The sequence below is a fragment of the Cebidichthys violaceus genome, unplaced genomic scaffold (assembly GCF_023349555.1).
Source record: "Cebidichthys violaceus isolate CVI_PGR_0920_01 unplaced genomic scaffold, fCebVio1.0.p SCAF_114, whole genome shotgun sequence".
NCBI lineage: Eukaryota > Metazoa > Chordata > Actinopteri > Perciformes > Stichaeidae > Cebidichthys > Cebidichthys violaceus.
Genome location: NW_027176279.1, coordinates 150,955 through 295,133, shown reverse-complemented (window position 1 = coordinate 295,133; position 144,179 = coordinate 150,955). Strand labels below are relative to the sequence as shown.

The 144,179-nt window shown below is 40.6% G+C and overlaps 5 protein-coding genes and 1 pseudogene across 12 annotated transcripts in view; 2 read left to right on the top strand and 4 right to left on the bottom strand.

Annotated features, from left to right (window-relative positions):
* The window catches only part of LOC137868506 (serine/threonine-protein kinase pim-3-like), a 5,905-nt gene extending 3,162 nt beyond the window's left edge, over positions 1-2,743 (bottom strand). For both annotated transcript variants that reach the window (XM_068705322.1, XM_068705321.1), the window contains exon 1: positions 2,631-2,743. The gene's annotated coding sequence lies outside the window, so the exon portion shown is untranslated. The remainder of the gene's footprint in view (positions 1-2,630) is intronic.
* Positions 2,744-47,143: 44,400 nt separating this feature from the next.
* LOC137868512 (serine/threonine-protein kinase pim-3-like) lies at positions 47,144-55,739 on the top strand (annotated as a pseudogene).
* Positions 55,740-64,415: 8,676 nt separating this feature from the next.
* On the top strand, positions 64,416-65,624 carry LOC137868521 (protein EOLA1-like). The gene is given in 3 exon segments (XM_068705348.1): positions 64,416-64,496; positions 64,750-65,013; positions 65,278-65,624. Coding segments are annotated over 2 exon segments (474 nt in total). The 5' UTR covers positions 64,416-64,496; positions 64,750-64,751; the 3' UTR covers positions 65,490-65,624.
* Positions 65,610-79,244, bottom strand: LOC137868519 (UDP-N-acetylglucosamine transferase subunit ALG13-like). 5 transcript variants are annotated; one of them, XM_068705341.1, is made up of 25 exons: positions 79,067-79,244; positions 76,478-76,561; positions 74,424-74,474; positions 74,091-74,137; positions 73,897-73,969; positions 73,740-73,821; positions 73,458-73,623; positions 73,053-73,116; positions 72,466-72,583; positions 72,261-72,325; positions 71,790-71,890; positions 71,621-71,706; positions 70,830-71,103; positions 70,560-70,667; positions 70,308-70,458; positions 69,978-70,149; positions 69,865-69,900; positions 69,722-69,777; positions 69,546-69,614; positions 68,144-68,261; positions 67,935-68,054; positions 67,753-67,793; positions 67,550-67,664; positions 66,776-66,880; positions 65,610-66,345 (listed from the first exon to the last, which is right to left on the bottom strand). In XM_068705341.1, the coding sequence occupies exons 1-25, from the start codon at positions 79,184-79,186 to the stop codon at positions 66,029-66,031; spliced, it is 2,739 nt and encodes a 912-aa protein (XP_068561442.1). In that variant the 5' UTR covers positions 79,187-79,244; the 3' UTR covers positions 65,610-66,028. The 5 variants fall into 5 exon arrangements, with proteins under 5 accessions (XP_068561442.1, XP_068561443.1, XP_068561444.1 ...); XM_068705342.1 differs by having other exon boundaries at positions 70,560-70,664; XM_068705343.1 differs by lacking the exon at positions 69,865-69,900.
* A 10,124-nt stretch (positions 79,245-89,368) lies between these two features.
* On the bottom strand, positions 89,369-98,252 carry LOC137868505 (serine/threonine-protein kinase pim-3-like). Of its 2 annotated transcripts, none has more exons than XM_068705319.1 (5): positions 98,163-98,252; positions 94,968-95,053; positions 90,502-90,841; positions 90,090-90,266; positions 89,369-89,983 (listed from the first exon to the last, which is right to left on the bottom strand). In XM_068705319.1, the coding sequence occupies exons 3-5, from the start codon at positions 90,755-90,757 to the stop codon at positions 89,802-89,804; spliced, it is 615 nt and encodes a 204-aa protein (XP_068561420.1). In that variant the 5' UTR covers positions 90,758-90,841; positions 94,968-95,053; positions 98,163-98,252; the 3' UTR covers positions 89,369-89,801. The 2 variants fall into 2 exon arrangements, with proteins under 2 accessions (XP_068561420.1, XP_068561421.1); XM_068705320.1 differs by lacking the exon at positions 98,163-98,252 and adding an exon at positions 97,754-97,834.
* An 11,755-nt stretch (positions 98,253-110,007) lies between these two features.
* On the bottom strand, positions 110,008-121,747 carry LOC137868504 (E3 ubiquitin-protein ligase Mdm2-like). 2 transcript variants are annotated; one of them, XM_068705318.1, is made up of 12 exons: positions 121,712-121,747; positions 120,799-120,882; positions 119,165-119,282; positions 112,804-112,865; positions 112,613-112,687; positions 112,297-112,430; positions 112,129-112,178; positions 111,713-111,759; positions 111,319-111,412; positions 111,109-111,239; positions 110,889-111,020; positions 110,008-110,661 (listed from the first exon to the last, which is right to left on the bottom strand). In XM_068705318.1, exons 3-12 carry the CDS (start codon positions 119,175-119,177, stop codon positions 110,344-110,346), a joined length of 1,056 nt encoding a protein of 351 aa, XP_068561419.1. In that variant the 5' UTR covers positions 119,178-119,282; positions 120,799-120,882; positions 121,712-121,747; the 3' UTR covers positions 110,008-110,343. The 2 variants fall into 2 exon arrangements, with proteins under 2 accessions (XP_068561419.1, XP_068561418.1); XM_068705317.1 differs by lacking the exons at positions 119,165-119,282; positions 120,799-120,882; positions 121,712-121,747 and having other exon boundaries at positions 112,057-112,178; positions 112,804-113,057.
* Between the last annotated feature and the right edge of the window lie 22,432 nt (positions 121,748-144,179).

Genomic DNA, 144,179 nt, shown 5'->3' with positions numbered 1-144,179 from the left:
TTGATAGCAAGGGTGTGTTCTGGAGGCTAAGCAAAAACCCTACAGATGGCCATACTGAGCAATTTACTGAGGAGCATGGGGGAATGAATGCCTTCAAGGCTGGAGCGACTGCCCCCCGATTCCTCTACTTCAGGGCGGGGCGGTTCCACGCCATTTCAGCAGGCAGCAGCAGCAGATAACAGGCAAACAGTTTGCCTCTCCCCGAATTGCATGATGAAATACCGTATCTAAATGGCTCTTTTTCCTTCCTTTTCTTTTTTCTAGATATGACTCGCACAAAGATGGTTCACGCTTGCCCTCTCTGTCAGAAAGTATGTGCGGCCATGCCCCACCATCTGAAAAATGAAAGGCCACCTCGAGCTGGACCGTGGTGCTCGGGAGCTACAACAAAAGGCAGCCAAATATCAGGTGACGGTGATGCATCTGGCGCAGTTGAGAGCCTCGAACCCTGCCGTCCCCATGCACACGGAGATGGACTTGAGTCCAGAACATGAGCACGATGAGGAGGCGGTGGAGGAGGATGAGGAGACGGAGGAGGCGGTGGAGGAACCCCGTGATAGCGGGATTTTGGAGGCCAGCAGGCTAATGGAGCAGTCTAACATCTTCTGAAGTAAAAACACAGTGACATCTGATGAAACTATTACAAATACATAAAATATAGGGATTGAGGTGGAGACGAGGAGTTACCTGATAAACTATTAAAAGTACAAAGAATATACAGATTGAGATGCATACAAGTAAACATTTTAAATGTACGTCCTAATCACTCTTGACAAGTTCAACAGTAGACGGGGGATATGTGGCTACAAATGGGAGGTCAGAGGTCCCTGCTGTAGCTTGAGTTTGCTCAAAGGGCCTGTGACATTTTCTAAGAGAGGTCCTAGAGTGCCCTCTGCTGGCCAGAGCTAGGAACAGCAGAATCAAACTGCTGTCTGTCAAAAGTCCTACTGCGTGCTTCGCGTGGAAGCTTGTCTTATAGAGCAGAGCAAGGGTGTCTGCCCCGTAAAGAACCCTTCTACGTCCAGCGTGTGACTTTCAGGGAACCTGTCACCCGTAAAAGCGGTGGTGCCCAGGAAGTCACAACAGAGGTGAAATTGCTGGTCGATTTCACTCTTGATTGAGTCACTGTGATTGTTCAGAGTGACTAGAAATGTGCATTCTAAACATTTAGAATGTCTAGATAGCCCATGTCTAGTTAACAAATGTACGATTGATCCTCAATAAACGTTTCAGAGAGCAGGTATGAATTTGTCACACACTTGCCCATGGCAGCATAGTCACGTGCCTTACGGGTTTGGTGAGCGAAACTCTAGGCTCTAGGCTATCAAGAAAAGAAAGAGGACAGGAGTGGGGTTGTATTGAAGACCAACTCTGACTGGATGATCTGTGAAACCTGACACTCTGAGTTGAAGAGACCACCACCTGACCTGGGAGTGTCTAAGAGTGTCGGAGAAAGTACAAAAAAATGAAATGCAAAGATTTTTTTTCCGGTTTCATACTACAATATCAACAAGGCCATCTTTCCATCTACATGGACTGGAGAGGGAACGATGAAAATGTGAAAAGGAGTGTGCAGGATGGCGAGAGAGGAAAAGTATGATGGCATGGAAGAGAGGGGAAGGATAAAGGTATGAAGAGACATGAAATAACGTCAGAACGAAAACAATCTATCACATCTGTCTTTTCTCTGATAATGATCAACAAGTATGCCCAACAAATGGAAATGCTTGAGAAAAATGGTTGCTAATCTATTTCTGGTCAAAACAACTCAAGTCAAAACCTCTAGCATCCCTAAAACATGGGGGGAAATAATGAAAGTGATAAGAATATTAACATTTACGTTATCTCATCATTGTCTGTTCTTTAAATTTCCATGATGACAGCGGGCTCACTTTGGGGGTCACGTTGCCCCCCTGAGCTGCTCAGCCAATCAGAGTATGGGGTTTGGTAAAGCTTCTCAGAACGGCCCACCTCTGGCCTGTCGACACTCATCTTCAGACACGGTAAAAGCAGGTCCCTCTCTCTCTGTGTTTACCTCCGTTACTTTTAATGGAAATAGAATGAAAAAAAGTGTGACACCTCTCTGCAATTAGCGCAATCATTTGCGCCCTGTCAGTTATGTGAACTGATACAGTAGTGTGTCAGTGGAATTATTCATTAGAATTAGTTGCTTCGCCTGGTTTAAGTGTTTGAACCGTCAAAGTTTTCCTGTTTTGTCACGCTTTTAGAAAGTTTGGACTTTAAAAAGGCATTACATGTTTACCCCAAACGTTTGCGCTGATTCAAGACGGGGGGAGGAGGAGGGGGGGCTGCGCCATTGTTAGAGGTGTTAGAGGAGGTTGCTGATTCATGAAGCATATCGGGTCAGAGTTAGGTAAGGGTGTGATAACCACCATGACTGAATCGGTTTTCTATCACAGACAATCTTTCTGCTTTGACGGTGTTTCTCCAAACTTTATTCTTTCCAGATTGCTCAAGTGAAGAGAAGACAATGGCAGAAGAAACTAAGAAGTAAGATTTGGTTGTGTCGTTAATGTTCCCTTCAGTGGATTTCTCTGCATTTTGAGTTGAAGAATTCCTTATTTCAATGTTAATGAAATGTTCATTTCAATAATAATTCAATGTCCAACCTTTTGTCATCATCTTGAAGGTCCCCACAGGTGGAACATCTGGGTCATCACCAACACCAGAGGATGGACTTTCAGGGGATAATATCTCTGTGTTGCTCTCAAAGTCCAGGCTTGTTTCCTATAAGGGAAAAACAAAACAATATAAAGCACTGGCAGTAGTTACTGTTATACATTGAAGAAGGATATGAAACCCTTGTAGTTTTAAGTAAAGGTACATGATAACAACACAGCGGTGAATGTATGGTTGGGACCATGTTTGCCATTTTTTCCCATGTGATGAAAATATGACAACCTAACTCATTCTGATACAAACTGTACATTATAAAAAAGTGAATGGGCTGCAAACAAGCAGATATCAAGAGTAGATACATGCTGCAAGTTCCAAATGCAGTAGATTTTCCCATTAGTAACAATGGCAAAGTAAAATGTGAGGCGCTGCCCAGGTGTAGACATTGTAGCCAAATGTTAGGTTTGGTGAATGCATATAGCTTGCACACAACCACTAATGAATTATTTTGTCTCAAAACACCCACAACTCAAATATAGTGCAATCTCATTGTAGCTGCACATATAGCTGGGGCTCTACCCAATGTCATTTTTTGACATTTGTTTGAGGTTTACGGATGAAGCTCAGAATGTCTGTCATCTGCTTATGTCGTCATCACCCAAAAAATGTATTTCTCAAACAAAATTGTCATTGAATGAAGTGATTCATCAAATGAAATGAGGTAGTCCTTTTTATTAAATGAACTTCCTTGAATGAAAATAACTTTTGTTCACAAAATGACATAACAATAGGTGCAGAGTGCCGTGGTGCTTGCTGTCAATGAGAGAGAGAGTGACAGAGAGAGGGGAAGGGAAGGTAAAAGGTGGACTATTGCATGCAATGTTCCTTTAACTTTCTTTTGCTATACTGAATAGTTTGAAGCTTTTAAGCATCATTCATAACGTTGACACTCAAGTTACTAATATTAATAACTTACAGAAACATTGAATGCAATAGTACACCTTTCACCTTCTTTCTCACTCACACACACACAGCGAGTGACGCAGTCCTCATCTCTGTAATTGTCCAGTCCAAAACTCAAAATTGATTGAAAAAAGAACATGTTTTATTGAACAAACTATTGTGCATCAATCCATATTTTTTGGAGTTAAGGCTTTCGCTTTCGATTATACGCAAATCTTTTATTTGCGTATAATAGTTGTGTAGAATGGAGTTTGTAGTTTGTAAAAATGTGTTAGATTGTACGTTTTACCCAGATCTTTTATTTTTTGGGGGGATATTCATATTCATATTCATAAATTGTACACATGCATAAATGGACTTTTTTCGACGGTAAATGCTACAGCGGACCCGAATTCGGGTCCGTCGGGCTTTAACACAATGAATGAATAGACATGCAAAAAAAAAAAAAAGCAGTGGAGAATTCAAATGTTGATTTAGAATTTGCCTATCATCTTTTATGATTGAAGATTTGAAGCTTCCAACTCTACAGTACAGCCAGCAAGTAATCATTTCTGATTACCTGGGTGGATACTTGCATTGTAACTGGCAAGTAACAATAACAGGGTGAAGTAAACTATTAGGAGGCCTGTCATTAGGGACAGGACCAGTTCAAAGGGTTTGTTTGACACTTACCAAGCTCGTGGAAGCTGCAAGTGGCTCAGATGAAAGTTCTGATAGTGATGAGATCTCCCCATCTTTGTTTGGACTTCCTGAGGGCTAAAACAGCAGGGAGAGAGGCAGATACAGAGGACACATGTATTCGCATTTCTCAAGAAAATGAGTTTCAGAAAGAGAAAAATAGAAAAAGTGTTTAGTGTGTCAACATTAAAAATTGCAGTTCTCTGTCTCTCCCTTCGCCCTTTCTAATTGTTTCACTGCTATGAACTGGTCTGCTTGCATCAAGGAGAGAAAGAGAAAAAGAAAGAGACACACCGAGAGATAGAGATAGTTTGTGTGTGTGTGTGAGAGAGAAGAGGAGAGTGTGCATGATAGAGCTAGTTGTCATGGAGAGCTAATTAAACCTTTAAATGTGTTTGTTAAAGAATGGGGTTTGATGTTTAATTTCCAATTCAATTTGTTTCTTATATAAATGTATTATTTGTTCAAGTATTTGTTTCATTACACTTCTGTTGAGCTTTATTAACACATAGTTTAGTCATGGTGTGGTGACTGTGGCTAAGTGGAGAGCAGGGCCGTCCTTCAATCAGAGGATCGGCAGTTTGAACCCCGGCTCCTGCTCCACCAGTCGCATGTCGATGTGTCCTTGAGCAAGACACTTCACCCTGAAATGTCTCCCGTAGCTGTGCCTACGGTGTGATAGAATCTGAATTGGAAGTCGCTTTGGATAAAAGCGTCTGCTAAATCACTGTCATGTAATGTGTGAGTTTTTCAGGTCAAAGAGGCAAAGTATATAGAATTTGGGGGAAGATATGCATTTCCATCTATATATAACATACCAGCCATGAAGGCCAGGTTAAAGTAACCTATCAGGAGGCTGTCATATGGGACAAACTAAAAGCACTACTTGTTTGACACTTACCAAACACTTGGAAGACTCCAGTAGCTCAGATGGAAGGCTTGGTGTTGATGAGGTCTCCCTCTCTGGGTTTGGACTTCCTGAGGACTAAACACCAGAGACAAACACATATTACCATTTCTCCAGAACAAGACGTTCACAAAGAGCTGAAGAGCCAGATCTCTACACTCATACACACATTTTCTTTATTACTAAAACTAAAACATAATGTGCAGGAGGCCCCATTGAAAAGTCTTTGTAATTTAAGATCAGATGTTCAAGTCTTGGTTCTATGAATACTGTATCACTTTTTAAAGAGCCCCACCATCATTACCTGCATTTGGTGTTTTACATATTCCATGTGCCTGAATAAGCATTGATTGTGATGCTTCCTCAGGCGATCTAAGCGTGCGCTCAGCCTGGTGGATGGTGCACTCTGTCTGCAGGAGGTTAAACACAGAACAGTTGATGTGACGTCTATTTACCTAGAGATCCATCACTTTTAACTTCTAATAGAAATATCTGTCATTTGAGGTGTGACCAGCTCTACAGTTAACCTGGCTATATTTAAGTCAAGAAAACTTCATGTTTACAGCTTGTGGAGATAAAGTTAATCAAGTCCATGCTTGAACCTATTCAAAGTAATAATCTTCCATACTTAAACACTTGTTATAGAGATAATAAACTGGCTTGAGTGAAGTTCAAGAAGCTCTAGTCAGTGTGTTAACCTGCACTTAATTCATCAGCTTACAGTGGCTTTCTCCAGTCAGCTGGCTTCTTAACTGGCATGACTGTCAACAAGAAGTATGGTTTCTGGGGACAGGGTAGTGGATTTCAGAGACCAGTGCAGGTAACGCTAAACGGGTTTCTAGCCTGCTTCTTACATGAGTGAGCACTTGCAGAACAGATGGAGCGGATGAAAGCAAAGATCTTTAATCGAAACGATGCGTCCTCGTATTTAAAATAGCTGCAACCAAAGTCCGACTGAAACTTAAAGTAACAAAGCAGACTAAGTCCGTTTCCACTAGTGCCCAACTGACTGTTTCTACATTTAGACCCGTTCATCGTTGAGAGGCTCTCTGTCTAACTCACTGCGCAGTTCGGCTCCGACACGACCCCCCCCCCCCCACACACACACACACACACACACACACACACACGCCGCCAGCAGCGTCTATCAGTAATAATTTGATAAGTAATTATAAAAAATATTCGAAATTCAAGTCTGTTACTGATCTGCAGAACTATGTAATAACCTGGTTACCTGGTGCATGCAAACACATTGGGAAGAGTAATTGAACAAAATAAGTTATGGTAACTTGAGATACTCAATATAAAAAGCTAATGATAGCTACTGGTGGCTGTAAAGTAGCAGGTGAAAAAGCTTTTATTTAAATATTTTATTAGCAGTCCATAATCTGGAAAATGCTGACAACATAGTCCAATGCTGGCGGGAAGCTATGTCACGTTAGCATAACCATCCCATGCTAATATACAATTGAGTGAGATTTTGGCCGCAAACATGTGCTTAGCCGAACAAATATCAACTAAAACGGTTAACGGTTTAGTTTTATGTAATGTTACTTACTTTGTTGTCATTTGTTTACCCTTCTTGGGCATCAGTTGCGTTTCTGTCCTGTGCGGCCTGCTGCTGATGCGTCGTGATCCTTCTGATTGTCATCAGGAAGGAGAAACTTATAGACTGCGGCGAGTGGGGGGTGGGGACAGGTGAACCGGGGAGCGCAAATGTCAGGAAAAGTGTGTTCCTCCCTCACTTCTTTGAGTCAGTGCAGAAATAGTACCATTGCATTGCTTAATTCGTGTTTCTTTAAAATATCAGTACTTCGAAAAAAAAAATATTTAAGCACATTTTGAATATCCTTATTTCTAAATTAATATTACAAAGTTGTGCTGATGTTGCAAACTATGTAAAAAAAACATAGCAAGTTGACGATCATAGTGTGCTGTATTAATAGTTTGGTATTGAATGCTTGTGTCTATAATTAATATTAATAAACATTATATAACGCATGTTCCTAATGTGTGTGTGTGTGTGTATATATATATATATATATATATATATATATATATATATATATATATATATATATATATGTTTATATTGCAGGTCATTTGGAGCAAGCAGAGTGGAGTTATGAATTTTTCACACACTTACCCATGGCTCCCATTCAATAAGAGGATTTTTTTCGCATTTTCGGGGGCGGGTTCACACACGCTGTGAGCATTTGTGTCAGCGGCAAGAAGGATGGACATGGATGATGAGCTCTATGATGTGGGCACCAAAAACACAACCAATCTCCTGGATAAATTTTAAATATATGAACAACTGACGGATTTCATGCATGCGGATGTGCACGTGCCTGTGCACTGCACCACGGGTGGTAGTCGGGTTCAAGAAACTTCAAGGCTTGCAGGGTGGCCTTCACTATCCTACTACCACGCCTCTTCCCGAACACACTCAAGGACCATTACCATTTTCTGAAGAAACATATGGATATGGGCACTTACAGCCACTAGCTGGGGCGACGAGCTCACTAGGCTAAGATGGTTGTCTGGGAACCGGAGGGTCGGCAGTTCGATCCTTGGCTGGGACGTGAGCTGAGTCGAAGTATCCTTGAGCAAGACACTGTCCCCCTAGCGGCTCCCCGGGCGCCTGTCATGGGCAGCCCACTGCTCCCTGGTACAGGGATGGGTCAAATGCAGAGAAAAAATTTCCCTCAACGGGATAAATATAGTGTAATAAATAAATAATAAATAAATAAGATGGCAAAAGGGCACTGCGAAATGTAGTTGGACACACTTTAGGATATGTGGATGATAGCTTCCATCTTGTAATGATGGAAAGACCCCAGGCTTTTTAGGAAAGACCTGTACAACGTAATGGCCAATGTTGAAAACAGTCACTTACAACTTCAAGAAGTTGCTGAACAGCATCTCTGCTACAAAGTCAGGCCCACTGTCCAGAAACAGGGCTCTGGCGACACGGCAAAGTACCATGTGTTGCGGCAGGACCTCACCTTCATCCTGTCCTTGTTCGACAAGGCAGTTGAGGAGGTCAATCCTCCCTTATTACCCCTATACCTAACCCAACCCTAACCCTACATGTCATTTTTTACTAACCCTAACCGTTTTCGGACTCTTTGGTACTGGAAGCCCCCACGCTACGTCAAGGCAGAGTCCATGTGGAGTTTTTTTATTTTTATTTTTTTAAATAATAAAAATAATAATTCTAGAAATTATAGGTGTTTCATCTTCTGGAGGACTTATTTACAAAGGGTTGCAGTTACTTTTCTTGTTTGTTTCAACAGAACATTATACATTACCACTGCAAACTTGAACAACAAAAATGAAAATTACAACATCAAAAATTCCAAACTTCAACAAAATTGACTACATTAACTGTGTTTACTGTCTTCATCTAATTTTTGTCCATGACTTTTCTCTTCTGTGTAATGTTTACTCATGTCTCTTGTCTATCTTTCTTACATTATCACTGTCTGTCTTTCTTCTGCACTGTTCTCCTCTTTGCTCTGAACGCCTCAAATCATCTGGCTGGTATCTTCTCTTGTGAACATCGTTTAAGGTACTCTTTGTATGCCGTTTTGGTTGTTGTCCCTTTGTCCGTGTTCATCAGCGAAATCTCCAAATCGGTCCAAGCTTTGCTCGTTTTGGCCGGCAGGTACTTTGCCTGTGAACTCGCCATTGGCTTGATGTCATCTTGATCGCACACAGCCTGAACATCTTCAGGCACGATGTTAACTTTATGGGCTGTAATTTATGAATGTTTCCTGGAAAGAACATTTGGTACCAATTAAGAAAGAGACTTTGTGCATTTATAACACACACATACATACATATCTTTATAATATGTTTTATTTTAGTTTAACCTGGAGGGTATTTTAGTCAATACACGCACACAAATAAAATTAAATATATGGCAAATAAAGTTTCTAATAATAACTTAATGACGATTTAAATGAAGTTATTTTTTTTTTTTTACAATAATTACAACCAAATCACATTCGTCTTTCCAGGAAACTGTCAAAGAAATTATTAGAAAAAGTACAGACCTGTAAGATTAAAAGGTAATGCTTCATTTCATGGGTCCATCATTTCTGAATAATTTATAATATTTTACAAAAAGTCTCCTGGAAAGAAATGAATATTCTTTCCAGGAAATGTTATTATCTATAATTATAGACCCATAAAATCAAACGTTACGTAAATCGATCAATAAATAAATCACAATACACACAAACTGTACAGTTTCCCAGTGCTTCACATAAAACCATTAAAAGCATCAACACTTAAGGCAAAAGAAAAGGAGATTTAAAAAACAATTAATAACTTTCATTGAAACATTAAAACAATACAAAGCAGTGTAAGAAATAAAATACTGTAGTAAAATGCAGGAAATTGTTAACATTTTAAATATACGTCCTAATCACTCTTGACAAGTTCAACAGTAGATGGGGGATATGTGGCTACAAATGGGAGGTCAGAGGTCCCTGCTGTAGCTTGAGTTTGCTGAAAGGGCCTGTGACATTTTTTTTTTGTGACAATTGATAAAAGGGTTTTGCCTTTGACTAAAGGGTAGCTTTGGTTGGGGTCCTATGCCTCCTAGGCACTGGCAGGGTTAGGTTCGTTTAGGGGCGCGGCCCTCCTAAGAGGGCCACGAGGGGCACTGGCACAAGGGGGCTGCCCTTTAAAAAAAGCTTTGATAAAAGACTCCTAAAATAAATGAGAAAAAGGAATAAAAGAATAAATTATTAAAAGTTGTTTATTAATAAAAATAATAATAATAGTTTCAAACCATTTAAGAAATAAAAATCAAATCAAAACTAAGAGCTGTAATAAAAAGAGGTTACAACAACCTAAAACCCAACAAAATAGAAATAAAGGAATACAATATTAAAGATTATTTTTTAATAAAATAACAATAAGAGTTTAAAAACAATTAAGAAATAAAACATTTTTGGCCACGGTCGTGTCAACTAATCCTTCTAGGTCTTTGTGACCCTGGAGGGCGACCAGCAGTAGGTGAACTCTCCATCGTCTCCGTACTGGTCGAGTCCTCCGAGGAAGATCTGGTCTGGATCGCAGTCCTTCAAATGGATCAATTTGCCCAGGCCCGTCAGGAAGGCAGCGTGGCGGTTGGATCCGTACTCGTTTGACAGGATGGCGACCTCATTGCTGACCTGACCGGCTCTGACAAACACTACTCGCATTATGAGGAGGTGTCTGGTCCAGGACCTTCACAACGCAGTCAATCACCTGAGTTTTGGGCAGCAGCAGAGGCTTGTTCGCTTCGTTTCCAAAGAAAGGGGAGTGGTACAGCTAGAGGAACACGAAACTGGGGCTCAGTGTTAAAACAGCTTCGCAGCAGAGCACCCACCAGCGGGGCAGTCGGAGAGGGAATGTTTAAGGGAGAGGAGGTTAAAAGTTAAAACAGGATAAGAGCTCCATGTTCCCCCCAGCCGGGGGGGGGGTGGGGGTGGGGGGGGGGGGGGGGGGGGGGGGTACAGGTCCATCCACTGAAAGAAACCCTCGCTTTAAAAGACTGGAAATAAAATTCATAAAAACAGACAGCAGGGGATAAAAGAACAAGAACAAAATAATACATTGTGTTTCCTTAATAAATATATAAATAAAAACATAAATATAACACAATATATAACAAAATAAATTATAAAACACAACAAGAGTATAAATACACAGACACCACATCTAAAAGGTAAGTGCTTTAAAACTGGGCTGAGGGGAAAAAAAGGGGGGAAAGTAAAACCATGCAAAAGGATAAGGAAACACTGGTTAAAGGGATAAGTGCTTTAAAAATGTGTAAAATTGTGCCAAATAAAATCATCCCATGTCTGCCGTTAAAAGATTATAATGAATTAATACAATAACATAGCATATTTCTTTGCTTTGTTTCCACTGACCGTTACTTTAAGTCTCTTCTTAAAATCCTGAAATCCACAGATGAATGATGCTACTTAGTCTATTCTGATAAATCCCTGCTGTGATACATCATAACGTATTGTATTGTAATTCCTAATAATAACTTAATAAAATACAAATATTTATCGCTGCAGTTCTTTTACATTCCTTAATGCCAGTTAACAACTAATTTGAATACAGTGATATTTATATTATTTAATGTAGAGGCTCAGCTCATCATGTCACCATGTTATCTTGAGAGTTTAGATAGTAGATAGATAGATAGATGGATGGATGGATGGATAGATAGATACTTTATTCATCCTGCAATGGGACTTAAAACTTCATATTTCCCTTGTACCATGTTATCTCTGCTGTGAGCTAATTTAGTGTGCTACTGGAAGAGAGCATGTGGCAATTGTCTGCAATAATTGAATATCATAAGTGAGGGATACTTCTGTAGGCTCACCTAGCATAAGTGTTGTGAGCTAAAAAGAGTAACCTGATAATAAAAAACCCGCTTGCTTAATCGTAGCATCAGCTGCAGCATTTCCTGTTGAAATGGGATCAGAAGCGTTAGTGTGAACATCACATTTCATAACACAGACAGTTTTAGGGAATACCTTCTTTACTTGTCATCTGAATATAAGAAGTCTTCCTAGCAACTATGACAAATTAATTCATTATTTGTCTTTACTTAAGCATGAATTTGCATTTATTGGCCTGTCAGAAACATGGTTTACTGAGGACTCTAGATACATCTTTAAAATAACAAAATACAGTTCAGTTCACCATGCAAGAGAGGATGGATCTGGAGGTGGAATATCTCTGTTTATTCATGGTGACTTTCAATTCAAAATGTTGTCTTTACTCTAGTTACTTTTTCCTCTTATTCATAAAGCAACAAGAGTTACATGAGTTCTGTATTCACGATTAATAGAGCTAAACATATTAATAAAATAATGGATAATACATCGTTCCACAGTAATGTTAGGCACATCTAATGTATTAATCTAATCTAATATGTGAAACGGCAGAAAGGAACCATGAGCTCCCCATGTTCGTGAGTCTAAACTGATGTCATGTAAACGTCTCTTTCGTCCACGTCTAGTTTAGGTAGTCCAAGTGTCGGAGCTGACAGTAAAGCGTCCTTTATGTCATTAAAGGCAGCAGTCGAGCAGTCAGTCCAGGTCAGTTTGTTCTGAGCAGAAAGATGTTTACCATGAATCATAGAAGAGAGGGATGCCTCTCTTTCTGAGAAGTTTAGGATCCACTGATCTAATATGACGTCATTCATATAAAGCTCATCATTTGTTTCTTAGTTGTGTTTTAGGCACATTTTGAATTGCCTGTATTCTCTTGGGAGAGAGGGTTTTGCCCTCTGCTGTGATCACATGTCCCAGATATGAAACTATCCAGAGCAAATTTCAATTTGACGGATAGCCTTGTGACCATTTGCAGCCAACATTTAAGTAGGATAACTGTAATTGTAAATTACTCTAATCTGCATGCTTCTTCTGTTGGGCTGCAAATCATGATGTCATCAACATATTGTAACAAGGCAGAACCATTTGGTAACAATAAATCAGCCAGATTGTCTCTCAAGACACTGTTTAACGCCAGGGCATTCTGGATATCCCTGAGGACACCGGGTCCCTTTAAATTAGAAGCTACCCAAAAGTGACTCTTTGTGCACAGGTACAGAAATTAAAATATTAAAAAAAAACATTGGCCAAGTCGAAGATGGAGAAACTGTGTCTGGAGGGATGAGATACACAAGTGTGTGCACAAAGGTTCAAACTATTTCTAATATACACATATACACAAGTGTTTGCATGAAGGTTGTGAGGAATTTAAGTTTAGAAGTACAATAGTTTGATTTAAAGCACACCTAAAGAAAGTATAAAATATCATATGTTCACAAAATATTCACTTATGAAATGTATAATAGGTTTACAGTATATTCACTTGTAAAGGATAGTATAAGTGCAACATATATTACTTACAAAAGTGATAAACCACACAATCTTAATCAATTGAATGTATTAGACTAGAAGTATAGTAGTTGACTGTTTGGAGTAGAGAGAGGGCAAGGAGAGGAAGGGTGAGAGTTTCAGAGTTTTTCATGACCATATATGGAGATGTGATGGGTCGGAGGTGAATCGGCACCGCGGGAGACAGGACGGTGGTCAAGCGGGGGTCGGATGGACGAAGCTTTTACGAGGAGGTGGACCAACGGACATTACAAGGATCATCATATGGACCAATGGAGAGCATTGTCTGAGGCCAGGAGGAGACAATTGAATTTTAGCCAGCCACTGAAGTTGTTACTAGATTTTGAATGTAAACCGTTGACTTTTGGGTATAAAAACATTGTTCGGAGAGACGCTATTCAGTTCTTGGTGATCTTCTTTACTGTAAACTGGCGTTTGTTGGCCGGTTAGGGGGGTAGAGTGTTTGAACTCGGTTTCGCGATTCCTTACTGTCGACAGTGTAATTCAGTTTGTAATTGTCTTTTTAGCATTTGTGAATTATAAATACTTTTTCATTGTAAGCCGGATTCAGCTGATTTTTCTTAGCGTGACTTCGTTGCTCAAACAACAACGAAAGAGCGAGAGGTCCGCGGCCTCCTGCGAGCAGAGGTCCCACTCCATTACAATTTGGCGTCCCTGGGTGGGCATTTCTCAGTGGACCTCAGGACACGGACTGGACGAGGCGTTGACCGGCGATACCTTCGGGGCCCAACGGACGAAAGGTAGGCAGAACCTTTTTAATAAAATCTGTATAGTTATATAGGAAAAACTTAGCGAAGGTGTCGGGGGTCGGCGCTTCTGACGGCCGGATAAGAGGAGAAGCTGCAGGAGGCCGGTGAAGTATAATAACTTGAAATCTAAAGTGATGGGACTGTATTGAGTGCGGAAACACACTTACAAACTGATTACAAATTTGAGTGTGATGCATGTTTGTAAATACCGTCCAGACACCGAGCTGGACGAGAGAAAATATACCGGGACGTCCGTCAAGAGAACGGAGCGATCGCCGAGGAAAAAGCCTGGGGCTTAAAAGCACCGATTGATTAAACGATTAACAGTGAATTGCGGATAGATTACGCTCAACAGGTGACGATCTCTGAGTAGTCCTATACTGGCGTTCTGTGTTTAACAATGCGGGGGCTTATGTACTGGGTGGGAACGAATTAGTAACAGACGAAATATTGGCTGAGACTAGCAAAGCTAAGCCAACGAGGATTCGCCGTAACTCTGCCCGAAAAAGGGGGGGGGTTGATTCTCGGGTGGTAGTTCGCTGGTTTTGACTTGGGTCTAAGGAGACTGAATTCCGGGGAGGAACAGGGGAAAGTACATTGGGGATTTGTAGTTTAGTATCGTGTTTTCTTTTCAGAGCGAAGTCACGCTAACGAGTCAGTCTATTCTCCACCCGTGATGGGAGAGAATACTGATTGCTGAAGTGTGGTTTGCTGGTGTTGTATTCTCTGAGAGTGTCGCTGTGTTGTTTACATCACGTGATAAGAGAGAGTATAGTATTATAAATAAGGCTACTGAGTGGCTTAGATAATATAGAGTAGAATACATGGTGATTGAGTAAGGCGTGGATGTATTGGTTGTACTGGAGGCTGTAGGCTCTGGTGTCTAACCTTATATATTTAGATAAAAGAGGAGATTATGAGAAATAACCGGTACGTTGGTGAAAAGCCAAGTCCCGGTCTAGTGAAATAAAGAGTGTGTGTGGAGTACTGAGAGAAAGGTGGTTGAGCCCTTTGTTCTGTGAGAGGACTTCAGGCACATGTCTGTGGCCGGTAAAGTCTTTGTGTTAGCATCGAGATAGCTTGCAGCACATGTTCCCGGCTAATTAGGCTTTAGTTGTGTGTTAATTATTGGCTCATGCTAGTAGTTAGCTTAGCCTTTTGTTTTAGCCACGAGGCACGTGCTGTGAGCACATGGTTTTTGCAGAAAGTAGAACTACAAAAGTTTGCCCCCTATAGACCCGGAATAGTAAGTGCATTAGGACTACAGAAAGTCTGCCATCTGGTGGGCTGAAGAAGTAGGCACAAAATAGTTAAAAGGAAGTACATGTTTCAGATAATTACAGTAGGGTGAATTTTATAAGCATAAATTCAACATTTTGATTTAGTTGATGAAGTTAGTTTTTAATTAGATGTTTCTAATTATCACTGATACATTTAATTGTACTTGTTAGATAATTAAAACAATTTTAATCCAGTAATTGTTAAAATAATTGTAATTCAACGTTTTATATTTTATTGATAGTTTTGATTTCGCTTCTTCAATTGTAAGGCTGGTTTAATCCAATATTTTAATTTACGTTGTTGAATTTGAAATTGATCCTGAGTTTTGATTTCAATTACCATAGACCATTGAGATTTTGATTCGATATTTTAAATTTAAAATTAAAATTTTCAAGTTTTGGAGTTTTTAATTTTAATTTAGATTTTATATTAAAAAAAAATTGTTTTTATACATTTCCATTGCATACAGTTTTACACGGTCAGAATTACGATTAGAGAAGAGCTTCGTAGACAGTGAGAAGTGTGAGGTAAAAAATAAAGAAACAATAAAACAGATTAAAGATACTCCCAGGCTGCATGATGGTCACACTGAACACTAAGGAAATGCTGGGAAGAGCCAGAGAAAGAATGGAGGATCAGACGGAGCCCAAAGAAAGGAAAAGGGAATGGGAGAAAATGAAGAAATATCTGGAAAAATGGCAAAAGAATGGGTGGTTTCCGGAAGTGGTGGCCCCTACTGCTGATCACAGACGCAAGGTGTGGAAAGAGGCTGCAAGGGCAAGAAACGATGCCACTGCTGAGTATGAAGGAGCCAGTTTCACAAGCAAGCACGGCAAGAAAAGAGCCCTCGACAAAGAAGACAAAAGGTGCGCAGAGACCAAACGGCTGCTCACCTACTGGAAGGCAGTCGATCCGACCACCCCTGCATCTGCTGTGGGACTGCCTGAAGTCCTGAAACCAGAAGTGACAGATTTCAAACCCCATAAGGACATCACCAGTCTCGAACCGAACAACCCGGTCTACTCACCATTGTACCCGTCATTGCTAACGGAAGCACAGGCGCAGTCTGAGCTTCCCCCACCATATGATCAGAGGAAACGGAGAATGAACAATCCCTTCTTGGAAAACTTCTCAATCCAAGCACCCGTGCGCAAAATCAGGGGAGGAGAGTTGGACATGGAAACAGATGACGAAGGGGAAACTAGGAGAAGGATGAAGTCTAAATCCAAAGACCTAACCAAGTCTGTGTTGGAAATGATGCGGGAAGAAGTGAGAATATTGACTCAAGAACGAGAGAATCTAGACGGAGCAGGGCGCCAGGATTCCATCGTGAGCAGAGAAGGAGAAGAAAGTAATAAAGAGGGCTTGTGTAATTTGGAATCTGTGCGAGAACAAGATGCTGAAGGAAGTGAGCCCCAAAGTCAAGAAGAGAGCAGACTAGTGGAGATTGACACAGAATACGCATTGTATCGAATGGATGAAGAAAGAAGAGAGTTCGAAAGACTGAAACAGCAAGTACGTGCAGAGAAAGAAGAAGGGTACAGAAAGAAAGAAGAAAGAAGAAATGCAGATGTAAAGGCAGACCTCAGAGACCTAGAACGAACCTGTGCAAGTCTGCGACTAGAGGTAGAGCAAAGAAAAAGTAAAGTAGAGAAAACAAAGAAGAAGAAAGTTGAACAGAAGGACAAGGGTGAGAAGTTTGAGACGGAAGCAGTCCTGTACCTCAAACCTAGTAGATCAAAAACATCCTCAGATGACGATGACTATCCTAATAGCACTGACGAGGAAGATGGAAGTGAGGAGATGCAAGGAGCATCTGGAGGTCCTCAACCTCTCAGACGTTCCACCAGAGAAAAGAAGAAAACAAACCGCTATGCAAATTGGGTTTGTCCAGTAAGAGGTGAAATGTCAACATCATCTCCAGCCCAACAGTGCCCTCTGCTGGTGAAATCCAACGGACAAGCTGAGTTTGTGCCGTGGGGACATCGAGATATGAACATGCTACAGGAAGCACTGCCATCGCTGGGAGGAGGAGCCAACCCGTGGATCTGCCTCTTTGAAAAACTTACGGCAGCAGATAAATTGGCACTTGGAGACATACGGGCCATAATAGTTCGAGCGGAGGGAACAGTCAAAATAAATGCCCTGGAAGCAGGAACAGGAACGTCTGGCAGACCAGAAGAGACTCCATTCGATAATTTCCGAGGAATCTTTTGGAAAGTAATGCGAGAAATGTGGCCTACAAGACCAAACATGGCTGCTCTCACTGGAATGAAGATGAAACCAGAGGAGGAGATGCATCAGTATCTAAAAAGAGTGGAATCAGAGTGGTATATGGCCACAGGGGGGAGACATGACAGCAGTGAACCTACAATGGTAGTATGGCGAGATGTAGTACGGAAAGGCCTGCCCCTACCAGTTCAAACAGCGCTGGATGGAGTAGTGGGTATGAGTACCATGGAAGATGCCATATGGAGGGAACACCTCACCCATCACCTTCAAAGATATTTAGCTGTTGAAGCAAACGGAAAAGAGGAGTTAACGAAACTGTCGCAGAGACTGCTGAGGAGTCAATTAGCAGAGGCTGATGCAGAAGCGAACAAGAGGAAACAGCAGATAAGGAAACAGATGGCACTAACAGAGACTCAGACCCCTCAGCAGCCTCAAAATCAAGCTGCACCTCTGGCCACATGTCCAGCAGCCCCAGTTCCCCCAGTGGTGTACTACCAACCCCCTCCACAGTACGGAGGTAGAGGTAGAGGCAGAGGACGTGGATATGGTAGAGGGAGAGGATATCAACAAGGCAACTATGTGAGACCTGGTGATGAATGTTACATATGTGAACAAAGAGGACACTGGGCAAGAGACTGCCCATATGGACAAGGAGGAGGAATACAGTTCAGTGCACCACGAGGACGCGCTACATTTCCACCACGACAGCAGCAGTATGCAAGACCTGGTCCAGTAGAACCAACTGTAGCTCCCCTCATGAGACCTCAACATCAACAGATGTCCGTGCTGCCACCAGGAACATGGAACGGTGCTGACCAACAAGGTCAGTACTGAGGAGGCCCAGAAGATCCAGAAGCATGTGTGGTTTACAGGGCTCAGACAGAACCAATGGTGACCTGTAGCGTTGCCGGAGTTGAAATTGAAATGATGGTTGACTCTGGTGCCGCAGCCTCATGCTTACGAAACCTTAGTGGGAAAACACCCCCACTCTCAGAAGACACCATGAGAACGGTTGGATATTCGGGAAAGACAGAGGTGCAGAGATTCACAACACCATTGGAAACCACACTAGGAAGACAAAACTTGTTACATCAATTCCTGTATTCTCCGAAATGCCCTGTCAATTTAATGGGAAGAGATCTAATGACAAGAGTCGGAGCTGAAATTAAATGTTCAGCGGACGGGTTAAGGATCACTTTCAAGGGTCAGCCTCTCACTCCATGGCAGACACACGGAGAAAGAATTCTCATTATGACAAATTCCGAAGAACAAGAGGAAAAGACTGAGGTGTTTTGGGCCAGGCTGTTACCAGGAGAAAGGGAACAGCCTTGTGTCAACAAAACTTATCAAGACTGGAAGCCATGGATCAACAGTCAAGGAGCATATGGCCCTCCTATTGACCCATTTCATTGCACCTACAACTACCTGAGAACACCTGATGAAGAATATACAGATGCATGGGAGCAAGAAAGAGAAGGAGTTCAAGAAATGATTAGGATTACTGATATCTTCGTGGGTCCAGAAGGAGTAGCAGCATATTGTGAACTCACTGAAACCCAAGCACAATGGTATGAGCTGGACCATGAAAGTGTACCTCATGTCACGCTGGCCATAGCAGCCGGTCAAGAAGCCCGTTCATTAGGACCGATGATGAAAAGAGCCCAGGAAACAACAAACTGGTGTCCCACCGCCTCCCCATTACTTCACCATAGCCCAGATAAGATAATTTGGAAAATATCACATTGTAGCAGAGAAAAAGGCATATTGGAAAAGCAGGAACTGGAAAGACACCATGGTCGTGAGTTGTCAGACCATCCAGCAGCGGAAGATTTGCTAAACCGAATGCCAGAACATCTATGGGCAAAAGGAGACTATGATGTCGGCTGCACCCCCCACCATTCAGTGAAAATAGAAAAGAAATCTGGACAGCCTTCTGTGTGGAAACCACAGTATCGACTCAACAAAGATTCTGTAGAAGGGATAACAGACACCATTTATGGTCTGCTCGAAGCAGGAGTGTTGAGACCATCAGACTCTCCCTGGAACACGCCTATATTGCCTGTCCCCAAAGCTGGAGGAAAAGGTTGGAGAATGGTACATGATTTGAGGGAAGTAAATCAAGCTACCAAGACAAAAGGGATCGCAGTGCCCAACCCATATGTGGCGCTACAGAACATAAGTCCACAACACCAGTATTTCACTGTACTGGATCTGGCAAACGCATTTTTTTGCCTGCCACTCGACCCCTCAAGTCAAGAAATGTTTGCATTTACCTTTCAAGGCCAAAGATACACCTACAACCGAATGCCTCAAGGGTTTAAGGATAGCCCTGGCATATTCAATGCGGCATTGAAAGAAGATCTGAAAGAACTCAAATTGCCACAAGGAGTGACCCTGATTCAGTATGTTGATGATCTACTGTTGGCAGCTCCATCAGCAGAAAGCTGTCTAGCAGCAACGGAAGCTGTGCTGAAAAGAGTAGCGGAATGTGGCTACAAAATCAAACGACAAAAGACTCAAGTTGGAAGAAGGCAAGTGACATTCCTGGGAAGAGTACTCTCAGGAAATAAGAAGAAGATATCACCTGAGCAGAAATCAGCGGCTCTGACCTATCCCAAACCTAGAATTGTCCAAGAAATGCTCGGATTTCTGGGACTGACAGGCTACAGCCGAAGCTATGTACCAGACTATGTCAATCTCACCCAGCCACTGCGAGACATGCTGACCAAAGTTGGAAACCGAAATCTGAGGGCAGAATTGATCTGGACAATTGAAGGAGAAGAAGCATTCATCAAGACCAAGCAGTGTTTGGCTCATGCAGCCGCTCTAGCAGTTCCAGATTATGAAGCAGATTTTCATTTAGATGTAGGAGAAAAGCAAGGAGTAGTAAACGCAGTCTTATATCAGATGAGAAGAGAGGGAAGGGCAGTTTTAACTTACCATAGTTCCAAATTAGACCCCATAGAACTAGGACAAGTAGGGTGTACTAGACACCTAGCAGCAATAGCTAGGGCAGTCCAAAAGACCGCTTACTTAGTTATGTGCCACCCCTTGAAAATACACACACAGCATGGTGTAGTTGCCTATCTGGAGACTCAAGCCTTCTCACAAACAGCTATGAGAGGAGCTAAATTATCAGATACTTTGACACAACCCCACCTATCTTTCACCTCAGGAGGAGTGAATATGACGTCTGGATTGCCACATGATGAGGGCACTCATGACTGTGCAGAAGTGGCTAGAAAGGAGATAAAGTTAAGATCAGATCTTAAAGGAGAAAAGGATCCAGACGCAGATATGACACTCTTTTGTGATGGTTGTTGTTATCGAGGTCCAGCAGGTAACATAGCTTCATATGCAGTAGTGGAGCAATTACCTGATGGGACATTGGTGGAGGCGGAAGCTGCTATCATTCCTCAACCTGCCTCAGCTCAATTGGCAGAAGTGGTAGGGCTAACCCGAGCCCTTAGCTTGGCCAAGGACAGAAAAGTAAACATTTATACTGATTCGGCTTATGCTCATGGTGCAGTGCATTTAGATGGGCCTCAGTGGCTGAGGAGAGGGTTTTTGACTAGTTCAGGAGCCCTGGTTAAGCACCATGAGGCATTAAGAACTTTACTGGCTGCAGTAATGTTGCCAGCACAAATTTCTGTCATAAAATGCAGAGGTCACTCAAAGGAGGACGACCAAGAAGCAAGGGGAAATGATGCTGCCGACCTCGCAGCTAAGAAAGCTGGAGGGTACATTGGTGATGAAACACAAATGTTGGTGGTAAGTCAAAATGAATTACAAATATCCCCGACTAAAGGTGATCTTGTGTTATTGCAGAAAAAGGCTGGTGCTCATGAGCATTCTCAGTGGTTGGCTCAGGGAGCAACCTGCAAGGAAGGATTGTGGAGGTCCCATGATGGACGAATGGTAGCTTCTCCCGAACTAGTGCACTTGCTGATGATTGAAGCACATGGTCCATCTCATGAGTCAAAAAGGCGGACATGTGCAGCTTTGGAGAAGAATTGGTGGCATCCGTATTTAAAAGAGATGGTGGAAATCTTTGTTACAGACTGTGTATCCTGTAATGGCTTTAACAACAAACCAGTATATAAGTGTCCTATGGGGAGCTATCCGGTACCACAAGCTCCTTTTCAGGAAATTTGTATCGATTATACAGACATGGGAATTGATAACAGAGTGCGAGGAATGCGTTACATGTTGGTAATGGTGGATCGTTTCTCCCGATGGGTAGAGGCGATACCTTGCCGGAATGAAGATGGTGCAACAGTGGTAAAATGGCTTAGAAATGAACTAATCCCGAGATATGGTTTTCCGAGAGTTATTCAATCAGACAATGGCTCTCATTTTGCTAATGAACATCTAGCAGCGGTAGAAAAGTGCCTAGGGATCCAACATAGGTTTGGATCAGTTTATCATCCAGTATCTCAAGGTATAGTGGAGAGAGCCAATCAAACTTTGAAAAGAAAAATTGCTAAAATCTGCCACAGCACATCCATTAAATGGCCGGATGCCTTACCATTGGCACTGATGTCCATGAGAAACACAGAACATAATAACACTCATTTAACACCACATGAGATACTTACAGGCAGGCCAATGCCTGGTCCACCAAGGTCCAGCAGTCATGGCCCTAACTTAGATCTGTTAACCCTAGAAATTGAGGAGTATACTAGGGCGCTAACTAAAATGAGTCAAGTTTTGTTTTCACAGGTGACGAACGCAGAGGCAGCCGTTGACAAGGGAAAGCAGTCCCCTATTGTATTACCAGGAAGCTGGGTGTGGATAAAAGTCCATAAGCGTAAGTGGAGTGAACCAAGGTGGACTGGTCCATGGGAGGTAATATTGGCAACCTCGCATGCGGTAAAGGTAAAAAATAAACCTGGAAATAATTGGCACCACCTCACTCACTGTGCAACAACTGAGGCACCAAGCCGAACCAGAGCAGAGACTAGATTAAACATCGCCCGAGCAAATCTTGAAGCAGTAAATACACCAAAAGAGGGGTTAGATGGTACCAAAAATGATGCCTTCCCCACAGACTAAACAATGGCATTCATTTAGAGACCCTAAATTCAGTGAGCTAGGGAGGTCATTAATTATTCTTTTCTTGATTTCAGTAGTAGTAGTACTTCCGATATTAGTGTGGGAAGTTAAATATAATCAGGAACCACAAAATGAATGCAACCAGACTAAGACTCAAAGCTTGACTCTTGTAACAAACCATACTAAACTCAGAAGACGACGAAACACCTCTCTGTCACCAACTCCTAACACAAAGGTTTCCCTTAATCTTACGTTTATAGAAGGCACAACATCATCGGTACAATTTGATTTCTGTGCTGTAGTTCCCTGCTTAGGGAATGGTGCCACCTACCATTAGATGATCAAATATATGTGTATCGCTAATAACCAATGTGGCGGTCCAATCGTACAAGTGTATGGGTGTGAATGTGAGGAATGGAGATGGGCTTTTTTGTCCACTGGGAAAGAAGATTGGGGGAATAACCCCAACCCAGATCTTAAAGCCCGACTAACAATGATTAAATCTTTGACTATTAACCCTGGATGCGAGAAGGGGAATTGTAACCCCTTAATACTCACTTTAAAAAACCCTAAATTGAAAGACAGCGGAGTTTACGTATTAGCAGGTAGGGGATCTGGCATTGACTATGATCCATTGGGACTCCTTAGAATTATTGTCAAACCCACTATTAATAACAAACAGGTGACCACTGATGATCGGGTTCAACGTTTGACTGACACCTCATGGCGTAATGTATTGAGTATGGAGACTGGGTTCGGCGATTCGAATTTATGGCTCCAGTGGGTACAATATTCGACCTCAAGTGTACGAGGTACAGACTGCATAGTGTGCTCTGAACCTAGACCTTTACTCACCCCTGTCCCGTCAAAATTCCAGCCCCTTAGCTCTGCATTTGGTTGTATTTTGGCTCTATTTACTGACAGGGTTCTGCCCCTTCATCACACATGTCAAGAGTATCATTGGGCTTACCCGCCTGTGGTATTGAGTACTCCACCTTTGTTTGTGATTTCAGAAGGTGCGTTTGACTGCATAGTTTCCAACAATGCTAAAGGACCCTCAGTAGGCAATATTACTGAAGCAAATTGCAACAGTACTCACAGTGCCAAGGATTATCAATATAAAAGCGTGCTAACTCAGACAACTGCCAGAGCTGACCTGTGGTGGTGGTGTGGTAGTAGAATCATATACCCCATTTTACCTGGTAATTGGACAGGCACATGCGCGCTAGTACAACTTATCCTGCCATTTTATATTTTGCCTGTCAATGACGAAACTTATCAAGATCTTATCTCCCCGCGCACACGGATAAACAGACGATCCAAAAGAGGTGCTGATAGCCCGGGAGGCTCATTTGACAATCAAGTATATATAGATACTATTGGGGTGCCCAGGGGGGTGCCTGACAAATTTAAAGCCAGAAATCAAATTGCAGCAGGTTTAGAATCTGCCTTTTTCTGGTGGGTGACAATTAATAAAAATGTCGATTGGATTAATTATATATATTACAATCAGCAGCGTTTTGTAAACTTCACCCGTGATGCCATAGCAGGGCTTCATGAGCAGTTAGATAAAACTAGTTTAATGGCCTGGCAGAACAGAATGACATTAGATATGATTTTAGCAGAGAGAGGCGGCGTTTGCAAGATGTTTGGATCTGCCTGTTGTACTTTCATTCCGAACAACACAGCTCCTGATGGATCGGTGACCAAGGCGCTGGCTGGATTGACAGCTCTCAGCCAAGAGCTAGCAGAGAATTCTGGTGTTGATGATCCGTTCACCGACTGGTTGGATGGTATGTTTGGTAAATACAAAAATGCATTCTTGTCAATCTTAATCTCTCTTTGTGTTGTCGCCACAGCTCTTATCCTTTGTGGATGCTGCTGCATCCCTTGCATCCGAGGACTCCTGCAACGATTAATTGATACTGCGCTTAGGGAAACACATATGCAGGGCAATCAGATACGTGTAGATGATGGGGAAGAACTAGAACTGTTGTTGAATACTGTCTGAACAGGGACAGTTATATCAGGGATTTGATAACTCACTGTGAACAGTGAGTTAGGGGGGAATTTGTGAGGAATTTAAGTTTAGAAGTACAATAGTTTGATTTAAAGCACACCTAAAGAAAGTATAAAATATCATATGTTCACAAAATATTCACTTATGAAATGTATAATAGGTTTACAGTATATTCACTTGTAAAGGATAGTATAAGTGCAACATATATTACTTACAAAAGTGATAAACCACACAATCTTAATCAATTGAATGTATTAGACTAGAAGTATAGTAGTTGACTGTTTGGAGTAGAGAGAGGGCAAGGAGAGGAAGGGTGAGAGTTTCAGAGTTTTTCATGACCATATATGGAGATGTGATGGGTCGGAGGTGAATCGGCACCGCGGGAGACAGGACGGTGGTTAAGCGGGGGTCGGATGGACGAAGCTTTTACGAGGAGGTGGACCAACGGACATTACAAGGATCATCATATGGACCAATGGAGAGCATTGTCTGAGGCCAGGAGGAGACAATTGAATTTTAGCCAGCCACTGAAGTTGTTACTAGATTTTGAATGTAAACCGTTGACTTTTGGGTATAAAAACATTGTTCGGAGAGACGCTATTCAGTTCTTGGCGATCTTCTTTACTGTAAACTGGCGTTTGTTGGCCGGTTAGGGGGGGAGAGTGTTTGAACTCGGTTTCGCGATTCCTTACTGTCGACAGTGTAATTCAGTTTGTAATTGTCTTTTTAGCATTTGTGAATTATAAATACTTTTTCATTGTAAGCCGGATCCAGCTGATTTTTCTTAGCGTGACTTCGTTGCTCAAACAACAACGAAAGAGCGAGAGGTCCGCGGCCTCCTGCGAGCAGAGGTCTCACTCCATTACAAGGTTCAAACTAGTTACAATATACACAAGTGTATGCATGACGGTTCAAACTATTTACAATATACACAAGTCTGTGCGTGAAGGTTCAAATTATTTACAATATACACAAGTCAATGCATGAAGGTTCAAACTATTTACAATATACACAAGTCTGTGCGTGAAGGTTGAAATTATTTACAATATACACAAGTCAATGCATGAAGGTTCAAACTATTTACAATATACACAAGTCTGTGCATGAAGGTTCAAACTATTTACAAGATACACAAGTCTGTGCATGAAGACACAAGTGTGTGCATAAAGGTTCAAACTATTTACAATATACACAAGTCTGTGCATAAAGGTTCAAACTATTTACAATATACGCAAGTCTGTGCATGAAGTTTCAAACTATATACAATATACACAAGTGTGTGCATGAAGGTTCAAACTATTTACGATATACACAAGTGTGTTAAGAAGGTTCAAACTATTTACAATATAAACAAGTGTGTGCACAAAGGTTCAAACTATTTACAATTTACACAAGTGTATGCATGAAGGTTCAAAATATTTACAATATACACAAGTCTGTGCGTGAAGGTTCAAATTATTTACAATATACACAAGTCTGTGCGTGAAGGTTCAAACTATTTACAATATACACAAGTCTGTGCATGAAGGTTCAAACTATTTACAAGATACACAAGTCTGTGCATGAAGACACAAGTGTGTGCATAAAGGTTCAAACTATTTACAATATACACAAGTCTGTGCATGAAGGTTCAAACTATTTACAATATACACAAGTGTGTTAAGAAGGTTCAAACTATTTACAATATAAACAAGTGTGTGCACAAAGGTTCAAACTATTTACAATATACACAAGTGTGTGCATGAAGACACAAGTGTGTGCATGAAGGTTCAAACTATTTACAATATACACAAGTCAATGCATGAAGGTTCAAACTAATTACAATATACACAAGTCTGTGCATGAAGGTTCAAACTATTTACAAGATACACAAGTCTGTGCATGAAGGTTTAAACTATTTACAATATACACAAGTGTATGCATGAAGGTTCAAACAATTTACAATATACACAAGAGTGCATGAAGGTTCAAACTATTTACAATATACACAAGTCTGTGCATAAAGGTTCAAACTATTTACAATATACACAAGTCTCTGCATAAAGGTTCAAACTATTTACAAGATACACAAGTCTGTGCATAAAGGTTCAAACTATTTACAATATACGCAAGTCTGTGCATGAAGTTTCAAACTATATACAATATACACAAGTGTGTGCATGAAGGTTCAAACTATTTACGATATAAACAAGTGTGTGCACAAAGGTTCAAACTATTTACAATATACACAAGTGTGTGCATGAAGACACGAGTGTGTGCATGAAGGTTCAAACTATTTACAATACATACAAGTCAATGCATGAAGGTTCAAACTAATTACAATATACACAAGTCTGTGCATGAAGGTTTAAACTATTTACAATATACACAAGTGTATGCATGAAGGTTCAAACAATTTACAATATACACAAGATACACAAGTGTGTGCACGAAGGTTCAAACTATTTACAATATACACAAGTGTGTTAAGAAGGTTCAAACTATTTACAATATACACAAGTGTGTTAAGAAGGTTCAAACTATTTACAATATACACAAGTGTGTGCATGAAGACACAAGTGTGTGGATGAAGGTTCAAACTATTTACAATATACATAAGTGTGTGCACAAAAGTTCAAACTATTTACAATATACACAAGTGTCTGCCATAATTAAGTCAAGTACTTGACATAATCTGTCTGCCACTACAATCTAGTGATAATCAGTAAACAGCAAAGGTGGATACACATTTCTTAATAGCTCTTTATCAAGGATGAGTGGCTTTGCCCCAACTGAAACTTGAACCTGTGTGTGTGTGTGGCTAAGTGAGTATCCCAGAGTGTGTCCAACTACATTCCGCAGTGCGCTTTTGCCATCTTGGCTGTAAGTGCCCATATCCATATGTTTCTTCTCAAAATGGTAATAGTCCTTGAGTGTGTTCGGGAAGAGGCGTGGTAGTAGGAGATAGTGAAGGCCACGATGCAAGCCTTGAAGTTTCTTGAACCCGACTACCACCTCATCAATATCAAACATATATCTGAGAAAATGATGCGGATGCGACACCGTAGTGCAGTGCACGGGCATGTGCACATCCGCATGCATGAAATCCGTCAGTTGTTCATACATTTCAAATTTATCCAGGAGATTGGTTGTGTTTTCGGTGCCCACATCATAGAGCTCATCATCCATGTCCATCCTTCTTGCCGCTGACACAAATGCTCACAGCGTGTGTGAACCCGCCCCCGAAAATGCGAAAAAAATCCTCTTATTGAATGGGAGCCAATGGCAGCTATACCAAAGGAAAGAGCTAGAAACACCACAATCGGATAACATTAGCACTGGCATAAGACAAACACACACACAAAATTTCGTAAGTCTAGCACTAACTCCTCAAACGCTATTCATTATTTAAGGGTCAGTTAACGGTCACGAAACCCCTGTTACGTGACTATGCTGGCATGGGTAAGTGTGTGAAAAATTCATAACTCCACTCTGCTTACTCCAAATGACCTGCAATATAAACATATATATATATATATATATATATATATATATATATATATATATACGTATATATACATTAGGAACATGCGTTATATAATGTTTATTAATATTAATTATAGACACAAGCATTCAATACCAAACTATTAATACAGCACACTATGATCGTCAACTTGCTATGTTTTTTTTACATAGTTTGCAACATCAGCACAACTTTGTAATATTAATTTAGAAATAAGGATATTCAAAATGTGCTTAAATATTTTTTATTTCGAAGTACTGATATTTTAAAGAAACACGAATTAAGCAATGCAATGGTACTATTTCTGCACTGACTCAAAGAAGTGAGGGAGGAACACACTTTTCCTGACATTTGCGCTCCCCGGTTCACCTGTCCCCACCCCCCACTCGCCGCAGTCTATAAGTTTCTCCTTCCTGATGACAATCAGAAGGATCACGACGCATCAGCAGCAGGCCGCACAGGACAGAAACGCAACTGATGCCCAAGAAGGGTAAACAAATGACAACAAAGTAAGTAACATTACATAAAACTAAACCGTTAACCGTTTTAGTTGATATTTGTTCGGCTAAGCACATGTTTGCGGCCAAAATCTCACTCAATTGTATATTAGCATGGGATGGTTATGCTAACGTGACATAGCTTCCCGCCAGCATTGGACTATGTTGTCAGCATTTTCCAGATTATGGACTGCTAATAAAATATTTAAATAAAAGCTTTTTCACCTGCTACTTTACAGCCACCAGTAGCTATCATTAGCTTTTTATATTGAGTATCTCAAGTTACCATAACTTATTTTGTTCAATTACTCTTCCCAATGTGTTTGCATGCACCAGGTAACCAGGTTATTACATAGTTCTGCAGATCAGTAACAGACTTGAATTTCGAATATTTTTTATAATTACTTATCAAATTATTACTGATAGACGCTGCTGGCGGCGTGTGTGTGTGTGTGTGTGTGTGTGTGTGTGGGGGGGGGGGGGGTCGTGTCGGAGCCGAACTGCGCAGTGAGTTAGACAGAGAGCCTCTCAACGATGAACGGGTCTAAATGTAGAAACAGTCAGTTGGGCACTAGTGGAAACGGACTTAGTCTGCTTTGTTACTTTAAGTTTCAGTCGGACTTTGGTTGCAGCTATTTTAAATACGAGGACGCATCGTTTCGATTAAAGATCTTTGCTTTCATCCGCTCCATCTGTTCTGCAAGTGCTCACTCATGTAAGAAGCAGGCTAGAAACCCGTTTAGCGTTACCTGCACTGGTCTCTGAAATCCACTACCCTGTCCCCAGAAACCATACTTCTTGTTGACAGTCATGCCAGTTAAGAAGCCAGCTGACTGGAGAAAGCCACTGTAAGCTGATGAATTAAGTGCAGGTTAACACACTGACTAGAGCTTCTTGAACTTCACTCAAGCCAGTTTATTATCTCTATAACAAGTGTTTAAGTATGGAAGATTATTACTTTGAATAGGTTCAAGCATGGACTTGATTAACTTTATCTCCACAAGCTGTAAACATGAAGTTTTCTTGACTTAAATATAGCCAGGTTAACTGTAGAGCTGGTCACACCTCAAATGACAGATATTTCTATTAGAAGTTAAAAGTGATGGATCTCTAGGTAAATAGACGTCACATCAACTGTTCTGTGTTTAACCTCCTGCAGACAGAGTGCACCATCCACCAGGCTGAGCGCACGCTTAGATCGCCTGAGGAAGCATCACAATCAATGCTTATTCAGGCACATGGAATATGTAAAACACCAAATGCAGGTAATGATGGTGGGGCTCTTTAAAAAGTGATACAGTATTCATAGAACCAAGACTTGAACATCTGACCTTAAATTACAAAGACTTTTCAATGGGGCCTCCTGCACATTATGTTTTAGTTTTAGTAATAAAGAAAATGTGTGTATGAGTGTAGAGATCTGGCTCTTCAGCTCTTTGTGAACGTCTTGTTCTGGAGAAATGGTAATATGTGTTTGTCTCTGGTGTTTAGTCCTCAGGAAGTCCAAACCCAGAGAGGGAGACCTCATCAACACCAAGCCTTCCATCTGAGCTACTGGAGTCTTCCAAGTGTTTGGTAAGTGTCAAACAAGTAGTGCTTTTAGTTTGTCCCATATGACAGCCTCCTGATAGGTTACTTTAACCTGGCCTTCATGGCTGGTATGTTATATATAGATGGAAATGCATATCTTCCCCCAAATTCTATATACTTTGCCTCTTTGACCTGAAAAACTCACACATTACATGACAGTGATTTAGCAGACGCTTTTATCCAAAGCGACTTCCAATTCAGATTCTATCACACCGTAGGCACAGCTACGGGAGACATTTCAGGGTGAAGTGTCTTGCTCAAGGACACATCAACATGCGACTGGTGGAGCAGGAGCCGGGGTTCAAACTGCCGATCCTCTGATTGAAGGACGGCCCTGCTCTCCACTTAGCCACAGTCACCACACCATGACTAAACTATGTGTTAATACAGCTCAATAGAAGTGTAATGAAACAAATACTTGAACAAATAATACATTTATATAAGAAACAAATTGAATTGGAAATTAAACATCAAACCCCATTCTTTAACAAACACATTTAAAAGTTTAATTAGCTCTCCATGACAGCTAGCTCTATCATGCACACTCTCCTCTTCTCTCTCACACACACACACACACACACAAACTATCTCTATCTCTCGGTGTGTCTCTTTCTTTTTCTCTTTCTCTCCTTGATGCAAGCAGACCAGTTCATAGCAGTGAAACAATTAGAAAGGGCGAAGGGAGAGACAGAGAACTGCAATTTTTAATGTTGACACACTAAACACTTTTTCTATTTTTCTCTTTCTGAAACTCATTTTCTTGAGAAATGCTAATACATGTGTCCTCTGTATCTGCCTCTCTCCCTGCTGTTTTAGCCCTCAGGAAGTCCAAACAAAGATGGGGAGATCTCATCACTATCAGAACTTTCATCTGAGCCACTTGCAGCTTCCACGAGCTTGGTAAGTGTCAAAACAAACCCTTTGAACTGGTCCTGTCCCTAATGACAGGCCTCCTAATAGTTTACTTCACCCTGTTATTGTTACTTGCCAGTTACAATGCAAGTATCCACCCAGGTAATCAGAAATGATTACTTGCTGGCTGTACTGTAGAGTTGGAAGCTTCAAATCTTCAATCATAAAAGATGATAGGCAAATTCTAAATCAACATTTGAATTCTCCACTGCTTTTTTTTTTTTTGCATGTCTATTCATTCATTGTGTTAAAGCCCGACGGAACCGAATTCGGGTCCGCTGTAGCATTTACTGTCGAAAAAAGTCCATTTATGCATGTGTACAATTTATGAATATGAATATGAATATCCCCCAAAAAAATAAAAGATCTGGGTAAAATGTACAATCTAACACATTTTTACAAACTCCATTCTACACAACTATTATACGCAAATAAAAGATTTATCACAAAATCACGTATTTCTAGCCATAACTCGCTCTTTTTTGAGTTAGCATAACAAAGCTAACGGTTAGCATAGGCAACCGAGATAGCAAAAAGCACGAACATTCGACACAGATTCCAGAACTACCATTAGATCGTCTCTCCGGTAAACCCTCACAAAGCTGTGAGCAAACAAACACCAGAAACACAATGCGTAATATCCTTCAAAATCATCCAAAGCTTTTTCCCTTTTCGTTGTTCTGCTGTAAATCTCCCTTAATTCCGTCAACAATATTTCTACCTATTTCCGGTGCGTCGCTGAAATGTCCCCGTGTAGAAACAAGGGTCTGTCTAGCAAGGCGCCGTGGGGGGAAGGGATCGATTTCTGGCGATCTTTTGCGCAGGTTTCAGGTGACGCGCCACGGTGTGTTTGTTAAATAGCCAGGACTCAGACGCTTCTAAGGAGGGTCCATTGACTGAAATCGACCAACCATAGGCTGAGCTAGGAGACCTGGACTGGAAGCCAGATGAGAAAATCCCATGGATGACAGACATAAACAGGCTCAGAGAGGATCCAGGCTCTCTAAATGATGCCAAACTGCTGCATATGATAGATTGAACACTATTAGTCATAAAGAAAGTGAAATATATAATTATATACTATATAAAATTACAATGGAACAGCTGGAACAAAATTACATTTTGGTTGCCCTTGGCTGAAATCTCTGCACTCAAACCTCTCTAGCGCTTGAATGCTTCACTTTATCAAAGAAAACATTGTGCAGAGAGACTCTCAACCTATTGGGCTATGATCTGGGAGAGGTTTGAGCTTTCAACTACAACATTAAAAAAATATATCTTGTCAAAATTGGATTAATTTATAATCGGAGATAAAGAATTTCAATTTGTGCTGTGTTCCATCTTAATGTACTCTTAACCAGTAACATATATACTGATATTTACAAATCTGAACAAATCTCACAAGTGTTAGCTTTCTAAAATATAAAAACTATGAAAATACACCTTATATTTAGACGAAAATCACTCTCTTTACTATGGGTATGCAAAAATCGAGGAGAGGCCTACAAATAGGCATAGGGCTTAATAGGTTTTAAAGACGATAATTCTTGACAGTTGCAGATGAATATTAGGTAACGCCAATATTAGTAAGCTATTATACTATTTGTGGGCGGGTGGTAAGGCTGCACTGAATGTCCGTTTTTTTACATTCTAAGCTTTTATTGGGGTTTTTGAATGAAGCTTTGAATGTAGGTTGTCATATTTTAAGATGTTATCACCCTAGAATCATGGAAATGGGTTAGGGTTAGTAAATATGATTTAGTGTTTAAGTGGTAATATAAATGTAATTGAAGTTGCTGTCGGTTGACTGCATTGATAAGGTTATTTGGTAATGATGGTGGGGCTCTTTAAAAAGTGATACAGTATTCATAGAACCAAGACTTGAACATCTGACCTTAAATTACAAAGACTTTTCAATGGGGCCTCTTGCACATTATGTTTTAGTTTTAGTAATAAAGAAAATGTGTGTATGAGTGTAGAGATCTGGCTCTTCAGCTCTTTGTGAACGTCTTGTTCTGGAGAAATGGTAATATGTGTTTGTCTCTGGTGTTTAGTCCTCAGGAAGTCCAAACCCAGAGAGGGAGACCTCATCAGCACCAAGCCTTCCATCTGAGCTACTGGAGTCTTCCAAGTGTTTGGTAAGTGTCAAACAAGTAGTGCTTTTAGTTTGTCCCATATGACAGCCTCCTGATAGGTTACTTTAACCTGGCCTTCATGGCTGGTATGTTATATATAGATGGAAATGCATATCTTCCCCCAAATTCTATATACTTTGCCTCTTTGACCTGAAAAACTCACACATTACATGACAGTGATTTAGCAGACGCTTTTATCCAAAGCGACTTCCAATTCAGATTCTATCACACCGTAGGCACAGCTACGGGAGACATTTCAGGGTGAAGTGTCTTGCTCAAGGACACATCGACATGCGACTGGTGGAGCAGGAGCCAGGGTTCAAACTGCCGATCCTCTGATTGAAATAATACATTTATATAAGAAACAAATTGAATTGGAAATTAAACATCAAACCCCATTCTTTAACGAACACATTTAAAGGTTTAATTAGCTCTCCATGACAGCTAGCTCTATCATGCACACTCTCCTCTTCTCTCTCACACACACACACACACACACACACACACACTATCTCTATCTCTCGGTGTGTCTCTTTCTTTTTCTCTTTCTCTCCTTGATGCAAGCAGACCAGTTCATAGCAGTGAAACAATTAGAAAGGGCGAAGGGAGAGACAGAGAACTGCAATTTTTAATGTTGACACACTAAACACTTTTTCTATTTTTCTCTTTCTGAAACTCATTTTCTTGAGAAATGCTAATACATGTGTCCTCTGTATCTGCCTCTCTCCCTGCTGTTTTAGCCCTCAGGAAGTCCAAACAAAGATGGGGAGATCTCATCACTATCAGAACTTTCATCTGAGCCACTTGCAGCTTCCACGAGCTTGGTAAGTGTCAAACAAACCCTTTGAACTGGTCCTGTCCCTAATGACAGGCCTCCTAATAGTTTACTTCACCCTGTTATTGTTACTTGCCAGTTACAATGCAAGTATCCACCCAGGTAATCAGAAACGATTACTTGCTGGCTGTATTGTAGAGTTGGAAGCTTCAAATCTTCAATCATAAAAGATGATAGGCAAATTCTAAATCAACATTTGAATTCTCCCCTGCTTTTTTTTTTTTTGCATGTCTATTCATTCATTGTGTTTAAGCCCGACGGACCCGAATTCGGGTCCGTTGTAGCATTTACTGTCGAAAAAAGTCCATTTATGCATGTGTACAATTTATGAATATGAATATGAATATCCCCCCAAAAAATAAAAGATCTGGGTAAAACGTACAATCTAACACATTTTTACAAACTCCAAACTCCATTCTACACAACTATTTTTCGCAAATAAAAGATTTATCACAAAATCACGTATTTCTAGCCATAACTCGCTCTTCTCCGAGTTAGCATCACAAAGCTAACGGTTAGCATAGGCAACCGAGATAGCAAAAAGCACGAACATTCGACACAGATTCCAGAACTACCATTAGATCGTCTCTCCGGTAAACCCTCACAAAGCTGTGAGCAAACAAACACCAGAAACACAATGCGTAATATCCTTCAAAATCATCCAAAGCTTTTTCCCTTTTCGTTGTTCTGCTGTAAATCTCCCTTAATTCCGTCAACAATATTTCTACCTATTTCCGGTGCGTCGCTGAAATGTCCCCGTGTAGAAACAAGGGTCTGTCTAGCAATGCGCCGTGGGGGGAAGGGATCGATTTCTGGCGATCTTTTGCGCAGGTTTCAGGTGACGCGCCACGGTGTGTTTGTTAAATAGCCAGGACTCAGACGCTTCTAAGGAGGGTCCATTGACTGAAATCGACCAACCATAGGCTGAGCTAGGAGACCTGGACTGGAAGCCAGATGAGAAAATCCCATGGATGACAGACATAAACAGGCTCAGAGAGGATCCAGGCTCTCTAAATGATGCCAAACTGCTGCATATGATAGATTGAACACTATTAGTCATAAAGAAAGTGAAATATATAATTATATACTATATAAAATTACAATGGAACAGCTGGAACAAAATTACATTTTGGTTGCCCTTGGCTGAAATCTCTGCACTCAAACCTCTCTAGCGCTTGAATGCTTCACTTTATCAAAGAAAACATTGTGCAGAGAGACTCTCAACCTATTGGTCTATGATCTGGGAGAGGTTTGAGCTTTCAACTACAACATTAAAAAAATATATCTTATCGAAATTGGATTAATTTATAATCGGAGATAAAGAATTTCAATTTGTGCTGTGTTCCATCTTAATGTACTCTTAACCAGTAACATATATACTGATATTTACAAATCTGAACAAATCTCACAAGTGTCAGCTTTCTAAAATATAAAAACTATTAAAATACACCTTATATTTAGACGAAAATCACTCTCTTTACTATGGGTATGCAAAAATCGAGGAGAGGCCTACAAATAGGCATAGGGCTTAATAGGTTTTAAAGACGATAATTCTTGACAGTTGCAGATGAATATTAGGTAACGCCAATATTAGTAAGCTATTATACTATTTGTGGGCGGGTGGTAAGGCTGCACTGAATGTCCGTTTTTTTACATTCTAAGCTTTTATTGGGGTTTTTGAATGAAGCTTTGAATGTAGGTTGTCATATTTTAAGATGTTATCACCCTAGAATCATGGAAATGGGTTAGGGTTAGTAAATATGATTTAGTGTTTAAGTGGTAATATAAATGTAATTGAAGTTGCTGTCGGTTGACTGCATTGATAAGGTTATTTGGTAATGATGGTGGGGCTCTTTAAAAAGTGATACAGTATTCATAGAACCAAGACTTGAACATCTGACCTTAAATTACAAAGACTTTTCAATGGGGCCTCTTGCACATTATGTTTTAGTTTTAGTAATAAAGAAAATGTGTGTATGAGTGTAGAGATCTGGCTCTTCAGCTCTTTGTGAACGTCTTGTTCTGGAGAAATGGTAATATGTGTTTGTCTCTGGTGTTTAGTCCTCAGGAAGTCCAAACCCAGAGAGGGAGACCTCATCAGCACCAAGCCTTCCATCTGAGCTACTGGAGTCTTCCAAGTGTTTGGTAAGTGTCAAACAAGTAGTGCTTTTAGTTTGTCCCATATGACAGCCTCCTGATAGGTTACTTTAACCTGGCCTTCATGGCTGGTATGTTATATATAGATGGAAATGCATATCTTCCCCCAAATTCTATATACTTTGCCTCTTTGACCTGAAAAACTCACACATTACATGACAGTGATTTAGCAGACGCTTTTATCCAAAGCGACTTCCAATTCAGATTCTATCACACCGTAGGCACAGCTACGGGAGACATTTCAGGGTGAAGTGTCTTGCTCAAGGACACATCAACATGCGACTGGTGGAGCAGGAGCCAGGGTTCAAACTGCCGATCCTCTGATTGAAATAATACATTTATATAAGAAACAAATTGAATTGGAAATTAAACATCAAACCCCATTCTTTAACAAACACATTTAAAAGTTTAATTAGCTCTCCATGACAGCTAGCTCTATCATGCACACTCTCCTCTTCTCTCTCACACACACACACACACACACACACAAACTATCTCTATCTCTCGGTGTGTCTCTTTCTTTTTCTCTTTCTCTCCTTGATGCAAGCAGACCAGTTCATAGCAGTGAAACAATTAGAAAGGGCGAAGGGAGAGACAGAGAACTGCAATTTTTAATGTTGACACACTAAACACTTTTTCTATTTTTCTCTTTCTGAAACTCATTTTCTTGAGAAATGCTAATACATGTGTCCTCTGTATCTGCCTCTCTCCCTGCTGTTTTAGCCCTCAGGAAGTCCAAACAAAGATGGGGAGATCTCATCACTATCAGAACTTTCATCTGAGCCACTTGCAGCTTCCACGAGCTTGGTAAGTGTCAAAACAAACCCTTTGAACTGGTCCTGTCCCTAATGACAGGCCTCCTAATAGTTTACTTCACCCTGTTATTGTTACTTGCCAGTTACAATGCAAGTATCCACCCAGGTAATCAGAAATGATTACTTGCTGGCTGTACTGTAGAGTTGGAAGCTTCAAATCTTCAATCATAAAAGATGATAGGCAAATTCTAAATCAACATTTGAATTCTCCACTGCTTTTTTTTTTTTTGCATGTCTATTCATTCATTGTGTTAAAGCCCGACGGAACCGAATTCGGGTCCGCTGTAGCATTTACCGTCGAAAAAAGTCCATTTATGCATGTGTACAATTTATGAATATGAATATGAATATCCCCCAAAAAAATAAAAGATCTGGGTAAAACGTACAATCTAACACATTTTTACAAACTCCATTCTACACAACTATTATATGCAAATAAAAGATTTATCACAAAATCACGTATTTCTAGCCATAACTCGCTCTTTTTCGAGTTAGCATAACAAAGCTAACGGTTAGCATAGGCAACCGAGATAGCAAAAAGCACGAACATTCGACACAGATTCCAGAACTACCATTAGATCGTCTCTCCGGTAAACCCTCACAAAGCTGTGAGCAAACAAACACCAGAAACACAATGCGTAATATCCTTCAAAATCATCCAAAGCTTTTTCCCTTTTCGTTGTTCTGCTGTAAATCTCCCTTAATTCCGTCAACAATATTTCTACCTATTTCCGGTGCGTCGCTGAAATGTCCCCGTGTAGAAACAAGGGTCTGTCTAGCAAGGCGCCGTGGGGGGAAGGGATCGATTTCTGGCGATCTTTTGCGCAGGTTTCAGGTGACGCGCCACGGTGTGTTTGTTAAATAGCCAGGACTCAGACGCTTCTAAGGAGGGTCCATTGACTGAAATCGACCAACCATAGGCTGAGCTAGGAGACCTGGACTGGAAGCCAGATGAGAAAATCCCATGGATGACAGACATAAACAGGCTCAGAGAGGATCCAGGCTCTCTAAATGATGCCAAACTGCTGCATATGATAGATTGAACACTATTAGTCATAAAGAAAGTGAAATATATAATTATATACTATATAAAATTACAATGGAACAGCTGGAACAAAATTACATTTTGGTTGCCCTTGGCTGAAATCTCTGCACTCAAACCTCTCTAGCGCTTGAATGCTTCACTTTATCAAAGAAAACATTGTGCAGAGAGACTCTCAACCTATTGGGCTATGATCTGGGAGAGGTTTGAGCTTTCAACTACAACATTAAAAAAATATATCTTGTCAAAATTGGATTAATTTATAATCGGAGATAAAGAATTTCAATTTGTGCTGTGTTCCATCTTAATGTACTCTTAACCAGTAACATATATACTGATATTTACAAATCTGAACAAATCTCACAAGTGTTAGCTTTCTAAAATATAAAAACTATGAAAATACACCTTATATTTAGACGAAAATCACTCTCTTTACTATGGGTATGCAAAAATCGAGGAGAGGCCTACAAATAGGCATAGGGCTTAATAGGTTTTAAAGACGATAATTCTTGACAGTTGCAGATGAATATTAGGTAACGCCAATATTAGTAAGCTATTATACTATTTGTGGGTGGGTGGTCCGTTTTTTTACATTCTAAGCTTTTATTGGGGTTTTTGAATGAAGCTTTGAATGTAGGTTGTCATATTTTAAGATGTTATCACCCTAGAATCATGGAAATGGGTTAGGGTTAGTAAATATGATTTAGTGTTTAAGTGGTAATATAAATGTAATTGAAGTTGCTGTCGGTTGACTGCATTGATAAGGTTATTTGGTAATGATGGTGGGGCTCTTTAAAAAGTGATACAGTATTCATAGAACCAAGACTTGAACATCTGACCTTAAATTACAAAGACTTTTCAATGGGGCCTCTTGCACATTATGTTTTAGTTTTAGTAATAAAGAAAATGTGTGTATGAGTGTAGAGATCTGGCTCTTCAGCTCTTTGTGAACGTCTTGTTCTGGAGAAATGGTAATATGTGTTTGTCTCTGGTGTTTAGTCCTCAGGAAGTCCAAACCCAGAGAGGGAGACCTCATCAGCACCAAGCCTTCCATCTGAGCTACTGGAGTCTTCCAAGTGTTTGGTAAGTGTCAAACAAGTAGTGCTTTTAGTTTGTCCCATATGACAGCCTCCTGATAGGTTACTTTAACCTGGCCTTCATGGCTGGTATGTTATATATAGATGGAAATGCATATCTTCCCCCAAATTCTATATACTTTGCCTCTTTGACCTGAAAAACTCACACATTACATGACAGTGATTTAGCAGACGCTTTTATCCAAAGCGACTTCCAATTCAGATTCTATCACACCGTAGGCACAGCTACGGGAGACATTTCAGGGTGAAGTGTCTTGCTCAAGGACACATCGACATGCGACTGGTGGAGCAGGAGCCAGGGTTCAAACTGCCGATCCTCTGATTGAAATAATACATTTATATAAGAAACAAATTGAATTGGAAATTAAACATCAAACCCCATTCTTTAACGAACACATTTAAAGGTTTAATTAGCTCTCCATGACAGCTAGCTCTATCATGCACACTCTCCTCTTCTCTCTCACACACACACACACACACACACACACACACTATCTCTATCTCTCGGTGTGTCTCTTTCTTTTTCTCTTTCTCTCCTTGATGCAAGCAGACCAGTTCATAGCAGTGAAACAATTAGAAAGGGCGAAGGGAGAGACAGAGAACTGCAATTTTTAATGTTGACACACTAAACACTTTTTCTATTTTTCTCTTTCTGAAACTCATTTTCTTGAGAAATGCTAATACATGTGTCCTCTGTATCTGCCTCTCTCCCTGCTGTTTTAGCCCTCAGGAAGTCCAAACAAAGATGGGGAGATCTCATCACTATCAGAACTTTCATCTGAGCCACTTGCAGCTTCCACGAGCTTGGTAAGTGTCAAACAAACCCTTTGAACTGGTCCTGTCCCTAATGACAGGCCTCCTAATAGTTTACTTCACCCTGTTATTGTTACTTGCCAGTTACAATGCAAGTATCCACCCAGGTAATCAGAAACGATTACTTGCTGGCTGTATTGTAGAGTTGGAAGCTTCAAATCTTCAATCATAAAAGATGATAGGCAAATTCTAAATCAACATTTGAATTCTCCCCTGCTTTTTTTTTTTTTGCATGTCTATTCATTCATTGTGTTTAAGCCCGACGGACCCGAATTCGGGTCCGTTGTAGCATTTACTGTCGAAAAAAGTCCATTTATGCATGTGTACAATTTATGAATATGAATATGAATATCCCCCCAAAAAATAAAAGATCTGGGTAAAACGTACAATCTAACACATTTTTACAAACTCCAAACTCCATTCTACACAACTATTTTTCGCAAATAAAAGATTTATCACAAAATCACGTATTTCTAGCCATAACTCGCTCTTCTCCGAGTTAGCATCACAAAGCTAACGGTTAGCATAGGCAACCGAGATAGCAAAAAGCACGAACATTCGACACAGATTCCAGAACTACCATTAGATCGTCTCTCCGGTAAACCCTCACAAAGCTGTGAGCAAACAAACACCAGAAACACAATGCGTAATATCCTTCAAAATCATCCAAAGCTTTTTCCCTTTTCGTTGTTCTGCTGTAAATCTCCCTTAATTCCGTCAACAATATTTCTACCTATTTCCGGTGCGTCGCTGAAATGTCCCCGTGTAGAAACAAGGGTCTGTCTAGCAAGGCGCCGTGGGGGGAAGGGATCGATTTCTGGCGATCTTTTGCGCAGGTTTCAGGTGACGCGCCACGGTGTGTTTGTTAAATAGCCAGGACTCAGACGCTTCTAAGGAGGGTCCATTGACTGAAATCGACCAACCATAGGCTGAGCTAGGAGACCTGGACTGGAAGCCAGATGAGAAAATCCCATGGATGACAGACATAAACAGGCTCAGAGAGGATCCAGGCTCTCTAAATGATGCCAAACTGCTGCATATGATAGATTGAACACTATTAGTCATAAAGAAAGTGAAATATATAATTATATACTATATAAAATTACAATGGAACAGCTGGAACAAAATTACATTTTGGTTGCCCTTGGCTGAAATCTCTGCACTCAAACCTCTCTAGCGCTTGAATGCTTCACTTTATCAAAGAAAACATTGTGCAGAGAGACTCTCAACCTATTGGTCTATGATCTGGGAGAGGTTTGAGCTTTCAACTACAACATTAAAAAAATATATCTTATCGAAATTGGATTAATTTATAATCGGAGATAAAGAATTTCAATTTGTGCTGTGTTCCATCTTAATGTACTCTTAACCAGTAACATATATACTGATATTTACAAATCTGAACAAATCTCACAAGTGTCAGCTTTCTAAAATATAAAAACTATTAAAATACACCTTATATTTAGACGAAAATCACTCTCTTTACTATGGGTATGCAAAAATCGAGGAGAGGCCTACAAATAGGCATAGGGCTTAATAGGTTTTAAAGACGATAATTCTTGACAGTTGCAGATGAATATTAGGTAACGCCAATATTAGTAAGCTATTATACTATTTGTGGGCGGGTGGTAAGGCTGCACTGAATGTCCGTTTTTTTACATTCTAAGCTTTTATTGGGGTTTTTGAATGAAGCTTTGAATGTAGGTTGTCATATTTTAAGATGTTATCACCCTAGAATCATGGAAATGGGTTAGGGTTAGTAAATATGATTTAGTGTTTAAGTGGTAATATAAATGTAATTGAAGTTGCTGTCGGTTGACTGCATTGATAAGGTTATTTGGTAATGATGGTGGGGCTCTTTAAAAAGTGATACAGTATTCATAGAACCAAGACTTGAACATCTGACCTTAAATTACAAAGACTTTTCAATGGGGCCTCTTGCACATTATGTTTTAGTTTTAGTAATAAAGAAAATGTGTGTATGAGTGTAGAGATCTGGCTCTTCAGCTCTTTGTGAACGTCTTGTTCTGGAGAAATGGTAATATGTGTTTGTCTCTGGTGTTTAGTCCTCAGGAAGTCCAAACCCAGAGAGGGAGACCTCATCAGCACCAAGCCTTCCATCTGAGCTACTGGAGTCTTCCAAGTGTTTGGTAAGTGTCAAACAAGTAGTGCTTTTAGTTTGTCCCATATGACAGCCTCCTGATAGGTTACTTTAACCTGGCCTTCATGGCTGGTATGTTATATATAGATGGAAATGCATATCTTCCCCCAAATTCTATATACTTTGCCTCTTTGACCTGAAAAACTCACACATTACATGACAGTGATTTAGCAGACGCTTTTATCCAAAGCGACTTCCAATTCAGATTCTATCACACCGTAGGCACAGCTACGGGAGACATTTCAGGGTGAAGTGTCTTGCTCAAGGACACATCAACATGCGACTGGTGGAGCAGGAGCCAGGGTTCAAACTGCCGATCCTCTGATTGAAATAATACATTTATATAAGAAACAAATTGAATTGGAAATTAAACATCAAACCCCATTCTTTAACAAACACATTTAAAAGTTTAATTAGCTCTCCATGACAGCTAGCTCTATCATGCACACTCTCCTCTTCTCTCTCACACACACACACACACACACACACAAACTATCTCTATCTCTCGGTGTGTCTCTTTCTTTTTCTCTTTCTCTCCTTGATGCAAGCAGACCAGTTCATAGCAGTGAAACAATTAGAAAGGGCGAAGGGAGAGACAGAGAACTGCAATTTTTAATGTTGACACACTAAACACTTTTTCTATTTTTCTCTTTCTGAAACTCATTTTCTTGAGAAATGCTAATACATGTGTCCTCTGTATCTGCCTCTCTCCCTGCTGTTTTAGCCCTCAGGAAGTCCAAACAAAGATGGGGAGATCTCATCACTATCAGAACTTTCATCTGAGCCACTTGCAGCTTCCACGAGCTTGGTAAGTGTCAAAACAAACCCTTTGAACTGGTCCTGTCCCTAATGACAGGCCTCCTAATAGTTTACTTCACCCTGTTATTGTTACTTGCCAGTTACAATGCAAGTATCCACCCAGGTAATCAGAAATGATTACTTGCTGGCTGTACTGTAGAGTTGGAAGCTTCAAATCTTCAATCATAAAAGATGATAGGCAAATTCTAAATCAACATTTGAATTCTCCACTGCTTTTTTTTTTTTTGCATGTCTATTCATTCATTGTGTTAAAGCCCGACGGAACCGAATTCGGGTCCGCTGTAGCATTTACCGTCGAAAAAAGTCCATTTATGCATGTGTACAATTTATGAATATGAATATGAATATCCCCCAAAAAAATAAAAGATCTGGGTAAAACGTACAATCTAACACATTTTTACAAACTCCATTCTACACAACTATTATATGCAAATAAAAGATTTATCACAAAATCACGTATTTCTAGCCATAACTCGCTCTTTTTCGAGTTAGCATAACAAAGCTAACGGTTAGCATAGGCAACCGAGATAGCAAAAAGCACGAACATTCGACACAGATTCCAGAACTACCATTAGATCGTCTCTCCGGTAAACCCTCACAAAGCTGTGAGCAAACAAACACCAGAAACACAATGCGTAATATCCTTCAAAATCATCCAAAGCTTTTTCCCTTTTCGTTGTTCTGCTGTAAATCTCCCTTAATTCCGTCAACAATATTTCTACCTATTTCCGGTGCGTCGCTGAAATGTCCCCGTGTAGAAACAAGGGTCTGTCTAGCAAGGCGCCGTGGGGGGAAGGGATCGATTTCTGGCGATCTTTTGCGCAGGTTTCAGGTGACGCGCCACGGTGTGTTTGTTAAATAGCCAGGACTCAGACGCTTCTAAGGAGGGTCCATTGACTGAAATCGACCAACCATAGGCTGAGCTAGGAGACCTGGACTGGAAGCCAGATGAGAAAATCCCATGGATGACAGACATAAACAGGCTCAGAGAGGATCCAGGCTCTCTAAATGATGCCAAACTGCTGCATATGATAGATTGAACACTATTAGTCATAAAGAAAGTGAAATATATAATTATATACTATATAAAATTACAATGGAACAGCTGGAACAAAATTACATTTTGGTTGCCCTTGGCTGAAATCTCTGCACTCAAACCTCTCTAGCGCTTGAATGCTTCACTTTATCAAAGAAAACATTGTGCAGAGAGACTCTCAACCTATTGGGCTATGATCTGGGAGAGGTTTGAGCTTTCAACTACAACATTAAAAAAATATATCTTGTCAAAATTGGATTAATTTATAATCGGAGATAAAGAATTTCAATTTGTGCTGTGTTCCATCTTAATGTACTCTTAACCAGTAACATATATACTGATATTTACAAATCTGAACAAATCTCACAAGTGTTAGCTTTCTAAAATATAAAAACTATGAAAATACACCTTATATTTAGACGAAAATCACTCTCTTTACTATGGGTATGCAAAAATCGAGGAGAGGCCTACAAATAGGCATAGGGCTTAATAGGTTTTAAAGACGATAATTCTTGACAGTTGCAGATGAATATTAGGTAACGCCAATATTAGTAAGCTATTATACTATTTGTGGGTGGGTGGTCCGTTTTTTTACATTCTAAGCTTTTATTGGGGTTTTTGAATGAAGCTTTGAATGTAGGTTGTCATATTTTAAGATGTTATCACCCTAGAATCATGGAAATGGGTTAGGGTTAGTAAATATGATTTAGTGTTTAAGTGGTAATATAAATGTAATTGAAGTTGCTGTCGGTTGACTGCATTGATAAGGTTATTTGGTAATGATGGTGGGGCTCTTTAAAAAGTGATACAGTATTCATAGAACCAAGACTTGAACATCTGACCTTAAATTACAAAGACTTTTCAATGGGGCCTCTTGCACATTATGTTTTAGTTTTAGTAATAAAGAAAATGTGTGTATGAGTGTAGAGATCTGGCTCTTCAGCTCTTTGTGAACGTCTTGTTCTGGAGAAATGGTAATATCTGTTTGTCTCTGGTGTTTAGTCCTCAGGAAGTCCAAACCCAGAGAGGGAGACCTCATCAGCACCAAGCCTTCCATCTGAGCTACTGGAGTCTTCCAAGTGTTTGGTAAGTGTCAAACAAGTAGTGCTTTTAGTTTGTCCCATATGACAGCCTCCTGATAGGTTATTTTAACCTGGCCTTCATGGCTGGTATGTTATATATAGATGGAAATGCATATCTTCCCCCAAATTCTATATACTTTGCCTCTTTGACCTGAAAAACTCACACATTACATGACAGTGATTTAGCAGACGCTTTTATCCAAAGCGACTTCCAATTCAGATTCTATCACACCGTAGGCACAGCTACGGGAGACATTTCAGGGTGAAGTGTCTTGCTCAAGGACACATCGACATGCGACTGGTGGAGCAGGAGCCAGGGTTCAAACTGCCGATCCTCTGATTGAAATAATACATTTATATAAGAAACAAATTGAATTGGAAATTAAACATCAAACCCCATTCTTTAACGAACACATTTAAAGGTTTAATTAGCTCTCCATGACAGCTAGCTCTATCATGCACACTCTCCTCTTCTCTCTCACACACACACACACACACACACACACACACACTATCTCTATCTCTCGGTGTGTCTCTTTCTTTTTCTCTTTCTCTCCTTGATGCAAGCAGACCAGTTCATAGCAGTGAAACAATTAGAAAGGGCGAAGGGAGAGACAGAGAACTGCAATTTTTAATGTTGACACACTAAACACTTTTTCTATTTTTCTCTTTCTGAAACTCATTTTTTTGAGAAATGCTAATACATGTGTCCTCTGTATCTGCCTCTCTCCCTGCTGTTTTAGCCCTCAGGAAGTCCAAACAAAGATGGGGAGATCTCATCACTATCAGAACTTTCATCTGAGCCACTTGCAGCTTCCACGAGCTTGGTAAGTGTCAAACAAACCCTTTGAACTGGTCCTGTCCCTAATGACAGGCCTCCTAATAGTTTACTTCACCCTGTTATTGTTACTTGCCAGTTGCAATGCAAGTATCCACCCAGGTAATCAGAAACGATTACTTGCTGGCTGTACTGTAGAGTTGGAAGCTTCAAATCTTCAATCATAAAAGATGATAGGCAAATTCTAAATCAACATTTGAATTCTCCACTGCTTTTTTTTTTTTGCATGTCTATTCATTCATTGTGTTTAAGCCCGACGGACCCGAATTCGGGTCCGCTGTAGCATTTATCGTTGAAAAAAGTCCATTTATGCATGTGTACAATTTATGAATATGAATCTGGGTAAAACGTACAATCTAACACATTTTTACAAACTCCAAACTCCATTCTACACAACTATTATACGCAAATAAAAGATTTGCGTATAATCAAAAGCGAAAGCCTTAACTCCAAAAAATATGGATTGATGCACAATAGTTTGTTCAATAAAACATGTTCTTTTTTCAATCAATTTTGAGTTTTGGACTGGACAATTACAGAGATGAGGACTGCGTCACTCGCTGTGTGTGTGTGAGTGAGAAAGAAGGTGAAAGGTGTACTATTGCATTCAATGTTTCTGTAAGTTATTAATATTAGTAACTTGAGTGTCAACGTTATGAATGATGCTTAAAAGCTTCAAACTATTCAGTATAGCAAAAGAAAGTTAAAGGAACATTGCATGCAATAGTCCACCTTTTACCTTCCCTTCCCCTCTCTCTGTCACTCTCTCTCTCATTGACAGCAAGCACCACGGCACTCTGCACCTATTGTTATGTCATTTTGTGAACAAAAGTTATTTTCATTCAAGGAAGTTCATTTAATAAAAAGGACTACCTCATTTCATTTGATGAATCACTTCATTCAATGACAATTTTGTTTGAGAAATACATTTTTTGGGTGATGACGACATAAGCAGATGACAGACATTCTGAGCTTCATCCGTAAACCTCAAACAAATGTCAAAAAATGACATTGGGTAGAGCCCCAGCTATATGTGCAGCTACAATGAGATTGCACTATATTTGAGTTGTGGGTGTTTTGAGACAAAATAATTCATTAGTGGTTGTGTGCAAGCTATATGCATTCACCAAACCTAACATTTGGCTACAATGTCTACACCTGGGCAGCGCCTCACATTTTACTTTGCCATTGTTACTAATGGGAAAATCTACTGCATTTGGAACTTGCAGCATGTATCTACTCTTGATATCTGCTTGTTTGCAGCCCATTCACTTTTTTATAATGTACAGTTTGTATCAGAATGAGTTAGGTTGTCATATTTTCATCACATGGGAAAAAATGGCAAACATGGTCCCAACCATACATTCACCGCTGTGTTGTTATCATGTACCTTTACTTAAAACTACAAGGGTTTCATATCCTTCTTCAATGTATAACAGTAACTACTGCCAGTGCTTTATATTGTTTTGTTTTTCCCTTATAGGAAACAAGCCTGGACTTTGAGAGCAACACAGAGATATTATCCCCTGAAAGTCCATCCTCTGGTGTTGGTGATGACCCAGATGTTCCACCTGTGGGGACCTTCAAGATGATGACAAAAGGTTGGACATTGAATTATTATTGAAATGAACATTTCATTAACATTGAAATAAGGAATTCTTCAACTCAAAATGCAGAGAAATCCACTGAAGGGAACATTAACGACACAACCAAATCTTACTTCTTAGTTTCTTCTGCCATTGTCTTCTCTTCACTTGAGCAATCTGGAAAGAATAAAGTTTGGAGAAACACGGTCAAAGCAGAAAGATTGTCTGTGATAGGAAACCGATTCAGTCATGGTGGTTATCACACCCTTACCTAACTCTGACCCGATATGCTTCATGAATCAGCAACCTCCTCTAACACCTCTAACAATGGCGCAGCCCCCCCTCCTCCTCCCCCCGTCTTGAATCAGCGCAAACGTTTGGGGTAAACATGTAATGCCTTTTTAAAGTCCAAACTTTCTAAAAGCGTGACAAAACAGGAGAACTTTGACGGTTCAAACACTTAAACCAGGCGAAGCAACTAATTCTAATGAATAATTCCACTGACACACTACTGTATCAGTTCACATAACTGACAGGGCGCAAATGATTGCGCTAATTGCAGAGAGGTGTCACACTTTTTTTCATTCAATTTCCATTAAAAGTAACGGAGGTAAACACAGAGAGAGAGGGACCTGCTTTTACCGTGTCTGAAGATGAGTGTCGACAGGCCAGAGGTGGGCCGTTCTGAGAAGCTTTACCAAACCCCATACTCTGATTGGCTGAGCAGCTCAGGGGGGCAACGTGACCCTCAAAGTGAGCCCGCTGTCATCATGGAAATTTAAAGAACAAACAATGATGAGATAACGTAAATGTTAATATTCTTATCACTTTCATTATTTCCCCCCATGTTTTAGGGATGCTAGAGGTTTTGACTTGAGTTGTTTTGACCAGAAATAGATTAGCAACCATTTTTCTCAAGCATTTCCATTTGTTGGGCATACTTGTTGATCATTATCAGAGAAAAGACAGATGTGATAGATTGTTTTCGTTCTGACGTTATTTCATGTCTCTTCATACCTTTATCCTTCCCCTCTCTTCCATGCCATCATACTTTTCCTCTCTCGCCATCCTGCACACTCCTTTTCACATTTTCATCGTTCCCTCTCCAGTCCATGTAGATGGAAAGATGGCCTTGTTGATATTGTAGTATGAAACCGAAAAAAAAATCTTTGCATTTCATTTTTTTGTACTTTCTCCGACACTCTTAGACACTCCCAGGTCAGGTGGTGGTCTCTTCAACTCAGAGTGTCAGGTTTCACAGATCATCCAGTCAGAGTTGGTCTTCAATACAACCCCACTCCTGTCCTCTTTCTTTTCTTGATAGCCTAGAGCCTAGAGTTTCGCTCACCAAACCCGTAAGGCACGTGACTATGCTGCCATGGGCAAGTGTGTGACAAATTCATACCTGCTCTCTGAAACGTTTATTGAGGATCAATCGTACATTTGTTAACTAGACATGGGCTATCTAGACATTCTAAATGTTTAGAATGCACATTTCTAGTCACTCTGAACAATCACAGTGACTCAATCAAGAGTGAAATCGACCAGCAATTTCACCTCTGTTGTGACTTCCTGGGCACCACCGCTTTTACGGGTGACAGGTTCCCTGAAAGTCACACGCTGGACGTAGAAGGGTTCTTTACGGGGCAGACACCCTTGCTCTGCTCTATAAGACAAGCTTCCACGCGAAGCACGCAGTAGGACTTTTGACAGACAGCAGTTTGATTCTGCTGTTCCTAGCTCTGGCCAGCAGAGGGCACTCTAGGACCTCTCTTAGAAAATGTCACAGGCCCTTTGAGCAAACTCAAGCTACAGCAGGGACCTCTGACCTCCCATTTGTAGCCACATATCCCCCGTCTACTGTTGAACTTGTCAAGAGTGATTAGGACGTACATTTAAAATGTTTACTTGTATGCATCTCAATCTGTATATTCTTTGTACTTTAAATAGTTTATCAGGTAACTCCTCGTCTCCACCTCAATCCCTATATTTTATGTATTTGTAATAGTTTCATCAGATGTCACTGTGTTTTTACTTCAGAAGATGTTAGACTGCTCCATTAGCCTGCTGGCCTCCAAAATCCCGCTATCACGGGGTTCCTCCACCGCCTCCTCCGTCTCCTCATCCTCCTCCACCGCCTCCTCATCGTGCTCATGTTCTGGACTCAAGTCCATCTCCGTGTGCATGGGGACGGCAGGGTTCGAGGCTCTCAACTGCGCCAGATGCATCACCGTCACCTGATATTTGGCTGCCTTTTGTTGTAGCTCCCGAGCACCACGGTCCAGCTCGAGGTGGCCTTTCATTTTTCAGATGGTGGGGCATGGCCGCACATACTTTCTGACAGAGAGGGCAAGCGTGAACCATCTTTGTGCGAGTCATATCTAGAAAAAAGAAAAGGAAGGAAAAAGAGCCATTTAGATACGGTATTTCATCATGCAATTCGGGGAGAGGCAAACTGTTTGCCTGTTATCTGCTGCTGCTACCTGCTGAAATGGCGTGGAACCGCCCCGCCCTGAAGTAGAGGAATCGGGGGGCAGTCGCTCCAGCCTTGAAGGCATTCATTCCCCCATGCTCCTCAGTAAATTGCTCAGTATGGCCATCTGTAGGGTTTTTGCTTAGCCTCCAGAACACACCCTTGCTATCAAATCATTCATGCCCACATGACACCCATGCCATAGGAACAAGCTAAAGCCACCAAACTTGACACACACCTGCTCTGGCTTCATACTAACACGCACACCAAGTTTCAGGAGAATTGCACCACGTGACCCAGCACTATATGTAGCGTGCACAGAATGACGTCACACAGGCTCAATCTGGTGCTACACATTTAATGAAAGTGCTCTGTAACATACAAAAATATACATTTAGGTGTACAGTCGCTCCACAGCGCGTTCTACTTCTATCCTGTACAGAGATTCTCATCCTCGCGAGACTTCAGTGTGGCTCTCCGTCACAGACACTGCTTATGTCGCAACACTGACACCTACTGGCGATCCACTGGATCTACTGCCTAACATGTAGCTGATGATAAATAACGCTGTACCCTCAATTTTAACTACAATTAACACTTCCTCCTCATAAACACATAGGAAACATAGTAAACTCTCTTAACTTACATTACACCCAAACAATTATTGTACTTTCTGAACGACATATGACTTGTTGTGCCACATATACACCATCTGGGCCTCTTCATCATATATGATGCAGTCTATGACAGCCATGCTGATTCAGCATTTTAAGTATTGTTCTTCGAATCTTTATTCCACTATTTCTTCCGTCGCGCTTGAAACTCTTCTTCTTCTTCAGTTTTTAAGCTACAGAAACCGTTCAACTATGTAAATGTTCAGCTCTTTCAGCTCATGTGTGCTATGTCTCTTCATATTTTCAATCTTTCAACTTTTTGAATTATGAAGCTTTTTGCAACCTATTTTTTGAATGGGATGTCTATGGCGAATATTTTTAAATCCTCTTAAACTTCTTCAACTTTCAAATCCTTCTACTTCCTCATACTTTCAGCTACAGACACCATTTAAACTTTTGAATGTTGAGAAAACCCTGATCAATCATTGTATGTTATAATCATTTTGATATCTTTTACACTTTTTGAACTGTAGCAATTTTGCTTTTATGTGTTTTTCAGTCCTTTTCTGCTTTTATAATGGGTGTGTATTGCGCAGCTTAGAGTGCGTGATGTCACCGCTAGAGTGAAGAGGAGCTTGAGATTCATGTGAAAAAAATATTTGTCTTTTGCCACTAACTCCTCAATTTTCACTCTTCATGCATAATTTTTGGATGGAAACGTAGCTAATCTTGTCCTTGTCGTAGACAAATGACTGTGGAATCCCACATATTTACACATTTGGAACAAAAGCCTTTAATTGAGAGGAAAACCAACTTTCTCCTCCATAGACCCCAATGTTAAAACGTACTTCAAAAAAGTCTTACACAGACAACCGTACCCCATTTCTAAATCGCCATTGAAGCCACTTTTTTTTACACTACAGATCCAATTTTCGCATGATCTGTTCTTCAAGTCATCCTTGCGCTCCAGTATTAATATTGGAAAAATAGGGGGTATGGTTATGGGGGTTTGTGGTTTTGTTTGACAGGTGTTTTCCAGTCTTTTTCTCATGAAAAGGCTGCCAGGCTGCCAGGTGTTCGTGCTTGAGCTAATTACTGATGTTTATAAACACACAGACTCATTGACTCTCCAACCGCTGCGTCGTCACCGTGGGAACCAGTAACACACACACACACACACTCTCTCTCTCTCTCTCTCTCTCTCTCTCTCTCTCTCTGTGTCTGTCTGTCTTTCTCTCTCTACACACTCAGTCCATCTGTCTGTCTGTCTGCCTGTCTCTCTCTCTCCCTTTCTGTGAATGAATCCTGTCATTTAATAACCTCTGTTTGTGTGTTTCATACATTCCGATTCTGTGTCCTCTCCTCCTCTCTCCCCCACCCAGCCCAACTCTTTCAAAATAAAAGCCCCATGGATTAACTGTATTTAAACATTAAGCTCAAAATGAGGCTTTTTTGTTGAAATAATTAATGCTGTTATTAATACTGTGACAACTACTACTACTGCTGCTAATATTTCTAGTATTACTACTACTGCTAATACTACTACTACTACAACTCCAACTTTTGCTGTTGCTACTACTACTACTATTACTGCTACTATCAATATTATTACTACCACTACTGCTATTCCTACCACTACAATTACTTATACTACAACTGCTACTACTACTACTGCTATTCATGCTACTACCAGTACTAATACTACTACAGCTATTAGTAGGACTGCTATAGTACTACTACTACTGCTATTACTGCTACTTCAAATACTGCCATTACAACTACTACTACTACGACTACTACTACTGTTATATTAAATACTACGACCACTACTACAGCTATTACTACGACAACTGATACTACTACTTCTACTACTTCTTCTAATTACTAATACTTCTACTACTAATAATACTTCTACTACTACTACTACTACTCCTACTACAAATATCACTACTGCTACTACTAGTACTTATTCTAATGCTACTAGTACTTCTACTAATGATAATACTTCTACTACAACTACAACTTCTACTACTACTACTACAAATATCACTACTGCTGACATTGTTTAAGCCACAGAAACCGTTAGAATATCAAAATGTTCAGCTCTTTCAGGAGAGGGTGATATGACTTCATATTTGTAATCTTTAAACTATTTATAATATTAAGCTTTTTGCAATTTGTTTTGAATGGGATATCTATGGAGAAAATCTTCAAATCCTGTTAAACTTCTTCAACGTTCAAAGCCTTCTTCTTTCTCATACTTTCTGCTACAGACACCATAGTTAGACGTTTCAATAGAAGGGTTTTCAGCAGTGCAGTTTAAATGCTTTCGGGCTTCAACATTTTTCAGACAGGTAGTCTCTCATTTCTGTATTTTCAGCAATGTTTTTGCAATTCATTTCAGCTTTCAGCATTCCAACGCATTTTTAGCAGGAAATGCATTTTCTAGTTTGTATTTATTCTTTAGTCAAAGCGGAGGAGAAGCAGCCGTTTGAGAAGCTGTACCGACTGGGCTCGGTGCTCGGCAGGGGGGGGGTTCGGCACCGTCTACTCGGTCGCGCGCCTCTCCGACGGGCTGCCGGTAAGAAGAGCGCGGAGAGCCGCTTTGTTTTGGTCCCACAGCACATGGCCGCTGCTGGGCGAGCACACATCAAGCTACACACACCGCAGGCGGCTGGGCTTCCGGTTTCTGCCTTCAAAAATAAAAGCAGCACTAAAGCGTTACAAAATATTAGCAAAAGTTATTTGAATTGTAAATTGACTAAAACTAAAACATCTTCCGATTATCCTAGCTGTTGTAGATAACAGATATATTTCACATATATTAGTTTTTTTTTCCCATATTCTACTTTCTTATTTACCTACATTTCTATTTTGTGATGTTTTTCTTACTTCATTTAATTTTCTCTTCATATATTTATTGTTCAGAACCAAAACACCGAGGTAAATTCCCATGTGTGAAAACCAACTGCGCATTATGGTTTGGCTTTTATTTGGAAGGCGGTGACTATTCCACCTTACTTCCGGTTTCCCCTCATGTCAGCTGTGTAACTTGACTCATCCCGGGTGTGCCTGGCATGTGGTCTTTGTTTTCACAAAGAAACGTGGTCTGTGACGCTTACACTTCCTCTTATAGTGAAAATCAATCGTGTTACTTCGCTTTATTCTCTTTGAGGAAACGGTAATAGTTACATGATTGATCATATTTTTATGAAATTATCCAAAAACTGGTGGGGGAATGCTTTTTAATTCAATATTGAAGAAAAACAAAGAGCTTTGTGTGACTGTTAACAGTCAGAGATTGATATTATGGCAGTTTATGATGTGTTTTTACAGATAACCATCATCTACCCTCTTATATAGTATGTTATAACTGTACGGTGTGTTGATGGCGTTTGTTTACATGCAGGTTGCTGTGAAGCACGTGTGCAGAGACAGAGTGACGGGGTGGGGCTCTCTGGTGAGATCATACATGCAGATATAACTGTTGTATAACAACTTCCTGTCAGTTTAACCACCACTTCAGCTACTATGTTAGTTCATTCATCCTTTTATGAAAAATGCCCATGTACAAGATGACAACAATGAACAATTAAAACGCATTATTTACCAGCACAAAAGACTAATTAGTCCCACATTTAGTAATTGCATGCATTTTAATTCATGCACAGCGAGCTGATGATCCGTTTCTTCCTCAGTGTGGCGCTGTGGTTCCTCTGGAGGTGGTGATGTTGAAGAAAGTGGGCGGGGCGTTCGGCGGCGTGGTGCGTCTGCTGGACTGGTGGGAGCAGGCGGACGGCTGGCTGATGGTGATGGAGCGTCCCGAGCTGAGCCAGGACATCAAGGACGAGAACCTGCTGGTGGACCTGAGGACCGGGCAGCTCAAACTGATCGACTTCGGCTCGGGGGCCCTCCTCAAAGACGAGGCTTTCACCGAGTTCAATGGTGAGTCCGATCAGCTGAGAGAATCTGAAGAGCTGTGGGGATTGTTTCTGAAAATCTAGACGTTTTAAAATATTGGGAAGGTGTTTTGGGTCAGTGACTACCGTCCCATCATGCACCGGTTCTGTAATGTCGTCAGCGTCTCCGGGAGTATTTTCCCGCACGATGGTGATCCGTCACTTCCTGCTCCACTCTGACACACACTGTACCTGTGTGAGGAATTTTAAGTTTTAAAGCATTCCTAGTGCTGGATATTATGTGTCACAGTGTGTTTACTTAGGAAGTGTTAAACCAAGGAGTGTGGTCATTGAATGTATATTGAGTCTGTGATGGGGGTTTGAGGAATGTCAGAAGGTGTAAATCTGCGGGGGAAGTGGGTAGTTCACAGAGGTGTCTGCCCAGGACAATGGGTCAGGATCCAAGGAGGAGCCCATTGGACTTCAGCCAATCGAGGAGCTGATCGATAGGTTGAGGAATGTAACTCTGGGGGGGCAAAGGAGCTGTTTGTCCCCTGAGAGAATCAGACTTCCTTCGTACCATGGGGCAGATACATCTATCTGTCCTGTGGTATGAACGGGGTCTCATATTTCTTGAAATATTTTACTATCGATAGTGTAATTTGGTTTGTGATTGTTTTGGCTTCTGTTAACAATATTAAATACTTTTGATTTTGACCTGGACCTGCTGACTCCTGCCCTGCTTGCTGATGGAACAAAGAGTGCAAAGGGGGGGGGGCTGCTGCTTCTTCTCCTCAGTGGCCTTCTTCTCCACTATGGCTTTCTTCCTCTCTGTTTGAGAAATTTCTGAACATTACACCTGTAGTGATGTAACTCTCCTCCCTCCAGGCACGCTGGTGTATGGTCCTCCGGAGTGGATCCGGTTCCGTCTGTACCACGGTCGCTCGGCTACAGTGTGGTCTCTCGGCGTGCTGCTGTACGACATGGTGTGCGGGGACATCCCCTTCCAACAGGACAAGGAGATCCTGAGAGGACGGATCTACTTCAGACGCGACGTCTCCTCAGGTGAGCCGGAGCGTGACGAGATCACGCGACCAGGTTTTTACATCGAAGTCGGAACAAAACCAGAGATGAGTGTTCTTCATCTCCTCCTTGTTTGTTTTTACTTCAGAGTGCCAGCAGCTGATTGGCTGGTGCCTGAGCCAGCAGCTGTCAGACCGGCCAACCCTGGAGCAGATCCTCCTCCACACGTGGGTGACTGGCAGCGACGGGCAGCGCACAGACGCCGCCGACGCCGCCGACGCTGCCAACGCTGCCAACGCTGCCAACCCCATCACACCTGACTCCTCCCCCAGCCAGCAGAGCCTCTGATTGGTCAGCGTTTGGCTGCTGGGAAGAGTTTTTTTTTTTTTTTTTCTCTGAGTGACTCTGTGTGCTCCACAGTGACCCCCTGCTGTTCACGGGGGACGGAGCAGTTCCTCGTAGAGGCTCGACACTTGTCGAGGGTTCGTGTTCAGAGTGCCTTGAGTTTGAAAAGCTGCAGATCAGGAGTCGGAAAAGATATGTTTTTTTGAATATGTCTGCTCCCCTCTTCAGGTAAAGCTTTATTTTTCTACAGTGTCGGTTCATGGAGACGGTTGGTTGATTGTTTCTGTTGTTAAATGTTTTGTGTTGATAAACTACAACGTCTTCTCTCTGCCCTCGGTCTCTGGGTGTTAAATGCACGGTCAATGCAAATATATATATTTTTTTTATATATATATTTTGTACATTCTGTTATATTTCTTTAGTAAGAGACATTCCTCATCATTTGTTTATTTATTTAAGTTGTCGAACTTTTCTAAAATGTTTTTACTTTTTGTAAATTGTTTTCTTTTTTTTCCTGAAAACGGGAATAAAATCAGAATCAGGATTCCTCACATTCTGATTCTGTTAGTTCATGTTAGTTCAAACAATTTTTTCATAAAACTTGTTTGTATATAAACTGATTTTCTGTGTGATTTTGTGTGTCTTTTACCTAAAAAAAAATACATAAATAATGAAGTCTCTAATAGAGGAGCAAAATACATGAATTTGAACTTTTGTTTAAGACCGCCCTGAACAAACACTTAATGTTGTGACTATTTAATTGATAATGAAATGAACAATATAGGAAGACACAACTCTTTATTTCTCATTTCAAGGGTTAAAGAAGTCTCATAGTCTTCCATTAAGGCAACGAATGTTGAAATCGCTGAATAACTGAATATAACAATATAATTTATTGATGATTTAATTGCTGAATTGAAGGTAATCCATTTAATAATCATTGAAGCTCCACGAAATGGGCAAACAAACCCCTCAGTGAACACGTGGACAGCATTGGTGTTAATCAGTGATGGTAAAGAAGTAAACTCTTATATTTTAAGCAGCACGTTCTGTGATTATTTTGTGCACATGTGTTGTAGTAATAGCTGGTTGTTGTAGTCACTGCTTGAATTCAAACCGTCACTGTTCACTCTGAATGTGGATCGGTACTTTGACTGGAGGACACACATGACACCCAGAAACATCCCGAAGAACAGAGAAAACAGACCCCACCACACACTTCTAGTGGGCCATAAGAGATCATTGAGAGAGGGATTCTTTTTGTATTTTATCTTTATAAAATTCTGACAAATTAAACTTTTTAATACAAAATATAGTTTCTATGCGGACGACACCGTTGTGTTTAGTTCTAATGAATTTAAACACTTTTTTAAGTTTAGAAGTGGAATCTAAAATGTTGGCATTGACCAATGAATATTTCACAATTATGAAATCACTATTATGGATGATTACAAACAGTACTACGCCTCACACGGGACACCATTATGTTGAAGTTTGAGCTGGTCTGGTTGTTAGGAAATGACAAATATAATAAATGTTATCAATAGAACTCAATGTTTAAAAACATTAGATTTCAATAATAATGGGGAACCACAATGATGTTGGTTCAGTAGTTCAAAAAGGAATGAAAATGTCTACTAAAAGTAATTATTTATTATCAAAATGATACAATGTAATTAACAGGAAATCACATTTTTTACCAAAGGAACCTTTCAGCCATTTAAGGTAGACTCATAACATTGCTAATACTAAACTATCAATTTGGAACTTTGATTAATATTCAAATGAACAAGAACCAAATACCACCATATCAACAGCTGATAAATTGAAGTATTTTAGAGTTCCTGACTAGTAGTAGTAGTAGTAGTAGTAGTCGTAGTTAGTAGCTGTAGCTGCTGATGTTAACACATCTATCGGAAATCATGAGAAAACACCGACAGCATTAATCTGATATACATCTCAGCCTGTCCTGGTTGTCATGGAAACATTCCTATGTCTGCAGTCAGTCAGCAGCTTCTTGTGAAATCAGATATAATCAGTTTCACACAACCGCAGTTCGGAAAGATGTGAATATGATCTGTAAAACTAAAGACAAGTCTCAGTAAAGCTCCACCTCGTCCTGTACGCAGACATAAACTGAGGACAGCACATGAGACAATCAGAGAGACAGACGGGCAGAGAGACGGTCCACCTGGACGTCATGGATCACCTGTTGATGATGCTGCTGTTGTGGATCTCAGGTAGGACTCTGAATTAGAGATGATGTGTTTTATTACAATATTTCTGTTGTATCTTTAAATCAGAGAACACACACACACACACACACACACACACACACACACACACACACGGGTCAACCACAAATAACTCTTTTCAAATTGGATGTAATGCATATTTGTGAACAATGTGTTTAAACTCACAAAATAAGGTCTCATTTGTTCACTTTTCAAAGTGGTTAAATATATTTTTAACAGTATTTTTTAACTTCAACTAAAAAATGTCAGGTGGCACCACCACATATTTGTAAAAATATATATATATATATATATATATATCTATTTCCCTACTATTCATTATCACTAATACTTTGACAAGTATCCCTCAGAGTGTCTACAATGCCAAACACATACTTATTTTGTAAATGAAACAAAAAAGTGATTAAAAAGTATCCAAATGCATTCATCAAACGTATTAACATTACATATAACATTAAATTAAAACGCTCAGCAACTGGAATGCAATACTACTACAAACTAAATACAAATGGATTGTGAACAAATACAGGTTTGAATTTGATTTAAAAAAATACTTGAATGATTTTGAAACTTGTGACAAAATATTTCAAAACGTGTTGAACCATGTAAGGTCAACATTTCAGGTACAAACACACGGAAGAAACAATAAAACTGAAAAACTATTTCATTGAAATTTCACAAAACAGTTCAAGATTATTACAATCAAATAGAAAACTTCTTACTGAAAAATATAAATCGATGTGTTATTAATTATTGACTGCATGAACTGTACCGGCCTCCATGTTTAAATAAAAACACCACGAAAGTTTCCTCTTGGTTTAGAAAACGTGATGATGTTTCCTGAACTTTGTCAAATCGAACACATTCAAGTTAAAAATCCCCCAAAAATGAATCTAATCATAAGTCATTGATTATAATTGTAGTAAATCAATATTCCTGTAATGAATGTATATTCAGTAATGGTCTCTGTGTGCAGTGTTTTATAGTGTTGGTGGTAGAGTCCTCCATAGATTCACACTCATGACTAATAGACAGGAAACGATGCAGCATGTGATCAGTGATATCAGCCTCACTGTTTCCTGTTCACTCTCCTACAGACGGATCAGAGCAGCGTCACGTTACTGCTAATGCTGACTCAGGCTTTCTGACATGGACTTGTTTCTTCAGCATTGTCCACATGTTCTCAATGGGATTTAAGTCAGGACTTTGGGAAGGCCATTCTAAAACCCTAATTCTAGCCTGATTTAGCCATTCCATTACCACTTTTGATGTGTGTTTGGGGTCATTGTCCTGTTGGAACACCCAACTGCGCCCAAGACCCAACCTTCGGGCTGATGATTTTAGGTTATCTTGAACAATTTGAAGGTAATCCTCCTTCTTCATTATCCCATTTCCTCTCTGTAAAGCACCAGTTCCATTGGCAGCAAAACAGCCCCACAGCATAATACTACCACCACCGTGCTTGACGGTAGGCATGGTGTTCTTGGGGTTAAAGGCCTCACCTTTTCTCCTCCAAACATATTGCTGGGCATTGTGGCCAAACAGTTGATTTTTGTTTCGTCTGACCACAGAACTTTCCTCCAGAAGGTCTTATCTTTGTCCATGTGATCAGCAGCAAACTTCAGTCGAGCCTTAAGGTGCCGCTTTTGGAGCGAGGGCTTCCTTCTTGCACGGCAGCCTCTCAGTCCATGGAGATGCAAAACACGCTTGACTGTGGACACTGACACCTGTGTTCCAGCAGCTTCTAATTCTTGGCAGATCTGCTTTTTGGTGGTTCTCGGTTGACTCTTCACCCTCCTGACCAATTTTCTCTCAGCAGCAGGTGATAGCTTGCGTTTTCTTCCTGATCGTGGCAGTGACAAAACAGTGCCATGCACTTTATACTTACAAACAATTGTTTGCACTGTTGCTCTTGGGACCTGCAGCTGCTTTGAAATGGCTCCAAGTGACTTGTTCAAGTCAATGATTCACTTTTTCAGATCCATGCTGAGCTCCTTTGACTTTCCCATTGTAGCGTTTGTGGGCGTTTGTATCCAATGAGCCCTATTTAAATGGCCTCAGAGAAGTCACCAGCTGTAGTCACTCATAATCACTCACAAGAAGTTAAGAGGCCATGCTATGAAGCTCATTTCATTGACACAACTTTCTAAGTCACCAAAATTGTTAATTCATGTTGCTGTATGTATATTTTTGACCAAGCAGATTTTGTCACTTTTTCTGTGAACCCATAATAAAGTCATGAAAGAACCAAACTTCATGAATGTTTTTTGTGACAAAGAAGTATCTGTTCCAATCACTCTATCAGAGAAAAATCAGAGTTGTAGAAATAACTGGAAACTCAAGAGAGCCATGACATTATGTTCTTTACAAGTGTATGTAAACTTTTGACCACAACTGTATATATATACCTTATATAGATACATACATAGAATTATGGATATATTTATATATATACATACATTTATTTGTGTGTATATATATATACACACACACGTACATATACATACATATATTTAAAAATGATGGCAATAAAGTGACACTTAATATATTTGAATAGATTTTAAGTTTGATAAAAAAAAATTGAATAAATTAAAAAAAGAGTATATATAATAATAAGTATATCCAAATCAATTTCTAAAGCAAAACTGATTTATATTTACTAAGTATCGGAGAAAAAGTAATTTTGATTTACTCAATATCTGGGTGAACTTGATTTGGTTTTACTAATCCTCTGAAGGAAATTTAATTATATTTACTGATTATTTGAGATAAATTGATAAAAGCTTACTAAATATCTGGATAAACGACCAGTCACGCTGCCAATATTCTCAACGACACAGTTAAAGACTGTCAGAGGTGAATTTAATGATGAAATATTATACGAAACTTATGGAAAACTTACATTTCTGGTCTGTTTCTCTGCTGCGTTGGTGCTCAGCCTTCTGGTATCTCCGGACCGGGTAGCCTACCTTTGGACTACTGGTTACATCAGTTTCATCGCTTGTTTCATCGCAAAAAGGAGGTGCTTGGGATACTGGGAATCTTTTGAAATTTGGCACAAAATTCAATCGTGGTGAAAATTCCAGTATTATTGGGGTGTCCAGCTGTGGCGTGACATTTTGGCTCCATAGCGCCCCCTACAGAGTAGCCCCAACTTTGGGTTTCACCTAGCTGTATGAAATTTGGTAGGTATGTGGAACGTGATGGGACGTACAAAAAAGTCAAAAGGAGGTATATCCTAAACCAAACAGGAAGTCGGCCATTTTGAATTTGATGACGTTTTTGGACCGTTTCAAGGCACCGTACTTTAACGAACTCCTCCTAGAGATTACACCCGATTGCCTTCAGATTTGGTCAGTATGCTCTTGAGACCTTGGCAGTGAAACGATACTCAAAGATCAAAAAGTTATCGAACTATGTGTCCGTGGCGTGGCGGCAAAAAAACACCATTTGCCATGAAACAGGAAGTTGTTGTAACTCGGCTGTACATTGCCTAATCTGCTCCAAATTTCTCAGATGTCATAACATCCTGACCCTGAACACATGTATATGACAATTTAGAATCATAGTAATAGCGCCACCTAGTGGCAACAGGAAGTCATAGGTTGTGTACTTTGACACCCTACTGCTCACAGATTAATCGGATCCCTCTCAAATTTTGTCACAAAAGCATTAAGACCTTGATAATGCTTCATTGTGAAAATTGTAGGAAGTTGTCAAAGCGTGGTGACGTGGCGGCTCTGCGAATTTCGATCCTTCGCTATGAACGAATAAACTGATGTAACTCGACTCCGCATCATCAGATCTTTACCAGATTTCACATGTTTGATTAAACTCCAGGCCTGAAGACATCTGCAAGCCAATTTTGAATCATAGTCATAGCGCCACCTACTGGCAACAGTAAGTTAAAGTCTTTATACTTTGGCTTGTTTCTCTTAGTTGGAAAATCAGATCAACATCAAATTTGTTCCACACAAATGTAAGAAGTTCATAATGCCAGTTCTCTAAGCTTTTGATGTTTCGTCGAACGCCGTTGCCGTGGTAATGCAGTCTTCGCCGTGAAAAACAATGGTCATTTGGAGAGGTTAAAGAAGCTCGAAACACAGGCAAACTTGACACACAGATCACAAGGCCAAAATGTAGTTCTATAATATGATTTTATTCAATCAGAGTGTTAAATCGGCTCAATAGCGCCCCCTACAAAATTTCGACGAAGCAGCCCTCGCAGTACGTTTCACAGAGATTAACAAAATTTGGTAGGCACATGTATCACATGTGGACTTAAATAAAAGTCTCTTGGGGCCATGCCCTAAACCCAACCGGAAGTCAGCCATTTTGAATTTTGTATGAATTTCTTGTGGTTTTATTTCCTTTTCCAGGTGCTGCACTACGAACTCCTCCTAGGGAAATAATCCGATCAGCTTAGAATTTGGTCAGAACAACCTAAAGACCTTAACGATTAAAAGTTACTAAAAGCTTGATGTTTCATCGGATAACATGGACTTGGTGTCGCGGCAATTTTACATGATTCGTGTCGTGATTTTAGGACATCTGCATGCCAATATTAACTCATAGTCATAGCGCCACCTACTGGCAACCACCGACGTAAACAGAATTCTATAATAACAACGGCCCAAACAGGGTTTGTGGGCACACCATGAGAAAAAGACTTCTCTGATCTAAATATGTGCAAACTAAGATGCTTGGAGAACAAAAGTTAATCAACAGTGTTTTTCAAACCATGTCAGTGGGCATTAGTATAAATGATCTGTCTAGAGCTTTTACATGAGAATCAGGTTAAATGTTACAATGAATGCTTCACACTACAATCTAAATTTACAGAAGAGCTTAAAATGAAAACAGTGTCAAATTAAAGTGTTCAAGTAAAAACAAATGACACTGCTGTTCTGTTAACTTTATGTAAGTCCAAATACAATCAGTAGGACACTGTAGGGAGTTGAACTTCGTCACAGTAAACTGACAGTCTGTTATATTTCAAACATTGAAGTGCATTCATGCACATTCATTTTCTTAAAGATCTTAACAGGCTTACATCTATGATTGTATTGGAGGTACACTTAAAACATTTGAGGCTTAAGACCTGGCAACATGATCTTGCTACGCTGCAGGTCGACGCAGGAAAAATCATTTAACTAGTGCACGCAGTGTATGACGGTCACAGAAATGTATGGCCACGTCAAGCAGAGTCCTGCCAGTACCCTCGACGTGCGTGAAGTTGCGAGGGCCCGATCAATGCTGCTTGCAGCTTTAATTGTATTTGTATTACTTATAGCACTAACTGTTTTTCTTGTTTCTGTACTTTGGCTCTGAGTTATGCTCTGCTTCATGCTCTTAGATGCTTGTTTAAAGGAAATGTACTTATGACTTCTGGTGATAGTTCTTTTGATTACCAATGTTGATGCACTTATTGTAAGTCGCTTTGGATAAAAGCGTCTGCTAAATGACTGTAATGTAATGTAATATAAATACTTAGATGATGTCATTTCTTACAAATTGTTTGTTTGCTTATTGTTTGTTATGAACCTCACTGACTTGTCTCATTATACAGTTAACCAGAGATGAAGGCGTCTCATCTCATCTCAGGAGATTTATTTCAACATGTTGAAGTTAACATTCCACTGATAGCTACAACATCGATTAATGATGTGCATAATAAACCATTCTGGGTGATATGTGTTGTTTTGATACATTTTAAATACTTGAATGGCCGAAGAGGGGAACTGTTGTTCTTTTAGATATAACTTGTATCCCTTAATCCTGATCCCAGTCTAAAAGAGTCTAGAACCACAGCTAGAGGTTAAAAGAGAAGAGAAAGTAAACTTAGTATGTTAACTAGGTAACTGATTCAGTAACAATACAGTGAAATATTACAGAGAAAACATGACAAACTTAGGACAGTAGACGGTCCACAAACATATGCATAAGCTCTTTATGTTAGATAACCGACCAATGAAAATTTAAACATAGAAGAAACAAAAGTACATGGACCTGAAGACCAGCGGGAGGTTCTAACGTTTTTGTAGTACGAGTGACTCGAGTCACTCAAGGGGGAATGTGGGAGAAGAATGTTTGTGTCTTGATTTGTGTAAAATCAATTTTCCCATTTTCCCAAAAATCACGAACGGAGCAAAATCGCCCCATTCACTTGTTAGAGTGATGACATCACGGTCAGAGTGGAGCAGAGCAGGAAAATATTCTGTGACTTTTACAAACAAATTGCTCCAGTCACAGTTTATACTCTCTATTCACCATTTATGGCCAAAATTATAGGAAATATTGTCACACACAACTGTCTATGGAATCCACACGCGCGCGCACACACACACACACACACACACACACACACACACACACACACACACACACACCTGTGGAGGGCAGCAGAGCTGCGCATTGTTTAACGTGAAGAAGAAACTCACTCGGACCGGAAGTGAGTGAAAGCAGCGGGAACAACAGAAGAGAGACGTGAATACTTTACTGACCGGTAACGATGAACATTAACGGACCGTTTCTCTCTCCGGACAGTTGCTCCTTTAGTACCGTGTTCTAACGTTCTACCAGACTCCATTCAGAGAGCTGCTCCTTTAGTGTTCCTCTGTCTAGAACCAAACACTAATTCATTAAAGAATACATGATCACAGTGAATGTGTTACTGTAATAACGGTCAAACATTTATATTAATGAAATAATTAAACGTATTAACATCGTGATTTGTTAAAGGTGCGCTTGTTTTGCAGACATGTCGCTCCAGGTGCGGTGCTTGTCGTTCCGGCAGCCGTACGCAGGTCTGGTTCTGGACGGGCTGAAGACGGTGGAGAGCCGCTGGAGGCCCCTGCTGGCCCCGCTGGAGAACCAGACCCTGGCGGTCCACATCGCCTAGCGGGACTGGGACCAGGATGAGGACTGGAGGGCGGTGCTGAGCGGCCCGCTGGGGATGAACCGGGTCCAGATACGAGCGCTCCTGGACTCCGGAGAGAGGTTCGGCCGCGGCGTGGTGGCAGGTGGGACGTGTATGGAAACCCATTACTGTTAGTAAAAATAAAATTTACATTAAAAAAAATACAAGAACTAAAGAGAAACTATGAGATTTAAAGTCTTAACTGAGATTTAAAGTCTTAACTGTGAGATTTTTTGTGAGATTTTTTGTGTTTTTAGTTTTGTTTCTGGTGGAATGGGCTTCCATAGAATGTGACGTCAGTCTGTGTTTACGAGTCGTCCCTGAAGGCATCATCACCTCACCTGTGACGACTACCTCTTTTTTTAAGGATTGGTGGATGTGGGCGGGACCTGGCTGTGCCCCACCTCCCTGCAGGAGGAGGAGGAGCTACGGCCTCTGGAGCGGTCGGCTGTTCTGATTGGTCTACAGGAGAAACACCTGACTCACCTGTCCAACCCCCGCTGGCTCAGGGGGCCTCTGAGGACCCGGGGGGGTCGGGACCTCTGGACTGTGGAGATCCCCCCCGAGCTGTTACCTTGACGACAACGAGACACGCGTTTAAATCCAAATAAACTGAGGATGCTAGCCTGTTAGCACGTGAAGACATGAGAACGGTCATGTGACCCGACAGGAAGCATCATCATCTGCTGGTGAAACACAAACTTTATTAAAACAAAAAAACAAAAACAAACAAACTCAACACAAATAGATCCCTCATCAATAAACAGGGACTGGCCACGCCCCCTCTCTTCTCTGATTGGCTGGCTGACAAAACATGAGAACTCTTGACGTTGTTGTAGGTTCTCTAAAAAAAAAAAATAACGAACCTTTTGAACAGGAAGTGATTCACTTCGAATTCACTTAGCCACCAGCTAACATTTAGCATGTGAAGCTAACACAGGAAAACTACAGTTCAATTTAGATTTTTAAAACGTCTATTCAACATTAAAATGTTTACTTTGTTTTGGTCTTCTTGGCTCTTTATTATTATTTTATTGTTTGATAAACAAGGTTTTCCTGCTGACTTGTTAGCTGCTAGCCCTGTTCATTGAACACAAATGTTAGATGGGGGGGGGAACTTAGTGGGGGGGCGGCGCTGTGATGTAACCGACCACGTGGGCGGAGTTAGGGGCGGGGCAGTAGACCCGCTGTGCGTGGCCTCCAGTCTGCAGCGCCCCCCAGTGGGCGGAGGGGGGGAGGCAGTAGGAGGAGTGATGGGTGAGGTGAGGGGGAGGGGCCGAGGGCAGGTAAGTGGCGGGGGGCGGAGTTTTGTACGGCAGGTGCAGCAGCGACGGAGAGGGGAGGGGCGTCTGATCCTGGTACAGGAGAGAGGGGGCGGTGCCTGGAGGAGCGGGGCTAGTCGATGAGGAGGAGCCTTCTCCTGAGGGGGCGGGGCCTGATGGAGGAGACAACAGATCACATTAGATCAGAGGAGCCTCCAGTGATGTCAGTCGAGTCAGAGATGAGTCCTCATCACAAGGCGTGGTCATCGATGACCTCATGTTTAATCTAAAAACTTCTTGTGTGATTGATAATCATCATAATCTTTGTTATTAATAATACGATTAATATTAACCAATAATGACCATAATAATATCAAAGCTTATTTGTATAACAATACAACCTACCACACTGCTGTCAGCAGGGAGAGGTGCATTGTGGGTAATGTAGGCAGCAGGTTTTGAGAAGGAAGAAGAGAGATATATATATATATATATATATATATATACACACACACACACACACACACACACACACATATATACGCACACAAATACACATATACACACACACATCTTCACTATATGACACAACAGAGTACAGACCGCCGCTGTGTCCGTCAGTCTGTCCGTCTCCTGCCCTGGTGGATTCTGGGTAATAGGAGGGGGGTTGATGGAGTCCTCCTGTTTCAGGGTACAAAGGAGGGATGGCTGGGGGGGCAGAAGTATAATGTATATAATAATTAGTGCTGGGCAACGATTACAATGTTTAATCTTGATTAATCTCACTGTTGTGCACAAAGTTCAATAATGAATTAAAAGTAGTGTATTACTCACTTGTATTTTAAAGTACTGCTATATGAACAGAAGTACAATAACATTTGGTTTGAATCACTTTAAACAGATCAGGTTCTTGTTAACAGCAGTATTCTTCACACGGTTATATTTCTACTATCTGTGCTCAGTGTGTGACTGTATTTAAACCTTCCACTGCTGTGCAACATGAATACAATGTTCCACACGTTTCAGCAACATGTGTTCTTCTGTCTTCATACAGTCAGAGCATGTGAACGCAGCTCCCACTGAACCAACTCATGAACCAACTCAAACTAACTCATTAACTCACTCAAACCAACTCATTAACTCACTCAAACTAACGCATTAACTCACTCAAACCAACTCATTAACTCACTCAAACCAACTCATTAACTCACTCAAACTAACGCATTAACTCACTCATTAATTAAGTACAGTAAAAAGTGTCAGTTTGACATTTGACAATAAGAGCTGAGGATGCTGCTGATTGGTGGTCACACCTCCACCAATGAACTGACAGCTCTCTCTCACCCAGCAGCCAATCAGAGAGTGAGTAGGTCTTACCATGCAGGGGGGGCTCCTGGTTCAGGTAGGGGGTGTAGTGCTGGTAGGAGTAGGAGGCCTCCGGCGAGGTGGCGGGGTACGCCTGCTGCTGCTGCCAACAGCTCTGATGGTACCACTGTAGAGGAGGAGGGGGGGGGGGGGGGGGGGGTTAGTTAGTAAATAGTTAAGGGGGGGGGGCCGCGCAGAGTTAGTTATTCTCTTACCTGGACTCCTAAGTTGAAGTAATACTGGAGAACTCTGCAGTCTATACACACACACACACACACACACACACACACACACACACACACACACACACACACACACACACACAAGCCAGGAAGTGAGACGACAAGCTGCAACAAAAAGTGACACAGTGTGTTGTTTATGTTGGTTGACCTCTGACCTCGGGGTAAATCGTTGCCATTAGGGTCATAGGAGTAAGGGGGCGGAGCTACCTTGGTGCAGACAGGCTCACCTAACTCATTAACCAACCAAGAAGAAGAGGCTGGAATCGCCATGGCAACTAAGAACAGAAAAAAAACAAAACACAATCACATTTGTTGTATTGCTGTGTGTGTGTGTGTGTGTGTGTGTGTGTGTGTGTGTGTGTACCTGAGCGTGTCTGTGTGCCTGCCGGCAGGTGGGCAGTTGCAGGTACACGTGATGATGGAGAAGAGGGTGAGGAGGAGGAAGAGGAGGGTGAAGAGCAAATGACTAATGGTTTCACTACCTGAAAAAACACACACACACACACACACACACACACACACACACACACACACACACACACACACACAGGGATTAGTTCAGAATCAAACCATTTCAGGAAGTTCAGTCGGCTATCGTCGTGTTTTAAGTGAAGAGAAGATCAGATGCGTCGGCCGAGTGACAATGTTGACAACGATGGTGAGAGGGGGGTGAGGAAGAGGATCACGGGACGCAGTCGAGGCGAGGGGACGTTGGCGAGGGGACGTTGGCGAGGGGACGTAGGCAAAGGGACATAGGCAAAGGGACGTTGGTGAGGGGACGTTGGCGAGGGGACGTAGGCAAGGGGACGTAGGTAGAGATGCACCGATCCGATATCAATATCTGTATCGGTCCCGATATAGGAAAAAATTCTAGATCGGGTATCGGTGACAATGTGACCGATCCATAAAGGCAAATCTATTCAGTCCAATTATATGCGTTGTGCTCTGCGTAACGTCATGCGCTAGCGAACTGGCCGCATAGATTGTTTTCAAAATGGAGCGAGCTAAAGGATCAGCCATCTGGAACCGGGCAGCCGTTCTCAGTTGTCGGGGATAAGGGATTCCGGCTGCTAGTTAACCACCTGGAACCACGCTACGACATGGTAAGCCGAAAATATTTGTCGGAGACGGCGCTACCTGAACTGCACGGTAAAGTGTGCAAACACATATTGAAGGAGATAAAAGATGTCAAATCGATAAGTTTCACGACAGACATCTGGAGCTCCGACGTTTCCCCTGTGTCACTTTTAAGTTTAACAGCACACTGGCTGGATGAAACTTTTGTGCCACACAGTGCAATATTAAATGCAACAAACTTTCGTGGGTCGCACACCAGCGAAGCGATAGCAGCTAGCCTGAAGGAAATGTTTGACAAGTGGCAAATTCAGTTGAGCAAAATCCACGTGATTCTGAGGGACAACGCCAGCAACATGAGAAAAGCGATGGACAATCTGGGGGCGCGTAGCGTCGGCTGCGTTTTTTAAATCAATTCAGCACTGTTTTTCTCTATTAGATCGGTATCGGCCGATACTAAACCTCAGATATCTGTATCGGTATCGGAAGTGAAAAACGTGGATCGGTGCATCCCTAGACGTAGGTAAAGGGATGTTGGCAAAGGGATGTTGGCGAGGGGACGTAGGCGAGGGGACGTTGGCGAGGGGACGTAGGCAAAGGGACGTTGGCGAGGGGACGTTGGCGAGGGGACGTAGGCGAGGGGACATAAGTGAGACGTAGGCGAGGGCAACATGTGTAAACATGGTGTGTACCTGCTGTGTGTAGCTGTAGTTCATCTCTGGTCTCGGTGGAGAGTCAGCAGTTCCTCTTTCCTGGTCGTCCTTTCAAAATAAGAGAAAAACATGTTTTGTCTCATTTGTAGATTTGAGATGCCACAACACAAACCCAGTATGAAAACATCCAGCAGGTCTGAGGTCAGGTGTGTTACCTGGTTGGTGGAGGGCTCAGCAGCAGAGTAAACACCTGAGGTCTGGTAGTTCTGATCTGAAAACAGGTCACATTCAGACTGCATCACATCTTTTTCTTGTGACCTTGTCCCTTAGTGAAGACTTCCAGGTAAACTTTACTCACCCTGAGTGATGTAGATGTAATCGTCAGTGTACTCGACTGACAGAAACACACACAGTAATCAGATTACATGGAACAACTTCCTGCTGACTCCTCCACAATAAAAGAGGACTTACCCTGGTCCTCCAAAGTACTGGTGTCCTCCTGGTCCTCCTCTGATGAACAGACGGGGGTGCTCCCTGGAGGAGGAGCGGGGGGGAGGGGCCCCGAGCCTCTCTGAACTCTGTAGGAGGAGCCAGTGGGAGGGGGCGGAGCTCCCATGGATGGAGGAGGGGCCACAGTGGGGCCCTGAGAAGGGGAGGAGCCACATTATATTACACAGTCACATGACGCCAAGGAGACATGACAACGAGGAGACATGAGGATGAGACGACAAGGAGACATGGAAACATGAAGACACGACGACAAGGAGACATGAAGATACGACGACAAGGTATTTTCCTCACGGCCAGTGGAGGGAAGACACCGTCGGCGTCGTCCAGCTGGTAGAAGGTGATGGTCGCGTCCAGGTCGGACGGCTCCTCCTCCTCGACCTCCGGGGGGAAACCAAACTGACCGTCTTTATTCATGGCTGCCGCCAGCTGACGGCGACTGCGACTGAACAACAACAAACGACGTTAACCACAAAAGTTTGTCTTTGTGGTAGTCCTGTTAGACTACCACAAAGTCATGGTCACCATGTGTCATGTGATGTTTACCGTGACCTGAAGGCATAGCTCTCGTAGTCATGGTAATATCTCCTGCCAGGGTGGTAATAGGTCAACTGAGGACCAATCAAGTGACGGTTCAGGAAACGGGTGGAGCTTCTGACCGGAATCCATGACACACACACACGCACGCACGCACGCACGCACGCACACACACACACACACACACACACACACACACACACAGAGAGAGAGCGGAGTTCCTCAGACATGTTTGTGACCTACAGGTGACACTCAGGTGTTGGTCTGCTTGAGTCCCACCTGGAGGCTCCGTAGCGAGGAGGTCTGGCTGAGGGATGGTGGTGGTGGTGGTGTGGGGGGGCGTAGGGGTCGTAGGTCATGGCTCCCGGTGACAGGGGTGGGGGCGGGCGGGGGTGGCCCGCTGGCTGGAAGCGGGGGGGCAGGGCGGAGGGAGCCGGGCCTCCGTAGGACGGCGGCGGCATTAGAAGCTCCGCCCCCTTCAACCCGTTGCTGCCACGAGACTTCCTGAAGTAGCGATGACGGTGATGATGTCGCTGACCACGAGGGTCCGTGTCTGGCAGAAGAAACATGGAGACAGTGAGACAAGAAGACATGGAGACATAACGAGACATGGCGACACATAACGAGACATAACGACATAACGAGACATGGCAATACATAACGAGACACAACGAGACATAACGATATACCGAGACATATAGTCAAGGCGACAGTGAGACATGAGGACAAGGAGACATAACGAGCCATGGCGACACATGGTGACACATGGCGAGACACATTGTGAGACATGGCGACGCATAGCGAGACATGGCGACACATAACGAGACATGGCGACACATAACGAGACATGGCGATACATAACGAGACATGGCAACACATTGCGAGACATGGCGACAAGGCGACATGGCAACACGGAGACAAGGCGACGAGGTGACATGGAGACAAGACGACATGGAGTCAGTAGAGACATGAAGACAATAGAGACAGTAGAAACATGGAGTCAGTAGAGACATGAGGTATTAGACCAAACATCTGGAGAGGGGACAAAGTGGACCTCATAGTGAACGAACCCAGGTCTCCCTTTCTGGTGGGAGCAGCAACGTTCCAGGCTGGAACTGGATTGACTGGTTTCAGATCCGTTAGAGGAACCAGTTGTCTGAGACAGAGAAGGACATGTGGACATGAAAGACGTCTTTGTGGTTCTCAGCTCAAGTCAGTTTCAGTCAGGTTGTGTGTTACTTTTCTCCCAGCTCCTCGATGAAGACAGTGACAGCTGATGGGTGTGTTTCTACTTCCTGGATGAAGGCATTGTAGTACTTCCCCTTTGGCTCCAGACGCACCTGAGACAGACACAGATGGAACTATGGAGACACCTGAGGCTGTCTTACAGGAGGACAACGTCCCAGAGACGTCCACATGACAACCATCATGTTGACCTCGATCAAGCCAATTGGTCGATGCAACTCCTTGAGGGAGGTTTCAAAAGCAGGTGAAACACAAGTAGAAAGACTACAAGCACAAAAGACACATGAATCCTTTAGAGAACTACATGTACAAAAGACACGAGACACATCGAATCCTTTAAAGAATTACAAGTACAAAAGATACGAGATACATTGAATCCTTTAGAGAACTACTCTACTGCTGTACTACCAGCAGTACTGATCCTGAAGCAGTATTTGGATATAGTGGTTCCAGTATTAATGTTACCTGACACTTGTCTCCCAGGAAGTACTGCCTCCCTGCAAACACCACGTAGTCCGTCTTCTGCATCTCTGTCAGATAAACATTGATTATTGATTCATATGTTAGAAACCATCATTGTGAGTACATATGAGCTCATATTTAAAACTAAATTATATATACAATATGAATGTTTTGAGGTTTTAAAAAGGTTCCTCTCCAGGACTCGTACCTTTACAGGTGTCCTGCCACACGTCAAACTCCAGGTTTCTGTATGCTTCTCCATCCAGAGACTTCATGACCTTATAAGGAAGAGACAGTCTGGAAGGGGGCGGGGCTTCAGCAGGAGGCTGACCAATTAAAAACAACGGGTCAGGATGAATGCAGCTTTTAGGATTGTATAATAAAACACTTCTATATATTTATCTTGTACCGCGTCTCAGGTCCAGAGTTCTTATCAAGTTTAGTCCTTAAAACAGATAAAGTACTTATTGTAGGTGATCTTAATATTCACGTGGACGTTGATAATGATAGCTTTAGTACTTTATCTCATTATTAGATTTGACTGGCTTCTTGTAAGAGTGAACATGAACCCTCTCGCTGTTTTAAAGCGACACGTTATTCTGGCTTTGAAATAGAACATGTAACAATCTTTTACACTACAACTATAGTTTATTAGACAATTTGATTTTCAGTCAGGATTTAGAGGCGGCTATCTGCAGTGGAAAACAAAATAGAAAAGAACTTGAGTACTCTTCATTAACCACCACAAAACACCCTGATATGGTCACATGACATCATGACGAGTCGGCCCCTCACCTTTGTCTCGGCTGTCACGGTGCGCAGTTTATCGTCTGCAGCTCCAGCCGACTCCGCCTCCTCCCTGTGGAGCAAAACAAACACACACCTGAGTACAACATGATGTCACAGTACAGGTGAGCAGCCATCAAAACACAGAGAACAAACAGGAAGTGACGATGAAGAGTGACTCGGTAAACACAGAACAAACAGGAAGTGACAATGAAGAGTGACTCAGTAAACACAGAGAACAAAGAGGAAGTGATGATGAAGAGTATCTTATTATATTGTCAGTTATAATGATCTACAACACATTTATACAATTTTGACTCAAACTGCTTTTTTGTTAAATGTTTTTGCTGCAGGACTAAAGTTTGGGTGAATGTTGTTTCATGACATCATCTATGTGTATGTTTGTGTGCGTACCTGTGACATCGGTCCTCAGGTGTGTCATACCCAAAGTCGACGTCACTACACACTGATGGGCTGTTTCTATAGCGACGACCTCCGACCCTGAAGGCCTCCATAGCCTGACAGAGCTCCGCCTCCTCAAACCCAAACACCTGAGTGTAGAGCAGCTCATAGAAAAGAGCTACACACACACACACACACACACACACACACACACACACACACACACACAAATGTTGTACTGTCCCTTTAAAGCTGTCACTCACTCCGAGCCACCAATCAGTGACCAGTACTCACACTGACAGAGGGCAGCAGAGACGGGGTAAGTCCTCGGGTAAACGATGTCATAGTGACCGTTGATGGAGCAACACAGCGTCACCTAGGCAACAAAGTAACAATTGTAGAAAATACTGAGAGATGATTTTTATACAATAAACGACACAAACTTCTTCACCTTGTCAACAAAGTCGTCCTCTGAGATCACCGTGGCTGGTTTCCCCGGGTAACGGTAGATCAGGAAACAACGGCTGCACACAAAACACATTTGTACTACAGACTGCACATGTCTGCAGTCTGCAGTACAAAAGTCTGTAGTCACTGTCTGTAGTCAATGAAAGACTTGATCATGTGTACCTGAGTGTTTCTCACCTGTAGAACTGAGACAGAGCCTTGATCTCCACCTGACCCACTGTCTCCTGAAAACACACCCCACCTGTTACACACACCGCTTGTTACACATACACACCCCGCCTGTTACACACACACACCGCTTGTTACACATACACACCCCGCCTGTTATACACACACACACACACACACACACACACACACACACACACACACACACACACACACCGCTTGTTACACATACACACCCCGCCTGTCTGTCTCACACACACACACACACACACACACACACACACACACACACACACACACACACACACACACACACACACACACACACACACACACACTCACCTTAGGGTCCTCCAGACGCTCCAGATATTTCTCAAAAGAACCTTCAACAAACTGAAAGAGTAAACAACCTGGTTAACTAGTGGGTTAGTGTAGGTTAACTAACTGGTTAGTGCCCGTCAACTAGCCGGTCAGTGTCTGTGTGTTATCATAATTATGCAGACGACACACAAATCTACATAACTATATCACCAGCCGACTATAATCCCATACAGGGGCTGCTAAATGCATTGAACAAATCAACAACTGGATGAGCCAGAATTTTCTTCAATTAAACAAAGATAAAACAGAAGTAATTGGTTTTGGTATCGAGGACGAACGATTGAAAGCTTCAATCACTGACATTAAAAACCACAAACCAAGCCAGAAGTCTAGGTGTAGTTATGGATTCAGACCTCAACCTGAACTGCCACATCAAGACAATCACAAAACCAGCGTCCTATCACCTGAAGAACATATCAAGGACTAGAGGACTTATGTCTCAACGTGTCCATCATTTATCTTCAGTAGACTGGACTACTGTAACGGTGTGTTTACAGGTCTCTGTAAAAAGTCAATCAGAATGCTGCAGCTGATTCAGAGTCCTCACTAAGACCAAGAAAGTGGATCACATCACTCCAGTTCTGAGGTCTTCACTGGCTTCCTGTCCAACAAAGAACTGACTTTAAAATCCTGCTGTTGGTTTATAAAGCACTGAATGGTTTAGGGATCTGCTGCTATCTTATGAACCATCCCGACCCCTCGGGTGGTCTGGGACCGGTCTACTTTCTGTTCCCAGAGTCAGAACTAAACATGGAGAAGCAGCGTTCAGTTCTTCTACTCCACATATCTGGAACAAAGTCCCAGAAAGCTGCAGGTCTGCTGAGACCCTCAGCTCCTTTAGATCCAGACTGAAGACTTTTCTGTTTGCTGCTGCCTTTAATAACTGAACCAGATTCAAGGATATTAATCAACCTCCTGCATTTTAATACTGTATTTTATTTCTTAAACTGCGTCTTAGTGTTTTAATGACTGTTTTTAATGTTTCTAGGAATGTTCTTAATTGTTTTTAAATCTTTTCTTTTGTCTTGTGTTTTGATGCTTTTAATGGTTTTATGTGAAGCACTTTGAATTACCTTGTTGTTGAAATGTGCTATACAACTAAACTTGCCTTGCCTGTCCACGAGCCGGTCAATATCTGTCCACTAGCCGGTCAGTGCCTGTCAACTAGCCGGTCAGTGCCTGTCCACTAGCCGGTCAGTGCCTGTCAACTAGCCGGTCAGTGTCTGTCAACTAGCCGTTCAGTGTCTGTCAATTAGCCGGTCAGTGCCTGTCCACTAGCCGGTCAATATCTGTCCACTAGCCGGTCAGTGCCTGTCCACTAGCCGGTCAATGCCTGTCCACTGACCGGTCAGTGTCTGTCAACTAGCCGGTCAGTGCCTGTCCACTAGCCGGTCAGTATCTGTCCACTAGCCGGTCAGTGCCTGTCCACTAGCCAGTCAGTGTCTGTCAACTAGCCGGTCAGTGCCTGTCAACTAGCCGGTCAGTGCCTGTCAACATCTGTCCACTAGCCGGTCAGTGCCTGTCCACTAGCCGGTCAGTGCCTGTCCACTAGCCGGTCAATGCCTGTCCACTAGCCGGTCAGTGCCTGTCAACATCTGTCAACTAGCCGGTCAGTGCCTGTCCACTAGCCGGTCAGTGCCTGTCAACTAGCCGGTCAGTGCCTGTCCACTAGCCGGTCAGTATCTGTCCACTAGCCTGTCAACTAGCCGGTCAGTGCCTGTCCACTAGCCGGTCAGTGCCTGTCCACTAGCCGGTCAGTATCTGTCCACTAGCCTGTCAACTAGCCGGTCAGTGCCTGTCAACTAGCCGGTCAGTGCCTGTCCACTAGCCGGTCAGTATCTGTCCACTAGCCTGTCAACTAGCCGGTCAGTGCCTGTCCACCAGTCGGTCAGTGCCTGTTCACTAGCCGGTCAGTGTCTGTCAACTAGCCGGTTAGTGTCTGTTTACCAGCAGGTTAGTGTATGTTAATTAACTAGTAAGTGTCTGTTAACTAGCTAGTTAATGATGTAACATACCGGTTCAAAGTTGCATCTGTTGGCTCTCATGAAGTCGGCGCAGTCCTGACGGATCCTCTGATGGTAGTTCTGAGAGTAATACAACTACACACACACACACACACACACACACACACACACACACACACAGGTAGTTGACACCAGATGTGCTGAGTAGTACAGGTGTGTAGCACACAAACACACACACACACACACACACACACACACACACACACACACATATATACACACACACACACACACACACACACACACACACACACATATACATACATACATACATATATACACACACACATATACACATATATACATATACATATATATATATACACACCGTATTTTCCGCACTATAAGGCGCACCGGATTATAAGGCGCACCTTCAATGAATGGCCTATTTTAGAACTGTTTTTATATATAGGGCGCACCGGATTATAAGGCGCATAGAATAGAAGCTACTACAGTCAAACGTTTGACTGGGGTTGCATTATGCATCCACTAGATGGAGCTGTGCTAAAGGGAATGTCAACAAAACAGTCAGATAAATCATTCAGTCAAACTCAGTCAAGCGGTAAGCACAGTACCGGTGTTTACCGCTATTACTTCGGCGACGCCCCTGACTACGGTAGCCGTAATGCTGCAAGCGGTGCGGCTTTGTAGTTTACCAGTCGTACTGAAACATTTTGACAGAGCGCCGTGTACAACCAGTATGGATCAACCAATTAACCAATTGATCCATATATAAGGCGCTCCGGATTACAAGGCGCACTGTCGTTTTTTGAGAAAATTAAAGGCTTTTAAGTGCGCCTTATAGTGCGGAAAATACGGTGTATGTATATATATATATATATATATATATATATATATATATATATATATATATACATATATACAGTTGTGGTCAAAAGTTTACATACACTTGTAAAGAACATAATGTCATGGCTCTCTTGAGTTTCCAGTTATTTCTACAACTCTGATTTTTCTCTGATAGAGTGATTGGAACAGATACTTCTTTGTCACAAAAAACATTCATGAAGTTTGGTTCTTTCATGACTTTATTATGGGTTAACAGAAAAAGTGATCAAATCTGCTGGGTCAAAAATATACATACAGCAACATGAATTAGCAATTTTGGTGACTTAGAAAGTTGTGTCAATGAAATGAGCTTCATAGCATGGCCTCTTAACTTCTTGTGAGTGATTATGAGTGACTACAGCTGGTGACTTCTCTGAGGCCATTTAAATAGGGCTCATTGGATACAAACACCCACAAACGCTACAATGGGAAAGTCAAAGGAGCTCAGCATGGATCTGAAAAAGCGAATCATTGACTTGAACAAGTCAGGAAAGTCACTTGGAGCCATTTCAAAGCAGCTGCAGGTCCCAAGAGCAACAGTGCAAACAATTGTTTGTAAGTATAAAGTGCATGGCACTGTTTTGTCACTGCCACGATCAGGAAGAAAACGCAAGCCATCACCTGCTGCTGAGAGAAAATTGGTCAGGAGGGTGAAGAGTCAACCGAGAACCACCAAAAAGCAGATCTGCCAAGAATTAGAAGCTGCTGGAACACAGGTGTCAGTGTCCACAGTCAAGCGTGTTTTGCATCTCCATGGACTGAGAGGCTGCCGTGCAAGAAGGAAGCCCTCGCTCCAAAAGCGGCACCTTAAGGCTCGACTGAAGTTTGCTGCTGATCACGTGGACAAAGATAAGACCTTCTGGAGGAAAGTTCTGTGGTCAGACGAAACAAAAATCAACTGTTTGGCCACAATGCCCAGCAATATGTTTGGAGGAGAAAAGGTGAGGCCTTTAACCCCAAGAACACCATGCCTACCGTCAAGCACGGTGGTGGTAGTATTATGCTGTGGGGCTGTTTTGCTGCCAATGGAACTGGTGCTTTACAGAGAGGAAATGGGATAATGAAGAAGGAGGATTACCTTCAAATTGTTCAAGATAACCTAAAATCATCAGCCCGAAGGTTGGGTCTTGGGCGCAGTTGGGTGTTCCAACAGGACAATGACTCCAAACGCACATCAAAAGTGGTAATGGAATGGCTAAATCAGGCTAGAATTAGGGTTTTAGAATGGCCTTCCTAAAATCCCATTGAGAACATGTGGACAATGCTGAAGAAACAAGTCCATGTTAGAAAGCCATCAAATTTAACTGAACTGCACCAATTCTGTCAAGAGGAGTGGTCAAAGATTCAACGAGAAGCTTGCCAGAAGCTTGTGGATGGCTACCAAAAGCGCCTAATTGAAGTGAAAATGGCCAAGGGACATGTAACCAAATATTAGCACTGCTGTATGTATATTTTTGACCCAGCAGATTTGATCACTTTTTCTGTTAACCCATAATAAAGTCATGAAAGAACCAAACTTCATGAATGTTTTTTGTGACAAAGAAGTATCTGTTCCAATCACTCTATGAGAGAAAAATCAGAGTTGTAGAAATAACTGGGAAACTCAAGAGAGCCATGACATTATGTTCTTTACAAGTGTATGTAAACTTTTGACCACAACTGTATACACACGCACGCACGCGCGCGCGCTAGCGCCGCTCTGACCCCCCCCCCCCCCCCCCTAAACGGACTCACCTGTTCGGACACGGCTCTGAACAGACTGGACGCGTCTCGCGCCACCATCTTCCGGTAGAGGCCTAGACTGCACAGGTACTCGTCCATGCTGACGAAGTACTTCTTCAGGCCTTTCTGCATCCCGGTACTCACGGTAAACTCGGTAAACACTCGCTCCGGTTTCAGACGCCGCTGCACGAGCCGCTGCCGTCTTCTTCTTCTTCTTCTTCTTTAAATTTGATTGGCGGGTCGCAACCAACTTGAATAGGTGCATACCGCCACCTACTGTACCGGAGTGTGCAGTTTCAGAGTAAAAGTTTCATTACTGTTCTTAAAAAATAATTAAATAAATTCAAACGCATAAATAAATACATAATACTACTAATAATATTTACCTAATCAACACCTGCTAACAACTAAATTCTACGGTCTAATCCCGTTTCTTTAAGAAATCTCAATAGTGCCCTGCAACACTCACGCCATTCTTCGTCCACTACAAGAACTCCCTCCAAACTCCACCTCCGTCCCAATTGACGAATTTTTTTGCTTCAAGATGTTCCTTTCTGAATTGTATCTTCGACATTTTAGGATAACATGCTCCACGTCTTCAGTGACATTACAAACAGTACACTTATCTGAATCCCTTTTTGCCATTAAATACAGCGTTGAGTTAAGTCCTGTATGTCCGAATCTTAACCTCGATATTATTACCTCCTCTCTTCTATACTTCCCTTTGTATGTCTTCACATTTATGGATTTTTGAACGTTATAATAATGTCTTCCTTTGTTGTCGTTGTCCCACTTCTTCTGCCATAAATCCCGTACTGCCTCTCTTATTAATGCTTTGGCTTCCCCCTTCCCAAAAGGAATATTCAATATTTGCTCTTCTTTTAGTTTTAGTGCTCTCTTTGCAATCATATCTGCTCTCTCATTGCCCTCCACTCCTACATGAGCAGGAACCCAACAAAATTTAACAATTATTCCCAGTCTTTGAAGTCTCAACATGATCAGAGATATTTCCATCACTAAATCCTCTCTTATTGCTTGTTTTGATTAGGCTGTTTAAAGCTGCAGCAGAATCTGAACAGATGAGCGCTCTCTCAGGCCTGACCTCTTCTACCCATTGCAGTCCCAAGATGATTGCAGTCATTTCAGCTGTGAACACAGACAGTCTGTCATTAATTCGTTTACATAAGGTCACACTGAATTCTGGAATGAAAACCCCTGATCCTACGTGTCCATTCCCGTTGTCTTTAGATCCATCTGTATAAATCTGCAGATAGTTATAATAATTATTGTTGATGTATACTTGAGTCTGATGTCCAATGTCATAGGAGTTTCTTTCCATCCATTTGTTCCTCTGTTCTATGAGTGATAAATCTACATTGTGAACTGGTAATATCCAAGGAGGAACATTTCCCCACATTGCATTGGGACCATACTGTAACCCATTTAAACCATATTCTTTGGCTATTGCACTGACTGTCCAACCAAACCCTTTGCCTTTAATTCGGGTGTATTCCCAGCATTCACACAGCACATTAGTTGTGGGAAGTTCCTCTCCTGATCCCTTTAGCTTCACCCAATATGCCAGAGCTAGTTTTGAACGTCTTAAGCTCAATGGCAGTTCGTCAGCTTCCACTAGAAGAGCGTTGTTTGGGGTAGATTTAATTGCACCCAAGCTAAGTCTCAGAGCTCTGAACTGAATTATATCTAACTTTTCTAATGTGCTCTTAGCAGCTGCTCCATACACCATACATCCATAATCTATACTTGATCGTATAATGGCCCTATAGATATCCATTAGTGACCGTTTGTCTGCTCCCCATTCATGACCAGAAACTGCTCTCATAACATTAAGCACCTTTTTACATTTAGTTTCGATATGCTTAATATGAGTTCTCCACAAACATTTTTCATCAAACCATAAACCTAAATATTTAAACTCTGCCACCCTCTCCATACTTTGTCCATATAATTTAAGATGAGTATTGTTTATATTTCTCTTTCTGGTAATTATCATGTAGCAGGACTTAGCAACAGGCATCTTAAACCCCCAGTCATATGACCATTTTTCAACATTAAATATAGCCTTTTGGATGCTACTGATCACTTGTCTAATATGTTTTCCCCTTTTCCATATCGCTCCATCATCAGCATAGAGTAAGGAGCCAATATTTCTGTCAATATCCATAAAGATGTCATTTATCATAATATTAAATAATATAGGGCTAATAACACTACCTTGAGGGATCCCATTTTCAATATTGAATTCATCTGAAACAGCATCTCCAACTTTTACCTTGAATGATCGACTTGACAAGAAATCCAATATCCAGTTATACATCCTTCCACCAATACCTATTCTATACATTTTAATCAGTAGACCCTCTCCACATGGAGTCATATGCTTTCTCTATATCAAAATAAACTATAGCCATAATCTCCTTCATACTTATTGCTTTCTCTGCCTCGTTACTGACTTTTATTAAAGCGTCAAGTGTCGATCTACCTTTACGAAAACCATTCTGAGATTTATTTAGCAAGCCCCTTTGTTCTATAAAATAAGTTAATCTGCGCGTAACTATCTTTTCCATCCACTTGCACAAGTGAGATGTCAGTGCTATTGGTCTGTAATTGCCAGCATTTGCTAGGTCTTTACCAGGTTTACCAAAAGGTAGAATCAAAGCACTCTTCCAGCTGCTTGGCATTACACCTTCCCTCCAAATCTTATTAAATAATTTTAGAATTATTTCCAAGGCTTCTTCTGGTAATTGTCTAAACATAGCGTAGCATAGTTGGTCTTGACCTGGAGCAGTATACCCACTTCCCTCCAACGCTGTTTTCAGCTCCTGTATTGTAAACTCCATATCTAGAGGTGTTCCTTCATTGACCTTTTTCTTTTTAACTTCTGTATTTGCTGCTAAAATTTCTTCTTTTCTCTGTCTGTGCATCTCATGTAAATGGCGTCCGCTATGAACATTTGCAAACTTCTTCCCCAATAACTCAGCTTTCTCCTCGTTTGTAATTGCCCGATAGTCTCCATCTATCAAAACTGGGATTTTAACTGATTTTCTTTTCCCACTCATCTTTTTGATCATTGTCCAAACATCATGCAACTCTATTTCTCTTCCAATAGCTGAACTGCCTGAGGATGTCTACAAGCTCATATCCCCTAATACTCACAGCGCCACCTGCTGGCGAAAGGAAATCTGCGCTTTCTGACAAACAGCATTCGATTGACATGACTTTTACACGATGTGGTTTACAGTTGTTATAGAGCAACATAATACATGTTTGAGCGTGTTCTGTAGCGCCACACAGTGGACACAGGAAGCGGTGGACTATTTGCATTTTCCAGCATCAGGTGGCCGCGCAAGCCGGAGTCCCGCCGGCACCACCGACGTGCGGGAGGAGGCGAGGGCCCGTTCATCGCTGCTCGCAGCTTTAATTAGGGCCCGAGCACCGACGTAGTCGGAGCGGAGGACCTATTGTTATTCTAATGTTTTTTATTATTATTATTATTATTATCGTACCAGTTTCATCGCAAAAAGGAGGTGCTTGGGATACTGGGAATCTTTTGAAATTTGGCACAAAATTCAATCGTGGTGAAAATTCTAGTATTATTGGGGTGTCCAGCTGCGGCATGACATTTTGGCTCGATAGCGCCCCCTACAGAGTAGCCCCAACTTTGGGTTTCACCTAGCTGTATGAAATTTGGTAGGTGTGTGGAACGTGATGGGACGTACAAAAAAGTCAAAAGGAGGTATATCCTAAACCAAACAGGAAGTCGGCCATTTTGAATTTTATGACGTTTTTGGACCGTTTCAAGGCACCGTACTTTAACAAACTCCTCCAAGAGATTAAACCCGATTGCCTTCAGATTTGGTCAGTATGCTCTTGAGACCTTGGCAGTGAAACGATACTCAAAGATCAAAAAGTTATCGAACTATGTGTCCGTGGCGTGGCGGCAAAAAAACACCATTTGCCATGAAACAGGAAGTTGTTGTAACTTGGCTGTACATTGCCTAATCTGCTCCAAATTTCTCAGATGTCATAACATCTTGACCCTGAACACATGTATATGACAATTTAGAATCATAGTAATAGCGCCACCTAGTGGCAACAGGAAGTCATAGGTTGTGTACTTTGACACCCTACTGCTCACAGATTAATCGGATCCCTCTCAAATTTTGTCACAAAAGCCTTAAGACCTTGATAATGCTTCATTGTGAAAATTGTAGGAAGTTGTCAAAGCGTGGCGACGTGGCGGCTCTGCGAATTTCGATCCTTCGCCATGAACGAATAAACTGATGTAACTCGACTCCGCATCATCAGATCTTTACCAGATTTCACATGTTTGATTAAACTCCAGGCCTGAAGACATCTGCAAGCCAATTTTGAATCATAGTCATAGCGCCACCTACTGGCAACAGTAAGTTAAAGTCTTTATACTTTGGCTTGTTTCTCTAAGTTGGAAAATCAGATCAACATCAAATTTGTTCCACACAAATGTAAGAAGTTCATAATGCCAGTTCTCTAAGCTTTTGATGTTTCGTCGAACGCCGTTGCCGTGGTAACGCAGTCTTCGCCGTGAAAAACGATGGTCATTTGGAGAGGTTAAAAAAGCTCGAAACACAAGCAAACTTGACACACAGATCACAAGGCCAAAATGTAGTTCTATAATATGATTTTATTCAATCAGAGTGTTAAATCGGCTCAATAGCGCCCCCTACAAAATTTCGACGAAGCAGCCCTCGCAGTACGTTTCACATAGATGAACAAAATTTGGTAGGCACATGTATCACATGTGGACTTAAATAAAAGTCTCTTGGGGCCATGCCCTAAACCCAACCGGAAGTCAGCCATTTTGAAATTTGTATGAATTTCTAGTGTCATTTTAGACATTTCCAGGGGCTCTACTTTAACGAACTCCTCCTAGGGAATTAATCAGATCGACTTCAAATTTGGTCAGTACAATCTAAAGATCTTTGTGATGAAAAGTTACTCAAAGGTTGTTGTTTCGTGAAAGGCCGTTGCCGTGGCGACGCATTCTTCGCCACGAAAAACAAAAGTGTTTTTGAGGGGCTAAAAATGCTCAAAACGTAACCAAACTTGTCAAACACATTTAAAATCCTGAATGTAGTTATCTGATGTCATTTTAATGCTTCAGAGCGGCAAGTTGGCTCGATAGCGCCCCCTACAATTTTTTGACGATGCAGCCCTCGCAGTACGTTTCACCTAGCTGTATAAAATTTGGTAAGCAGATGTATCACATGTAGACTTAACAAAAAGTCTTAGGGGTTCATGTTCTAAACCCAACCGGAAGTCAGCCATTTTGAATTTTGTATGAATTTCTCCTGTTTTTTTCCATTTCCATGTGCTGTACTACGAACTCCTCCTAGTGAATTAATCCGATCAACTTAGAATTTGGTCAGAACAATCTAAAGACCATAGCGATTAAAAGTTACTAAAAGCTTGAGGTTTCATCAAACAACATGGACTTGGTGTAGCAGCCATTTTACATGGTTCGCCATCATCCATCAAGCTGTTGTAACTCAACTGTACTTTGTCAAAACTGTCCCAAAGTTGACATGCTTGATTACTGTCATGATTTTAGGGCATCTGCATGCCAATATTAACTCATAGTCATAGCGCCACCTACTGGCAACCACGGACGTAAGCAGGATTCTATAATAACAGCGGCCCGAACACTGATCTTAAAAAAAGGGTTTGTGGACACACCATGAGAAAAAGACTTCTCTGATCTAAATATGTGCAAACTAAGATGCTTGGAGAACAAAAGTTAATCAACAGTGTTTTTCAAACCATGTCAGTGGGCATTAGTATAAATGATCTGTCTAGAGCTTCTACATGAGAATCAGGTTAAATGTTACAATGAATGCTTCACACTACAATCTAAAGTTACAGAAGAGCTTAAAATGAAAACAGTGTTAAATTAAAGTGTTAAAGTAAAAACAAATGACACTGCTGTTCTGTTAACTTTCATGTAAGTCCAAATACAATCAGTAGGACACTGCAGGGAGTTGAACTCCATCCCAGTAACCTGACAGTCTGTTATGTTACAAATACTGAAGCACATTCACACGTTCATTTTCTTAATGATCTTAACAGGCTTACATTTATGATTGTATCGGAGGTACACTCAAAACATTTGAGGCTTAAGACCTGGCAACATGGTCTTGCTATGCTGCTGGTCGACGCAGGAAATATCATCTAACTTGTGCATGCAGTGTATGATGGTCACAGAAATTTATTGCCGCATCAACCAGAGTCCTGCCAGTACCCTCGACGTGTGTGACGTTGCGAGGGCCCGATCAATGCTGCTTGCAGCTTTAATTTAATTTGTAATTCTTATTCAGCCCCTTCCCTCAGAAGGCAGAGCATCCTGAGGGAAGGGGCTAACAAAAGACAAATGTCCAAAGTTAAGAAGATAGCAGCTCACATCCAAACTTCTCCAACACACACACACCATTACATACAATCACAACAAGCTTTGTGTTGTTTGAGTGTACTTCAGTGTGAGAAGCTTTCAGACAGAAGCAGTCATTAGCTCACTACTACTTATGATAACAGCATATTATATTGATTATTATCAGGCAGTAAATGGAGGGGACATAATGCCTTGTGGAAAGACCCGCCCCCTACTCTGCCCTCGATTGGCTCCACCCTTCCAGGCGTTACAGGTGTCTGCTATATGCTAACTTTAGTCTAGCTAAGGTGGAAGAAGAGTGATTTTATTTTTTTGTTCCAGTAGTCCAAAGGTAGGCTACCCGGTCCGGAGATACCAGAAGGCTGAGCACCAACGCAGCAGAGAAACAGACCAGAAATGTAAGTTTTTTATAAGTTTTGTATAATATTTCATCATTAAATTCACCTCTGACAGTCTTTAACTGTGTCGTTGAGAATATTGGCAGCGTGACTGGTCGTTTATCCAGATATTTAGTAAGCTTTTATCAATTTATCTCAAATAATCAGTAAATATAATTAAATTTCCTTCAGAGGATTAGTAAAACCAAATCAAGTTCACCCAGATATTGAGTAAATCAAAATTACTTTTTCTCCGATACTTAGTAAATATAAATCAGTTTTGCTTTAGAAATTGATTTGGATATACTTATTATTATATATACTCTTTTTTTAATTTATTCAATTTTTTTTTATCAAACTTAAAATCTATTCAAATATATTAAGTGTCACTTTATTGCCATCATTTTTAAATATATGTATGTATATGTACGTGTGTGTGTATATATATATACACACAAATAAATGTATGTATATATATAAATATATCCATAATTCTATGTATGTATCTATATAAGGTATATATATATATATATATAGAGGCAGTGAGTCATGATTTCAGTGATGAATACATTGTGTTTCCTGTGAGTTCTTCACAATAAAAGCTCCCATTGTGATTGTCTTGTTGAGGTGTTTTAATATGAAGCAGCATCAGCAGGAACTGTTGAGTCAGCATTAGCAGTAACGTGACGCTGCTCTGATCCGTCTGTAGGAGAGTGAACAGGAAACAGTGAGGCTGATATCACTGATCACATGCTGCATCGTTTCCTGTCTATTAGTCATGAGTGTGAATCTATGGAGGACTCTACCACCAACACTATAAAACACTGCACACAGAGACCATTACTGAATATACATTCATTACAGGAATATTGATTTACTACAATTATAATCAATGACTTATGATTAGATTCATTTTTGGGGGATTTTTAACTTTAATGTGTTCGATTTGACAAAGTTCAGGAAACATCATCACGTTTTCTAAACCAAGAGGAAACTTTCGTGGTGTTTTTATTTAAACATGGAGGCCGGTACAGTTCATGCAGTCAATAATTAATAACACATCGATTTATATTTTTCAGTAAGAAGTTTTCTATTTGATTGTAATAATCTTGAACTGTTTTGTGAAATTTCAATGAAATAGTTTTTCAGTTTTATTGTTTCTTCCGTGTGTTTATACCTGAAATGTTGACCTTACATGGTTCAACACGTTTTGAAATATTTTGTCACAAGTTTCAAAATCATTCAAGTATTTTTTTAAATCAAATTCAAACCTGTATTTGTTCACAATCCATTTGTATTTAGTCTGTAGTAGTGTTGCATTCCAGTTGCTGAGCGTTTTAATTTAATGTTATATGTAATGTTAATACGTTTGATGAATGCATTTGGATACTTTTAAATCACTTTTGTGTGTTACTTTATGAAAATATCAAAATAAGACATTTACAAAATAAGTATGTGTTTGGCATTGTAGACACTCTGAGGGATACTTGTCAAAGTATTAGTGATAATGAATAGTAGGGAAATAGATATATATATATATATATATATATTTTTACAAATATGTGGTGGTGCCACCTGACATTTTTTAGATGAAGTTAAAAAATACTGTTAAAAATATATTTAACCACTTTGAAAAGTGAACAAATGAGACCTTATTTTGTGAGTTTAAACACATTGTTCACAAATATGCATTACATCCAATTTGAAAAGAGTTATTTGTGGTTGACCCGTGTGTGTGTGTGTGTGTGTGTGTGTGTGTGTTCTCTGATTTAAAGATACAACAGAAATATTGTAATAAAACACATCATCTCTAATTCAGAGTCCTACCTGAGATCCACAACAACAACAGCAGCATCATCAACAGGTGATCCATGACGTCCAGGTGGACCGTCTCTCTGCCCGTCTGTCTCTCTGATTGTCTCATGTGCTGTCCTCAGTTTATGTCTGCGTACAGGACGAGGTGGAGCTTTACTGAGACTCGTCTTTAGTTTTACAGATCATATTCACATCTTTCCGAACTGCGGTTGTGTGAAACTGATTATATCTGATTTCACAAGAAGCTGCTGACTGACTGCAGACATAGGAATGTTTCCATGACAACCAGGACAGGCTGAGATGTATATCAGATTAATGCTGTCGGTGTTTTCTCATGATTTCCGATAGATGTGTTAACATCAGCAGCTACAGCTACTAACTACGACTACTACTACTACTACTACTAGTCAGGAACTCTAAAATACTTCAATTTATCAGCTGTTGATATGGTGGTATTTGGTTCTTGTTCATTTGAATATTAATCAAAGTTACAAATTGATAGTTTAGTATTAGCAATGTTATGAGTCTACCTTAAATGGCTGAAAGTTTCCTTTGGTAAAAAATGTGATTTCCTGTTAATTACATTGTATCATTTTGATAATAAATAATTACTTTTAGTAGACATTTTCATTCCTTTTTGAACTACTGAACCAACATCATTGTGGTTCCCCATTATTATTGAAATCTAATGTTTTTAAACATTGAGTTCTATTGATAACATTTATTATATTTGTCATTTCCTAACAACCAGACCAGCTCAAACTTCAACATAATGGTGTCCCGTGTGAGGCGTAGTACTGTTTGTAATCATCCATAATAGTGATTTCATAATTGTGAAATATTCATTGGTCAATGCTCTCTCAATGATCTCTTATGGCCCACTAGAAGTGTGTGGTGGGGTCTGTTTTCTCTGTTCTTCGGGATGTTTCTGGGTGTCATGTGTGTCCTCCAGTCAAAGTACCGATCCACATTCAGAGTGAACAGTGACGGTTTGAATTCAAGCAGTGACTACAACAACCAGCTATTACTACAACACATGTGCACAAAATAATCACAGAACGTGCTGCTTAAAATATAAGAGTTTACTTCTTTACCATCACTGATTAACACCAATGCTGTCCACGTGTTCACTGAGGGGTTTGTTTGCCCATTTCGTGGAGCTTCAATGATTATTAAATGGATTACCTTCAATTCAGCAATTAAATCATCAATAAATTATATTGTTATATTCAGTTATTCAGCGATTTCAACATTCGTTGCCTTAATGGAAGACTATGAGACTTCTTTAACCCTTGAAATGAGAAATAAAGAGTTGTGTCTTCCTATATTGTTCATTTCATTATCAATTAAATAGTCACAACATTAAGTGTTTGTTCAGGGCGGTCTTAAACAAAAGTTCAAATTCATGTATTTTGCTCCTCTATTAGAGACTTCATTATTTATGTATTTTTTTTTAGGTAAAAGACACACAAAATCACACAGAAAATCAGTTTATATACAAACAAGTTTTATGAAAAAATTGTTTGAACTAACATGAACTAACAGAATCAGAATGTGAGGAATCCTGATTCTGATTTTATTCCCGTTTTCAGGAAAAAAAAGAAAAATTTTTACAAAAAGTAAAAACATTTTAGAAAAGTTCGACAACTTAAATAAATAAACAAATGATGAGGAATGTCTCTTTACTAAAGAAATATAACAGAATGTACAAAATATATATATAAAAAAATATATATATACACACACAAATATAATACTGAATATTTGCATTGACCGTGCATTTAACACCCAGAGACCGAGGGCAGAGAGAAGACGTTGTAGTTTATCAACACAGAACATTTAACAACAGAAACAATCAACCAACCGTCTCCATGAACCGACACTGTAGAAAAATAAAGCTTTACCTGAAGAGGGGAGCAGACATATTCAAAAAAACATATCTTTTCCGACTCCTGATCTGCAGCTTTTCAAACTCAAGGCACTCTGAACATGAACCCTCGACGAGCGTCGAGCCTCTACGAGGAACTGCTCCGTCCCCCGTGAACAGCAGGGGGTCGCTGTGGAGCACAAAAAAAAAATAAACTCTTCCCAGCAGCCAAACGCTGACCAATCAGAGGCTCTGCTGGCTGGGGGAGGAGTCAGGTGTGATGGGGTTGGCGGCGTTGGCGGCGTTGGCGGCGTCCGTGCGCTGCCCGTCGCTGCCAGTCACCCACGTGTGGAGGAGGATCTGCTCCAGGGTCGGCCGGTCTGACGGCTGCTGGCTCAGGCACCAGCCAATCAGCTGCTGGCACTCTGAAGTAAAAACAAACAAGGAGGAGATGAAGAACACTCATCTCTGGTTTTGTTCAAACGTCGATGTAAAAACCTGGTCGCGTGATCTCGTCACGCTCCGGCTCACCTGAGGAGATGATGCGTCTGAAGTAGATCCGTCCTCTCAGGATCTCCTTGTCCTGTTGGAAGGGGATGTCCCCGCACACCATGTTGTACAGCAGCACGCCAAGAGACCACACTGTGGCCGAGCGACCATGGTACCGATGGAACCGGATCCACTCCGGAGGACCATACACCCGCGTGCCTGGAGGGAGGAGAGTTACATCACTACAGGTACAGTGTGTGTCAGAGTGGAGCAGGAAGTGACGGATCACCATCGTGCGGGAAAATACTCCCGGAGACGCTGACGACATTACAGAACCGGTGCATGATGGGACGGTAGTCACTGACCCAAAACACCTTTCCGATATTTTAAAACGTCTAGATTTTCAGAAACAATCCCCACAGCTCTTCAGATTCTCTCAGCTGATCGGACTCACCAGTGAACTCGGTGAAAGCCTCGTCTTTGAGGAGGGCCCCCGAGCCAAAGTCGATCAGTTTGAGCTGCCCGGTCCTCAGGTCCACCAGCAGGTTCTCGTCCTTGATGGCTCGGTGGATAATGCTGCAGCTGTAGCAATGACGCACCGCCTCCAGCACCTGCAGGAAGAAGCCGCGCGCAGCCGCCTCGTCCAGCGCGCCGCGCTCCGTGATGTAGTCGAACAGGTTCTGGCTCAGCTCGGGACGCTCCATCACCATCAGCCAGCCGTCCGCCTACTCCCACCAGTCCAGCAGACGCACCACGCCGTCGAATGCCCCGCCCACTTTCTTCAACATCACCACCTCCAGAGGAACCACAGCACATACAACAGTTATATCTGCATGTATGATCTCACCAGAGAGCCCCACCCCGTCACTCTGTCTCTGCACACGTGCTTCACAGCAACCTGCATGTAAACAAACGCCATCAACACACCGTACAGTTATAACATACTATATAAGAGGGTAGACGATGGCTGAAATGAATTGCAAAAACATTGCTGAAAATACAGAAATGAGGTTGCAAAAAGCTTAATAATTCAAAAAGTTGAAAGATTAGAAATATTATGAGCTGAACATTTACAGAGTTGAACGGTTTCTGTAGCTTAAAAACTGAAGAAGAAGAAGAGATTCAAGCGCGACGGAAGAAATAGTGGAATAAAGATTCGAAGAACAATACTTGGAATGCTGAATCAGCATGGCTGTCATAGACTGCATCATATATGATGAAGAGGCCCAGATGGTGTATATGTGGCACAACAAGTCATATGTCGTTCAGAAAGTACAATAATTGTTTGGGTGTAATGTAAGTTAAGAGAGTTTACTATGTTTCCTATGTGTTTATGAGGAGGAAGTGTTAATTGTAGTTAAAATTGAGGGTACAGCGTTATTTATCATCAGCTACATGTTAGGCAGTAGATCCAGTGGATCGCCAGTAGGTGTCAGTGTTGCGACATAAGCAGTGTCTGTGACGGAGAGCCACACTGAAGTCTCGCGAGGATGAGAATCTCTGTACAGGATAGAAGTAGAACGCGCTGTGGAGCGACTGTACACCTAAATGTATATTTTTGTATGTTACAGAGCACTTTCATTAAATGTGTAGCACCAGATTGAGCCTGTGTGACGTCATTCTGTGCACGCTACACATAGTGCTGGGTCACGTGGTGCATTTCTCCTAAAACTTGGTGTGCGTGTTAGTATGAAGCCAGAGCAGGTGTGTGTCAAGTTTGGTGGCTTTAGCTTGTTCCTTTGGCATGGCTGTCATAGAAGGTTAAGTTTAGAGTTAGAGGTAGGGTTAGGGTTATGTAAGGATTTCTTAAAATTTGTGCTAGGCTCCTGAAATTTTGGGAGCGTATTTCTAGCCCACCATACGACGTTTGTGGTAAGTTTGGTGCTTCCAGCTGCTTCCTTTAGTATATGCTGTTGTCTAAGTACAGGGGTAATAACCACGATCACCAAAACGGTGATCGTCTATAACTTCTTGCAAGTTTGTGCTAAAATCCTGAGATTTTGTGTGTGTGTTCCCAGCACTTTGTGGCACCTTCGTATTAAGTTTGGCATTTGTAGCTACTTCCTCTGGTATGGCTGTCATAGACGGCCGTTGTAATAAATCCCAGGCTGCGTCATATATGATGAAGAGGCCCAGATTACCAAGAGCTATTGTGTAAAGCTCTTGGTCACTTAGTGCTATTCTCCTAAAACTTGGTGTGCGTGTTAGTATGAAGCCAGAGCAGGTGTGTGTCAAGTTTGGTGGCTTTAGCTTGTTCCTATGGCATGGCTGTCATGTGGGCATGAATGATTTGATAGCAAGGGTGTGTTCTGGAGGCTAAGCAAAAACCCTACAGATGGCCATACTGAGCAATTTACTGAGGAGCATGGGGGAATGAATGCCTTCAAGGCTGGAGCGACTGCCCCCCGATTCCTCTACTTCAGGGCGGGGCGGTTCCACGCCATTTCAGCAGGCAGCAGCAGCAGATAACAGGCAAACAGTTTGCCTCTCCCCGAATTGCATGATGAAATACCGTATCTAAATGGCTCTTTTTCCTTCCTTTTCTTTTTTCTAGATATGACTCGCACAAAGATGGTTCACGCTTGCCCTCTCTGTCAGAAAGTATGTGCGGCCATGCCCCACCATCTGAAAAATGAAAGGCCACCTCGAGCTGGACCGTGGTGCTCGGGAGCTACAACAAAAGGCAGCCAAATATCAGGTGACGGTGATGCATCTGGCGCAGTTGAGAGCCTCGAACCCTGCCGTCCCCATGCACACGGAGATGGACTTGAGTCCAGAACATGAGCACGATGAGGAGGCGGTGGAGGAGGATGAGGAGACGGAGGAGGCGGTGGAGGAACCCCGTGATAGCGGGATTTTGGAGGCCAGCAGGCTAATGGAGCAGTCTAACATCTTCTGAAGTAAAAACACAGTGACATCTGATGAAACTATTACAAATACATAAAATATAGGGATTGAGGTGGAGACGAGGAGTTACCTGATAAACTATTAAAAGTACAAAGAATATACAGATTGAGATGCATACAAGTAAACATTTTAAATGTACGTCCTAATCACTCTTGACAAGTTCAACAGTAGACGGGGGATATGTGGCTACAAATGGGAGGTCAGAGGTCCCTGCTGTAGCTTGAGTTTGCTCAAAGGGCCTGTGACATTTTCTAAGAGAGGTCCTAGAGTGCCCTCTGCTGGCCAGAGCTAGGAACAGCAGAATCAAACTGCTGTCTGTCAAAAGTCCTACTGCGTGCTTCGCGTGGAAGCTTGTCTTATAGAGCAGAGCAAGGGTGTCTGCCCCGTAAAGAACCCTTCTACGTCCAGCGTGTGACTTTCAGGGAACCTGTCACCCGTAAAAGCGGTGGTGCCCAGGAAGTCACAACAGAGGTGAAATTGCTGGTCGATTTCACTCTTGATTGAGTCACTGTGATTGTTCAGAGTGACTAGAAATGTGCATTCTAAACATTTAGAATGTCTAGATAGCCCATGTCTAGTTAACAAATGTACGATTGATCCTCAATAAACGTTTCAGAGAGCAGGTATGAATTTGTCACACACTTGCCCATGGCAGCATAGTCACGTGCCTTACGGGTTTGGTGAGCGAAACTCTAGGCTCTAGGCTATCAAGAAAAGAAAGAGGACAGGAGTGGGGTTGTATTGAAGACCAACTCTGACTGGATGATCTGTGAAACCTGACACTCTGAGTTGAAGAGACCACCACCTGACCTGGGAGTGTCTAAGAGTGTCGGAGAAAGTACAAAAAAATGAAATGCAAAGATTTTTTTTCCGGTTTCATACTACAATATCAACAAGGCCATCTTTCCATCTACATGGACTGGAGAGGGAACGATGAAAATGTGAAAAGGAGTGTGCAGGATGGCGAGAGAGGAAAAGTATGATGGCATGGAAGAGAGGGGAAGGATAAAGGTATGAAGAGACATGAAATAACGTCAGAACGAAAACAATCTATCACATCTGTCTTTTCTCTGATAATGATCAACAAGTATGCCCAACAAATGGAAATGCTTGAGAAAAATGGTTGCTAATCTATTTCTGGTCAAAACAACTCAAGTCAAAACCTCTAGCATCCCTAAAACATGGGGGGAAATAATGAAAGTGATAAGAATATTAACATTTACGTTATCTCATCATTGTCTGTTCTTTAAATTTCCATGATGACAGCGGGCTCACTTTGGGGGTCACGTTGCCCCCCTGAGCTGCTCAGCCAATCAGAGTATGGGGTTTGGTAAAGCTTCTCAGAACGGCCCACCTCTGGCCTGTCGACACTCATCTTCAGACACGGTAAAAGCAGGTCCCTCTCTCTCTGTGTTTACCTCCGTTACTTTTAATGGAAATAGAATGAAAAAAAGTGTGACACCTCTCTGCAATTAGCGCAATCATTTGCGCCCTGTCAGTTATGTGAACTGATACAGTAGTGTGTCAGTGGAATTATTCATTAGAATTAGTTGCTTCGCCTGGTTTAAGTGTTTGAACCGTCAAAGTTTTCCTGTTTTGTCACGCTTTTAGAAAGTTTGGACTTTAAAAAGGCATTACATGTTTACCCCAAACGTTTGCGCTGATTCAAGACGGGGGGAGGAGGAGGGGGGGCTGCGCCATTGTTAGAGGTGTTAGAGGAGGTTGCTGATTCATGAAGCATATCGGGTCAGAGTTAGGTAAGGGTGTGATAACCACCATGACTGAATCGGTTTCCTATCACAGACAATCTTTCTGCTTTGACGGTGTTTCTCCAAACTTTATTCTTTCCAGATTGCTCAAGTGAAGAGAAGACAATGGCAGAAGAAACTAAGAAGTAAGATTTGGTTGTGTCGTTAATGTTCCCTTCAGTGGATTTCTCTGCATTTTGAGTTGAAGAATTCCTTATTTCAATGTTAATGAAATGTTCATTTCAATAATAATTCAATGTCCAACCTTTTGACATCATCTTGAAGGTCCCCAGAGGATGGACTTTCAGGGGATAATATCTCAGTGTTGCTCTCAAAGTCCAGGCTTGTTTCCTATAAGGGAAAAACAAAACAATATAAAGCACTGGCAGTAGTTACTGTTATACAGTTAGGTCCATAAATATTTGGACATTGACACAATTTTCATCATTTTGGCTCTGTACACCACCACAATGGATTTTGAATGAAACAATCAAGATGTCAGCTTTAATTTGAGGGTATTTACGTGCCAATCAGGTGAACGGTGTAGGAATTACAACACATTTTATATGTGGCCCCTCCTTTTTAAGGGACCAAAAGTAATTGGACAATTGGCTGCTCAGCTGTTCAATGGCCAGGTGTGTGTTATTCCCTCGTTATTTCATTGACAAGGAGCAGATAAAAGGTCTAGAGTTCATTTCAAGTGTGGTATTTGTGTTTGGAATCTGTTGCTGTCAACTCTCAATATGAAGTCCAAAGAGCTGTCACTATCAGTGAAGCAAGCCATCATTAGGCTGAAAAATCAAAACAAACCTATCAGAGAGATAGCAAAAACATTAGGTGTGGCCAAATCAACTGTTTGGTACATTCTTAAAAAGAAAGAACGCACTGGTGAGCTCAGCAACACCAAAAGACCTGGAAGACCACGGAAAACAACTGTGGTGGATGACAGAAGAATTATTTCCCTGGTGAAGAAAAACCCTTCACAACAGTTGGCCAGATCAAGAACACTCTCCAGGAGGTAGGCGTATCTGTGTCAAAGTCAACAATCAAGAGAAGACTTCACCAGAGTAAATACAGAGGGTTCACCACAAGATGTAAACCATTGGTGAGCCTCAAAAACAGGAAGACCAGATTAGAGTTTGCCAAAAAAACATCTAAAAGAGCCTGTACAGTTCTGGAACAACATCCTATGGACAGATGAGGCAAAGATCAACTTGTACCAGAATGATGGGAAGAGAAGAGTATGGAGAAGGGAAGGAACTGCTCATGATCCAAAGCATACCACCTCATCAGTGAAGCATGGTGGAGGTAGTGTTATGGCGTGGGCATGTATGGCTGCCAATGCAACTGGTTCCCTTGTATTTATTGATCATGTGACTGCTGACAAAAGCAGTAGGATGAATTCTGAAGTGTTTCGGGCAATATTATCTGCTCATATTCAGCCAAATGCTTCAGAACTCATTGGACGGCGCTTCACAGTGCAGATGGACAATGACCCGAAGCATACTGCGAAAGCAACCAAAGAGCTTTTTAAGGCAAAGAAGTGGAATGTTCTGCAATGGCCAAGTCAATCATCTGACCGGAATCCAATTGAGCATGCATTTCACTTGCTGAAGACAAAACTGAAGGGAAAATGCCCCAAGAACAAGCAGGAACTGAAGACAGTTGCAGTAGAGGCCTGGCAGAGCATCACCAGGGATGAAATCCAGCGTCTGGTGATGTCTATGGGTTCCAGATTTCAGGCTGTCATTGACTGCAAAGGATTTGCAACCAAGTATTAAAAGTGACAATTACATTGATGATTATGTTAGTTTGTCCAATTACTTTTGGTCCCTTAAAAAGGAGGGGCCACATATAAAATGTGTTGTAATTCCTACACCGTTCACCTGATTTGGATGTAAATACCCTCAAATTAAAGCTGAAAGTCTGCACTTGACGCACATCTTGATTGTTTCATTTCAAATCCATTGTGGTGGTGTACAGAGCCAAAATGATGAAAATTGTGTCAATGTCCAAATATTTATGGACGTTATATAACACTGACTGTACCGTTACCACAGCAAACATTACTGCTTCATATTGTTGTCAGGATAGTTTGTTAAGTTGATGAAAATGACTTGTTTTATATTAGAAATAACCCGTTAATTAGCTTACTGGTTTCTTGTCAGTTAATAGAGAGATGAAGTCACGCCCTTGCCGTGTCCTGTGGGACTTTATAAATACTATGTATAGCAGCTAACTGTGAGAGATAAATGTATATTTCATCCCGTTTGAATTGTGCCATGAATTACACATATGTTTGTGATTTTAATATTTAATTTTGCAAGTCAAGAAAGTCTCAGATCGTCATACATTTGTCATAGTATCATTTAGTTTTGTGTGAAACCGATCAGTGAACTACATCTCTGGTCTAGCATCATGCAGGTCAGCCGCACGGTCGTTACCGTGGCTAGCTAGCTAGCTAGCTAGGTAACTTAGCTACATTCATCTACAAATGTACCTATCTAACATGTGTTTTATCCTGCTACTGTTTTTATCAGCAAAGAATGGGAAATACCTGTTGTTCATGCAAGTACAGTCTTTTTTACAGTCTTACAGTTCAACACTTTGACAACAAAATGCTATGTTCTTGACTTAGAAATTAATATTTTACATTGACAAACATCATATGTGTAATTCATTCAGAAAATTCCACAGTCACGGCCGGCACGTGGTGCCCGTAGGCCCAGCAAGTGGACGTGGCGTTTGGTAGTTTAACACTTACATGTACACTTTACATGTCTAGGGATAATACAAAATAGGCCAATTTGTTTTAGATGCTTTCGAAACAGGTCTTCAAAATCTCAATATAAGTAAATATTTTGCAGCCTTTGTTTCTTCATAACGCATGTAATACTTGACAATTTCTTTACAGTGTTTGTATTAAGGCAATAAAGTAGTCCATGAATATGAGATATGAGTTGACAGATAATTACAAAGCCTCTTCATTGTAGATGTTTGATTATGGCGGTTTTGGTACACCTACAGTATATGAGCATATATATGACTTACACATGTTGTCTTTTTAATTCTTCAAGTTAATTTTATTTGTTTGCCCTCTGGCGTTTTTGAGAATAATGCAGCGCTTAGCATAGAGTATAAACGCCTCAGTTCATGCTAGGAGCTCGCGCTACGGCGCGAAGCGAGAGTATAAACAAAGTTTAGGGTCACGTGGTCAACCGGAAAGAGCCGGACTTCGCCTCTCTGTATGACGAACGTTAGCGTTAGCAGCTATGCTAGCGTTAGCACTTCGCTAGTATTAGCAAGTCAATAACACAGTTTTACTTTGATTCACCGGGAAAAAGTTTGCTCTTCTTGCTAAATTTGAATCTTGTTTGAGTTAGAACCCAATTGCAATGCCATTGTAAATGAGAAAGCTTAATTTTTCACGTTGAGTATAGAAACACACTTTGTTACTCACCGGTCAAGACTCAAGAGAACAATGTAGAAGGTCTGTTTAGTTCCGGAGTGAGGTTAAGATGAGGCGTTTAAGGGTACTTGGAAATTCAAGAGTCAAAAAAAATTGATACATCATGTCTTTTACTTTTCATACAACATGTACACATCAAAATATATAAACGTGCTCTTTAACCATAAAGCAAGAGTACTTTGTCACAGTTGATTTTATACACTTTTGCTCTGGGTTTATAATGTCTAATACTCACCTCATCACTGCTTCTGCTTGACTCAGCAGTTCAAGGTGGATAATCTTTTAGAATTTTGAGAATTCTTTCCATTTTTTAAACTATTTATACAGTCAAACCTTAAATTGTTTCAGGCCCTAGATTCATTAACACAGAGCCAAGAGGAAAATATTGTACTTTTACTGCACTACCTTTGTCCAACAGCTTCACTTTCTTTTCAGATTGAAAAGCTTGAACTGTACTGCTGAAAACTGTCGGAAGCTAAACTGTATTATCTAAAGAAGCTAAGAGCTGAATTACAATGCAGGAAAAGCTTGAAGCTAAACGATTTTACTGTCAAAGTTATAGTAGTAGTGGTAGTAGTAGTAGTAATAGTAGAAGTAGTATAACTATTAGTAGTTTTAGTAGTAACAGTAGTAGTAGTAGTAGTAGTAGTTGCAGTAATAGTAGTAGTAATAGCAGTTGTAGTAGTAGCAGTAAAAGTGGTAGTTGTACTATACATAGTATTAGTCATAAAAGTATTCATATAATATATAGTCATATTAAAAGTAGTAGTAGTACTAGTAGTAACAGTAGTGGTATTTGTAGGAGTAGTAGTAGTAGTAGTAGAAGTAGAAGTAGAATTATTTTTCCCAAGGGGCGACATTAGAGACTGAGAGACTGAACTCAATCCTGCTCAATATTATTCCAACCCTTTATAAAAAGCAGTAAATTGTATGGTTTTGATAAGCTGCGAGTGGTAAGAGTAAATATTATGATCAGTGGTGGAATGTAACTAAGTATATTTGCTTAAGTACTGTACTCATGTACAAATTCAAGGTACTTTACTTGAGTCTGGCAGCTTAAGTGCTACTTGCACATTACAATTTTCCAAACTCTTCCTAACTAACAACAGAGTATAAGGGAGTAAAAATGAGCTCCACCTGAAACATCTGCAGCAGGAATAATGATCCAAACAAATATGTAATATCCATATATAATAGTAAAACACTGACAGGGATCATGTTTCTGATAAATTTGTACTTTTATTACTATTGTTTATAGTCCTGTGACCTCATGTTCAGTTCTTCAGTTCAGTGAACGATGCTCTGAAGTCAGGTTGAATGTGTGAGGTGAGATGTGAAGAACAGCTGACAGCTGATCGTCAGTGAGAGAGGATCTGGATCTGAATTTGTTAAACTTCATCACGGAGAAGGTTTGTTCACATATGGAGGTCGATCCAAAGAGAACCAATGTCTTCTGAGCGTGTTGCTTTTGCAGTTTAGCTAGCAAAGCCTCAGATGTCTGTGTCCGCTCAACACATCCCACGTATCCAAAATGACCTGGCCCAGCTCCGGCGTAAGCTCGGCATGGCGGAAGAAACATGTCGGGCTGAATCCGGTTGCCGACTCGGCTGTGATACGGCCGGCTGATACACCGGTCCTCTTCCGGGGGAATGTGATTGCAGTGACGCTGCTGCTCGCACACATCCACGAACATACTAACGTACGTAAATTGAGATACACAATTATAAAACAGCAACAGTCGCCTTCAAAATAAAAGCAATACAGCTGTATTCCGTGCATGATGTACAATTATTTACATTTTATTCCTAATTTCCCATTGACGTCCCACAGCCAACGGGCCGGGTATGGCCCGCCGGCCGTTGAATGCCCAGATCTGATTGGAGAAGGTCATGGAATAGATACCGCCCTCATTAAATTTAGTGGCAAACTCTTCCCTTCCGAAACTGTGGCCAATACATTCTTTTCAGTTGACGCTGGTACCGCAACAGTAGAGTCAAACTCCCAGGCCACCACCTGGGGTGCTCCTATACCACCACAACACAAGAAAACATGAGGAAATTTGGCTTTGGAGGCTTTGTCCTCCAAACTAAATTTGGAAATAGAAACACATAGTTTCAGACAGATGACAGATGACTTCTGTTTGGAAATACCGATTGCTAAGCAAGATATAGCCATAATGTTTCAAAAAATTCTGGCAATTTCATTCATCTTTAAAAAAAACAACTTTGAGACATAGGCTAATTTGTGACATGTTTTCTTAATATCACTCGATAATTTATAGGTTAACTTACGATTTGAATCATCACATTTTGAAAAGAGCAACAGTCACCTCTTACAACTTGCATCAGGCTGGACACAGCGTACCACAGAGAACATCTGTGCAGTCACTGAGCCTTTTCATCCCACCGCTTTGGACCTTGTGTGTGTGTGTGTGTGTGTATGTGTTTTGTTTTTGTTTCTTTGCCAGTCACAAATTAACATTGCTAGCTAGATATCTCGGTTAGCAATCGTTATTTCCAAATATCAAACATCTATCTCTTGTTTTAGGTAAACTGTAAGAACTCTTTAATACGAAACACTAGTTTCTAATAATAATGTGCTAAAGAGGCAACACACTGTGAAATAAAAGAAATGTTACAGATAAAAACGTGTAGGCTACTGGCCTACTCCTTAACTTATCCTATAACTTTGTGTGTATTGTATTATTTCAGAATGGCGTTACAAAAACTTCTCTGGACTAAGCCCCCAACGCCTTATTTCAAGCCGCCGCCAATTCACGTATGTGTGTATATACACACATACGTGAATTGGCGGCGGCTTGAATAGATATCTCGGTTAACGATTGCTAACCGAGATATCTAGCTAGCAATGTTAATTGTTTTTAGCAATTTCATGGTTTTCGTCATTAATATATATATATATATATATATATATATATATATATATATATATATATATATAGAGAGAGAGAGAGAGAGAGAGAGAGAGAGAAAGAGACAGAGAATTAGAAATTAAAATATTATTTCACATGACCTTCTACAGGGGGATACACAGATGTGTCTCTGTCTTTGGAGGGAAGCTGCTGGGGACAGTAAGCTGCAGATTGGGACACGTATCAAGGTGTCCCATCTTAAAGGCACGCAGACTGACTATGGAATGCAGCTGCAGTCCACGAACTATACCAAAATTGAGGTAGGCCTACTTGGTTGTTGCTGTTGTATTTATTATTAATTTTTTTTAAATAACATTGACATTTGTTTTTTTAGACAATTCTTTTTACACAATCACATCTTCAAAATACACACAGTGAAGTCTGCTGAAGTGATGTAAATAAAATGTATTTGAAGTGACAATAAAAAAACAAATATGAACAAAGGGTGACATTTAAAATGAATAAGCAGCACCTACGGGCTGTGTAGTTTATTTGGATTTAAAAAATGGTAAAAAGTACGATTGATGTTTGGGTGATTGGTGACAGAGGGAGAATATCTAACAGAAGGGTATATGTCTACATTTCTCACGACAGGAGGTCAGCTCTGAAGACGTGGTGGGGGCATTGGGCGTGATGGACGTCGAGGGTGAGCCAGGCACCCTGAGCCTCCTCCTAGATGACGGTCGGACAGTTCTGATTGCAGAAGCTCTCTGGACACCAATCGAACCACACATGATTGAACCCCCAATCCAAGTATCAATAAAATTGACGGGCAATCGTGTCGGAACGATAGAAATTGTAAAATAATACATTGTTTAATGTTGTTGTATTCGCGTTCCTTAAAGTTGTTATTATAATGTAATAGTTGTGTATTCCATTTTTCATTGTGGTGTTATTTATGTCACTTCATATTCAACTGTTTTTATATCTATGAATTGTTATATATCCCATTAAATACAAATATTTAAATTCAAACTCTGCCTTAGTAATGGTGTGTGTTGTTTCACGTGAACTTCATTTTTAATTTAAATGCTGTGATGCTTATATGTGATGCATATTTTCTATAGACGTTTATATGCGTCTGAGTCAAGCCGGGTCCGCAGAGCATGTTGGAGAACCAAACGGAGGGCGGGAGGTCTGCGGAGTCCCCACGGCAGAGTGCCAGCCATCAGCCGCTGTACAGTGTGTCGTACTCCTGCGGGTGTGGAGCCTTCAACATGCTTTGGGGGACCCTGCTCTCCTCTAACCCGCTATGACTGCCTCTAAAGCCCCGGCAAAATACATCCAAGCAACACATTAATATCATAATACGCACATGTTATTATAGTCAGATATATCGTGCTTTAGAGAGGCAGTGATATTAGAAACCCGTCTATTTACACATTCACGCCGTCGATGATTTATAGCCAGTTGTGATGGTAATACATCGTAAATAATAGTACTTTCTGCATTTGGCAGCTTCAACTGTTTCTTTTAGCCTAGATTAGGCTATGTGTTTAACTTCTTCGTAGGCTATCATACTCTTTTTTCACTATTGCCTACATAAAGATTTCCTTACTTATGGATCACAGTCGTCAGTTATTCTGCCTCTGTGTATTCTCTGATTAGGACTAACAAACAATCCAATTTTTGTTGGTTGATTCTCTCTGTTGTGTCAAGTAGTTTTCTTTTTCTTAAAGCATATTTCCTCGTTTCTTCTCTCCTCGCATGATTTCCTTGAGGAGGGACTAAGACGCAAGGAAAGGACCCAAGTAAGGGAAACGGGGATGCAATTAAGAGACTTGGGATGTACCCATAAACTATCATAACAAAGACAGAAACCCCCATTTGTAGGAGCAGATCGGCTAAGTAGAGAGCAGGGCCGCCTTTCAATCAGACGTCATCTGTTCGATCCCCTGCTCTGCTAGTCTCATGTCAATGTGTCCTTGAGCAAGACACTTAAGCCCAAAATTGCTCCCTTAGCTGAGCCTATGGTAGATAGATACTGAATTGTAAGTCGCTTTGGATAGAAGCGTCTGCTAAATGACTGAAATGTAATGCTTTGAATGCTTTTGCCATTGAGTGTTGTGTTTTTGTTACCATACCCCGTATCCCTTGGCTTGCCTTACTCTGACGATACGGCTGTCAGATTGAGAGATGACGAGTTTATCTATTGTCCGTATGAAGCAGACATCGGTGAAACAACAATATAAAACAAATAGTGGCCCAAATAGATCATACAAAGCAAAGGAGCGATGCTGTCTAGCATACAACGGTGGTCACAGTGGTGATATGTTATCATATTAAAAATATTGTTGTCATACAAACATTAGGAAAAAGCCTTCGGAGCGCTTTTCCATTGAAAGGGTGGGTTGAAGCGCTGTCCAGCGCCCTGCGGCTGATGTGTGGAGACAGGCCCTTAGAATAAACTAAATTAAGATACATGAGCCGTCCTTTCTTCTGAAGCGTAAAATGAAGCGATGTCTGTTTCTGATGACGGCCGATCAGCTGATCACAGCTGTCAGCTGTAGAGACTTTTCAGAAGTTTGTGTCTGTACACATGATCACTGTACTTAATAATAGTAACTAATAATACTAATAACTAATAAATACACACAGTTTTCATCACTGTCAGAGTAGAGATGTGTTATATATACTGTTACCTCTTGAACAAACTGTGTCCTGCTTACAAGCTCAGGACCGATACCGACGGAATGCGTTTGTCATTTTTATGAATTATTTGCGTCTGTACGTTTTGAATTTCTGATTGTGACGTCATTATTGAATGACACAGAATATTATTATGGTTTCTCTTTTGATGTACCCTATATCCGAAAAACTTTCAGGTCTAGCCGTAGTACGTAGGAAATATCAATTACCATAATATCACTCATCGCTAGCACTACTAATACGAGTCTAGCAGAACAAGCGGTCAATTACAGGGTCCAAGGTTATTGAGTGCACTGAAACAAATTCCTAATCAACTGCGGTTAGTACATACATTATTGAATAATGATGAAACTGTTGGTAAACTGTTGCAATTTTGAACTATGCATTATTATTTGCATTGCTGCCACTATTACTGAAGCAATATGCCTTTAACCATGAAGCAGAATATGACTACCAACTCAGGGTAATATTTTATCACGATAAAAAAACAGGAATACATAATAATTCTGCTAGTATGTTGAATTTCAATTGATTTAATTAAAATACATTTATTTTTTGTCAAGTCCAAGGTTTATTTTGTCTTCTGGAAGATTCTTTCTTCTAAATGACAAAACAGACTATTGTACAGATTATAAAGCACGAAAGCATTTAAACTGCACTGCTGAAAACCCTTCTATTGAAACGTCTAACTATGGTGTTTGTAGCTGAAAGGATGAGAAAGAAGAAGGCTTTGAACGTTGAAGAAGTTTAACAAGATTTGAAGATTTTCTCCATAGATATCCCATACAAAACAAATTGCAAAAAGCTTAATATTATAAATAGTTTAAAGATTACAAATATGAAGTCATATCACCCTCTCCTGAAAGAGCTGAACATTTTGATATTCTAATAGTTTCTGTGGCTTAAACAATGTCAGCAGTAGTGATATTTGTAGTAGTAGTAGTAGTAGAAGTTGTAGTTGTAGTTGTAGTAGAAGTATTGTTTAAAGTATCATAATGTTAGATAAACACAAACAGGTTATTAAATGACAGGCTTCATCAGAAGCATTTCAGTTGGAATTCATTCAGTGGGGCTTGTATTTTAAAATGGTGTGTGTGTGTGTGTGTGTGTGTGGGGGGGGGGGGGTCCTCTAAAAGTCCCTAATATCTGAATGACTGTATGACAGAGAGACACACACACAGAGAGAGAGAGACACACAGAGAGAGAGAGAGACACACAGAGAGAGAGACACAGAGAGAGAGAGAGACACACAGAGAGAGAGAGAGACACACAGAGAGAGAGAGAGACACACAGAGAGAGAGACACACAGAGAGAGAGACACACAGAGAGAGAGAGAGACACACAGAGAGAGAGAGACACACAGAGAGAGAGAGACACAGAGAGAGAGAGTGAGGCTTGTGTCTGTGAGTCTGTGTGTTTATAAACATCAGTAATTAGCTCAAGCACGAACACCTGTGAGCCTGACAGCCTTTTCATCAGAAAAAGACTGGAAAACACCTGTCAAACAAAACCACAAACCCCATAACCATAGCCCCTATTTTTCCAATATTAATACTGGAGAGGGAGGATGACTTGAAGAACAGATCATGCGAAAAATTGGATCTGTAGTGTAAAAAAAAGTGCCTTCAATGGCGATTTAGAAATGGGGTACGGTTGTCTGTGCAAGACTTTTTTGAAGTACGTTTTAACATTGGGGTCTATGGAGGAGAAAGTTGGTTTTCCTCTCAATTAAAGGCAATTAAAGGCTTTTGTTCCAAATGTGTTCCACAGTCATTTGTCTACGACAAGGACAAGATTAGCTACGTTTCCATCCAAAAATTATGCATGAAGAGTGAAAATTGAGGAGTCAGTCGCAAAAGACAAATATTTTTTTCACAGGAATCTCAAGGTCCTCTTCACTCTAGCGGTGACATCACGCACTCTAAGCTGCGCCATACACACCCATTATAAAAGCAGAAAAGGACTGAAAAACACATAAAAGCAAAAATGCTACTATTCAAAAAGTGTAAAAGATATCAAAATGATTATAACAATCATTGATCAGGGTTTTCTCAACATTTGAAAGTTGAAATGGTGTCTGTAGCTGAAAGTATGAGGAAGTAGAAGGATTTGAAAGTTGAAGAAGTTTAAGAGGATTTAAAAATATTCTCCATAGACATCCCATTCAAAAAATAGGTTGCAAAAAGCTTAATAATTCAAAAAGTTAGAAATATTATGAGACATAGCACACATGAGCTGAAAAAGCTGAACATTTACATAGTTGAACGGTTTCTGTAGCTTAAAAACTGAAGAAGAAGAAGAGTTTCAACAAACTAGAAAATGCATTTCCTGCTGAAAATGCGTTGGAATGCTGAAAGCTGAAAGCTGAAATGAATTGCAAAAACATTGCTGAAAATACAGAAATGAGAGACTACCTGTCTGAAAAATGTTGAAGCCCGAAAGCATTTAAACTGCACTGCTGAAAACCCTTCTATTGAAACGTCTAACTATGGTGTCTGTAGCTGAAAGTATGAGAAAGAAGAAGGCTTTGAAAGTTGAAGAAGTTTAACAAGATTTGAAGATTTTCTCCATAGATATCCCATTCAAAACAAATTGCAAAAAGCTTAATAATTAAAAAATGGTTTCCACCATAACAGGCACCAATGACCTACTGGACACAACTTTGAGCAGCTCAGCTCAGCCGGGGGCTCGTCAGTACCTCCACACCGTCCTTCACCCTGGACACTCCTTCAGGAGAGAGTCCAGCCCCATCTCTTTCACATTTTAGGGATCATTTTATGAACAGATTTATATTCTGGGTCACAGATCTTCTAAGAAAAATAAGACAGAATGTTATTTAATGTCTGGTGTCTTTTATCTCTCGTCTCTTTCATCTTCTATCATCTCTCCAGACTCTGTCAGGCTGGTGAATGGGACTAGTCTGTGCCCAGGCAGACTGGAGGTGAAGTCTAACCAGTCTAACAGGTGGTGGTCTTCAGTGTGTGAAGATGACTTTGACCAAAAGGATGCAGAGGTGGGCTGTAGGGAGCTTGGCTGTGGAGCTCCATCAGTCCTCCAGGGGGCGCTCTATGGAGAAGTGGAGGCTCCAATGTGGACCAAAGAGTTCCAGTGTGGAGGCCATGAGTCTGCTCTCCTGGACTGTAGAAGCTCAGGCTCAGATAGAAACACCTGCTCACCTGGCAAAGCTGTTGGACTCACCTGCTCAGGTAGAATTTGGCAACAAGCTACAGCCACCAAACTTGACACACACCTGCTCTGGCTTCATACTAATACGCACACCAAGTTTCAGGAGAATTGCACCACGTGACCCAGCGCTATACACCATCTGAGCATCATATATCTATATCTATATATATATATATATATATATATATATATATATATATATATATATCTATATCACTTTATATATATATATCTATATATATATATATATATATATATATATATATATATATCTATATAGATATATATATATATATATATATCTATATAGATATATATATATATATCTATATAGATATATATATATATATATATATATATATATATATATATATATATCACTTTATATATATATATCTATATCTATATATATCTATATATATATATATATCTATATAGATATATATATATATATAGATATATATATATATCTATATAGATATATATCTATATAGATATCTATATATATAGACATCCTAAGCAGATGGCTGCATTTTTTGCAATTGATAACATCCCATTGGTTGCCACACTTAGTGTACCGTCCACTGTATCTACAATAGCAGAGCCTGCAATTTTCAGGCCTTCTCCTGCCGCAAAGAATATGCCCTGGATCAAACTCAAGTTTGTTAATTCATATGATTTTCTGTTCATGCAGATAGGGATACAGTTTCCAAACCCTATTTTAAATTTCCATCTGTTGGTGAGGGTCACAGTATCTTCTCTAAAGATAATGTCGCTGTGTGGATTATGTGCTTTTGGCTGTATCCACGACAGTTCTGTTTCCCCACATACCTCTGTCCATAACTGGTAGCCCCTTTTCCATCTTAAATCCCAAGGCACTGGGCTAGGCCAATTCGTTGAATCTCTCACTATGTTTCTAGCACTTGTCTCCAATTGTACAGCATTTTTACTACACCGGGTGGCCCATAATCCAGTGGTATTATTGTATTATGTATGAGCTAATACAGTTCACGCATATGGTCCCGTTTTTGTATCGGGGATAGGCTTGCTGTGGACTGAAGAGCAACTGGTTTTATATATATATATATATATATATATATATATATATATATATATATATCATTATAGAGATATATATCTATATATATATAGATATATATCTATATAGATATATATAAATATATATCTATATAGATACATATGTTTATATAGATCTACAGTGCTATAAAAAGTATTTGCCCCCTTCCTGGTTTTTTATTTTTTTGCATATTTGTCACACTTAAATGTTTCAGATCATCAAACAAATTTTAATATTAGACAAAGATAACCCGAGTAAAGACAAAATGCAGTTTTTAAATGATGATTTAATTTATTAAGGGAGAAAAGCTATCCAAACCTACTTGGCCCTATGTGAAAAAGTAATTGCCCCCTAAACCTGATAACTGGTTTTGTCACCCTTGGCGGCAACAATTGCAATCCAGCGTTTGCGATAACTGACAATGAGTCTTTCACATTGCTGTGGAAGAATTTTGGCCCACTCTTCTTTGCAGAATTGTTTTAATTCAGCCACATTGGATGGTTTTCGATCAGAAACAGCTTGTTGAAGCTCACGCCACAGCATCTCAATCAGATTTAAGTCCAGACTTTGACTAGGCCACTCCAAAACCTTCATTTTGCTTTTGTTGAGCCATTCAGAGGTGGACTTGCTGGTGTGTTTTGGATCATTGTCCTGCTGCATAACTTAAGTGCGCTTGAGTTTGAGGTCACGAACTGATGGCCGGACATTCTCTTTCAGGATGTTCTGGTAGAGAGCAGAACTCATGGTTCCATCAATTATGGAAAGTCGTCCAGATCCTGCAGTTGCAAAGCAGCCCCAGACCATCACACTACCACCACCATGTGTGACTGTTGCTATGATGTTGTTTTTATGAAATGCTGTGTCAGTTTTACGCCAGATGTAACGGGACGCACACCTTCCAAAAAGTTCAACTTTTGTCTCGTCAGTCCACAGAATATTTGCCCAAAAGTCTCGGGGATCATCAACATGTTTTTTGGCAAATGTGAGACGAGCCTTTGTGTTCTTTTTGCTCAGCAGTGGCTTTCGCCATGGAACTGTCCCATGATGCTATTTGTGCCCAGTGTGTTTCTTATTGTTGAATCATGAACACTGATCTTAACTGAGGAGACTGAGGCCTGCAGTTCTTCAGATGTTGTTCTGGGGTCTTTCCAGACTGAGTCATGTCAGTTACTTTGTTTCTCATCTGTTCTTGAATTTCTTTACAACATCATCAGCATGATGTGTTGCTTTTTGAGATCTTTTAGCCGACTTCACTTTGTCAGACAGGTTCTATTTAAGTGATTTCTTGATTCAACAGGTCTGGCAGTAATCAGGCCTGGGTGTGGATAGTGAAATTGAACTCAGCTTTCCAAAAAATCACAGTTCATTCTTGATTTATCAAGGGGGGGCAATTACTTTTTCACACAGGGCCAAGTAGGTTTGGATAGCTTTTCTCCCTTAATAAATGAAATCATCATTTGAAAACTGCATTTTGTATTTACTCGGGTTATCTTTGTCTAATATTAAAACAATTTTGATGATCTGAAACATTTAAGTGTGACAAATATGCAAAAAAATAAGAAACCAGGAAGGGGGCATATACTTTTTCACAGCACTGTATATATCTATATAGATATATATAATATAGATAGATATAGCTATATAGATATATAGAATATAGATAGATATAGCTATATAGATATATAGAATATAGATAGATATGTATCTATACAGATATATATAGATATATAGAATATAGATAGATATATAGAATATAGATATATATCTATATATATATATATCTATATCACTTTATCTATATATAGATCTATATCTATATAAATATATATATATCTATATAGATATACATATATCTATATATAGATATATATCTATAGATATATAGATATAGATATATATATATATATAGATTTATATATAAATATAGATTTATACATAAATATAAATATATATATATATAAATAAAGTGATAAAGCAAAAGTCAGTCCAAGTTAACAGATGTTAAACTTTATTTAATTCACAGCAAATCTATAACAAGAACATATTACAGCTCTCATATATTCATCTTATTATTTAAAGAGCTCCTAGAAAAGTCTCTGCTTAAATATACATGAGCATCTTAAATAAACATGTAATAAATAACAGAGGATGTTGGTAGCCATACGAGCTTTTAGAAAAAGAGACTCAGAGAGACAGAAAGTGCAAACGTGTGCCTGAGGACAGAAACTCAACTTCCTTCTTAATTTGGTAAATATTCAATGTAATTCTGTGGTCACTGGGATGTGTAGGGAGGTGAGGGGGTCTCAGCTGAGGACAGACCGGGGGTCTCAGCTGAGGTAGGTGAGGATGACCGACTGGATGGGCAGCCTGCAGACGGGACACAGCTTGTTCCTCTTCTTCAGCTTGCGGGCGCAGACGTAGCAGGACATCAGGTGTCCCGTCCGGCCGTGGACGATGCAGCCGTTCTTCGGCCGGGACTGACAGATGAGACAGGGGTTCAGGCACGAGTCCGGCAGCCGCCACTCCGCCGCAACGCTGCGGTCCAGCTGGGGGACCACGGGGTGAGGAGTAGGGGGGGAGGGGGGGAGAAGCTCCTGGGAGTCCATGGAGGAGGAGGACTGGGAGTCGGGGGTCCAGAGTGTCTGCTGTGAGGAGAAGGAGTGTGTGTACCTGGTCATCTGCAGACAGAGGACGGTGTCTGTGTGTGTGTGTGTGTGTGTGTGTGTACCTGGTCATCTGCAGACAGAGGACGGTGTGTGTGTGTGTGTGTGTGTGTGTGTGTGTGTGTGTACCTGGTCGTCTGCAGACAGAGGACGGTGTGTGTGTGTGTGTGTGTGTGTGTGTGTGTGTGTGTGTGTGTGTGTGTGTGTACCTGGTCGTCTGCAGACAGAGAGGCGTTGTCTTCTCTGTAGTCGTCAGAGTCGATGGACTCCACCTCAAACTCCACGCTGAAGTTGTCGCTTTCTGAGTCCGAGGCCGCAACCGTGACTTCCGACCTCCCGGACTAAAACACACACACTGCGTTATAAACAAACACAACATCAGCTAAATAACAGTGTGTGTGTGTGTGTGTGTGTGTGTGTGATACTCACTGTGCTGTGAGAGTCTGACGATTGGCTGCTGTGTCTGTCCAGAACACTGTCGGACCACCGCCTCCTCTTCCTTCCTCCCCCTTCCTCTTCCTCCCCTGACTCCTCCTCCTCCTCTAAACTGTCCGAGGGCCCTGAAGAGACGAAGCAGAGTTCAACATCACAGGTTCTGTGTTCATGAGCAATAACGAGGAGGCGGGAGGAGAAACTCACCTGGATCACTGCTGCTGCAGCTCCTCCAGCTCCTCCTCCTCCTCCTCCTGCCTCTCCTGTCTGGTGATGAAGAGCGACTTTCTGAAGCTGCCTCCTAAAAGCAAAAAAAAACAACACAAATTCAGTCTCACTTTTAGTGATCTTTTAAAATAACCCTGAAGAGAAGTGTGAATGTTGTCCATTTGAAAGCCTGTAGGACACTGTGTGCGACATGTTCTTAAAGTCTTATTGTCTTCTACTAAAGTCAGCATTAAAAGTACTTCATTAAGCTTTTCTTACCCAAAAGTGTAAGACGCTCAAAACAAACCAACACAATGATGTCTGAGAGGCTCTTTTGAATTTGGTGCAACACAACGTGGCTGCATTATTATGATATTATTATTATTAGTCTTACCTCTGTCCCTCTGTCTGTCTGAGGTTCACTCGAGCTCGGCGGCGACTCTGAGAAAGAAAGAGAGAAAATCTTCAGCATCAAAGAGTTGAAGTGGAAGAATAGAGCTGAATCCAAATGTCCACTCTTCAAACTTCATTCTCAGGAGCAGTGGGATGGTCATGGTTAAGTTTGGGGATGAATTAGCACACGCCTCACATATAAAGTTCATGATCCTGTTTAGAACTATTCATGTGAAACAATAAGGACATTCATGTGAGATTTGTGCAAAGTCTGTAGCTTGTTATTAGAGTATGAGGAGCAGAGGGGCAGACTTTCTTCAGGCCTCTCGCGGTTTGTAAACTCACTCGGCTCTAACTGAAGTCTGAAGACTGTGGAGACATGTTGGATCCGACCAGAGAGAAAAGAATCGGTCCTACCTTGGTTCTTCACGGCCACCAGGTTCTTGGTGATCATAGCAAACAGAGCTCTGGAGAACACAAACACACCAAATACATGTACATCATACTGTACTTTTATTACACGTATATGAATCCAAACAGACAGTTAATCATCTACTTCCTGTTCTGTGTGCGTCTATTTCTCACCGCGGCTCTTTAACAGAGAAGCTGTCGACTCCCAGCACCCGCCCCAGTGCATCCTGGGAGCAGTGGACGATGTGCTGCTGCTTCTGGTCGTACAGCTGCTTCTGGATGATGTACTGACCCAGGTAGAATATCACCTGCGAGACAGACCATCACAGATGCATCATGGGAGACGTGCAAAACACCCGACTGTGCAGAACACCAGCTCCCGATGTCCCCCATCACGCTCAACGAAGCGTTCAAAAGTGCAGGAAACTGGATTTAGACGAGTACTTTTTTAACTTTCCGTTCATAAATGCGGTCCTTTTTTTTTTTTTACCTCCTTCATGGTAAAAACTTCTTTTGTAGCTCCTGCATCTTGCAGCAAAGTCTGGAACTCTACCTTTGGTCTCACCTAAACACACACACACACACACACACACACACACACACACACACAGGCTAAAGTTAATTCAAACCCTGAAACAACCAGTTAACCAGTAAAGAAGTGAGTTAACTAGTTTCTCTCACCAGTTGCTCAGCTGTGTCCGTGTTGAGCTCCTGATCAGCTGACATCGTGACGCTGATTGTTTCTGATCATAAAGACACAAACCGGTAGTTAGTACCTCTTAGAATACTATTTAATATCCGTATGAGCACGACAGTACGATGGAAAACACCAAATATAGAACCTAATGATGCGCTACAAAGTGTACGGATGACAAATTATGAATTGAAGTCTATTTAGGTTTCTGCTGTAAGCTACTGTAGCTAACACATATCATGTGAAAAACAGAGGAAAACATCTCTATACCTGTGGTGATAATTAAAACATATGTATGTTCCCTGCACTAGTTCAAGCCTGACAGAAGTGCTCACTTAAAGGTGTACTCCCTCTTGTGGCCAAATGGGTCAATAACGCTTGTCTTCAATATGTACTATTCCTGGGTGCAGAAAACTGGAGCAGTCACTATTTTGTAAACTACAACACCACATGAACAATACATATTTTGGAAAACAGTATACAGTTTAGGTCATGCTATGGAGCTTTAATGAGATGAAATAAAATGAAATCAAAAACCATATGTTGGGGTGGCTTCTTGCCATTAACTTTGAAGTCCTTGTCCGAACATACATTCATTTGTTTTATTTGTTTATTTATTTTGCAGGGACAATGCACACCAATCAACAGTAAAACTGTAAGTGAGCCAGAGTTAGCCAGAGAGGCTAGTTTCATCTGCTGTCCCCGGCCAGATATTTGAAGGCTGCCTAAAAATTACAAAATTTCAAATAAAAATAGAATTCAAATTCATAGATAGACAGTAACGTATAGACAAAACCAATACACATATAAGCAAAAGCAAAGTGTACAACACCATTCAAAACAAATTGCAAAAAGCTTAATATTATAAATAGTTTAAAAATTACAAATATGAAGTCATATCACCCTCTCCTGAAAGAGCTGAACATTTTGATATTTTAACGGTTTCTGTGGCTTAAAAATGTCAGCAGTAGTGATATTTGTATTAGTAGTAGTAGTAGAAGTTGTAGTTGAAGTAGAAGTATTATCATTAGTAGAAGTACTAGTAGCATTAGAATAAGTACTAGTAGTAGCAGTAGTGATATTTGTAGTAGTAGGAGCAGTAGAAGTTGTAGTAGAAGTATTATTAATAGTAGTATTAGTAATTAGAAGAAGTAGTAGAAGTAGTAGTATCAGTTGTCGTGGTAATAGCTGTAGTAGTGGTCGTAGTATTTAATATAACAGTAGTAGTAGTCGTAGTAGTAGTTGTAGTAGTACTATAGCAGTCGTACTAATAGCTGTAGTAGTATTAGTACTGGTAGTAGCATGAATAGCAGTAGTAGTAGTAGCAGTTGTAGTATAAGTAATTGTAGTGGTAGGAATAGCAGTAGTGGTAGTAATAATATTGATAGTAGCAGTAATAGTAGTAGTAGTAGCAACAGCAAAAGTTGTAGTTGAAGTAGTAGTAGTATTAGCAGTAGTAGTAGTAGTAATACTAGAAATATTAGCAGCAGCAGTAGTAGTAGTTGTCGCAGTATTAGTAAGAGCATTAATTATTTCAACAAAAAAGCCTAATTTTGAACTTAATGTTTAAATACAGTTAATCCATGGGGCTTTTATTTTGAAAGAGTTGGGCTGGGTGGGGGAGAGAGGAGGAGAGGACACAGAATCAGAATGTATGAAACACACAAACAGAAGTTATTAAATAACAGGATTCGTTCACAGAAAGGGAGAGAGAGAGACAGGCAGACAGACAGACAGATGGACTGAGTGTGTAGAGAGAGACAGACAGACAGACAGACAGACAGACAGACAGATGGACTGAGTGTGTAGACAGAGACAGGCAGACAGACAGACAGACTGAGTGTGTAGAGAGAGACAGACAGGCAGACAGACAGACGGACTGAGTGTGTAGAGAGAGACAAGCAGACAGACAGACAGACAGATGGACTGAGTGTGTAGAGAGAGACAGACAGACAGACAGACAGATGGACTGAGTGTGTAGAGAGAGAGAGGCAGACAGACAGTCAGATGGACTGAGTGTGTAGAGAGAGACAGACAGACAGACAGACAGACAGACAGAGAGAGAGAGAGAGAGAGAGAGAGAGAGAGAGAGAGAGAGAGAGAGAGAGAGTGTGTGTGTGTGTGTGTGTGTGTTACTGGTTCCCATGGTGACGACGCAGCGGTTGGAGAGTCTATGAGTCTGTGTGTTTATAAACATCAGTAATTAGTTCAAGCACGAACACCTGTCAGCCTGGCAGCCTTTTCATGAGAAAAAGACTGGAAAACACCTGTCAAACAAAACCACAAACCCCCATAACCATAGCCCCTATTCTTCCAATATTAATAGTGGAGCGCAAGGATGACTTGAAGAACAGATCATGCGAAAATTGGATCTGTAGTGTAAAAAAAAGTGGCTTCAATGGCGATTTAGAAATGGGGTACGGTTGTCTGTGCAAGACTTTTTTGAAGTACGTTTTAACATTGGGGTCTATGGAGGAGAAAGTTGGTTTTCCTCTCAATTAAAGGCAATTAAAGGCTTTTGTTCCAAATGTGTTCCACAGTCATTTGTCTACGACAAGGACAAGATTAGCTACGTTTCCGTCCAAAAATTATGCATGAAGAGTGAAAATTGAGGAGTCAGTCGCAAAAGACAAATATTTTTTTCACAGGAATCTCAAGGTCCTCTTCACTCTAGCGGTGACATCACGCACTCTAAGCTGCGCAATACACAGCCATTATAAAAGCAGAAAAGGACTGAAAAACACATAAAAGCTAAATTGCTACAGTTCAAAAAGTGTAAAAGATATCAAAATGATTATAACATACAATCATTGATCAGGGTTTTCTCAACATTCAAAAGTTTAAATGGTGTCTGTAGCTGAAAGTATGAGGAAGTAGAAGGATTTGAAAGTTGAACAAGTTAATAATTCAAAAAGTTGAAAGATTGGAAATATGAAGAGACATAGCACACATGAGCTGAAAGAGTTGAACATTTACATAGTTGAACGGTTTCTGTAGCTTACAAACTGAAGAAGAAGAGTTTCAAGCGCGACGGAAGAAATAGTGGAATAAAGATTCAAAGAACAATACTTGGAATGCTGAATCAACATTCCAACAATAAAGATTCAAAGAACAATACTTGGAATGCTGAATCAGCATGGCTGTCATAGACTGCATCATATATGATGAAGAGGCCCAGATGGTGTATATGTGGCACAACAAGTCATATGTCGTTCAGAAAGTACAATAATTGTTTGGGTGTAATGTAAGTTAAGAGAGTTTACTATGTTTCCTATGTGTTTATGAGGAGGAAGTGTTAATTGTAGTTAAAATTGAGGGTACAGCGTTATTTATCATCAGCTACATGTTAGGCAGTAGATCCAGTGGATCGCCAGTAGGTGTCAGTGTTGCGACATAAGCAGTGTCTGTGACGGAGAGCCACACTGAAGTCTCGCGAGGATGAGAATCTCTGTACAGGATAGAAGTAGAACGCGCTGTGGAGCGACTGTACACCTAAATGTATATTTTTGTATGTTACAGAGCACTTTCATTGAATGTGTAGCACCAGATTGAGCCTGTGTGACGTCATTCTGTGCACGCTACACATAGTGCTGGGTCACGTGGTGCAATTCTCCTGAAACTTGGTGTGCGTGTTAGTATGAAGCCAGAGCAGGTGTGTGTCAAGTTTGGTGGCTTTAGCTTGTTCCTATGGCATGGCTGTCATGTGGGCATGAATGATTTGATAGCAAGGGTGTGTTCTGGAGGCTAAGCAAAAACCCTACAGATGGCCATACTGAGCAATTTACTGAGGAGCATGGGGGAATGAATGCCTTCAAGGCTGGAGCGACTGCCCCCCGATTCCTCTACTTCAGGTCGGGGCGGTTCCACGCCATTTCAGCAGGCAGCAGCAGCAGATAACAGGCAAACAGTTTGCCTCTCCCCGAATTGCATGATGAAATACCGTATCTAAATGGCTCTTTTTCCTTCCTTTTCCCCCCTCCAGATATGACTCGCACAAAGATGGTTCACGCTTGCCCTCTCTGTCAGAAAGTATGTGCGGCCATGCCCCACCATCTGAAAAATGAAAGGCCACCTCGAGCTGGACCGTGGTGCTCGGGAGCTACAACAAAAGGCAGCCAAATATCAGGTGACGGTGATGCATCTGGCGCAGTTGAGAGCCTCGAACCCTGCCGTCCCCATGCACACGGAGATGGACTTGAGTCCAGAACATGAGCACGATGAGGAGGCGGTGGAGGAGGATGAGGAGACGGAGGAGGCGGTGGAGGAACCCCGTGATAGCGGGATTTTGGAGGCCAGCAGGCTAATGGAGCAGTCTAACATCTTCTGAAGTAAAAACACAGTGACATCTGATGAAACTATTACAAATACATAAAATATAGGGATTGAGGTGGAGACGAGGAGTTACCTGATAAACTATTAAAAGTACAAAGAATATACAGATTGAGATGCATACAAGTAAACATTTTAAATGTACGTCCTAATCACTCTTGACAAGTTCAACAGTAGACGGGGGATATGTGGCTACAAATGGGAGGTCAGAGGTCCCTGCTGTAGCTTGAGTTTGCTCAAAGGGCCTGTGACATTTTCTAAGAGAGGTCCTAGAGTGCCCTCTGCTGGCCAGAGCTAGGAACAGCAGAATCAAACTGCTGTCTGTCAAAAGTCCTACTGCGTGCTTCGCGTGGAAGCTTGTCTTATAGAGCAGAGCGAGGGTGTCTGCCCCGTAAAGAACCCTTCTACGTCCAGCGTGTCACTTTCAGGGAACCTGTCACCCGTAAAAGCGGTGGTGCCCAGGAAGTCACAACAGAGGTGAAATTGCTGGTCGATTTCACTCTTGATTGAGTCGCTGTGATTGTTCAGAGTGACTAGAAATGTGCATTCTAAACATTTAGAATGTCTAGATAGCCCATGTCTAGTTAACGAATGTACGATTGATCCTCAATAAACGTTTCAGAGAGCAGGTATGAATTTGTCACACACTTGCCCATGGCAGCATAGTCACGTGCCTTACGGGTTTGGTGAGCGAAACTCTAGGCTCTAGGCTATCAAGAAAAGAAAGAGGACAGGAGTGGGGTTGTATTGAAGACCAACTCTGACTGGATGATCTGTGAAACCTGACACTCTGAGTTGAAGAGACCACCACCTGACCTGGGAGTGTCTAAGAGTGTCGGAGAAAGTACAAAAAAATTAAATGCAAAGATTTTTTTTCCGGTTTCATACTACAATATCAACAAGGCCATCTTTCCATCTACATGGACTGGAGAGGGAACGATGAAAATGTGAAAAGGAGTGAGCAGGATGGCGAGAGAGGAAAAGTATGATGGCATGGAAGAGAGGGGAAGGATAAAGGTATGAAGAGACATGAAATAACGTCAGAACGAAAACAATCTATCACATCTGTCTTTTCTCTGATAATGATCAACAAGTATGCCCAACAAATGGAAATGCTTGAGAAAAATGGTTGCTAATCTATTTCTGGTCAAAACAACTCAAGTCAAAACCTCTAGCATCCCTAAAACATGGGGGGAAATAATGAAAGTGATAAGAATATTAACATTTACGTTATCTCATCATTGTCTGTTCTTTAAATTTCCATGATGACAGCGGGCTCACTTTGGGGGTCACGTTGCCCCCCTGAGCTGCTCAGCCAATCAGAGTATGGGGTTTGGTAAAGCTTCTCAGAACGGCCCACCTCTGGCCTGTCGACACTCATCTTCAGACACGGTAAAAGCAGGTCCCTCTCTCTCTGTGTTTACCTCCGTTACTTTTAATGGAAATAGAATGAAAAAAAGTGTGACACCTCTCTGCAATTAGCGCAATCATTTGCGCCCTGTCAGTTATGTGAACTGATACAGTAGTGTGTCAGTGGAATTATTCATTAGAATTAGTTGCTTCGCCTGGTTTAAGTGTTTGAACCGTCAAAGTTCTCCTGTTTTGTCACGCTTTTAGAAAGTTTGGACTTTAAAAAGGCATTACATGTTTACCCCAAACGTTTGCGCTGATTCAAGACGGGGGGAGGAGGAGGGGGGGCTGCGCCATTGTTAGAGGTGTTAGAGGAGGTTGCTGATTCATGAAGCATATCGGGTCAGAGTTAGGTAAGGGTGTGATAACCACCATGACTGAATCGGTTTCCTATCACAGACAATCTTTTTGCTTTGACCGTGTTTCTCCAAACTTTATTCTTTCCAGATTGCTCAAGTGAAGAGAAGACAATGGCAGAAGAAACTAAGAAGTAAGATTTGGTTGTGTCGTTAATGTTCCCTTCAGTGGATTTCTCTGCATTTTGAGTTGAAGAATTCCTTATTTCAATGTTAATGAAATGTTCATTTCAATAATAATTCAATGTCCAACCTTTTGTCATCATCTTGAAGGTCCCCAGAGGTGGAACATCTGGGTCATCACCAACACCAGAGGATGGACTTTCAGGGGATAATATCTCTGTGTTGCTCTCAAAGTCCAGGCTTGTTTCCTATAAGGGAAAAACAAAACAATATAAAGCACTGGCAGTAGTTACTGTTATACATTGAAGAAGGATATGAAACCCTTGTAGTTTTAAGTAAAGGTACATGATAACAACACAGCGGTGAATGTATGGTTGGGACCATGTTTGCCATTTTTTCCCATGTGATGAAAATATGACAACCTAACTCATTCTGATACAAACTGTACATTATAAAAAAGTGAATGGGCTGCAAACAAGCAGATATCAAGAGTAGATACATGCTGCAAGTTCCAAATGCAGTAGATTTTCCCATTAGTAACAATGGCAAAGTAAAATGTGAGGCGCTGCCCAGGTGTAGACATTGTAGCCAAATGTTAGGTTTGGTGAATGCATATAGCTTGCACACAACCACTAATGAATTATTTTGTCTCAAAACACCCACAACTCAAATATAGTGCAATCTCATTGTAGCTGCACATATAGCTGGGGCTCTACCCAATGTCATTTTTTGTTTGAGGTTTACAGATGAAGCTCAGAATGTCTGTCATCTGCTTATGTCGTCATCACCCAAAAAATGTATTTCTCAAACAAAATTGTCATTGAATGAAGTGATTCATCAAATGAAATGAGGTAGTCCTTTTTATTAAATGAACTTCCTTGAATGAAAATAACTTTTGTTCACAAAATGACATAACAATAGGTGCAGAGTGCCGTGGTGCTTGCTGTCAATGAGAGAGAGAGTGACAGAGAGAGGGGAAGGGAAGGTAAAAGGTGGACTATTGCATGCAATGTTCCTTTAACTTTCTTTTGCTATACTGAATAGTTTGAAGCTTTTAAGCATCATTCATAACGTTGACACTCAAGTTACTAATATTAATAACTTACAGAAACATTGAATGCAATAGTACACCTTTCACCTTCTTTCTCACTCACACACACACAGCGAGTGACGCAGTCCTCATCTCTGTAATTGTCCAGTCCAAAACTCAAAATTGATTGAAAAAAGAACATGTTTTATTGAACAAACTATTGTGCATCAATCCATATTTTTTGGAGTTAAGGCTTTCGCTTTCGATTATACGCAAATCTTTTATTTGCGTATAATAGTTGTGTAGAATGGAGTTTGTAGTTTGTAAAAATGTGTTAGATTGTACGTTTTACCCAGATCTTTTATTTTTTGGGGGGATATTCATATTCATATTCATAAATTGTACACATGCATAAATGGACTTTTTTCGACGGTAAATGCTACAGCGGACCCGAATTCGGGTCCGTCGGGCTTTAACACAATGAATGAATAGACATGCAAAAAAAAAAAAAGCAGTGGAGAATTCAAATGTTGATTTAGAATTTGCCTATCATCTTTTATGATTGAAGATTTGAAGCTTCCAACTCTACAGTACAGCCAGCAAGTAATCATTTCTGATTACCTGGGTGGATACTTGCATTGTAACTGGCAAGTAACAATAACAGGGTGAAGTAAACTATTAGGAGGCCTGTCATTAGGGACAGGACCAGTTCAAAGGGTTTGTTTGACACTTACCAAGCTCGTGGAAGCTGCAAGTGGCTCAGATGAAAGTTCTGATAGTGATGAGATCTCCCCATCTTTGTTTGGACTTCCTGAGGGCTAAAACAGCAGGGAGAGAGGCAGATACAGAGGACACATGTATTAGCATTTCTCAAGAAAATGAGTTTCAGAAAGAGAAAAATAGAAAAAGTGTTTAGTGTGTCAACATTAAAAATTGCAGTTCTCTGTCTCTCCCTTCGCCCTTTCTAATTGTTTCACTGCTATGAACTGGTCTGCTTGCATCAAGGAGAGAAAGAGAAAAAGAAAGAGACACACCGAGAGATAGAGATAGTTTGTGTGTGTGTGTGTGTGTGAGAGAGAAGAGGAGAGTGTGCATGATAGAGCTAGTTGTCATGGAGAGCTAATTAAACCTTTAAATGTGTTTGTTAAAGAATGGGGTTTGATGTTTAATTTCCAATTCAATTTGTTTCTTATATAAATGTATTATTTGTTCAAGTATTTGTTTCATTACACTTCTGTTGAGCTGTATTAACACATAGTTTAGTCATGGTGTGGTGACTGTGGCTAAGTGGAGAGCAGGGCCGTCCTTCAATCAGAGGATCGGCAGTTTGAACCCCGGCTCCTGCTCCACCAGTCGCATGTCGATGTGTCCTTGAGCAAGACACTTCACCCTGAAATGTCTCCCGTAGCTGTGCCTACGGTGTGATAGAATCTGAATTGGAAGTCGCTTTGGATAAAAGCGTCTGCTAAATCACTGTCATGTAATGTGTGAGTTTTTCAGGTCAAAGAGGCAAAGTATATAGAATTTGGGGGAAGATATGCATTTCCATCTATATATAACATACCAGCCATGAAGGCCAGGTTAAAGTAACCTATCAGGAGGCTGTCATATGGGACAAACTAAAAGCACTACTTGTTTGACACTTACCAAACACTTGGAAGACTCCAGTAGCTCAGATGGAAGGCTTGGTGCTGATGAGGTCTCCCTCTCTGGGTTTGGACTTCCTGAGGACTAAACACCAGAGACAAACACATATTACCATTTCTCCAGAACAAGACGTTCACAAAGAGCTGAAGAGCCAGATCTCTACACTCATACACACATTTTCTTTATTACTAAAACTAAAACATAATGTGCAGGAGGCCCCATTGAAAAGTCTTTGTAATTTAAGATCAGATGTTCAAGTCTTGGTTCTATGAATACTGTATCACTTTTTAAAGAGCCCCACCATCATTACCTGCATTTGGTGTTTTTCATATTCCATGTGCCTGAATAAGCATTGATTGTGATGCTTCCTCAGGCGATCTAAGCGTGCGCTCAGCCTGGTGGATGGTGCACTCTGTCTGCAGGAGGTTAAACACAGAACAGTTGATGTGACGTCTATTTACCTAGAGATCCATCACTTTTAACTTCTAATAGAAATATCTGTCATTTGAGGTGTGACCAGCTCTACAGTTAACCTGGCTATATTTAAGTCAAGAAAACTTCATGTTTACAGCTTGTGGAGATAAAGTTAATCAAGTCCATGCTTGAACCTATTCAAAGTAATAATCTTCCATACTTAAACACTTGTTATAGAGATAATAAACTGGCTTGAGTGAAGTTCAAGAAGCTCTAGTCAGTGTGTTAACCTGCACTTAATTCATCAGCTTACAGTGGCTTTCTCCAGTCAGCTGGCTTCTTAACTGGCATGACTGTCAACAAGAAGTATGGTTTCTGGGGACAGGGTAGTGGATTTCAGAGACCAGTGCAGGTAACGCTAAACGGGTTTCTAGCCTGCTTCTTACATGAGTGAGCACTTGCAGAACAGATGGAGCGGATGAAAGCAAAGATCTTTAATCGAAACGATGCGTCCTCGTATTTAAAATAGCTGCAACCAAAGTCCGACTGAAACTTAAACTAACAAAGCAGACTAAGTCCGTTTCCACTAGTGCCCAACTGACTGTTTCTACATTTAGACCCGTTCATCGTTGAGAGGCTCTCTGTCTAACTCACTGCGCAGTTCGGCTCCGACACGACCCCCCCCCCACACACACACACACACACACACACACACACACACGCCGCCAGCAGCGTCTATCAGTAATAATTTGATAAGTAATTATAAAAAATATTCGAAATTCAAGTCTGTTACTGATCTGCAGAACTATGTAATAACCTGGTTACCTGGTGCATGCAAACACATTGGGAAGAGTAATTGAACAAAATAAGTTATGGTAACTTGAGATACTCAATATAAAAAGCTAATGATAGCTACTGGTGGCTGTAAAGTAGCAGGTGAAAAAGCTTTTATTTAAATATTTTATTAGCAGTCCATAATCTGGAAAATGCTGACAACATAGTCCAATGCTGGCGGGAAGCTATGTCACGTTAGCATAACCATCCCATGCTAATATACAATTGAGTGAGATTTTGGCCGCAAACATGTGCTTAGCCGAACAAATATCAACTAAAACGGTTAACGGTTTAGTTTTATGTAATGTTACTTACTTTGTTGTCATTTGTTTACCCTTCTTGGGCATCAGTTGCGTTTCTGTCCTGTGCGGCCTGCTGCTGATGCGTCGTGATCCTTCTGATTGTCATCAGGAAGGAGAAACTTATAGACTGCGGCGAGTGGGGGGTGGGGACAGGTGAACCGGGGAGCGCAAATGTCAGGAAAAGTGTGTTCCTCCCTCACTTCTTTGAGTCAGTGCAGAAATAGTACCATTGCATTGCTTAATTCGTGTTTCTTTAAAATATCAGTACTTCGAAATAAAAAATATTTAAGCACATTTTGAATATCCTTATTTCTAAATTAATATTACAAAGTTGTGCTGATGTTGCAAACTATGTAAAAAAAACATAGCAAGTTGACTATCATAGTGTGCTGTATTAATAGTTTGGTATTGAATGCTTGTGTCTATAATTAATATTAATAAACATTATATAACGCATGTTCCTAATGTGTGTGTGTGTGTATATATATATATATATATATATATATATATATATATATATATATATATATATATATATATATGTTTATATTGCAGGTCATTTGGAGCAAGCAGAGTGGAGTTATGAATTTTTCACACACTTACCCATGGCTCCCATTCAATAAGAGGATTTTTTTCGCATTTTCGGGGGCGGGTTCACACACGCTGTGAGCATTTGTGTCAGCGGCAAGAAGGATGGACATGGATGATGAGCTCTATGATGTGGGCACCAAAAACACAACCAATCTCCTGGATAAATTTTAAATATATGAACAACTGACGGATTTCATGCATGCAGATGTGCACGTGCCCGTGCACTGCACCACGGGTGGTAGTCGGATTCAAGAAACTTCAAGGCTTGCATCGTGGCCTTCACTATCTCCTACTACCACGCCTCTTCCCGAACACACTCAAGGACCATTACCATTTTCTGAAGAAACATATGGATATGGGCACTTACAGCCACTAGCTGGGGCGACGAGCTCACTAGGCTAAGATGGTTGTCTGGGAACCGGAGGGTCGGCAGTTCGATCCTTGGCTGGGACGTGAGCTGAGTCGAAGTATCCTTGAGCAAGACACTGTCCCCCTAGCGGCTCCCCGGGCGCCTGTCATGGGCAGCCCACTGCTCCCTGGTACAGGGATGGGTCAAATGCAGAGAAAAAATTTCCCTCAACGGGATAAATATAGTGTAATAAATAAATAATAAATAAATAAGATGGCAAAAGGGCACTGCGAAATGTAGTTGGACACACTTTAGGATATGTGGATGATAGCTTCCATCTTGTAATGATGGAAAGACCCCAGGCTTTTTAGGAAAGACCTGTACAACGTAATGGCCAATGTTGAAAACAGTCACTTACAACTTCAAGAAGTTGCTGAACAGCATCTCTGCTACAAAGTCAGGCCCACTGTCCAGAAACAGGGCTCTGGCGACACGGCAAAGTACCATGTGTTGCGGCAGGACCTCACCTTCATCCTGTCCTTGTTCGACAAGGCAGTTGAGGAGGTCAATCCTCCCTTATTACCCCTATACCTAACCCAACCCTAACCCTACATGTCATTTTTTACTAACCCTAACCGTTTTCGGACTCTTTGGTACTGGAAGCCCCCACGCCACGTCAAGGCAGAGTCCATGTGGAGTTTTTTTATTTTTATTTTTTTAAATAATAAAAATAATAATTCTAGAAATTATAGGTGTTTCATCTTCTGGAGGACTTATTTACAAAGGGTTGCAGTTACTTTTCTTGTTTGTTTCAACAGAACATTATACATTACCACTGCAAACTTGAACAACAAAAATGAAAATTACAACATCAAAAATTCCAAACTTCAACAAAATTGACTACATTAACTGTGTTTACTGTCTTCATCTAATTTTTGTCCATGACTTTTCTCTTCTGTGTAATGTTTACTCATGTCTCTTGTCTATCTTTCTTACATTATCACTGTCTGTCTTTCTTCTGCACTGTTCTCCTCTTTGCTCTGAATGCCTCAAATCATCTGGCTGGTATCTTCTCTTGTGAACATTGTTTAAGGTACTCTTTGTATGCCGTTTTGGTTGTTGTCACTTTGTCCGTGTTCATCAGCGAAATCTCCAAATCGGTCCAAGCTTTGCTCGTTTTGGCCGGCAGGTACTTTGCCTGTGAACTCGCCATTGGCTTGATGTCATCTTGATCGCACACAGCCTGAACATCTTCAGGCACGATGTTAACTTTATGGGCTGTAATTTATGAATGTTTCCTGGAAAGAACATTTGGTACCAATTAAGAAAGAGACTTTGTGCATTTATAACACACACATACATACATATCTTTATAATATGTTTTATTTTAGTTTAACCTGGAGGGTATTTTAGTCAATACATGCACACAAATAAAATTAAATATATGGCAAATAAAGTTTCTAATAATAACTTAATGACGATTTAAATGAAGTTATTTATTTTTTTTTACAATAATTACAACCAAATCACATTCGTCTTTCCAGGAAACTGTCAAAGAAATTATTAGAAAAAGTACAGACCTGTAAGATTAAAAGGTAATGCTTCATTTCATGGGTCCATCATTTCTGAATAATTTATAATATTTTACAAAAAGTCTCCTGGAAAGAAATGAATATTCTTTCCAGGAAATGTTATTATCTATAATTATAGACCCATAAAATCAAACGTTACGTAAATCGATCAATAAATAAATCACAATACACACAAACTGTACAGTTTCCCAGTGCTTCACATAAAACCATTAAAAGCATCAACACTTAAGGCAAAAGAAAAGGAGATTTAAAAAACAATTAATAACTTTCATTGAAACATTAAAACAATACAAAGCAGTGTAAGAAATAAAATACTGTAGTAAAATGCAGGAAATTGTTAACATTTTAAATATACGTCCTAATCACTCTTGACAAGTTCAACAGTAGATGGGGGATATGTGGCTACAAATGGGAGGTCAGAGGTCCCTGCTGTAGCTTGAGTTTGCTGAAAGGGCCTGTGACATTTTTTTCTTGTGACAATTGATAAAAGGGTTTTGCCTTTGACTAAAGGGTAGCTTTGGTTGGGGTCCTATGCCTCCTAGGCACTGGCAGGGTTAGGTTCATTTAGGGGCGCGGCCCTCCTAAGAGGGCCACGAGGGGCACTGGCACAAGGGGGCTGCCCTTTAAAAAAAGCTTTGATAAAAGACTCCTAAAATAAATGAGAAAAAGGAATAAAAGAATAAATTATTAAAAGTTGTTTTTTAATAAAAATAATAATAATAGTTTCAAACCATTTAAGAAATAAAAATCAAATCAAAACTAAGAGCTGTAATAAAAAGAGGTTACAACAACCTAAAACCCAACAAAATAGAAATAAAGGAATACAATATTAAAGATTATTTTTTAATAAAATAACAATAAGAGTTTAAAAACAATTAAGAAATAAAACATTTTTGGCCACGGTCGTGTCAACTAATCCTTCTAGGTCTTTGTGACCCTGGAGGGCGACCAGCAGTAGGTGAACTCTCCATCGTCTCCGTACTGGTCGAGTCCTCCGAGGAAGATCTGGTCTGGATCGCAGTCCTTCAAATGGATCAATTTGCCCAGGCCCGTCAGGAAGGCAGCGTGGCGGTTGGATCCGTACTCGTTTGACAGGATGGCGACCTCATTGCTGACCTGACCGGCTCTGACAAACACTACTCGCATTATGAGGAGGTGTCTGGTCCAGGACCTTCACAACGCAGTCAATCACCTGAGTTTTGGGCAGCAGCAGAGGCTTGTTCGCTTCGTTTCCAAAGAAAGGGGAGTGGTACAGCTAGAGGAACACAAAACTGGGGCTCAGTGTTAAAACAGCTTCACAACAGAGCACCCACCAGCGGGGCAGTCGGAGAGGGAATGTTTAAGGGAGAGGAGGTTAAAAGTTAAAACAGGATAAGAGCTCCATGTTCCCCCCAGCCGGGGGGGGGGGGGGGGGGGGGGGTACAGGTCCATCCACTGAAAGAAACCCTCGCTTTAAAAGACTGGAAATAAAATTCATAAAAACAGACAGCAGGGGATAAAAGAACAAGAACAAAATAATACATTGTGTTTCCTTAATAAATATATAAATAAAAACATAAATATAACACAATATATAACAAAATAAATTATAAAACACAACAAGAGTATAAATACACAGACACCACATCTAAAAGGTAAGTGCTTTAAAACTGGGCTGAGGGGAAAAAAAGGGGGGAAAGTAAAACCATGCAAAAGGATAAGGAAACACTGGTTAAAGGGATAAGTGCTTTAAAAATGTGTAAAATTGTGCCAAATAAAATCATCCCATGTCTGCCGTTAAAAGATTATAATGAATTAATACAATAACATAGCATATTTCTTTGCTTTGTTTCCACTGACCGTTACTTTAAGTCTCTTCTTAAAATCCTGAAATCCACAGATGAATGATGCTACTTAGTCTATTCTGATAAATCCCTGCTGTGATACATCATAACGTATTGTATTGTAATTCCTAATAATAACTTAATAAAATACAAATATTTATCGCTGCAGTTCTTTTACATTCCTTAATGCCAGTTAACAACTAATTTGAATACAGTGATATTTATATTATTTAATGTAGAGGCTCAGCTCATCATGTCACCATGTTATCTTGAGAGTTTAGATAGTAGATAGATAGATAGATGGATGGATGGATGATAGATAGATACTTTATTCATCCTGCAATGGGACTTAAAACTTCATATTTCCCTTGTACCATGTTATCTCTGCTGTGAGCTAATTTAGTGTGCTACTGGAAGAGAGCATGTGGCAATTGTCTGCAATAATTGAATATCATAAGTGAGGGATACTTCTGTAGGCTCACCTAGCATAAGTGTTGTGAGCTAAAAAGAGTAACCTGATAATAAAAAACCCGCTTGCTTAATCGTAGCATCAGCTGCAGCATTTCCTGTTGAAATGGGATCAGAAGCGTTAGTGTGAACATCACATTTCATAACACAGACAGTTTTAGGGAATACCTTCTTTACTTGTCATCTGAATATAAGAAGTCTTCCTAGCAACTATGACAAATTAATTCATTATTTGTCTTTACTTAAGCATGAATTTGCATTTATTGGCCTGTCAGAAACATGGTTTACTGAGGACTCTAGATACATCTTTAAAATAACAAAATACAGTTCAGTTCACCATGCAAGAGAGGATGGATCTGGAGGTGGAATATCTCTGTTTATTCATGGTGACTTTCAATTCAAAATGTTGTCTTTACTCTAGTTACTTTTTCCTCTTATTCATAAAGCAACAAGAGTTACATGAGTTCTGTATTCACGATTAATAGAGCTAAACATATTAATAAAATAATGGATAATACATCGTTCCACAGTAATGTTAGGCACATCTAATGTATTAATCTAATCTAATATGTGAAACGGCAGAAAGGAACCATGAGCTCCCCATGTTCGTGAGTCTAAACTGATGTCATGTAAACGTCTCTTTCGTCCACGTCTAGTTTAGGTAGTCCAAGTGTCGGAGCTGACAGTAAAGCGTCCTTTATGTCATTAAAGGCAGCAGTCGAGCAGTCAGTCCAGGTCAGTTTGTTCTGAGCAGAAAGATGTTTACCATGAATCATAGAAGAGAGGGATGCCTCTCTTTCTGAGAAGTTTAGGATCCACTGATCTAATATGACGTCATTCATATAAAGCTCATCATTTGTTTCTTAGTTGTGTTTTAGGCACATTTTGAATTGCCTGTATTCTCTTGGGAGAGAGGGTTTTGCCCTCTGCTGTGATCACATGTCCCAGATATGAAACTATCCAGAGCAAATTTCAATTTGACGGATAGCCTTGTGACCATTTGCAGCCAACATTTAAGTAGGATAACTGTAATTGTAAATTACTCTAATCTGCATGCTTCTTCTGTTGGGCTGCAAATCATGATGTCATCAACATATTGTAACAAGGCAGAACCATTTGGTAACAATAAATCAGCCAGATTGTCTCTCAAGACACTGTTTAACGCCAGGGCATTCTGGATATCCCTGAGGACACCGGGTCCCTTTAAATTAGAAGCTACCCAAAAGTGACTCTTTGTGCACAGGTACAGAAATTAAAATATTAAAAAAAAACATTGGCCAAGTCGAAGATGGAGAAACTGTGTCTGGAGGGATGAGATACACAAGTGTGTGCACAAAGGTTCAAACTATTTCTAATATACACATATACACAAGTGTTTGCATGAAGGTTGTGAGGAATTTAAGTTTAGAAGTACAATAGTTTGATTTAAAGCACACCTAAAGAAAGTATAAAATATCATATGTTCACAAAATATTCACTTATGAAATGTATAATAGGTTTACAGTATATTCACTTGTAAAGGATAGTATAAGTGCAACATATATTACTTACAAAAGTGATAAACCACACAATCTTAATCAATTGAATGTATTAGACTAGAAGTATAGTAGTTGACTGTTTGGAGTAGAGAGAGGGCAAGGAGAGGAAGGGTGAGAGTTTCAGAGTTTTTCATGACCATATATGGAGATGTGATGGGTCGGAGGTGAATCGGCACCGCGGGAGACAGGACGGTGGTTAAGCGGGGGTCGGATGGACGAAGCTTTTACGAGGAGGTGGACCAACGGACATTACAAGGATCATCATATGGACCAATGGAGAGCATTGTCTGAGGCCAGGAGGAGACAATTGAATTTTAGCCAGCCACTGAAGTTGTTACTAGATTTTGAATGTAAACCGTTGACTTTTGGGTATAAAAACATTGTTCGGAGAGACGCTATTCAGTTCTTGGCGATCTTCTTTACTGTAAACTGGCGTTTGTTGGCCGGTTAGGGGGGGAGAGTGTTTGAACTCGGTTTCGCGATTCCTTACTGTCGACAGTGTAATTCAGTTTGTAATTGTCTTTTTAGCATTTGTGAATTATAAATACTTTTTCATTGTAAGCCGGATCCAGCTGATTTTTCTTAGCGTGACTTCGTTGCTCAAACAACAACGAAAGAGCGAGAGGTCCGCGGCCTCCTGCGAGCAGAGGTCTCACTCCATTACAAGGTTCAAACTAGTTACAATATACACAAGTGTATGCATGACGGTTCAAACTATTTACAATATACACAAGTCTGTGCGTGAAGGTTCAAATTATTTACAATATACACAAGTCAATGCATGAAGGTTCAAACTATTTACAATATACACAAGTCTGTGCGTGAAGGTTGAAATTATTTACAATATACACAAGTCAATGCATGAAGGTTCAAACTATTTACAATATACACAAGTCTGTGCATGAAGGTTCAAACTATTTACAAGATACACAAGTCTGTGCATGAAGACACAAGTGTGTGCATAAAGGTTCAAACTATTTACAATATACACAAGTCTGTGCATAAAGGTTCAAACTATTTACAATATACGCAAGTCTGTGCATGAAGTTTCAAACTATATACAATATACACAAGTGTGTGCATGAAGGTTCAAACTATTTACGATATACACAAGTGTGTTAAGAAGGTTCAAACTATTTACAATATAAACAAGTGTGTGCACAAAGGTTCAAACTATTTACAATTTACACAAGTGTATGCATGAAGGTTCAAAATATTTACAATATACACAAGTCTGTGCGTGAAGGTTCAAATTATTTACAATATACACAAGTCTGTGCGTGAAGGTTCAAACTATTTACAATATACACAAGTCTGTGCATGAAGGTTCAAACTATTTACAAGATACACAAGTCTGTGCATGAAGACACAAGTGTGTGCATAAAGGTTCAAACTATTTACAATATACACAAGTCTGTGCATGAAGGTTCAAACTATTTACAATATACACAAGTGTGTTAAGAAGGTTCAAACTATTTACAATATAAACAAGTGTGTGCACAAAGGTTCAAACTATTTACAATATACACAAGTGTGTGCATGAAGACACAAGTGTGTGCATGAAGGTTCAAACTATTTACAATATACACAAGTCAATGCATGAAGGTTCAAACTAATTACAATATACACAAGTCTGTGCATGAAGGTTCAAACTATTTACAAGATACACAAGTCTGTGCATGAAGGTTTAAACTATTTACAATATACACAAGTGTATGCATGAAGGTTCAAACAATTTACAATATACACAAGAGTGCATGAAGGTTCAAACTATTTACAATATACACAAGTCTGTGCATAAAGGTTCAAACTATTTACAATATACACAAGTCTCTGCATAAAGGTTCAAACTATTTACAAGATACACAAGTCTGTGCATAAAGGTTCAAACTATTTACAATATACGCAAGTCTGTGCATGAAGTTTCAAACTATATACAATATACACAAGTGTGTGCATGAAGGTTCAAACTATTTACGATATAAACAAGTGTGTGCACAAAGGTTCAAACTATTTACAATATACACAAGTGTGTGCATGAAGACACGAGTGTGTGCATGAAGGTTCAAACTATTTACAATACATACAAGTCAATGCATGAAGGTTCAAACTAATTACAATATACACAAGTCTGTGCATGAAGGTTTAAACTATTTACAATATACACAAGTGTATGCATGAAGGTTCAAACAATTTACAATATACACAAGATACACAAGTGTGTGCACGAAGGTTCAAACTATTTACAATATACACAAGTGTGTTAAGAAGGTTCAAACTATTTACAATATACACAAGTGTGTTAAGAAGGTTCAAACTATTTACAATATACACAAGTGTGTGCATGAAGACACAAGTGTGTGGATGAAGGTTCAAACTATTTACAATATACATAAGTGTGTGCACAAAAGTTCAAACTATTTACAATATACACAAGTGTCTGCCATAATTAAGTCAAGTACTTGACATAATCTGTCTGCCACTACAATCTAGTGATAATCAGTAAACAGCAAAGGTGGATACACATTTCTTAATAGCTCTTTATCAAGGATGAGTGGCTTTGCCCCAACTGAAACTTGAACCTGTGTGTGTGTGTGTGTGTGTGTGTGTGGCTAAGTGAGTATCCCAGAGTGTGTCCAACTACATTCCGCAGTGCCCTTTTGCCATCTTGGCTGTAAGTGCCCATATCCATATGTTTCTTCTCAAAATGGTAATAGTCCTTGAGTGTGTTCGGGAAGAGGCGTGGTAGTAGGAGATAGTGAAGGCCACGATGCAAGCCTTGAAGTTTCTTGAACCCGACTACCACCTCATCAATATCAAACATATATCTGAGAAAATGATGCGGATGCGACACCGTAGTGCAGTGCACGGGCATGTGCACATCCGCATGCATGAAATCCGTCAGTTGTTCATACATTTCAAATTTATCCAGGAGATTGGTTGTGTTTTCGGTGCCCACATCATAGAGCTCATCATCCATGTCCATCCTTCTTGCCGCTGACACAAATGCTCACAGCGTGTGTGAACCCGCCCCCGAAAATGCGAAAAAAATCCTCTTATTGAATGGGAGCCAATGGCAGCTATACCAAAGGAAAGAGCTAGAAACACCACAATCGGATAACATTAGCACTGGCATAAGACAAACACACACACAAAATTTCGTAAGTCTAGCACTAACTCCTCAAACGCTATTCATTATTTAAGGGTCAGTTAACGGTCACGAAACCCCTGTTACGTGACTATGCTGGCATGGGTAAGTGTGTGAAAAATTCATAACTCCACTCTGCTTACTCCAAATGACCTGCAATATAAACATATATATATATATATATATATATATATATATATATATATATATATACACACACACACACACACATTAGGAACATGCGTTATATAATGTTTATTAATATTAATTATAGACACAAGCATTCAATACCAAACTATTAATACAGCACACTATGATCGTCAACTTGCTATGTTTTTTTTACATAGTTTGCAACATCAGCACAACTTTGTAATATTAATTTAGAAATAAGGATATTCAAAATGTGCTTAAATATTTTTTATTTCGAAGTACTGATATTTTAAAGAAACACGAATTAAGCAATGCAATGGTACTATTTCTGCACTGACTCAAAGAAGTGAGGGAGGAACACACTTTTCCTGACATTTGCGCTCCCCGGTTCACCTGTCCCCACCCCCCACTCGCCGCAGTCTATAAGTTTCTCCTTCCTGATGACAATCAGAAGGATCACGACGCATCAGCAGCAGGCCGCACAGGACAGAAACGCAACTGATGCCCAAGAAGGGTAAACAAATGACAACAAAGTAAGTAACATTACATAAAACTAAACCGTTAACCGTTTTAGTTGATATTTGTTCGGCTAAGCACATGTTTGCGGCCAAAATCTCACTCAATTGTATATTAGCATGGGATGGTTATGCTAACGTGACATAGCTTCCCGCCAGCATTGGACTATGTTGTCAGCATTTTCCAGATTATGGACTGCTAATAAAATATTTAAATAAAAGCTTTTTCACCTGCTACTTTACAGCCACCAGTAGCTATCATTAGCTTTTTATATTGAGTATCTCAAGTTACCATAACTTATTTTGTTCAATTACTCTTCCCAATGTGTTTGCATGCACCAGGTAACCAGGTTATTACATAGTTCTGCAGATCAGTAACAGACTTGAATTTCGAATATTTTTTATAATTACTTATCAAATTATTACTGATAGACGCTGCTGGCGGCGTGTGTGTGTGTGTGTGTGTGTGTGTGTGTGTGTGTGTGTGTGGGGGGGGTCGTGTCGGAGCCGAACTGCGCAGTGAGTTAGACAGAGAGCCTCTCAACGATGAACGGGTCTAAATGTAGAAACAGTCAGTTGGGCACTAGTGGAAACGGACTTAGTCTGCTTTGTTACTTTAAGTTTCAGTCGGACTTTGGTTGCAGCTATTTTAAATACGAGGACGCATCGTTTCGATTAAAGATCTTTGCTTTCATCCGCTCCATCTGTTCTGCAAGTGCTCACTCATGTAAGAAGCAGGCTAGAAACCCGTTTAGCGTTACCTGCACTGGTCTCTGAAATCCACTACCCTGTCCCCAGAAACCATACTTCTTGTTGACAGTCATGCCAGTTAAGAAGCCAGCTGACTGGAGAAAGCCACTGTAAGCTGATGAATTAAGTGCAGGTTAACACACTGACTAGAGCTTCTTGAACTTCACTCAAGCCAGTTTATTATCTCTATAACAAGTGTTTAAGTATGGAAGATTATTACTTTGAATAGGTTCAAGCATGGACTTGATTAACTTTATCTCCACAAGCTGTAAACATGAAGTTTTCTTGACTTAAATATAGCCAGGTTAACTGTAGAGCTGGTCACACCTCAAATGACAGATATTTCTATTAGAAGTTAAAAGTGATGGATCTCTAGGTAAATAGACGTCACATCAACTGTTCTGTGTTTAACCTCCTGCAGACAGAGTGCACCATCCACCAGGCTGAGCGCACGCTTAGATCGCCTGAGGAAGCATCACAATCAATGCTTATTCAGGCACATGGAATATGTAAAACACCAAATGCAGGTAATGATGGTGGGGCTCTTTAAAAAGTGATACAGTATTCATAGAACCAAGACTTGAACATCTGACCTTAAATTACAAAGACTTTTCAATGGGGCCTCCTGCACATTATGTTTTAGTTTTAGTAATAAAGAAAATGTGTGTATGAGTGTAGAGATCTGGCTCTTCAGCTCTTTGTGAACGTCTTGTTCTGGAGAAATGGTAATATGTGTTTGTCTCTGGTGTTTAGTCCTCAGGAAGTCCAAACCCAGAGAGGGAGACCTCATCAACACCAAGCCTTCCATCTGAGCTACTGGAGTCTTCCAAGTGTTTGGTAAGTGTCAAACAAGTAGTGCTTTTAGTTTGTCCCATATGACAGCCTCCTGATAGGTTACTTTAACCTGGCCTTCATGGCTGGTATGTTATATATAGATGGAAATGCATATCTTCCCCCAAATTCTATATACTTTGCCTCTTTGACCTGAAAAACTCACACATTACATGACAGTGATTTAGCAGACGCTTTTATCCAAAGCGACTTCCAATTCAGATTCTATCACACCGTAGGCACAGCTACGGGAGACATTTCAGGGTGAAGTGTCTTGCTCAAGGACACATCGACATGCGACTGGTGGAGCAGGAGCCGGGGTTCAAACTGCCGATCCTCTGATTGAAGGACGGCCCTGCTCTCCACTTAGCCACAGTCACCACACCATGACTAAACTATGTGTTAATACAGCTCAACAGAAGTGTAATGAAACAAATACTTGAACAAATAATACATTTATATAAGAAACAAATTGAATTGGAAATTAAACATCAAACCCCATTCTTTAACAAACACATTTAAAGGTTTAATTAGCTCTCCATGACAACTAGCTCTATCATGCACACTCTCCTCTTCTCTCTCACACACACACACAAACTATCTCTATCTCTCGGTGTGTCTCTTTCTTTTTCTCTTTCTCTCCTTGATGCAAGCAGACCAGTTCATAGCAGTGAAACAATTAGAAAGGGCGAAGGGAGAGACAGAGAACTGCAATTTTTAATGTTGACACACTAAACACTTTTTCTATTTTTCTCTTTCTGAAACTCATTTTCTTGAGAAATGCGAATACATGTGTCCTCTGTATCTGCCTCTCTCCCTGCTGTTTTAGCCCTCAGGAAGTCCAAACAAAGATGGGGAGATCTCATCACTATCAGAACTTTCATCTGAGCCACTTGCAGCTTCCACGAGCTTGGTAAGTGTCAAACAAACCCTTTGAACTGGTCCTGTCCCTAATGACAGGCCTCCTAATAGTTTACTTCACCCTGTTATTGTTACTTGCCAGTTACAATGCAAGTATCCACCCAGGTAATCAGAAACGATTACTTGCTGGCTGTATTGTAGAGTTGGAAGCTTCAAATCTTCAATCATAAAAGATGATAGGCAAATTGTAAATCAACATTTGAATTCTCCCCTGCTTTTTTTTTTTTTGCATGTCTATTCATTCATTGTGTTTAAGCCCGACGGACCCGAATTCGGGTCCGTTGTAGCATTTATCGTCGAAAAAAGTCCATTTATGCATGTGTACAATTTATGAATATGAATATGAATATCCCCCCAAAAAATAAAAGATCTGGGTAAAACGTACAATCTAACACATTTTTACAAACTCCAAACTCCATTCTACACAACTATTTTTCGCAAATAAAAGATTTATCACAAAATCACGTATTTCTAGCCATAACTCGCTCTTCTCCGAGTTAGCATCACAAAGCTAACGGTTAGCATAGGCAACCGAGATAGCAAAAAGCACGAACATTCGACACAGATTCCAGAACTACCATTAGATCGTCTCTCCGGTAAACCCTCACAAAGCTGTGAGCAAACAAACACCAGAAACACAATGCGTAATATCCTTCAAAATCATCCAAAGCTTTTTCCCTTTTCGTTGTTCTGCTGTAAATCTCCCTTAATTCCGTCAACAATATTTCTACCTATTTCCGGTGCGTCGCTGAAATGTCCCCGTGTAGAAACAAGGGTCTGTCTAGCAATGCGCCGTGGGGGGAAGGGATCGATTTCTGGCGATCTTTTGCGCAGGTTTCAGGTGACGCGCCACGGTGTGTTTGTTAAATAGCCAGGACTCAGACGCTTCTAAGGAGGGTCCATTGACTGAAATCGACCAACCATAGGCTGAGCTAGGAGACCTGGACTGGAAGCCAGATGAGAAAATCCCATGGATGACAGACATAAACAGGCTCAGAGAGGATCCAGGCTCTCTAAATGATGCCAAACTGCTGCATATGATAGATTGAACACTATTAGTCATAAAGAAAGTGAAATATATAATTATATACTATATAAAATTACAATGGAACAGCTGGAACAAAATTACATTTTGGTTGCCCTTGGCTGAAATCTCTGCACTCAAACCTCTCTAGCGCTTGAATGCTTCACTTTATCAAAGAAAACATTGTGCAGAGAGACTCTCAACCTATTGGTCTATGATCTGGGAGAGGTTTGAGCTTTCAACTACAACATTAAAAAAATATATCTTATCGAAATTGGATTAATTTATAATCGGAGATAAAGAATTTCAATTTGTGCTGTGTTCCATCTTAATGTACTCTTAACCAGTAACATATATACTGATATTTACAAATCTGAACAAATCTCACAAGTGTCAGCTTTCTAAAATATAAAAACTATTAAAATACACCTTATATTTAGACGAAAATCACTCTCTTTACTATGGGTATGCAAAAATCGAGGAGAGGCCTACAAATAGGCATAGGGCTTAATAGGTTTTAAAGACGATAATTCTTGACAGTTGCAGATGAATATTAGGTAACGCCAATATTAGTAAGCTATTATACTATTTGTGGGCGGGTGGTAAGGCTGCACTGAATGTCCGTTTTTTTACATTCTAAGCTTTTATTGGGGTTTTTGAATGAAGCTTTGAATGTAGGTTGTCATATTTTAAGATGTTATCACCCTAGAATCATGGAAATGGGTTAGGGTTAGTAAATATGATTTAGTGTTTAAGTGGTAATATAAATGTAATTGAAGTTGCTGTCGGTTGACTGCATTGATAAGGTTATTTGGTAATGATGGTGGGGCTCTTTAAAAAGTGATACAGTATTCATAGAACCAAGACTTGAACATCTGACCTTAAATTACAAAGACTTTTCAATGGGGCCTCTTGCACATTATGTTTTAGTTTTAGTAATAAAGAAAATGTGTGTATGAGTGTAGAGATCTGGCTCTTCAGCTCTTTGTGAACGTCTTGTTCTGGAGAAATGGTAATATGTGTTTGTCTCTGGTGTTTAGTCCTCAGGAAGTCCAAACCCAGAGAGGGAGACCTCATCAGCACCAAGCCTTCCATCTGAGCTACTGGAGTCTTCCAAGTGTTTGGTAAGTGTCAAACAAGTAGTGCTTTTAGTTTGTCCCATATGACAGCCTCCTGATAGGTTACTTTAACCTGGCCTTCATGGCTGGTATGTTATATATAGATGGAAATGCATATCTTCCCCCAAATTCTATATACTTTGCCTCTTTGACCTGAAAAACTCACACATTACATGACAGTGATTTAGCAGACGCTTTTATCCAAAGCGACTTCCAATTCAGATTCTATCACACCGTAGGCACAGCTACGGGAGACATTTCAGGGTGAAGTGTCTTGCTCAAGGACACATCGACATGCGACTGGTGGAGCAGGAGCCAGGGTTCAAACTGCCGATCCTCTGATTGAAATAATACATTTATATAAGAAACAAATTGAATTGGAAATTAAACATCAAACCCCATTCTTTAACGAACACATTTAAAGGTTTAATTAGCTCTCCATGACAGCTAGCTCTATCATGCACACTCTCCTCTTCTCTCTCACACACACACACACACACACACACACACACTATCTCTATCTCTCGGTGTGTCTCTTTCTTTTTCTCTTTCTCTCCTTGATGCAAGCAGACCAGTTCATAGCAGTGAAACAATTAGAAAGGGCGAAGGGAGAGACAGAGAACTGCAATTTTTAATGTTGACACACTAAACACTTTTTCTATTTTTCTCTTTCTGAAACTCATTTTCTTGAGAAATGCTAATACATGTGTCCTCTGTATCTGCCTCTCTCCCTGCTGTTTTAGCCCTCAGGAAGTCCAAACAAAGATGGGGAGATCTCATCACTATCAGAACTTTCATCTGAGCCACTTGCAGCTTCCACGAGCTTGGTAAGTGTCAAACAAACCCTTTGAACTGGTCCTGTCCCTAATGACAGGCCTCCTAATAGTTTACTTCACCCTGTTATTGTTACTTGCCAGTTACAATGCAAGTATCCACCCAGGTAATCAGAAACGATTACTTGCTGGCTGTATTGTAGAGTTGGAAGCTTCAAATCTTCAATCATAAAAGATGATAGGCAAATTCTAAATCAACATTTGAATTCTCCCCTGCTTTTTTTTTTTTTGCATGTCTATTCATTCATTGTGTTTAAGCCCGACGGACCCGAATTCGGGTCCGTTGTAGCATTTATCGTCGAAAAAAGTCCATTTATGCATGTGTACAATTTATGAATATGAATATGAATATCCCCCCAAAAAATAAAAGATCTGGGTAAAACGTACAATCTAACACATTTTTACAAACTCCAAACTCCATTCTACACAACTATTTTTCGCAAATAAAAGATTTATCACAAAATCACGTATTTCTAGCCATAACTCGCTCTTCTCCGAGTTAGCATCACAAAGCTAACGGTTAGCATAGGCAACCGAGATAGCAAAAAGCACGAACATTCGACACAGATTCCAGAACTACCATTAGATCGTCTCTCCGGTAAACCCTCACAAAGCTGTGAGCAAACAAACACCAGAAACACAATGCGTAATATCCTTCAAAATCATCCAAAGCTTTTTCCCTTTTCGTTGTTCTGCTGTAAATCTCCCTTAATTCCGTCAACAATATTTCTACCTATTTCCGGTGCGTCGCTGAAATGTCCCCGTGTAGAAACAAGGGTCTGTCTAGCAATGCGCCGTGGGGGGAAGGGATCGATTTCTGGCGATCTTTTGCGCAGGTTTCAGGTGACGCGCCACGGTGTGTTTGTTAAATAGCCAGGACTCAGACGCTTCTAAGGAGGGTCCATTGACTGAAATCGACCAACCATAGGCTGAGCTAGGAGACCTGGACTGGAAGCCAGATGAGAAAATCCCATGGATGACAGACATAAACAGGCTCAGAGAGGATCCAGGCTCTCTAAATGATGCCAAACTGCTGCATATGATAGATTGAACACTATTAGTCATAAAGAAAGTGAAATATATAATTATATACTATATAAAATTACAATGGAACAGCTGGAACAAAATTACATTTTGGTTGCCCTTGGCTGAAATCTCTGCACTCAAACCTCTCTAGCGCTTGAATGCTTCACTTTATCAAAGAAAACATTGTGCAGAGAGACTCTCAACCTATTGGTCTATGATCTGGGAGAGGTTTGAGCTTTCAACTACAACATTAAAAAAATATATCTTATCGAAATTGGATTAATTTATAATCGGAGATAAAGAATTTCAATTTGTGCTGTGTTCCATCTTAATGTACTCTTAACCAGTAACATATATACTGATATTTACAAATCTGAACAAATCTCACAAGTGTCAGCTTTCTAAAATATAAAAACTATTAAAATACACCTTATATTTAGACGAAAATCACTCTCTTTACTATGGGTATGCAAAAATCGAGGAGAGGCCTACAAATAGGCATAGGGCTTAATAGGTTTTAAAGACGATAATTCTTGACAGTTGCAGATGAATATTAGGTAACGCCAATATTAGTAAGCTATTATACTATTTGTGGGCGGGTGGTAAGGCTGCACTGAATGTCCGTTTTTTTACATTCTAAGCTTTTATTGGGGTTTTTGAATGAAGCTTTGAATGTAGGTTGTCATATTTTAAGATGTTATCACCCTAGAATCATGGAAATGGGTTAGGGTTAGTAAATATGATTTAGTGTTTAAGTGGTAATATAAATGTAATTGAAGTTGCTGTCGGTTGACTGCATTGATAAGGTTATTTGGTAATGATGGTGGGGCTCTTTAAAAAGTGATACAGTATTCATAGAACCAAGACTTGAACATCTGACCTTAAATTACAAAGACTTTTCAATGGGGCCTCTTGCACATTATGTTTTAGTTTTAGTAATAAAGAAAATGTGTGTATGAGTGTAGAGATCTGGCTCTTCAGCTCTTTGTGAACGTCTTGTTCTGGAGAAATGGTAATATGTGTTTGTCTCTGGTGTTTAGTCCTCAGGAAGTCCAAACCCAGAGAGGGAGACCTCATCAGCACCAAGCCTTCCATCTGAGCTACTGGAGTCTTCCAAGTGTTTGGTAAGTGTCAAACAAGTAGTGCTTTTAGTTTGTCCCATATGACAGCCTCCTGATAGGTTACTTTAACCTGGCCTTCATGGCTGGTATGTTATATATAGATGGAAATGCATATCTTCCCCCAAATTCTATATACTTTGCCTCTTTGACCTGAAAAACTCACACATTACATGACAGTGATTTAGCAGACGCTTTTATCCAAAGCGACTTCCAATTCAGATTCTATCACACCGTAGGCACAGCTACGGGAGACATTTCAGGGTGAAGTGTCTTGCTCAAGGACACATCAACATGCGACTGGTGGAGCAGGAGCCAGGGTTCAAACTGCCGATCCTCTGATTGAAATAATACATTTATATAAGAAACAAATTGAATTGGAAATTAAACATCAAACCCCATTCTTTAACGAACACATTTAAAGGTTTAATTAGCTCTCCATGACAGCTAGCTCTATCATGCACACTCTCCTCTTCTCTCTCACACACACACACACACACACACACACACACACTATCTCTATCTCTCGGTGTGTCTCTTTCTTTTTCTCTTTCTCTCCTTGATGCAAGCAGACCAGTTCATAGCAGTGAAACAATTAGAAAGGGCGAAGGGAGAGACAGAGAACTGCAATTTTTAATGTTGACACACTAAACACTTTTTCTATTTTTCTCTTTCTGAAACTCATTTTCTTGAGAAATGCTAATACATGTGTCCTCTGTATCTGCCTCTCTCCCTGCTGTTTTAGCCCTCAGGAAGTCCAAACAAAGATGGGGAGATCTCATCACTATCAGAACTTTCATCTGAGCCACTTGCAGCTTCCACGAGCTTGGTAAGTGTCAAACAAACCCTTTGAACTGGTCCTGTCCCTAATGACAGGCCTCCTAATAGTTTACTTCACCCTGTTATTGTTACTTGCCAGTTACAATGCAAGTATCCACCCAGGTAATCAGAAACGATTACTTGCTGGCTGTATTGTAGAGTTGGAAGCTTCAAATCTTCAATCATAAAAGATGATAGGCAAATTGTAAATCAACATTTGAATTCTCCCCTGCTTTTTTTTTTTTTGCATGTCTATTCATTCATTGTGTTTAAGCCCGACGGACCCGAATTCGGGTCCGTTGTAGCATTTATCGTCGAAAAAAGTCCATTTATGCATGTGTACAATTTATGAATATGAATATGAATATCCCCCCAAAAAATAAAAGATCTGGGTAAAACGTACAATCTAACACATTTTTACAAACTCCAAACTCCATTCTACACAACTATTTTTCGCAAATAAAAGATTTATCACAAAATCACGTATTTCTAGCCATAACTCGCTCTTCTCCGAGTTAGCATCACAAAGCTAACGGTTAGCATAGGCAACCGAGATAGCAAAAAGCACGAACATTCGACACAGATTCCAGAACTACCATTAGATTGTCTCTCCGGTAAACCCTCACAAAGCTGTGAGCAAACAAACACCAGAAACACAATGCGTAATATCCTTCAAAATCATCCAAAGCTTTTTCCCTTTTCGTTGTTCTGCTGTAAATCTCCCTTAATTCCGTCAACAATATTTCTACCTATTTCCGGTGCGTCGCTGAAATGTCCCCGTGTAGAAACAAGGGTCTGTCTAGCAATGCGCCGTGGGGGGAAGGGATCGATTTCTGGCGATCTTTTGCGCAGGTTTCAGGTGACGCGCCACGGTGTGTTTGTTAAATAGCCAGGACTCAGACGCTTCTAAGGAGGGTCCATTGACTGAAATCGACAAACCATAGGCTGAGCTAGGAGACCTGGACTGGAAGCCAGATGAGAAAATCCCATGGATGACAGACATAAACAGGCTCAGAGAGGATCCAGGCTCTCTAAATGATGCCAAACTGCTGCATATGATAGATTGAACACTATTAGTCATAAAGAAAGTGAAATATATAATTATATACTATATAAAATTACAATGGAACAGCTGGAACAAAATTACATTTTGGTTGCCCTTGGCTGAAATCTCTGCACTCAAACCTCTCTAGCGCTTGAATGCTTCACTTTATCAAAGAAAACATTGTGCAGAGAGACTCTCAACCTATTGGGCTATGATCTGGGAGAGGTTTGAGCTTTCAACTACAACATTAAAAAAATATATCTTGTCAAAATTGGATTAATTTATAATCGGAGATAAAGAATTTCAATTTGTGTTGTGTTCCATCTTAATGTACTCTTAACCAGTAACATATATACTGATATTTACAAATCTGAACAAATCTCACAAGTGTTAGCTTTCTAAAATATAAAAACTATGAAAATACACCTTATATTTAGACGAAAATCACTCTCTTTACTATGGGTATGCAAAAATCGAGGAGAGGCCTACAAATAGGCATAGGGCTTAATAGGTTTTAAAGACGATAATTCTTGACAGTTGCAGATGAATATTAGGTAACGCCAATATTAGTAAGCTATTATACTATTTGTGGGTGGGTGGTCCGTTTTTTTACATTCTAAGCTTTTATTGGGGTTTTTGAATGAAGCTTTGAATGTAGGTTGTCATATTTTAAGATGTTATCACCCTAGAATCATGGAAATGGGTTAGGGTTAGTAAATATGATTTAGTGTTTAAGTGGTAATATAAATGTAATTGAAGTTGCTGTCGGTTGACTGCATTGATAAGGTTATTTGGTAATGATGGTGGGGCTCTTTAAAAAGTGATACAGTATTCATAGAACCAAGACTTGAACATCTGACCTTAAATTACAAAGACTTTTCAATGGGGCCTCTTGCACATTATGTTTTAGTTTTAGTAATAAAGAAAATGTGTGTATGAGTGTAGAGATCTGGCTCTTCAGCTCTTTGTGAACGTCTTGTTCTGGAGAAATGGTAATATGTGTTTGTCTCTGGTGTTTAGTCCTCAGGAAGTCCAAACCCAGAGAGGGAGACCTCATCAGCACCAAGCCTTCCATCTGAGCTACTGGAGTCTTCCAAGTGTTTGGTAAGTGTCAAACAAGTAGTGCTTTTAGTTTGTCCCATATGACAGCCTCCTGATAGGTTACTTTAACCTGGCCTTCATGGCTGGTATGTTATATATAGATGGAAATGCATATCTTCCCCCAAATTCTATATACTTTGCCTCTTTGACCTGAAAAA

Coding starts and splice junctions, on each gene's coding strand:
- LOC137868519 (XM_068705341.1), bottom strand. CDS start 79,186: ATGCAGAAAGGCCTGAAGAAGTACTTCGTCAGCATGGACGAGTACCTG. Junction 74,475..76,477: donor ACAGATGCAACTTTGAACCG/GTATGTTACATC, acceptor TTACTCTTTCAG/TTTGTTGAAGGTTCTTTTGA. Junction 71,891..72,260: donor TCCTGGGAGACAAGTGTCAG/GTAACATTAATA, acceptor TGTCTGTCTCAG/GTGCGTCTGGAGCCAAAGGG.
- LOC137868505 (XM_068705319.1), bottom strand. CDS start 90,757: ATGGTGATGGAGCGTCCCGAGCTGAGCCAGAACCTGTTCGACTACATC. Junction 90,267..90,501: donor GGCTTTCACCGAGTTCACTG/GTGAGTCCGATC, acceptor TCCTCCCTCCAG/GCACGCGGGTGTATGGTCCT. Junction 89,984..90,089: donor CAGACGCATCATCTCCTCAG/GTGAGCCGGAGC, acceptor TTTTTACTTCAG/AGTGCCAGCAGCTGATTGGC.
- LOC137868504 (XM_068705317.1), bottom strand. CDS start 112,848: ATGTCAGCTGATCAGGAGCTCAACACGGACACAGCTGAGCAACTG. Junction 111,413..111,712: donor AGACAGACAGAGGGACAGAG/GTAAGACTAATA, acceptor TTTTGCTTTTAG/GAGGCAGCTTCAGAAAGTCG. Junction 111,021..111,108: donor CGTCAGACTCTCACAGCACA/GTGAGTATCACA, acceptor TGTGTGTTTTAG/TCCGGGAGGTCGGAAGTCAC.